The sequence below is a fragment of the Lepidothrix coronata genome, unplaced genomic scaffold (assembly GCF_001604755.1).
Source record: "Lepidothrix coronata isolate B3197 unplaced genomic scaffold, Lepidothrix_coronata-1.0 Scaffold74, whole genome shotgun sequence".
In the NCBI taxonomy this organism is placed as follows: domain Eukaryota; kingdom Metazoa; phylum Chordata; class Aves; order Passeriformes; family Pipridae; genus Lepidothrix; species Lepidothrix coronata.
In genome coordinates, this window is record NW_016690254.1 from 861,663 (window position 1) to 972,217 (window position 110,555).

The window sequence follows — 110,555 nt, forward strand, 5'->3', positions numbered from 1 at the left end:
GAGCCTCCTGTGCTGCATTTCCCGGGAGCTGCCTTTGCTTCGGAGATAACCCTGGTCGGAATCTGAGCAGGATTTCCCTCCCTATCATGGCTTTTTTTTGCCTCCCATGGGCTGCAGCAGCCGGTACCGGAGGAGTGAGGTGTCAGACGTATCCGCAGCGAGGGGAACGGGCCGAGGAAGGAGGCGGTGACAGCACAGAGCCGGGTGTGTGATGCTCACTGAGCACCGTGGGTACCGCACCTGCAGCGAGGGCTGGCGGGGAAATTCAGAGCTGGGTGTGATGGAGGCGGGTGGGGAGACCCCGGAGACACAGATGGGAGAGGAGAGAGGGTGATGGGAGGTGAGGAGGGACGAGCAAAGAGTCAAGGTGTGGGGATGGGGAGGGCTAGTGGGGCAGGGAGAGGCAGCAGCATCTGCAGAGCACCATGCGAGGAGTGCGGCAGCGTCGGGAGGGAGAGGTCAGCGGTGGTCACTGCCCTGCGATTCGACAGTCGCTCACAGAGGAATTCCTGACAGTCCTAGGATTAAATAACCTGATTTTCATTGCAGATCTGACGTTGTAAAAATTTAACGTGGAGAAACATTTCAATTCGTGCTGCAAGAAAATGCTTTTACTGGACTTGACGGCATGTTTTTAAAGCCATGTTTTCTCAGGAAGTTTTACAACATTTTGCAGTTTATTTTTTACTTAGAACAAACACAAATGTCAAAATTGTAGGATTTCCCAAGAAACACAAATCCTGTTTCCTTTAAGGATCTGGTCTCAGAGATCCCTGCATATCAGATGGTACAATTTAAATTCATATCCCAGTAATGCCCTGCTGATAAGGAAGCAGTTTGGGGAATTAAATATATTTCCATGGTTTACCATGCTGTTTTCTCAGTGGCGTTTTCAACAGCAGAATCCACATCTCCCTAGACTGAAGGATCATTTTGGGAAAAAAGAGCTTATCTTTCAAACAGGTTTGTAGTTTTCTTAGCTGGGTTTATATATGGCCCTTATATTGACAGTACTTTTTGATTAATATTGTGTACAACATTCCTTAATGCATCAGTTGAATTAATTATGCTGAAACATTTGTCCACCTGGATGAGCTATTGATGAAATGACATTTTATTGACAAAATGACAATTTAATACTGAGCTCTCCTAAAGCTCTCAGCTGAGTAGGTTGGTTCAGCAAGTAGAAGAGGGGTTGTGGACAACTCGGGAAATCCTTTTGTTTTCCCCCAAATTTCTCAGCTGGCTATGAGCACGACAGGTTTGGAAGTTATTACTGGGCTACTTTGTGTCCTCAAGTGCAGGTTGGATGAGGCCCTGGGCAGCTTGATCAGTGTGTAGAATCCCTGCCCATGGCAGAGGGGCTGGAACCAGATGATCTTTAAGGTCCCTTCCAACCCAAATAATTCTATGGTTCTGTGATTTCATGATTCTGCCAATGGACGAAGCACAAAGGAGTGGTTTCATCCACAGCTTCTGCTGGCTGAGCTCAGTGAAGTTTGCTGAAATGTGTCTCTGGGTAATGGCCCCGACATCTCCTTTTGGCAGGAGCCCTGCTCTGGCTTTGTACAGTTCCAATTATTTTGGTAAATGAGTGGAACTGTGGCTGGTGATATACATGGCTGTGAAGGGGAAAAAGGAGCTGCCTTCACCAGTTGCAAAGAGCCGGGATTTGCTGTGCTACCCACAGATGGAGAGGAGTGCTCAAAACTTTCTCTTCTCACCCCAGTGTGGACAGTATGATCTCGCTGTGTGGTCTCAAATAAGCTTTTGTTTAGCTTTTGCTGCATCTTTGAACTGCAGACTTTAAAAATCAAGTAGACTTCAAAATGATGGATTTGGGGTGGGATTTTCAAAAGCTTGCAAATGACTTTGGAACAGGCGTCCTATGAAATTGCTGGGGTCTTCCATCATTTGGGCACTTTTGGAAAAAAAAATAGATCCTTTATCAGGACCTTAGTTTCACTTTCTTAAAAAATTGGACTGTAGAGGTGGTCCTGATGATGGAGAATAATATTGACCTTCTGTAGCTAATAGCAGAGATGTGAGTGGGCTGGGAGTTTTCCAAGCAGATGTTTTTTTTTCTTGGAAAATGCTGATTTATTAGAACTGAAACTTTTCATGGGAACATATCAGTACTGATTAAATTTTGTTGAGAGAGATTGCTAGGGCTTGAGCCAGAATCTCTGACTATAACAAAAAATGAGATCCTTGAATGGAGAATGGCCAGCAGGTCAGGGCAGCCATCTGGAGCCTGTCTGGGTCAGGTGGAGGAGCGGACAGGCTGTGAGTCTCCCACATAATTGACATGGCCCTTGGGCTATTGCTTACTCCAAGGATTATCTACTGTTTTTTCATAAAGCAAACTTAAAAACCTCTCCAGCTTATTGTTATATGGAATGGGAACTGTAATTCTTGCCTAGGTTGTTGTGAGGATTAAATATTTACTTGAAAATGTCTTTGTAAATCCAATTTATAAAACTCTTGGTATTGCAGTTATTAGTGCCAATTTAGAGAGGAAGGTGCATTGCAGGTTACAATCATCAGGAACACTTTGAAGAGGATGTGTGAACATCAAGTCCAAAGACAATCCTCTGAAAGCAAATTACTGGTAACTGCATTATGGTGAGTTATTATCAGTAAATGTTATTAGCATGAGGATTTGTTCCCATGTCAAAATGATGTTAATACAATATTAGTGATGCAGGTCTTTGGTGTCAACATAAGAATATCAAATGCAAGTGGAGGAAAATTGTATTGGATTGTGGAGATGATGGCAAATCAATGACACAGAAAATCTATGGAGAGCAGTTCACAGTGACACAAGAAAGCAGTATCTGCATAAATCAGTGCAGACCAATGGACCCTGAAAGGAAATTTCCATGCAAGATTAACTGGACATTGTTATCATGTCAGGACTACATGAAATAAGTGCTACAAAATGAGGATGATACTGTGATACAAACATTAGGACCAACCAATATCTACAGAAATTGCTCTCATGGAAAGAAACCAACAGGCTCCTCCAGTACAAACTCCATCAGCAGCAGGAGCAACTGCTGAGCTCCACCAGATCTGGGAGCTCCTGTGGTGGATCAATCCCAACAGCATTTGGTCCTGAGCAAACACAGACCTACACAATGTCTCCTGGCCCAGAAATCTGCCACAGTTGGGGAAGAGCAGATGTCTGTAAAGGGACATGGCAGAGTATGAGGAGCCCAGAGGACACCTTGAGCAGCGTGGGGGCAGCAGCCTCTGCCTTGCTGAATTTTCTTTATGCAAAGGAGAGAGGTGAAGAATGAGGAGGGTGATGCTCTGGGGACTCAGGGGGTCATGGAGAAAAAGGGTAGGGTGGCTGGAGAACTGGAGTGGCAGTTGGCAAGGTGATGCTGATGGGAAGGAAAAGCTGATGGTGAAGCCACATAACATGTTTTCTAACTTGACCTGTGTTTAAGAAGATAATCAATATGTTTGAGAGGCATGAGTTGATACGTCCCATCATCTTACATCCTCGCAGTGTGAAGTTTAGGGAACATTCTTGTCTGTGCCCTGATCCACCTATCTGTCCAACACTGCAGCCCAGCTGAGGAGCTCTGTCACATGTCCATTTAGTCCAGCCTTAAGCCCAGAAGGGGATCACAGTATGTGTAACTGGATCACAGGACATACAAGTATCTATGAGGAAGCTTGAACATGGCACAGGTACTGCAGGCACCTACCCTGAGAACAGGGGAGCAATAAACCCTTTTTCAAATGCTCCTCGACATCACGCGCTCTCAGTCCAGCCCAGGCATGATCCCATGGATCTTGTACTTGAGGCATTCTCTGCTATGGGTGCAAATGGTTCTGCATTTTCTACATTTATTGCACATTTACTATACATTTATTGCACATTTATAGCACATTTGTTTAGTTAAGGCACAGTGAGCTGGGTCTCAGGGAAGGCAGTGGGAATTTTGCCACCACTTTGACAGCGAATAGGACCAGGCCCTGTGTCTGCAGAGCAGTGTAAGTGTCCTAATGTGTTTAAAGTGTTTATAAAATTACTTAAGTCAGACACATTTTTCAGTCCAGCCCATTAGCCTTTCACATGTGTTTGTGCAGAGCGCAGTGCCCAGGCAGACTGGCGGCTTGTAAATGTTAAATCAGCATAAATATCACAGCCTCCATGAAGCCTGTTCATGTGGCAACTTGCAGCACGATTAAAATATTGCAGGGAAAGAAAATATTGACATTTTATAAATCCGTATCTCCGTAATGCTGCATGAAAAGTGATATCTGTGATACTAATGGACACCTAATTAATGTTATTACAATACTTACAGCTCACTGAGAAGCCGATGAGAGAGCCTGTAAAAGAGATAAGATTAAAAGAGAGATCAGTAGTAGTAATTTCAGCCACATTTCTGGCAGCAAGTTCTAGTGCAGCACTTGCTTTAACTCCTGCTACAGTCACTGCTGGCATTTATGGCTTTGTAGCTTCAGGGGCTGCTCCTGCAAGGATGCTGGTGCTGGGGAGTAAAGAGGAGCAGAGGGTGCTGAGCAAGAAAATCACAGAATCAGAGAATATGCTGAGTTGGAAGGGACCCACAAGGAACATCAAGGCCAACTCCTGGCCCTGCACAGGACCATCCCCAAGAGTCACACCATGTGCCCAAGAGTATCATCCAAACACTTTCTGAGCTCTGTCAGCCTTGGTGCTGTGACCACTTCCCTGGGGAGCCTGTTCCAGTGCCCAGCCACCCTCTGGAGGAAGAACCTGTTCCTAATATCCAACCTAAACACCCCCTGACACAACTTCAGACCATTCCCTCAGGTCTTGTCACTGGTCACCACAGAGTGATCAGTGCCTGCTCTTCCTCTTCGCCTCCTGAGGAAGATGTAACTGCAATAAGCTCTCCTCTCACTCTCCTCCAGGCTGAACAAACCAAATGCCCTCAGCTGCTCCTCACACGGCTTCCCCTCAAGGCCCTTCACCATCTTCATTGCCTTCCTTTGGATGCTCTCTAAGAGCTTAATATCTTCCTTACAGTGCAGTGACCAAAACTGCACGCAGCATTCAAGGTGAGGCCACACCAGTGCAGAAAAGTCAGATTTGGGAATGAATCAGGGAGATTTTGTCACCTGCAACATTAGTGGCTGCTGCTTAGTTCCAGGTGCTGCTCAGAGCTGTCTTGACAAAGCAGAGGGAGATGGAGAGGAACTCAGTGACAGCGACTGCAACAGCAGTGATACTTGGAGATGCTTAAGGAAGAAAAGGCAAAACCCCTTCCCAGCATGGTCTGTGGCCAGGGTGAGGTTCGCAAGGTTTTGTGGGGTGTTTTCTAGTTAAGTTTAACAACTGGCTTCCCAGGCCTCGCTATTAACCAGCAAATTTGGTTTAATCACAGTTATGACAAACAGGTATTGGCTTAGCCTCATGCTCATCGGGCCAAGGAACCACTGAGTAACATCTGAAGAAGCATTTCTGTAACTTGGAAATGTATCACTCCCTACCATGATTGGGGGCTGAGCAGGGGCATCTTGGTGGGACAGGAGGGGCCCAGCTGTGTGAACCCAGGCTCCAGCCTCTGGGCAGCTCCCAGGCTCTGGAGCTGGGACTGGGGCACCCCATCCATAGCAGGGATGCTGTGGACCTACCAGCATCACAGGGCATTGTGATGTAGTGAATGGGAAACTCTAGAAAACTGATATTAAAAGCCATCCTTGGATCAAACCTATGGCAGTGAACAGAAAATGAAGCTTGGGGGGATGCTTTTCTCTAACAGGGCCGTGGGGTTGTAGTGGCATTGATTTGTCTCTGGGATGTATAAACTTGCCTTTTTTCCTCTGCTATTTGAAGGATGCAAACATTTCCTGGAAGCACAGCAGGTACATGGATATTGACTCTGTTTCAAAGAGGTTCCCCTTCCTCCAGCCTCTGGAGACCTGGGACAGTGGTTGAAATACTGACCTTGCTGGAAAGCTCTGTCCTCCTGCAGCAAGGCTTTTACGCTGCATGTTTTCCTGCCTGCACATACCAGCCAATGTGCCACTGTCAAGAAGGACTGTGCCAGGCTATTGCATGTGAATACAAATAACACACAGTAATGCCAGAACTGCATCAGCTCATTAAAGGCAAATCCTCAAGCAAAGTTACTTCAGGACCGATATGCCTGTGGACACTGTGATCCCTCACTGCTTGCTTGTCTCCAGCTCCAGTGGTGTTGATTTTGCTTCCACCACGTTTGAGCAATTAGTTTTAGTGGCTGGAACATCATTTGTAAGTTGAGTAACCCAAACTCTTTAATCCAAGGCTGTTTGCCCCCAGAGGGGTTTAGAATTTTCCTAAAAGATGGCAAAGAGCCACTGTGTAATCTTGAATTGCAGTCTAGTTCCAGAACAATCAACTCTAAGTTGTTTAAGAAGACTGGGTACATTAAAGTGGCTGTAAATCAGCATAATGAAAACAACAGTACATGCAGAAATTCATTACATATCTGATACACTGGGGTGTTGTTTTTTTATTTGGTGCATTTATGCTTTATGATTGTTTTGCAGCATAAAATTCAGCTGATGGATGTGAAATTACAAACTGTTGCCACCTCTCTCACAGTAAACAGAAAGCATTTCAATAAATAAATAAATAAATAGAACACGTAAATGTTTTATTATAATAAAGTTACTTGAGGCCAAGAGTTCAATAAGGAGAATTTATAAACATATCATTTCAGATCTTGGAAGGATTTCAACATAATTTGCTTGTGGTATGGTAAGTGAGGTGAAATCCATCTACAAGTCTCTCTGGAATAATAAATATATGGAAGTGTCTCTTTATATTTGCTATGAATTTACTGTAGCACAAAAATGCTCTAGACTATCCAAATTAAATATGCATGACTTCTGGGCAAGGAAGGAATTCTTGACGTACTCTATTCTTAAATGAGATCCATTTTATTTCTCAGCAAAACACAAACCTTATTCTCTCAACGCTCCTGACTCAAGTGGTGCCACTCAAAGGGTGAGGGTTTGAAGAATCAGGCCCCAGGGCCCCAGCCTTCAGCAATATTTTTAAATATGCTTTCATCTAAGTTGACAGTGTAAATAAATTATAATAATTGAGACTTCATTTTATGTCCATTTGTAAATGAACATAGATTTTTCAATTTATCTAAGTAATTAACCTTTATCAACATTGCTGGCTGTAATGCAATGACAATTTTATATACAAATAGACACAGGTGACTATCTGCAGGTATTTTGGGCTTGTTAACCAAGTCTATTCTTGAGCAAATTCTCTGTTGTGTAGGTGTATATGGCTGAAGAGTCACCTACTGCAAAATTCCCCATCACATTGTCAGCAGCTGCCTCTGTAGGACAGTGAGAGATGGGGTTGCTGAAGGGAACAACTTTGCTAGAGCAGGACAGTTTTTCACTTAGTGGCACTGCTGAGGTTTTCACCTTTGCTGCCATTCACCACTGGAATTGAATCAACCTATTTAAATAAACACAGGAGTAGAAAAAAAGCATGGCCTGTCAAAACTTCTGGTGAAGTTTTATTTAGGGGAGGTGTTAGTTAATAGATGTTATAGATCACTTGTCCCACTCCAACAGAAATAGTGCCTCCCTTCCAAAAATCTGGTTTTGGGCTCACTTCCTAGGACTTCATTGTTCTCTTGGAACAAATTTCCTCACTTGGGACTGACAGCCAATGCCTCTCCAGTTTCTTGTATGTCATCTTTTTGTATCCCACCTTTATGAAAAAAGGTCCAATAAAGGTAGGAGTTACCAAGGCCAGCCCCTTTCTTAGACCTATAGTCATAACTTTTGTAGTTGGCCCCTAGGAAGTGGATCTGCTCTCAGGCATCCACAGAACAGGAGCAAAACAAGCACCACTTTCCATCTGCAGTTTTGCTGTGACCTGGAGACTTACCCAGGAGTTCAGAAATCTTGTCTTTGAAAGGGTTATTGATTTGTTGCCTGTACAGTCGTTCAGATTCTACAAAACCACCTGTTCTGACTTAAAAAAAAAAAAAGTTTACCAAAAGATTTAAAAATATTTAAGAGTAGCTGTAGTTTTTATACCTCCAAAACCCTCCAATACCAAAACAGATCCATAGGGAAAACACAACTACATAGCATCAAATATATGTATTTTGGGGATTTTCAGTTTTATTAAAAGACACCAAAGTCTTAAGAATAAACCTTCTGCTCCAGCTAAGCAGCAAGGTTGGAACTGAAGGTGATGGACAGATTCAGGCTCTGACCATGGATGAGGTTGTATCAAGGAGGTCAGTTCTCCTGCATGAGCAGCCTGTAAAGCATGAAGGGATATATTCAGAAGGAAGGGCTTGAAGTCTGATGCAGAAAAATAATTTTTAGTAGATTAGGGTAGCAAAAGATCAGTCAGAGTTTACATAGATATTTTTGATCACACCCTGGGGCTGGATCAAGGGCTCCCCAAGGTCTTTGGCAATGCTGTTTTTTAAGATCTGACAGCAGCTCCAGGCTGAACCGCTGAAAACCAGCTACGTGATATAATTGATTTTAAAAAGTATTGTGAGTTATTCTGGCCAATGCAAGAGAGAGAAAATGTCCCTTCTGTCCTCCTGGCTTACAAATAACATGCTAGATGATAAAATACAGATCATGGCAGAACTGCTTTCCCCTCTGTTTTGGAAATGAATGACTTTAAAACATTGGCAATCTCCTCTTGCCTAGATGTTGAACTCTTAAACCCACGTTTAAGCACAGTAGGTTCTTCCCATTGTGCGAGGCAAGGTAAGCATTTAAATATTTTGGGAAAAAATTATCAAAGCCTACAACTATTAAACTCTTGAGAAAGCAAGCAACACTATCAGCAAAAAGTTGCAGTGAAAAGGAGCCTCTTTTCAAGAGGGGAAGCCGTAGCAGAAGAGAATTACTGAATTTACTCTGGGGCCACAGGGATCAAGATGATATCTCTGTGCCAAGCCCTTAAAAAAGTAGAAGCTTAAGAAAGTCTGATGTCCCACCAGATCCGGAAATGGGAAGAGAGGAAAGAAAAGAAGGAAAAGTTGGCAATGACTGAAAGTGTGCATGGAAGAAAAAACTGCAAGAGCTTTGAAATCAAATCCCCGGAAAAAGGATGGTTGCTCAACCCTATTTACCAAGTCTAAAGAATGAAGTGAAAAAGCTCAGTTTAGTGTGATTAGCAGTGGAAGTTGCTGCTGTCAATGAGGAAGAGGAACCACAGCACATATCTCTGGATCCCTGATCTCAACAACCTAAGGAAACTTTTAATTTGCTCTTCAGGGACAGAATGGTGTATTGCTTGTGCCCGTGGAGGAACTGAGTTTTCTGCCCTTGTTCCGAGTTACCACATGATGGTCAACTTTTGCCAGTGGGAAACCTCATTTTCTTTACCGAGAACAGCCCTTCTTGTGAATCATCACATTTCTCATGCTCAGAGTTTTCACCCTGCCAATCTATCATCCATGTGGCACATGTCAGAGACAGCAAATACTCCATGAAAGATAACTTTTTAATCTGTAAACATGTGCTGGAACCACTGACCCAACTATGCAGTGACAGCTCCCAGGTAATTTCTGAATGACTTGCAAAAGAACAAAACATAAGGGTTAAAGTTGTCCAGCAAGAAACTGTCTTCACATTCTTACTTTTCTCGTGCAGAAATACCCTCTGTAAGCAGGTGGATGTTACCTGTGACTGGGACTGTGACAGGACATGGCTGCTCTGTCTCACTTTCCCTACCTGCAGATCAACAGTTAACTTCATGATTTGAAGTTACTTTGATTAATGAGACTTTCTTATGTTTCAAAGGCTTTGGATGGGATCCCATGAACTTGACATGCCTGATGGTCTTAATGTTGCCTCAGGTGACACAGCAATTGCCTTAGCAGTTATTTATGAGCAGCAGTTGCCTCTGATATAAGCACCAAGTCTTCTCCATGGACCTTGTTAACCAAATCTGGCAGCTGCCAGCACTTGCTTGTGCATGAGACCTGTTCCCTTTCATTTTGTGGCAGGTGAGTCCTGAAATCATTTTTTTTGTTCCTCTTTCTGGTCAGGAACTCCAACCAAGAGCGAGGAAACATTTTCTCCCAAGCTGACGTGTTTCTGCCAAACATTTCGTTAACTGGAAAGGATTTAATTGAAAAGTTTCTGTTCAGTTCTGGTGCATCCTGACACCAAACTCTCAGCAGGCATGGGAGGATTCAGAGACTCAAACCTGAAGGTTACAAACTGGCACAGTCTTAATGAACATAATCAACACTTCCCTATGTTTCCTTTGCATATTATATCAGTTTAACTAGATATAGTAAAATCCAGGTAACTAAGTATATTTTAACTAGAATCATCAAGCAAAAGCTGCAACACAACCTGTGCAAGAGGCAGGGATTGTTCTTTTATGCTGTGCAAACTGCCTGGGGTAAAGCAGCCCCTTAGGCTTCCTGACAGTGTTAGAAATTAATATAAAGTGAAGACATATGGATTCATTCTCCTCCCAACTATTGTCAAGCAACCTGGGAGCAATTTCACTAAAATCAGTTGTTATGGTCTAAAGGTCAAAAGCTCAGGATTTTTATAAAACTTGGTCTGACAAAGAAAATATTTCTTTGTTCCTGGCTGCTTCTGATTTGCTGGGTTGTCTCTACGGTGCCTACTCCAGTATCAGCAAATGGGTTTCCCTCCAGACATTTTCTCCATAAATTTCAGAATATCCTTGCTGTTTTATGTTTTTAATGTGAGCTGAATGTTTGGTAGCTGGAAAAAAGGTCTCTGCTACAGAAGAATAGTGAACAATTGCAGTGGGAGCATAAAATGGCCACCTCGTGATTAAGGAAGGACTCATGTTCAACTCTGGGAAGTATCTGACTCTCCCTGAGTTTTAATAAAAATCAGTCAGTTAAAAATGGTGACATCTGCATGTGATCAGTGATTTCCATATTCCTGACATAGTTGAGTTCATTATCTTTTTTTAGTGAGGAAGATGGGGGTAACCACTGGACTTGGGAGTGTACTTGTGGATCCTGTAAGTTAGGAAGAGAAGACAGGAGTATTCTTAAGTGGGTGGTAGGATGGTGGGTCATTGTGGTCACTGCTGCTTCTGAAGTGAAGTTATCCAAACCCTCCAGCGTGAAGCGCTTGATTCAAAGCCCACTGAGGTAGACCAGGAATGTTTCTGTGGACTTCACTGGACTTAGCCCAGGGTTCAGAGCAGGCAGGATGTCCTTGGACTTCGTTTCTGAATTGCCCACACACGGAAACTTCATGGCACAGAACTGAAATAGGTCTTCTCAAATGTTACCTGACCCTCTGTACTCATTATGGGCATTCCTACACAGCAGCCTTCTCACCTATGTGGGCGAGCAGTAGAGGCAGAGGAGTGACCTCGATGAACTCATCCTATTGTGGGCACTGGCCTTTGCTCCCTGTTGTTTCACCTGGAGATGCATTTCCCTGCTGTTATAGCTGTCTGTGCACAGGGACATTGCCTCCATGCTGCTTCTCCTGTCCTGGTAACGTGCTCATAGGAGAAGCTGTTTGACCTTCAGTAGTCAGTTCTGAGGGGAAATGTTTGCACTGGCCAAGCCTCATTCTTGTTTTTCAAAGCTGAGCCCAGGATTCCCGGGAGGGAGTCTGCTCAGTGCCTGAGCATTGAGCTGGCCATTTGGCTAGAAAGGGTGTAAAAAATGTTGCAACCTACCTGGCCAGCATATACCCCAGCCTTGGTTCTATCTGAATTCAGTAAGGACAGTTAAAGCCCAAGCCCAGGTGAGCTGGCAGCCAGCAAGGTGGATGGAACTGCCTTTTAGTGCCCTGAGACCTGGTCTTTACTCCAGAATACAGACACAGATGTACTCCTGGGGACATTGTTCTGTGGGGTCTGGTTCAGTCCTGACATAAGGATACCAAAAACCAAAACCTTCACCCTTCCAGTGTAATTTAGAGAAGTCAGATGAACCTTGTTTCAACCTTGTTCTTGGGTTCTAAGTGGCTGTTTCATTTAGGACATTTGACTAAAAGCCCTTTTCATGGAACCAGTTCCTGCAGGAAAGATGCCAGCAATTAATGAAAGATGATAAAATAATAAAAGAAGTAATACATTAACTATATTATCCTTGCACATTTGGGCAGTCCTTTTCATTATATCCTCTTTATGGACATCCTCCAGCAAGAGTTGAAGAGCTTCTTTATTGCTGTTCTGTGACTGTTTTGGTTTCTAGACATTAACAAGATATTTAAATGCAAAAGTTCTCTTTTGCTCTTCCATATCCTACTGGTAGATTTAATTCAAATAACAAAAAAACCTGTAGCATGTTGCATTTATAAAATTTCTCTGTGTGTATGAATACTCATACCAAAAGAAATTTGGATCTTCAACTTCCTTTTTATTTTTCTTTCTCCTTTCTGCAAGTATGCACAGATGCAAGTGTTCCTGGCTGAGTAGCACAGCACTATGAAGCCACAGTAGCTACATTGTTTGGATGTACTGAGACAATATTTTCTGAGTAGAGAAACCAGAGTGAGTCCACCAGCCCGCAGCACAATGATTTCTCAGCACCTTGGAAACAATAATCTCTGTCCCACCTGGGCTAGGTGGGAATCACGCTGGCAGTTCAGGGCAGATCCCTCTCACAAAAATTTCATGGCTGTATAAATCCTTCAGTGCTACTTCCAGAACCAGCCCAAACACTGCTCTGGAGGCACCATTCAAAGCTTGACTCTGATTTTGTATAGATCAGAAACAGCTCTCCAGACTATTCTGACTGCTGGCATCAAAACAGGGCAGCAGGTGGGAAAGGCTGCTTTTGGAGCCCAGGTTTAATATGCAGGCTGGATTATTTTGAGACAAGAAGTGTAGGAATGGTCAAGCCCAATGAGAAAACTAAGGAGGAATTGCCTGTTCTGTCATTCACTCATTCATTCATCCAACTCTCCCCAGATGCCTGCTGACAACTCCTTAAGAAAGGAAACAACCAAATTAGGTCTGGGAGGAGGTGATTCCAAGACTGCCTATGAATAAGCCTGGGATGCTTGCTGCAGGGTAGGTTTATATATTACACAAAAATCAAATGCTGTGTCTGAGTTTTCAGTTTGCAATAACCCCATGGCTACAGGTGTTGATGAAAACTGCCAAGGTTCTCAACTGTACTTTTATTTTGCCTATTCTTTCCCATATGCATTTCTTCTGAAGGAGTTGTTGTTTTAGCTCCATAGATATATTTTTAAATCCTCTACCATTAAACAGTAGTTTGCCAGCCTGGAAGAAGAATGTCAATGAATTGTCAATTTTTTATGCTGAGCAATTGATTAATTGGCACATTAATCTCTAAATCAGCAGTAATAAATTCTATCATTTTTAATCTTGACCTAAAAGTACTAAACCACTTCTAATTGCCACTGTTGCTGCTGTAAAATGACTGATTAAACTGCATTCATATCATAATCTTTGTTGCTCCTGAAATGTCTAATTGAAGTCACATCAGTGACTCAGTGCCAAGAAGGGAAAGGGACCTTGCTTTTGCTTTCTCTCAGGAATTACCTGAATAGGGAAACCTGACATTTTTGCCTGTCAGTACGGGACACTGGCCTCTAATTTTAATTATTGCTGCAATGATATTTATTGTCTACATTGAGTCCCAATGTGCTGGATGTTTTACCAATCTGAGACAGAAAGTTCTAACACTGAGAGCTGAAGAAGAGAGAGAAGTAGGAAAGCACAAAATGATGATGAAGCACCACAACAGACACCAGTTCCAGATTATCAGAACTTTTGACCAGTTTTCATCAGGCATCAAAGCAAATGGGAGTTGTGAGGAGAGGGGACATTTAATTTTATTTTATAATTTGTATAATTATTTTTAGCAATTCAACATTGTAAAGACCCTGGAAGTCAGCTTTAGCCTAGCCTTTGTATGCATTCCTAGGAAAAGGGATATAGCCAAAATCCCACCATTATGGTGAACCATAAATCCTGGGGGCCACAGGCAGCTGGGATTAATGAGGAACAGCCTCATGGTCCAAGGATTAGGATGACCGTGTCCAGGTTTCCTTTGTCCTTATGTCTTCTCTAGGCTGATCACAGCTCAGCCTGACTGGCTAATCCAGCCCTCTTGTACTACCATCATATACAAACAGGATTTGTAAAGTAGTACTTTAACCTTGTGAAAAACAGAGTTTTCTGACAAAGAAGCAAGGCAGACCATCAGGATCCAGGCAGGCCTTCTTTGAAGTCGGGGGAATTGGGGATGTTTTCTGGCAGACAAAATACCTCACCCTTCCTGTGTGAGTTATCCAAACTGCAGAGAAACTTGAGTGGCAGCTTCAAGTTGTAAAAACCTAGAAAAAAAATGAAGTAAAAATAATAAAAGACCCAAATCCTGCTGGATTAAGCTGAGGCCCAACTTCTAAACTTTTGGGAACTAAGTCAGCATAAAACCTATCTAACAAAGTCACAATGCTTTCCATCCCAGATCCTTGGATTCTGTTCTGGTTTATTCATTATCAGCCCAAGTTCTGTAGATGTAGCTTTATTATCATTCTCATTCCACATATAGTTTGCAGATGAAAAAATTTTGAAACTGTACCAGATGTGATCTGAAAGAAACAGAAAAAAAGAAATCCAGACCACCAAAACACTGTAACCCTGATTTTAGACATTGTAAACCTTACTCAGCTTATTGCATTTGACAGTATTACACTGTAAGTGGCTCTATTGCCTTAAACAGAGTCTCCAAAGCTGAAAACCTGCTGTTAGCACAAACTTAAAGGAATGCAAAACAACTAGAAAACCATCAGAAGGATCAAAAACTGGCATGAGCCAGCATCATACCTTTTGCCTCCTTTTATGTTCCTATGATCTCAAGGATAACACTGGGAGCAGCTCAGTTTTGCAGGATTTTGGAGAGAGGTACTGGCAAGGCAGAAGGAAATAAGGAGTGGAAGGCCACAGCTCTGAGCACAGGTTTCTCTCAGCAAACACAGGGCAAATACCTGTGGGTGCAGATTAGCTGTACGTGTTTCTAAACACATGGGAGCGAGAATACAGGGGATGGGGACAGACACGTGCCTTGGGGGCAGAGCATTTCTCATCCTGGGGACACCTGAGGGGCTGGAAGGTCAGAACAGCTCCTCCCCATGCTGGGAAAAGCCCCACATTTTGCTGCTTCACCGTGTCCATGTGGTGTGAGTATTGTCTGGAACACAAGGGCATTGTTGCAGTGTAAATCTGCTCCTGCAGGTCAGCACCAGAGTGGCAGAGGGCTGTGGGTGAGCACCGGTACCTCCTGTCATTTTTCAATGTTTTTAAATCAGTAAAGAATACACTTAACACTTTTAGAAAGTATTTTATTATTTTATTTTTTTTAGGAAAGGGTTTTGGGGGGATTTCCCAACTATAACGTTAGCAAATGGTGGGCAGTGACCAAGTGAATGGAGCATTGAACTTAAGAGGAAATAGGGCTGTGAAGCCAGCCAATTTAATCTCCTCCATGTAAAATCTTGCAGATGAGAAGGAAACCCCAGCTGATGGCCATCTTTCATCAGACATTTCTGTCATTTGAAGTTTCCTCTACGAGGATTAGAAAGTATAAAAGTGTGGAGTATCAATCACAACTGGTTTGATTGTTAAAATGACCTCTATAATTTCTTTAGGGTTTTCTCTGCTTTCAGAACACCCAATTACTCCATCCTGTGCTTTAAAAGCAACATGAAAATTACTCTTAAGAACAGCTAGAGAACACTGAAAGAATTTGTCTTGTTTTTTAAATAAAAGGTTTCTTCATTATCGCCTTAAAATTAGCAGAGATTTCCTATCTTAGTCATTTCTGTCTTTCCAAGGTGGGCTGAGTAATTTGGAAAGTGCATGCTGTGATTTCTATGATGACAGGTGCAAGGGTGGAAGTAAAAGCTTATGCCTTATCTACCAAACGTCAGCAACTGAAATGAAACAACTGCTAAATCCAAAACCACAAGTCCTTGGAAGCCACCTGACATATCATCTCCACAGCTGCCAGCCTCTGTCTCTTGTGATGTCCTGACTCATCAGCTGCAAGGATTGCTGGTCCAGCCAGCAGCTGGATGAAGTAATCTTAAAAAAAGAAATAATAGCATACCCTAAAAAAATTTCACATGAAGCCCAGACTTCATAAATGTAACAGATTTCCTTCCCTGAATGTCATGAAAAAATTAAAAAAAAGGATATAAGCCCAGTTTAAAGAAGAAAATTTCAGGAAATCTTTGCCCTGTAAAGGGATAATTCCTGGCCCTTACTGAGACTGTTTCATTCCATTTCCTCCTTTTTTCTCTATGAGTGGGTGGTAATACCTGTTATACGTGGTAATATGTGACATGATGCTCACTCACATCCACAGAGTGATTTGTACAATAGTTAGAAATCATATATATCTAAAATAGCTTTACTGGGAGAAGCCACTATGGGACTATGTGAACTTTTGGCACCACCTCCTTGCACTGTGGAGCATTTGATCATTCATGGGAAGGTGTGGGATTGCTGGTGGATTTCCTTAGGTTTATTCACATGCTGTCAGATCCATTTCTCATGGTACTCTGGTATTAAATCTGTGGCTGAACATCTTCACCATGGCCCTGGAGCTGCTGTATGAGGTTGGTACATTGAAGCAGCAATGATGGGTTTAAATCACTGTGGGATTTCACTTCCCACTTCCCCCTCCATGGGAATGAAGGAAGAGTGACTCTGGGTCAGTCTGAAAGCTCTCTTGAAAGACCTTGCATGACTTAAAAATTATAACAAAATCCATAAATATTTGAGTGCTTCTGATTGCTGGCTTATGATCATCCTTGGTTGATTTGCATTTCAAGCTTTTTTCTAGAGCTGTGGAAGCTGTAACTTTGAAACTTGGGAATCCCACAAAGCCCCTTGCTCTGGGAGCTGGCAGGAGGGCAGGGAGGCAGAAAAAGGGCAAGTTTGGGGCTCAGACTGTGGCTACGGGACTGCAGAGAGGGGCTTCTTTGGCCAAGAAGCTCTCACCCTGTAGGAGATGAGTTTATAACTCAGTGAAATGCTGAACTGCTCAACTGGCAAAGATGAAGTTACTCCTCCGATAAAATCTGTTATCTCTGCTGTTCTCTGTGTGACTTGTCCTGGAGGAATACAGTGTATAGTTTATTCTTCACAACTATTGAATACAAAATCAATTGCATAATGCAGTATTTGCCACAAAAAACCCCTCAAACTTTATGACAAACTAATTTGGAAAGTAATTTACAGCAGATACGTTTTGGGAAGAGTGTTATATGGCAAGCTCTGGAATATAAAACTGTGGTGACTCTATAAAAGCCAACAATTACACATTAGTAAACCTTAAAATAGTCCATGTCCTAGATTTTAGAATAATCTACAAATGGGTCATTTTTCAACCTGTAGACTTCAAAAACTACTGTTAGACAGGTCCAAAAAAGAATTTTATTTGCCAATAAAATTTTCCAAAGGAACTGCTTTAAAAATTGTTAGAACATAATGTAATGGCTTTATCTAACATTTTCAACTAATGGCTTTGGTTTCCTATGACTAAGACTTTGGGACAGAGACATCTTATTATTCATATATTAGAAAACAATTTCATTCCTATTTTAAAAACAAATGTCCACGCAAACCCAAGTGGTGGGCTGCCTTTTAAGTATTTGTCATCTAATCCATGAATCCTCCAAACTTTAAGTCCATTTGTGATTAGATTAATTTGTCACATTAGACAGTGTTTCTTCTACAACAATAATCAGAGGAACATTAAGTGAGAACACCCACATGATGACCTGCAGATTGCAGAGGCGAGGCACAAAAAGATATTACTAAACCAACTTTCAGTCCTTCTCCAAATTTATATGATTTTTAAACTGCCAAAATTTAAAAATAGTATACTGCTCTTGCCATGAACATAATTAAAAAAGGAACAATAAATCCACTGCATAAGAGATGCTACATTAGCAGATTCATACAACTGGAATGTACCTTCTGTCTTTGTTTTCCTACAGTCCAGTAGCCAGATTTCACAGCAGCAAATCTCTGAAATGTATTTTTTTACCTTTAACACTGCTTTTCATGTGAAGGCATCAGTACAGGGTAAACATGACCAAAGCCTCGTACTTTTTTTATATTGTTATAGACATTTTTATAGATAGAACCATCCACTAATAAATAGAAAAACAATGAAACCCCCAAATGTCAATTTTCTTATATTATACAAGCTCTTAGATGAATGCATTTGAAAATTTTCATAAAACACACTGTAGTCAATTGCAGCTTCCTGTAGTACAAAAATATCTAAATTTGTGCTTGAAGTTCATATCCCAATGCAAACTTCAATGGAGAAGCATTTTGGTGGTTTCACATCAAATGGTGCCTCCAAAACTGTATTTGTCATCTTGTCATGGAAATTATTTGTACAAGACAAATAACATGACAAGCCTTTGAATTTGTTTACAGCTCAAGATGACTACTGACCGTAAAGGAATGACACAAAATTTGAATAGTTAAATAAGCTCATTCAGTTTTAATGCTCGAATATGGAAGATGACCATTTTAGTTCTTTTGGATGATGGAAAACTGCACCATTTGCTAACTGTGGTCTGATACTAGCAGGGGTCGATGTCCATAACTGCTAAGACTTAATTTAGTCTTAGCAGTGTCATTGCTACAGAGGTAACAGAGTATATTTTCCTGTAGGTTTTTTTGAGGTAGCTTCACGTGTGTTATACTGTGAACGAACTTTCAAATTGTGTCCATATTGTTCTGCATTTATTCATTTGTCTGACAAAGACAAGTTTTATAATTAATGGCAGTGGTAAAAGTGAACCTGCTTGGTAATTTCATTAAGTACCAAGCATGGACCAGGCTACTTCAGCATCTTTTACCCCAGTGGCTTAACCAACTTGAGTCCAAGGCATTGCCTCACTAGATTAAAAGTTTCTGTGTGTGGATTGGACTAGGACTGGAAACTACATTTCAATCGTGACATCAGCTAGCTTTGGTGTAAATACCAGCCACATATGTATATTCTTTTAATTCCAAAAGCATCTTTCACTTGGTTACCTGAACACCAATAATCAGAGCTTTTTTAAGCATCCTGGATTAACAATGAAGAGTGAAATGTTGACAAATACAGTCAATGTCGGATTCAATAACTTTGCCGTATTTGAACAGGAACAACAGGCAACCTCCCTGCAAAACTACTGTCAGCATCTATAGGTTAAACTTCCATGCTGAAGTGACCCTTTGCAGCCCAGCCTGTTTACAGGAAAGAGGACACAAGGAGATCCGCAATAAATTCTGCTGATCTCTCCTAGTGCTTTCCTACCCAATCTTAGGATCCCAGGCAGGCCCTGCATTGTCTCTTCAGGGTAATAAATACTTTCAGCCTTCCCTCACTCTCTGTTAGACCCAAACTCTCAAAAATAATGGCTGCTTTTTACTACTTTTTCAAAAACACCAACTTCAGGGAGTCTCTAGATGATCTACCATGATCAAAATAGCTTGAATTTTTTACATTTCTCCCTCTTGCCTTGTTTTCCCTTGCCTGTCACGTTGTATATTTTTGCAGCTATAGTTCTTGTTTTCATATTGCAACATTTGATCCTGCACCACACTCCATCAGCGCTGGCCATCAGCGAGCATTTCCTGATCATCTTTTGCACTTTGCTACAGTGATCTGTTCATCATATTTCATGATCAAATGCAGGGTTAAATACATTATATATGCATTGTAGGCAGGAGAATTGCAAGGTTAATGCAAATATAGCAGTAACTGCTCTTTGAATATAATTATGTTTTCTTCATAATTTTTTCCTAGATACCAAGGTTATGCTATGGAAAACATTACTTTCCATCAGGCCTCGTTGTTGCACTTGCGATTAATGTTCTTAAAATCAAAATCTAAAAAAGATGTTCTGTCTTGGAAAATTGTTACCAGAGATACTTTATGTAGCAATCAGCAGTGACATATTGCTGTAGCATATCGAGTGTACTATGAGACCACTCTGCCAAACTGTCACTCGAGCAGCAACAGTCTGAAACTAAGCAAACAGTTTTTCTTGAGTTCAAAAGTTAAACATATCTGTAAAATTTGGTTCCCTTTCCAGTTTTACATACTAGATACATAGGGGACAGTGCAGAGCCAACAAATACGTATCAAAGGCTGTATATTTTTTTGCATACCATGGCATTTTATTTGCTTGTGTGGCTTCTGAGGACAGGAGCTTTACCTAGGAATTATGTCAGTTTGGTGGAGTCAGGAACTGCTTCTAAAAATAACTTAATTACAGCTAATAACTAGCTAATATTCAAAATCTTGTTGTTCTATCTCTGTAGTCAGTTAATATCTGAAGGTTATCTGTGGTATATTACCTGGTGACTCCCAACCATGTTAAACATACCATGTCACTGTAATTTAAAAATAATTGAAGTGGAATCAGGGGATTTACTTGTCTGCCAAATAAATAACAACAAATAGCATAGTCACCTGAAAATTATTGATGACATTTGTAAGCAATAAAGAGATCAGATACATGGACTAGTCTCCTTTTGGAACAAATTCATGACCTTCTATTTACTTGAAGTTAACTTTAAAATATACTTTTTCCAGGAAGCCTTTCAAAGATAGCCTACCCTGGAAATAAATCAAATTTAAAAAATCTTCACACAAACTAACAAAAATAACAAGAGGAGTACAGTAGTTGATTGTATTTAACCTGTATATTTTTACTCTTTTTTTTTTCTTTTTTTTTTTTCTTTTCCTCTTCTTTAGCTTTTATGTTACTTTGGACGGTGAGGAAAAAAAATCAAGGTCAAGTTGTCTGGCATAATCTGTCTGCTTTACGACATTATATTTTCCTTAAAATTACTGTAAACCCCATTTACTGAAGAAAAACTTCAGTCAACCAGAAATTGTCAAAGCTGAGGGGTCACCAGGGATCTTCTCTAGTGCCTGCCCAGCCTGGGGCTTGTCTTGTACAATGTTTCTATCAATGACTGTGACACACACATGAAGAATTCAACAAAAATAAAAATTTGAGAAGCACTGTTGATAATGAAATGAATCTGAATATCCATGAGAAAGAAAGTACTGAATAACTGAAAGTGCTGGAATCCAAAACTGAGTCCAAATTTCATTGTGGGTTATTTTTCTGTTGATTTAATCAGCTAAATTGAAAGGTCAGACAAGAGCCAGAACCAGTTCCACAGGTAATATACACATGGACAAGAGAGGAGAAGAAGGAGGAGCAGGAGGAGAAGAAAAAAATTAAGAATGATGCCTTTAAATGTCAAGAGGTTGATAAGTTGACTCAGCCTGTTTCTGGCAACGTCACCTAACTCAGCAGAGCAAGGCTTGCTCAACCTAGCAAAACTCGATGGGGCAGAAAAAAGATTTTGTCTATCAACACTCAAACCAGATAAGACAGAGACCAATGCTGTTGCAAGAATAAATGGATATAAACTGGCCATGAAGTGAGCTGGGCTGCAAATTAGAAGAATGGTTTTAGGCTCCATATCAGCCAGATTCTGCAACAGCTTCTAATGGGATTAGTCAAGAAAATGGAAAAGACATAAACACTGAGGGACACCTAATAAATACTCAAGTAAAAAATTTGGAACAAAGGGTGTTACATTTTCACCCACAGAGCATTTATAGGTATGCAGCACCAGGATTCTGCTGCTGGAGGATGTTACAGAGGCCACAAGGATAAATGGACTCAAATGGGGATTGGCCAAACTCCTGAGGGGGAAACCCATCTGTTTCTACTTCAAACAGCCAAAGTGCTCCTAGGATGGAGCTCCAGAAATTTGTGCAAAGGATTATATGTATGAAGCCTGTGATAGCAGGGGACCAGAATGCAAAATGTACGATGCCTTTTCAAGTCCTAGGTCCAAAGGATCACTGTAGAGGCAAATGGACCAAATACCATGTCCTGTATTCCACAAGAGATCAAACACACATTCTTATCTGGCCAAAATATTTATTTGCTTAAGACTAGGGTACTAGATAGTGCAAAGCAAGCACAGCTTGTAGGCAAATTTCGATCTCTCAGTTAAAAGTATTTTGTTTTTATTCTCCGCCATCCATTACTGTTATTGATTCCAGTTGCTGTAGGGACTAATTGGTAAGCATAGAAAATGGAACTGATGAAAGTGAGTATATAATTAATACAAAACACAGTTTTGTATATGTTATATCCATTACTCAATTCATCTAATTTAGTTTTTGTATTATGGGTTTGTGTTCCAGAGATGCATAATACACAAAATTTAGCAAATGGTCATACCTGTGTTACAGAATTCTGTAAGAATATTCATAAATTATGAATGAGACCCCAATAATCATGATACATCTTTAAAAATATTTTTTAAAGGAATTAAGAAAATTCTGACTGCATTAAAGTCAATGACAAACCTTTTGTAAAGTCAATGATGAAATCCATATGGGATTAATTTTAATTGCCTCTTGTTTTTTATGAGCCACACTTACTTGCCATTTCCACTGTCTATAATCAGAGAATTAATTTTCCTCTTTAACTGACTGCTGGAGTCTTCCTACAGTCTAATAAGTCCAGAAGTTGAGGCAATAAGAGAAGGACAAGCTATCATAAGGTTTGTGCTGTAATTGTCTCCAGTCAACTGGAGAGCAAATAATTTTTTTAAACTCATCCTTCAGGGAAAGGGTAGTGTCTCACAGTGAGATTTTGTGAATTGGACAGGAATGCCCTGGGAATGAAGGGCAGGAGTGTGGTCCAGTCAACTTTGAGAAAGTAAAAGTACCAAGTGGGGAAGAAGACTGGGATGCAGATCTTGGCTTTGCTCCTGAGGGGAGAGATGGGTTGAAGCAATGATTTCTACTTTTGGGACCGTCTACCTCCTTCCTTGTTGTTGCCACTTTTTATGCCCTGTGTCTTCCTGTAGAGGCAGGAGCTGCTGGTCTTGTTCTCCAAGCAACAGCGGAGCTGCTGTCCTGCCCTGGGCAGCTGTTGACTTCATCTGTGCCTGGTGTCACCCCTGCTTACTGGGTTGCATGTAGGATGGAGGGAAGCAGAAGACTACCTCTGGAAAATAATTAACAGGCCACTTTTGTTCAGTTCAAGCTTGACACCTCAAACAATGGCATTGGACTTGATGTCATTTTACAGAAGATGGATTTATCTTTTGCTCAGGTTAGCTGCCTTTATCTTTTAGACTTGACTAACTGTTCATTGCTGGTTGAGCCTCCTGGGAGCTGCTTCATACAGGAACAGTGGCAGTGGAGCTGTGAAGACCTCTCTTGAGACTGGAAAAAAAGCATGGAAAATAGCTGGAAATATCTGTTCAGAAGATAAGAGCTCAGCCTAAGGAAGGAAAAAAAGAGAAATCTGCAAGAAACGGGAATGGCAGGAGCGGGGCCAAGGGGTACAGAAATGTTTTAAACTAAAAATAAACCTCAATTCTGAAACTTAAATATATAAAGCTGTCTATTAAAAAATAGTACTCGATTACATCTCTACAGTGCCAAATAATTAATAACTTTTAATAACCCTAATAAATTTGGATTTCATCAAAACCCCGTTGTGTATCATTGACTATTTCAAGCAAGGACTGTGAGTTCTTAAGGGAGACAAGCACCTGTGTTAAAATGTACACTGCTGACATCTTTCCCAGGTACATCAATTATAATTAAAGAGTAATAAGAATGCCGGGATGGACTTATCAGGCACTTTCATGCAGGAGCCCTAGCATTTAAAATTAAATCCATTAATTGTAACTACTGTACATTTGTGATCCCTCAGATAGCGTACAAACTAATTCATTGCTTTTGTGGCCACGCCAGTTTTTGTTAATTAAGGTTTGTGATTTATTTAATTTGAGCAGGGATGTATCAGAGTGCCCCAAACTGGACTGATAAAAGGTCATTAGTTCATAGTGTTCAAGACAATTAGGAATCTGATAATGAAAAATGTTTCTAGGCGCCTGACAAAAATTGATTAGCAAAATGGTCTCTAATCGTTTAAAGGAAAGCTCCATATTTTCTTCAACCCAGCCGTCTGAAAGTTCATATGTTAAGAAGCTCTTCTCACTCTGAAGTGGCTCTGAAATACATTTGAAGATAAAAGGCTGATTTAAAATTATTGTTGGCATTGCTTAGGGGAGAAGGGAGCCACGGTGCTGTCATCATCTGGAAGCCTTTATTTCTTTTTCTCTTTCCACACATAGCAGCCAACATCACAGTTTCCAAGTGAGACTCAAACATTAACAGAAGTGTTCCTCAAAAAAATATTTAGGTAGGAGTATCTCTGCTTTACAAACGTGAAAGGGAGCTAAGGAGTGTGTGACTGATATGACTAAGTCATTGTGGCTTAGAGGAGACTCCCCTTTGTCATCAGATATATCTCAGCAATTGAGCAATAACACTGACTGTGGACCTGTGCATCTCCTTGTAAAGTGAGTCACAGCAGTGATGTCAAAGGGAACTCAGGGCAACCAGGTCAGATGTAAACAACCACACCATAACTATTAGTTAGGGAAACTGAAACACAGAATCAGAGAAGAGTTGAGATTGGAAGGGACCTGTGGACTTATTTCAAACCCTCTGCACAAGGCAGGGCAACAGATTGCTCAGCACACTGTGCAGTGCAGGTTTGAATGGGTTTGAATGTCCCCCAGGATGGAGGTTCCACAAGGTGTCTATCTGCATCCCATTCCAGTGCTTGACCACTAGCAGCACAAAAAGTTTCTTCCTAATATCTAATAGAAAATAATCTAATTTCCCTTATGGCATCTTGTGTCCATTGCCTCAAGAGGAGTCTGGTTCCACCTTTTCTGTACATGTCCCTTAGATGGTTATAAACTGCACTGAGGTCTTTCCTTCAGCTTCTGGTCTCAAGGCCAAACAAAACCAATTCTTTCAGCCTTTCTTTGTATCATACAGTCCAGCCCCTCATCACCTTGTTGATCCTCTGATGGATTTGCTCCAGTATTTCAAAGTCTTTCTTGCCCTGAGGAGCCCGAAATTGTACAGAGCTCTCCAGATGCTGTCCCGTAAGTGCCAAAGGGAAGAGTCACTTCCATCGAGCTGCTGGCCACACTGTAGTAAATAAAACCTGCTACACAGTTGGTTTTCTTTGCTGCAGGGGTGCACTGGTGACTCATGTTCAGCTTCTTGCCTAGGTGGACCCCAGGTCCTTCTGTGCACAGATGTTTTCCAGCCAGCTTACTACATCACGACTACACAGAAGGTTAGTGGAAGGGTTGGGCATGTAAACTACATCTCCTGAATCCTGGCTGTGGCACCTTCACCTCTTCGTAACAGTATTTTGAAAATCCAAATTTACTGGCAGAGATCAAAAGACAAATGTCATTTCTGTGTCTTTTTTTTACAGTAGATGTTAACTGCAGTCTTTCGAATCAGTAAAATAGGAATTATTCAACAGTCTCTGGCACTTTTCTCAACATCCTTCTATGACACTAATAGCAATCTTGAATAATTTTATTGCTCATTTGTCACTTTACGTGCTAAAGTCTGTTTAGAAGTGTTTAGGCAACACTGCTGCTTCTTTAAGGAGGAAGGATAAATTTCTTCTTTATTGTGTGGCTTGTCTTGAGTCACATGGAGGGTGAACTCACCTCAGCTAACTTCAGCCTCACACATGGCAAGTGCCTACTCTCATCATGAACTTTCAGTCAATCAACACATCCAGTGACCTGAACCTGTTACAAGAGAGGAGTTCAGAGGAGGAAGGAAGTGACTCTCTGTGTTGAGAGGTCTAGATGAAGAGGTTAGACCAGATGCCTAATATTTAGACATCTAAAATCAGGTTACACTGATCTCAGTCATAAAAGAAGTATATGAGTAAGGTAGGAGTAAAATTCAGGAACTGTATTCTAAGGCAGCATAAACTGTCTTTACTCCTACTGAATTCAGTGTAACCATGTTCATTTTTATCAATGGCAAAGCTAAATGAATGGATCTGAGCCATGCAAACTCTAAGATTAGAGAGGAACCTATACAGCTCATATAGGACTAAGCTAAAACACTCGTGCAGAAAATTAATTTGAATAACTTTAAATAGAATAATAGTAAATTCTCTAATTTTAAATATCAGAATACTATTGTTTCCTCTTAGTTATCTAAATTGATTTCTGTGGTTTTTTTCTTGCTTTCTCTAATTATTTTCCACGAGATCATAAGTTGTGCCTCTTCAATACATTTTGAATGAGTCCTCACAATATGAGCTTACCAGCTGCCTTTAATTTCCATCTGTTTCCAGATGAAGGCCACCCCCATCTCGAATGAACTGGTCAGTGAAAACTTATTTTCCGAGTGGGCATGATATTGGCTTGTGTTTTCATTCATTTTTTTCACTGTTACAAGAGCCAAAACCTTTTACAACAAATAACCCGAGTGTTCATACTTAACGAACAAAGGTTGGGGTGTACTGGGATCTTCTTCAGCCATTCAAGACTGTTTGCATTTGTAATTATGAGTAGTTTGTCAGGAAGGACCTCTTTAAATTCTTTTGAGAATTCTTGCAAAAAAAACACTTCCATGTAAGTGTGCATGTGTGTATGTGTTTTTCTGGATCACAAGGAACTTCAAGTGACCTAATTCAAAGAAATAATCTGGTCTGGTTTTCCTGAAACCACATGAAAGATTTGACTTTGATAAGGTTCTTGTTTACGTGGGCACCAAGGGAGGGTGAAAATACTCCAAGCAATTTAAATAGGAAATGAAATGGAACATGTTTTAACAACAGCTGGATGTGTACTGGCCCATAGCACATACGTTTCTGTCAGGATAAAATCAACGTGTTGGAATTTGCTTGGAATAACATTTTTATAATGCTTATATATGGGGAAATCTTCCAGGTGTATTAAAGGTGAACCAAAGATAACAAGGTAAATATGAAGTTATATTTGTTCTCACTTGAGGGCAATTCTTTACAATTGGGATTTCAAAGACATCTAAGGATCCTGAATGCTCCATTCCTACTAAAATAAATAGATACTTCAGGGTTTTTTTAGGCAAACTTGAAAAGGAGCATCCTAATCTTTTCTTTGCTACTTAGCTGAACATCTTTGCAGCAGTAGTATGTTTATATTTTTAAACCCTAGAAAACAAAATAGGATTTATGGTTAACTAACACTTGTCAAATAACATAATAATGTCTTGCAATTATAGCTATAAAACTATAATAAGCCCTTAGCCCCAACACTCCTCATAAGACTGGGTACTAAAAATAAATATCTTGCTCGATCAGAAGATGTGAATGAAATATAGGCATCTCAGGGGGGAAATTGTGCTGTGTAGATACTACAGAGAAGCTGACACCATAGGGCTGTAACGTTCTCATCTTAGAAACTATGCATACAAGGTTCCTCAGTCTCCTCAGCTCAACATTCCTTTAGAGGAATGTGGTGTCCATATCAAGAAAGGTACCACTTGCTTGACTGTTTTACAGCCTTAAGAATGTGGATGGCACGCAACCAGTAGATATTTGAAGATTTCTAATGGAACCCCCCAAAATCTCATTGAACCAAGCAAACAAAACATGGAATGATTGCCCCAGACTGGAATCCAAATGTATTACTGTAGCTTGCTGATGTGATTGGCTCTGTAGTACAGGATGGAGCCTGTCCATTTTTCAAAACTGGGCTAAAGCCTTGAACAGTTGTTTTGGTAATGTAGATGAGGCTTTAGGTCCTAATAGTTCCTACAATTACTGCTGAATCTGGCCTTGGCTCAGGAATAAACTCCTTGTATTGAAAAGATTTACTATCCTAACTATATCTGTATCTCAATTTAATGAAAATGTTAAGGATAATTTGATGGTCTCTTGCCAGTGTAATTTTAAATAAAATGTCTTCATTCCTTGGCAGTGTCTGTTGGCACTCAGATTTAACTAAAGGAAGTGCTTAAGTGAAGTGCTTTTTAGATTAAAGTCTTGCCAGCATCTTTTCTGATAGAATAGATTTAATTTTCAGTGTTTTACCCAGAGTAAATAAATTAAAAAAAAAAAATTACCTCCCACTGTCAGTCCATATGATAGCAAACCTTAGTAAAAGCATTACTAGAAATCAGATATTGGCCTATCACAGGATTTGGACTAATCTCAAGCCTCATCTCCTGTAAATTAAAGTATTTCTAACTTATTTACTGTTCATTTATTATGCACTCCTGTAAAAAATCTTTCTGTATCTTGGGAAATAATGTAGCACATAATGAAGTGCTGTCAGTGCATCTTAGATTTTCATCTGAGTTCAGCAAGTCAGCAAAAAAGTTTAGGACACTTTATTATAATTGCATAGGGAATGGAAAGTAATGGTAAGATGGTGACAATTTGGCCATCATACCCTACAGAACTGAGCAATTGCCAAATACAGTCTTGATTGCTTACCCTGTCTAAATCAGGACTGTGTGTACAGAATGAGGCCAGAAGGACAATGCATCAGAAGTTAAATTGTTTGGGGATTAGTCTGAGAATAAAAAAAGATTGTCGATATAAACTAGTGCTCATTCAAAGGGGATGTGTAATAATCTGAGTAATATTTATTTTCCTTTTAAATAGTCTTTTCTTTTTAAAATTTAAGTGTGATTGATTTGTTTTAATATGTAGAATGTATATTCACAAAACCGATAAAATCTCCCTGACAGTGTGCTCCTACTTACATTACGGTACCAGAAGCTCCATAATTTTAAAACTTCATAAGTCATCTCAGTTATGTTATCCTTAGCACCCAGCACAACTCAAGACCTTCGTCAGTGTTGAGAAGGAATTATTTTTTCTTGTTATTATTGCTACCCACCAAATCTTCATTCCTTTTTCTTCTGCTTTACAAGAGACATTTAGAAGTGTCAACAAGAGACTTTTAGAAGATGGCTTTGCTCTGAGTCACTCAAAGTGAAAAAGGAAGAAGATCTTACAACAGCCACATAGGCAGCACAAATTTTTCCTGTCTTTTGGTACCTAGAGGCAGGTCCTGGTGAGACTCTACAGAAGTTTCTCTCTAATGTGGATTGAATGACACTCTACACATATTTTTGACAACTGTGACTATCTTTGTGTTGCTGTTTTAATTTCTGTGGTGTGCATTTACAAGGAAAAGATGGTATTTGCACACACTTGAAAAACTTAATTTCAGGGAGTGAAGAAAACATTGAGTAACAACATCTTTTTAAGAGATTGCATCTGATAAACAATGGGACTACTGCAGACCATCTGTACCTGGGAGCAATGGGTACATCAGCCTGTAGAGGCAAAAAAAGGTACAATTACAGGACAGAGAACCATGATTAGGACAACACAAAAAAATCTGGTGGAATGTGCAATAAGGAGATGAGAAAGATGGGAAACTGCACATGGAGCTAACTTCATTGCAGCAGGTGAGGCAAGTGGATGTTAACACGGCATTCATACAAGAGCGGCATTCATACAAGAGCAGCATTCCTAGATCCTTGATTCCTATGTCTGTCCAGGGCCCTGGATGCACCAACAGGATTTAATTGCCCTGAACAACTTCAGCTGGGACCCCCACTCACTCAGCCCACTGCTCATGGGTCCATCTAAGCTCAGGTGTACCTGTCTCCAGCCCTGCCTCCTGGATGGACTGTACACCTACATTGTAGCACTGTCTGGCCTCTCTGGACTCATCCCCTCGCCCTGCCTGGGGCTGTCAGTGGACCCTGTGTAACCCTTGCCGGGCTCTGCCCTCTGTCTCTGGATCCGGTGGAATTATATTCTGACCTGGGAGGGCATGGCCTGTGCTGGGGTCATACTTGGCATCCACTCAACTTCCTTCATGGAGCAACCCTGTTCTTGCTGTTCCCTGAGGATATCAAAGCATTCTCTGCTCTGACTTTTTGACTAAGTGACATTGAGTTTTCTGACTTTTGTCCTAAAAATATGTATATGTAAAATAAAACACATTTACAATTTCTTTTATGTTTCCACAAATTCACTGTATTCAAGATACAAACACTCAGTTTATTCTGTTATATAAGTGTTTATTTAATAAAACTACACCTTGAGTGGCCTCCAGGGGCACATGCAAATCATAGAATCATAGAATGGCTTGGATTGAAAGGCACCTTAAAGATCTAGTTCCAACTCCCTGCCATAGGCAGGGATACCTTCCACTAGATCAGGTTGCTCAGAGTTGCATCCAACCTGGCCTAGAACATTCCCAGGGATGGGGCATCCACAACTTCTCTGGGCAACCTGTGCCAGTGCCTCACCACAGTCACCATAAAGAATTTCTTTCTAATATCTTAACTAAACCCACCCTCTTTTATTTTGAAGCCATCCCCCTTTGTCCTGTCACTACATGCCCTTGCAAAAAGTTTGTTTCCATCTTTCGTGTAGGCTGTCTTCAGGTACTGGAAGGTCACAATTAGGTCACTCCAAAGCCTTGTCTTCTCCAGGCTGAACAATCCCAATTTTCTCAGCCTTTCCTCGTAGGAAAAGTGTTCCATCCCTCTGATCATCTTGGTGGCCTCCTCTCGACTCGCTCCAACAGGCCAATGTCCTTCCTGTGCTAGGGACTCCAGAAATCACCAAGACTTGTCAGATGTTTATTAGCTGGGTAAGAGCCAGGGTCAGCAGAGGGTCTTGTGTCCTGCTGAAATTAGAGCTGAAACATGTCAAATGTGTATTAGTCAAAACCCATCTAATAGAAACCCCACTTTCTGCAGTTTCATGTTTCTTTGGCTTCTTACCTGAGGAGGGACTGCATCCCTAAGCTGGCTTTGCTACTGACAAAAATTGGCAAACTCATGACCTAACAGGTTGCTTCTGTGCTAATGAAAACGACCGAATTAACTGCTAGGGACACCTCGACTAGTCCTTTTCTGTATGAGACTTACAAAGTTTATCAAGGCTTAAGTCCAACTGAAAAGAATTCTGTCACGTTTGGAATAAAGCCTGCTATCGCTGCCACATAGAGCGGTGGGATATTTCATCAGCAATGCAGTGTGTTGAAACTACGAACAAACATTTGATGTTGTATTTCACAATACCCTATACTCCATCTGCATTCGTAAACAGTATTTAAGGAGGCCTGGCTTGCTTATACTGAGACTATGTTATCTGGGAAAATGCTGGGCTAATGTTTACTCTTGCTAAGCACTTGTTCCCTTATGAAAAGTCTGAAATTTTAAAATTTAAACTCTTCTGAATCATCCAAATCCAAAGATATCTCAAGAAATATTTTATTTGTCAGTCATCTTGGCACTGGTTAAACTCCATTGTGCTCTCAGTATGAACAGCTGCAAAGCACATACATCCTCTCCTGACATGGATCCTTGCCATTTGTTTGTTGTGATACGCCAATGTGAGAATTCACAAGTTAGGTCTCTGTCGAATTTCCACTGAGGGAAATGAAAGCTGGATTTGGCAGACTGAGTAACTACTTTTTGTTATTGCTGTTGTCTGTATCACCTCTGGATTTGGAAGGATGTAGTCACTGCACTGAAAAATGGAGAACATGCCAAGAAATGTAAAGAAGCCTCAGGTGTGGTTTCACTATTCAGATCTTCTACTTTTACTTTATAGCCTTTTTCTCTTTCTACTGTTCATCAGGTGTTGAGGTCCCAATCCTGTGCAGAGCCCACTTGCACTTTCTTGAGTGTATTTTTTCTGTCTGTGTAAGCACAAAAGCCTGTACTGGTGTGTTTAAGAGTTCAGTCTGCACACTGGTCATGAAGTCTTTGCAATGAGGAAGGTCCATCATATGTCCCTCTCTTCCTGGAGAAGGGAAGGCTCAGGGGTGACCTTGTCACTCTCCACAACTACCTGGAAGGAGGTTGTAGCCAGGTGGGGGTCGGTCTCTTCTCTCAGGCAACCAGTGACAGGTTGGGAGGACTTAGTCTCAAGCTGTGCCAGGGGATGTTCAGGTTGGAAGTCAGGAGGAATTTCTGCGTGGAAGGGGTGATTAGACATTGGAATGGGCTGCCCAGGGAGGTGGTGGAGTCACTGTCCCTGGAAGTATTAAAGGAAAGACTGGATGTTGTACTCAGTGCCATGGTCCAGTTGATGCGGTGGTGTTCAGTCATAGGTTGGACTCGATGGTCTCAGAGGTCTTTTCCAAGCTAATTCTGTGATTCTGTGATATGCTTACCCTACAAAAAGTAAATTATATATCTATATCTATATACATATATATGGGGGGGGGTAATAAGTGCGTTATCACAGCCCACTGACGCTGAGGAAGGCAGTCCTGGCCAAAGCCGGGCTGGACTCTCAGCTCAGTCCTCGCCCTCAGCACGGCCCATCCAGGCAAGATGCGGCACAGCAGCCCAGCCCGGCTCCAACAGCCCCTGCACACCCGCACAAAGCTCCTCTGGAAAGCAGGAACGTGGAAGTTTCGGTGGAACACCCGCAGCCGGGACACCCCGGACCCCGCCGAGGGCCGAGCGGGCCGGGGGCGGGGCGGCGGGCGCGGCCGTGTGTCGGGAGCGCGCCCGGCGGGCGGCGGGCGGCCGCCATCTTCTCTGCACGGCCGGCGGGAGCGCTCCCAGTGCCCCCTCCTCCGCTCCCTCCTCCTCCCGCTCCCTCCTCCCACTACGCTCAGCCGCCGCCGCCGGTCAGGAAGGGGGCGACCGGGATAACGAAGGCCGCGGGGAAGGGGGGAAGGCGGGGGACGGGGGAGCAGCCCCGTGGGGGCGGGCGGGCGGGCGGGCCGCGGGGCGCCAGCCCGGGGGGTTCGTGCGGCCCCTCCGCTCGGCCCTGCCGGCCGGCCGGGCCCCGCTCCCCATGGGATAAGCTGTAAACATGTTCAGCTTTGAAGGGGATTTCAAAACAAGGCCCAAGGTGTCCCTCGGAGGAGCGAGTAGGAAGGTAAGGAGAGGCGCCCGCCCGTCTCTGTGTCTGTGTCGGTTCCCTCGCCCCCCGCCCTGTGTTATCGGTGTTTTTACCGTCGGGCCTTCAGGAACGGGAGCGGCGATGACTAAGGTTTAATAGAGGGGGGAAAAAAAACCCTTCCCTCCTGATGATATGTTTATCTCCGATCTCCCCGGCTCTGTGTTACTATTTTTTTTTTTTTTTTGGTATAATCAGGCCACACGCACACACCATCGCAGGCTTATAGTGTGGTGAGAATTGTGGGAAGCGAGGAAATGTCTCCTTGGCTCGTCCCCCCAGCAGGGCGATCGATGTGGGGTGTCGTGGCCGGTGGCACCTCCCGAGCAGCCGGTCTCCAGGTCTTCCGGGGGCAAGGACTCCTGTCATTTCCCTCCAGAGGGAATGTCTGGCGCTCACCCGCCTGGCTGGAGCGATGTGGGACAGACACACACACACACACACAGCCTCACACAACCCCAGAGTCACTGGAATTGCTGGGGGAGGTTCATCCACGTGAGCCAGGGCTGCCGGGTTGGTCTCCGTCAAGTTTACGTTCAGTCAGTTTGTCGTGTGCAGGGTGAGTAGCAGTTAATTGTCAGCTGTACCAGACTATTGGATCTCCTGGTATTTATTGATGGAAAAGGAGCGGGATGGTTTATTTAGGTCTTGCTGATTGGACAGGGTAGTCAGATGTTTAGTCAAGCACTGAAGGGCACAGGACCGAGGAACGGGAGAAAGGACCCAGTGTTTTTAGAAGTGTCCTGATCTCTAGGGGTCACTTTAATTCAGTGTGAAAATAAAGATCCCCATGTTGTCATTGGAGATGACTGCGTGGAAAGGTAAATGAGTGTTTTCGTTAGTATTTTTGAATTTTAATGGAGTAAAAATAAATCTTAAATTTTCGTTATTGTGCACTATAAGTGAGTTTGGTTCTTGGAAACTTTTGGCAGTACAGTTAGGAAGCGGGCTAAAATACTACATTGTGTGATATTAAAATCACAGTGAAGTTTGCATTTTGGTATATTGTCTTAACACAAAAAGAATGTGTAACAAAATTGTATTTAAATTGTGCAGCTTTTCCTCTGATTCATCTTCTCTTTATCTCATGACATTTCTGTTCATTAGGCTACATACAGTGGCACTACATGAGTCAAAATGCCATAAATATTCCCCAGCTGAAGTAGGAATTGGCAGAACACACCCTGGTCCTCAGCTGTACACTTTAGGTACTTTACAACTTTTGACTTGCTCATAGTGTTTCTTCCTGAAGTAAACAGCTGTCATAACATCATCTTTTACACTTTTTAACTATGAAAATTCATCAGAATTAAGCCTATTTTAATTGTATGGGACAAATTGATTAATGTTATAGAGGTATAAATTTCCAAGGGCAAATATTAAAAGGTAAAGGATTGGAAACTGAAATTGATGCATAACCTTTATCTGCAATACAGAGATTGTATTCCATGATCAGATTGATACTGACTGGTCCACAGACTTCATGATTTTACATTGCTTCACTGAAGTGCTTGTGCTGCATCAATGCAAATCAGTCACACACAGCTTTGGGCATCATGGCTGTAAGGACATTGTGCCCTTGAAATAGCCGGTTATTTTCAGAAACTGTGTACAGTAGTAGTGAAATAATGTATCTAAACAGTACTAAAAATTATTTCTAAAATGCAGTTTACCTGCAATTTTATTAAAACATCCTGCAACAGAGATTGGTGTGGGAAGTGTTTATGTGGGTTCCATGAGTTTCTCGTTATTTCACATCATAGGCTCCCTGTGATCATGTTTCTCATAACTATAGGCTTCATTTTTACAGAAGGCCAAATTGTAAAATGTTTCCCTTCAGCTTTTTGTGCACATGCTAAAAAACCCCAGATCTTTGACAAGTGCACTTGCCCCCTCCCAAATGGGGTATAATTTTAGAAAGATACAGTGAATAGTTCCAGCGCTGCACCTCTGCCGTGCTTTTGACGGTCGACTGGATACTTAGTGCTGCCTACTGTGGTTCCTTTGGTAGAATAAAGCACAACTTGGAAATAGTGGTGCCATCTGTACGCAGGCTGCTTAATGCTGAGAAAAACCCTCTGCCCAGTTTGGGGAAGTTTCCCAAATTGTTGTTGCACCGGTACAGCTACATCAGCAAACCCGTCCCAGCACGAAGCAGCGACGCCCCTTTGAGGAGCCAGTGGAGTGTGATGTGAATATGACACCAAACCAATGATCAGAAAAACTGACCCATTAAAAGTGTGGCTTTGCTGGTGTAACTGCAGCTGCAAAAAGTAACTGTGTTGGTCACGGCTCACACGTGTTGACACCTGGCTGACACCGCAAGTGTGTCTGTAGCATTTCCTTAGGCCTCAGAAGGGGCTGATGTCAGTGAGTTCTGTCAGTATTATCATGGCTGGGCTTCGCGAACGAAGATTTGGGAAGGCTCTGTCCACATTTGCTACAGGCACGCTGGTGGCTTATGAGGCCAATACGTGACAGACAAATCCGATTGCAAAAGGTACAGCAGAAAGACTCCTTAGATGGTATATTCTGCAATACACGGTTCTTTCTGTGCTGCCTTTTTTCTTTGAGAGTGACCCTGCGTGTGTTCTCGAAGGAGACAGCTGCATTATAGATGGTGTGTCTCCAGGTCTCCCGATTTGAGGCCAGAGTAGACCAGTTGTGGTGATCAATATGGCCAAAGCTGAGATGTTGTTTCAGGGAGTCCTTGTATCTTCTCTTCGGGGCTCCTCTCATGCGGCAGCCAGAGGCAAGTTCACTATAGAGCAGGATCTTAGGGAGGCGGTGGTCCTTCATCCTGGAGACGTGCCCTGCCCATCGCAGCTGCGTTCTCAGTAACATGGCCTCCCCAAATCCCACTAATCCGCCGTATTGCATTGTACATAAATGTAAAAATATAGGTGTTATTGCCAGCGTTTGGACATTTCCCTCCATACCTATTTTCAAGAATCTGCTGATTCATTTGGACTGTTTGAACTGTTGTATGTATATTTGAGGGTGTAGATACAGTGTTTTATTTACGATGTGATAAGTTAATGTTAGTGGTTCTTTTATTATTTATTAACTTTCATTTTTGGGGTGGCTTATTGTCACCTTCAAAACACAGTTCTCTGCTTTATGAGGCTTTTCAAAAGATAATTTCAGACTTAGGTCCATTGTAACTGGCAAAACATATGGTTTTACTTCTGAAGTCAAGTAGTTCCCAAGAGTGAATACTATTATTGGAGTTCAATATGGGAATGTCTTGAGTTACTCATGGACCTTTTGTACAGGACAGTAGTTGTTGCCTGAGAGGCTGTGGCTGCTGAGTGTCTGTGGTGTGTTAGGCAGGAAATAGGGAGCTGTGCCTGAAGAGTTGGCTTGGGGTGCAGTTCACATTGCACAAACACAACCCAACTGTGCAGGGGACTGGAACAGATGGTGCTTCACCTGGGTGGTTCCCGGCCCATCCTTTGTGTCCGGTGTAGAGAACATGTTTCTGCAAGGGGGGGTGTCACTGTGCCTTCTGGTGGCAGCTGGCAGGTTTCACTGGTTTTAGCATGAACTTGGACTTTTGTTGTCATAGTGCAAAATTGGTTTAACCAATTGATTTGGTACAGTCAGGCCTAGTGTTCCTTTATTAATTTTTTTGGCATTAAGGTAGCAATCCTTTAGTGGATCCATGCAGGGGAACCCCCAAGGGATGTTCAAGAGGCTCCGTAATTCCACATCATTCGGTTACGTTGTGAAATGTATTTAATGACATCTTGTAAGTCTTTAACAGAAAAAATGGTTTAAAGAATATTAATAAGAAAAATTTATGGTATCACTTGAGATATCCAAACCATGCTTTTATAAATTCCAAGACTGTTTAAAATAGAGGATTTTTAAATTATAGTATATTATGAGGTGATTTTAAAAAAAACCTTCCTTTTTCAGAATTTGTAATACAGATGAGTTAGCACTGTCTTGAAAGTGAAAGTGAAACCAACTTCATAGAGTTTGGGGTTTTTTATATTTTGGGGGTTTTCTTGTGAAACACATGGAAGCTTAGTAATGAGCAAATAGTGATGACTCCATCTGTATTTTAAAATATGAACAGTTTTAATAATAAGACATCTTCAATTTACAAAGATTGTTTATATTTTATTCTAGTAGCTACTGATGCGCTTTCTTAAACTAGTAGCATAACACTAAGCATTAGATTACTGTGTATTTTTCCCCCTGTTCTTAGCTGAAGTGCAGAGGTAGAACTCCAGAAGTACCTTGTTTGCTCTTTGTTGTCTGTATTCTACACATGAAGTAGCTTCTTGTGGAATAAAAATGTTTTAAAAGCAGTAGGCTGTAAGATTGCCAGGGCAGGGAGAGATCTGCCAAGGTTGGGATTGCTTATCATGGTAGATGTCTGTAGGATATAAACAATGATGGGGCAGAGTTAAAAACCAGTTTTGTTTCTCTCTTACTGACTGAGGAAAATTGTTAATAATTTCAGGAAGGAAGAATTAGTGTTTTGTAATAAGTTTTTTGAACCTACACCATGTCACAATGGAACTAAAATGATGCCAGTGATTTATAGTGCAGGAATTCTAGACTACAATTATAAATTCACTGATTATTTTTGAATGGTGGGAAAGAATTTGCACTGCTTTGCTCCCTAAAACCTTTGCCCCTTAAAGCACATGGTGTAGATCCTACAGGTACATACCTTATGCTGAGTCAGAACTGTGTTTTGCCCAGAACATTGAAATGTGAAAGCCTAAGTCTTGAAATACCTTTTGAATTTCAGATCTGTGGTGTGGAAGTATGAGGAGACTATCATGTTGTAAAATGACTGTCAGTAGGAGACTGTATAGTTAATGGATATTAGGTTCTTGGGGATTTTTTTCCTCTCTGTAACATTTAAAATTCTCCTCATTTGCAAAGAAGCTACAAAAGATGCAGTTGTAGTTAGCTGACAGCAGTGATTGTGCTGCTGTTTTCAGTTATGAGTTATTTTTTCATATCCAAACCCAAAGTTGCTATTTTTATAAATACATTTTTTTTCCCTGCTTGTTGCTGAGAAAGTGAAAAGTCATAGGATGGTTTGGGCTGGGAGGAACCGTAAAGATCACTGAGTTCCAACCCCTTTGTCATGGACAGGGACACTTCCCACTAGAAGTCACTCAGGTATAACTACATGTTCAATATACACCTTAAAAACCATAAGAGAGACAGACTGAGTGTAAATGTAAAAACAACTTGTTTGCATTTCAGTTGGCCTCTGGAGCTTCCTGTTTCCAGTCAAGTCCTGGTTCCACTGTGTGTGGTTTTTATAGGTACCATGATAGAAGTGGTTCCAGATCCTCCCAACATCCTACAGTAAAATTTTGGCCAAAATGCTGAGTTGTTTTCTAGCAAGCGCTGTGACGTTTATTCCAGTGAGGTCGGGCTTTCCCTGGCCAAATGCCTTCTGCTGGGTGTAGTTCAAAATATCTTCTTCTGGAAGATGGTCTTCTCTATGTATAAATGTATATCTGGTCATTTACATCATGATTTAGGAGAGTCACAAACTGTTTCAAAGCAGAATGTTTCAAGCAGCGGAGCATGTTTTAGTCAGGCGTGTTCAATGGAGTTTAAATTGAGGTCGAGTTGAAGACACTGTAAGTCTTTTAAAGTGCAAATTTTTTTTACTATTCAGAAAAAAACCAATTGGAGTTCATCTTGTCTAAAATAATTTTGGGAAATAGAAACGTGGTTGAGAAGGTGGGGAACATCTTCCGGTGTCCTCATCGGTTCTCTACAAATTTGTTGGACTTATTAAAGACTTGTGCTGAAAGGAATTTTATTCCATAAATTGCTTAAGTCACTTCATTTACTTTGGGAGTTGTTACTTTTTGTTATGTCGTTCAGACTAAATTCATGTTCCTCATTTTGTAGATGAAAACCATACAAATTTTTATAATTGTTCCCAAAAATTAAAAGCTCAAGTGCTTATTTGTTTTTCCAAGTAAATTTCATAAAAAGTCACGCCTTGTACTTTACATGATCTGTTGTAATGTTGAATAGAAAGCATTCTCAACTAACTAACTAAAATAAATCCTGGTTGTTTAAAAATAAATATCAACCATTAATAATATTTATTTTTTGCTTCAGTGTGTTATTGTTAATTTTTTTTAAATATACTCAGTGGGTAGCCAGTGCCTGAAAATAATTATTCAGTTTTGTCTGTATTTGGCATATTTAGGTTTTAAATTTATTTGCTTGGAGCTGTTTATTTGCTCGATTAACACGGCTGTCCAGAAGTGTTCAATTTGAGATTTTAAAAAAAGTCAACAAATGCTAGAATTGTTTGAAAAGATTTAATTATGTATACATTTTGTTTTTCTGAACCTTTATTTTAAACCAAGAGGGCTGAAAGTTTATCACTCTCAAGGCAAAGTGCTAACATGCAGGACGAAAAGAGTAATTTGTATATTTGTGTACCTTATTCAGTCTTTGTCTGGGATATGTAAAAGCTAGGGGTTCTGTAGGCATGTTTTTGCAAACAAAGAGTATATTTCAGCAAAATGAGGACAAGAAAACAGTTCAATTTTTTTTCATTGTGGATTTAATTGGTGGTTTTGTAGCACTGACATTAACATTGTTATGTTGTGTGTGACTGTTCTCATCAGCTGCTCTGTTACAGCAATGGTGCCACTCGGGACTTTGCTGTGCTGAATAGTTGGGTACATACGTACATGTCCTGATGTGCAGAGCAACATTTCAAATGTTACTTAACATTTCTTTGGTGACAGTCTTAAGTTTTCCTGTCTGTATACTGTCCTCCATCTGCTTCCTTCTTTTCACCTCTTTCCCCCTTCTGTCTTAACCTTTCAAGTCATCATCTGCAATGCCACATTGGGTTTTGCTGTCCCATGCTGTTTCTCTGCTTTCTTGTCTCTTTGTGTGATGCCTCGCACATTTGTGTAGAAAACTTCTCAGACTGGGCTTTTCATGGTCCCGCACCTTGCGTGGGAGTGCCTGAGGTTGGTTGTCTTTACCAGTATCTTCTGTTGGAGAAAGCAGCAGGTGGGAAAGAGACTGCTAGAAAGGCACTAAAGGTTGCATGAAAGTCACCAGCAGTGTATTCCCTGCTCTGCACTGGGGAGGACAAGCTCCTGAAGGAAGAAGACATCATAAAAAGTGTCAGGACTGTGATTTAGTAAGTGGCTTTTCACTCCTTTTGAATTAAGGTTGAAGGAGTCAAGACAAGCTCATGCTTCGTTCACCCTAAATTGTCTGTCTGCCTACCTTGATAGGTAGATACCTGATGTTAGACTCCATACCTGATGTTAGACTCCATACCTGATGTTAGACTCCATACCTGATGTTAGACTCCATACCTCATGTTAGACTCCATACCTCATGTTAGACTCTATACCAGTCATCTGCCTGTCTGGCAGGTGAAAAAAAGAAGATGGCATGACCACCACAGGAGTGAGGCAGGGCAGGTGGGGAGTAGGAGTGAGCTGGGCGTGATCTTTGGGCCTTATGTCAGACCATCTTCTTCCATGAGTAGCTCTGGCTGTTGACAGGCAGGAAGAGGTGCTGGAGCAGCGGCTGTAGCCAGGAGCAGTCAGCGACTGGATGGGTGGGAGTTGTCAAACCTTAATGCTGTTGTCATTCACGAACACCAGGGAGCAACAGCTGCCGAGTTGGACTCTTTTCCACGGTGCTGGTTGTTAAGGAGGAATTGAGGGAGGATTTCAGAGAAGACTGTGCATCCAGCTGTCAAAAGAAATAATTTTGTTAGAATGGCCCTTGTAGGTGAAGAAGATTGTTTCATAGTTCTTCTGATATCTTTCCCACAGTAGGTTTTTTTCTATTGCACATGTACTCTTTAATTTCTGAAGAGACTGTATTCCAGTTTGGTTTAATAACTCTGAAGGAGATATATTTCTCTTGGATTTAATTTAAATATAATCTTTAGCTATAGTTATGATGTGTGTGTGTCTTGTGAACAAGAACAACAGTATTATTTGACCCATAATAGTTCTTTAAAGGTGGGATTTACTTACCTGAATATTTTGTTGTCTTGGGACAGTTCGTCTGTTGTATTTAATTTATACTTTAGAAGTTGGTGTTTTTCTTTACAAGTACTCAAAGCAAGTATGTGACTGACTGAAAACTTAAATTTTGTTAGTTTTTTAAGAATGGTTTGGTTTAAAGAGTGCTTTCTTCAAAAAGACCCAATTCCTGATCAATGCAAAGCTGGTGATGCACTAAGTGAGGATATCCTGCCCTGTTGTATCTCCCTTGTTCTTCAAGTGGTTTAAAATTACTTGTTTCTAATAAGCCCTTTGACCACTTATTTTCCTTTATCTAACAATCACTTGCATTTACTGGGTTTATTTGAGGTCTTTTGTATCACTCTCTTTTCCACTTACCTGCAGAAATTTGCTTTCTTTTTCTGTGTGGTGTTCTGCCTTTTCTCTCCATTCTCTGTTTACATGGTGCTGCTGCAGAACGATCGCTTCTAAATAGGGGCACTTTACTAACAACTTTATTGCCTTGGGTATCAGCTGTTGAAAAAGTCCTGAAGCTGTTTCTTAGTTTAGTACGTTATTTTGTCTTTTTTTGTGTGTGTGAGGTCAGACCCTCTTGCCTCATGTTACCAAGTAGACCTGGTGCCTTTCCTGCTGCTTCTGTGGAGAAACATCATCTCATGTATGGATTTCGTTATGATTTGTTTATACTGGGTTTAACACGTGGAAACCCCCCTATCTTTAGAGGGCAGTAGCTGCAGTTAGTGGTGTCTTTGGCCAGAAATACCATCTTTAGAGGAAAATATGGTTAACCTTCTTGTGGGATTTTTTCCTTAGGCTTGCTCCAGTAAATGATCTGAGATACAAAACCAACTTCAAATTCCTTGTTTTACATGTGTTTTTCACTCTCTCAGTGGTCTGTGTTACGAGTATTTTCTATCCTGAAGAAACTAAGAGAATCATGACTTTGCTTCCTTTGTATCAGCTAAAAAGAAATGCAGAAGAGTTTTGCCCTCAGTTTTTGTAACTGTTGGTAGACATTGAACCTATTCCAGCGCAGTTGTTTCGTATGTGGTTCAGTATTTTATAAACATTTGTTTGGCAACTTCAAATTGATTTTTATGTACTCAAATATAACACATTTTCAGCTTGAATGTGTTTTATTTCTCAACTTCTCTAGGCTGACAAGGACATAGGGAGAAAAAGGAAGTCATTATATGTGTAACAGTGGCAAAAAAATGAAAATAGTTTCCTTAAATCTATTGTGTATTTTAGTCTGGATTTGGGAAGGTGCCATAGTACTTTCAGCTCTTGTCTGCAGTGGGAGCTGAATGCTCTTCATCAAAATTGAATTATTTTTTATATTTTCTTGGAAATTACACAGAACCATCCAGTAAGAGATTCTTGCAGATAAAGCTTTGTTGATATGTTGTAATCCATGTGTGATTTATGATTGTGGTTTAAAAGCTAATGCACAGGTTTTTCTATTGTAATGGTATTGTTCTTTGAGGCCTCATGAATAGTTAAGTATTCTTTTCTTTTTCACTGTTGGAGAGATGCTGCCCTGAAAGTTTCAGTTTCTCTCCTTAATTTAGGTGAAGAGTTCACAATTTTAAAAAAAAAAAAATCCTGCCACTTATGCTATGTGTCTCTCTTGACACCTTTCCTGGACAAGTTTCTCGAGGAAAAGGATAAGTAAATATAAGAGCTTCGTGCTTTTGTGCAAGTTAGACAAAAGCATGGGGCCTTGGGACAGGATGTGATTGCTTTGAACATGCTACAACTTGCTGTAGGCACCTGGGTGTGCTCCAGGCAAGGAAAACACTCAGACATTTGGTACTGTCTGGTGGGATTGGGACCTTACTTTGTCATCTCTAAATAGGTGGTGTTTGCTGAGGTTCTTGGGATGCTGAGAACACAAACCTGGACAGAGATCAGTGCAGTTTGCTGCTGTTTGCCTGTCCTTTTTCATAAGGGCAGAACTTCCCTCCATCACTGTTCTTTTGAGAGGGCTGCATTTTATGTTTGTAAGCAAGAAAAATTATTAACACCTGCTTTTCTCCATTGTTTTATGTACTATAAATAATCCCTGAAGTGAAGTCTACATTAAATGTCACAAAGGCAGCTGAATCGTGTTTGAATGAAAATGGGAAAGTGTCTTTGTTTGTGTCTTACAGGAAGAAAAGGCTTCTCTCCTGCATCGGACTCAGGAAGAAAGGAGAAAACGAGAGGTAAAGTAGCCTGTAAGCGTTTGCATGCCCACTGGATTTTAATTTGATATAACATTTGCAGTGCAAATTACTTCTGCTGCAGTTCATACTTAGGTCAGGAATGTTTTGTTTCAGTTTGCAAATTCTGTGTGATCTTCCAGTGTGCTCCAATTGGCAAAACCCTTAAAGGTGTGTTTGACCCTCGCTAGATTAAGCACAAGTTAAGCAATGGCTCCTCAGTTTTCAAGCACAAATTAACAGCTTTTTTTTTCTTCCCAACATGGGTGTACAATTATGGACCAAGTTTAAGTATGAAACTACTAGGATTTCACCAGCTAGTTCAGAATTCTGTGTTGTGCATCAAATTTATGATCAGTGAGTCCTTACCAACGTATGTAAAAAGTCTTTGTGGTTCACAGACTTTTTTCCATACATCGAAGTAACCCGTTCCATTGCTTAATTCTGTGTTCTGCAAAGCCAATGCAGAGGCAGTTTACTGACATCTGTATTTGTACACATGTGCACACAACGGTTTTCTGTGGCACATTCTCACAAAATGAATGACTCCTCTGAGAATAAAATCAGTTATGGATTTTTGAAAACTGCCTGTAGCAGAATCTTAGCAGCGACCTCAGATTTAAAACCTTTGCAATTACGGGTCGCTAATTGACAATTACGTATTCTGAGATAAAACACATACCTAGAGAAAAGGAGAACATATCTATGTTTTAGTTGAACCTTACATTATGGTTATGAAGAGATACTGCCTTACTGTAATTGAAACTCTCTCCTGATTGCACTTTTACTGTAGATACTTAGGAGAGAAAAATAGCCTTTGGCCTATCAAAATTTTGATTTTAGTCAATGCTTTAGATTTAATTACAGTCTCTGAGTATATGCTTATGCAGAGAAGTTGCTTTAGGAACCAGAGTTTTCAAGAAAAATGAAACAGACCTTGAATAGCAATTTTGTCTGGTGTTTCTCGGTCACTCCAGGTTATGTTCTTAAGTTGGATGTATCTTCATGGGACAATAAATTAGAAATCAAGGTTTTGTGAGTTGAAGGTTTGTGTGAACTTTCGTAAGTGTATTTTAATGAAATTTAGGAAAGTATTTCTGTGTTTTGTTTTGCTTGGTGGCCCTCAGAATTAAAGGCTTGTTGTAGTTCAAGGATTGATTAGGTTAAAATTTCTCATTTTAAAGCAGGCTTCTCAGTCCTTGTACTTTTCCTTCCTCAACCACTGCTTTGTAGCTTTGGATTCATGAGCAACTATTTACTTCCCTCTTTTATCCCCTAAGAATCTATATGGGCATTGTTAGAAACATAATTACAGAAGCCACTTCCTGCAGATATTTACTGTGATGGGATGTGCTGAGGGTGCTGTCAGGGAACCCTCCAAGTGCTCTTCCCATAGCACCTCAAGCAAGCCGGCTTTCAGTTCCTCACAGAGTGAGACATTGTAAGGGAATGATTTTACCTCCCCTTTCCAGCTGATGAGGAAGACACATCATAAAAAGTACTCACTTGATATGTCTGGTTTGAAGAAGAGAGTAACAATTTTCATTAATTTCCATATTGTGCTCCTTAGCTTAAAGCTTTAAGCCTCGTTTTCCTTTTGACAGAGGTATTGTCTCCAAGGAACTGATTTTTTTTGTTTGTTTTCCCCATACCTTAAGTGTGACAGCATCATAATAATTTTATATTATTGGAATGAAAACAAATAAATGGGTCTTCACTGTTAGCTGATCTATGCAGAAAGAGGAAAGCTGTCATAGAATTTGATGAATTCTTCAACATAGTATTAAAACTTTGTCTTATAAAATATGTTAATAATAAAGTGATACAAAATAATACGATGTTTATTTTGATTTTTGTAGTATTACATACTGAGTATTAAAAATTCTTTTGCAATATCTCAGTGGTAAATTTGCCCTTAAAAACTTAAAAAGCATTCCCACTGATCTATGTGTATTGGATACAAACATGAAAATGCTTTATTTAACTAATGATTGCTGCTTAATTTTCATTTTAAAAAAATACTTTTGAATACAAATATATTTGGTAAAATGAGAAATTAGAGTCAGTCCCACAATGTTGATTTCAGTTTTCTTGCTTTGTTTTACAGGAAGAAAGGCGGAGGCTGAAAAATGCAATAATAATCCAGTCATTTGTGAGAGGGTACAGAGACAGAAAACATCAAGTCAGTACTTATTTATTTATTTAGAAAGATGTTAAACAGTTTTGCTGAAAATGAGACTTTCTAGTAATACTTTGAATGAAAAATCTTTTTGAATGTAAATAATTTAATTGAAAAATCTTTTTGAGTATATATTTCACAAAGTGGAAATTCTTTATTCCCCTCTTGACATTTTCATTTGAAACTCAATATTTTAGTAGATGGATGTATATTCTGCAAAGCATGGACGTGGCTGGACCTCAGTGGGATCATGCAGTGTTTTTTTAGCTGATTAAAACAGATGAAAGCCATTAGATATTAAGAGCTTTCACACACCAGTGGAGCTTTTAATTTTTTTTCCCAGTATAGCTAGGGTGGTAGTTTGAGTCAAAAAGTTGTTCTTTCTAAGGTGCCATTGGGTAGATTCTTCCAAGAGAGAGTTTTATCTGTTTAAATTCTCTAATTTAAGTAAATTAGATTAAAATGTTTGGTGTGATGCTCTTGATAAGGAACAAATTTGTTGCCTGTGTACCTTCTGAGTTACAGAATGGAACTGTGATACCGTCTGTATGTTTTGATCTCATAATAAATATATGTTGTCTCTGTTTTATTACTTTGCAACCTCTTTGGACGGGAAGCTGAAACGAAGGTTTTAAAATTTGGCATCTCTCTTTTAAATCACAGCCGTTATTGATATATTGATGCATGTTTTATTTTTAAGTACTCCATCCAAAGAAGTGAATTTGATCGCTGTGCTAATTTGGCCCAATCTGGAGGAACCTTTTCCACTGCTAATGGAGCAAATTTGACTCTTCTAGTCCGTCAGTTACTCTTTTTCTATAGACAGAATGAGGATTCGAAGCGTTTGGTGAGTACTGTTACCTACCCTGATCCATAGTACTTGTGTTTCATGCACTGTTAAAGGAGTCTTTTACTTAAAAGATTTTGAAGGGATGCAAAAAAGCCTTTGTCCACTTAAATTAATTTCAGAGTTCTTTTTTTAAGAGTTCAGGCTTTTGCTGGTCTGCACTCTGCTGTTTTTCATTTAGGCACAAGAACTTAAAATCAGATTTTATAAGTGCGTGCACATACACGTGCACAAAATATGTGAAGTGAAGCCTGAAAAATCCTGGGCATATTATTCACATTAGTTTTTAAAAAATAATATATTAAAATTTTAATCTTTAAACCATATTTTCCACTTAGCCCCCTAGTCATTCCTAAGGTGTTTGGGTGATTTTTTTTTCTCACTGTTGAATAATGCTGGCATATCAATTGCAAGGTCACTGCCAACTTCCCAAGTGTATGAGTTAATATGATTCATAGTGGCTATTGATAATGGACATTAAAGAATTATGACTATTTATAAAAAAAATACTAACAGATAACTTCATTCTAAGAGTAAAGTTGTAAGTGCAATTCAGTCTTAACTTTGAAAGTTTAGTATTAGCAGTCATATAGATTATGTTGTGTAACAGTGGGGTTTTTTTCTCCTCTGAACATGATTCAGTCTGAGTTTGTGTTTTGTAAGTCCTCCAAAGGTATCTACAACAGCACTGAAATATTACTCTCTGAGTTGCAGTAGGCAAAACAGTAAACTTGTGCATATCTTGTTGCAGGTATGGATGTGTCAGAATTTAATTAAACAGAGTTCTCAGTTTGTTAAGCAGTTGGATGGTCCAGACAGACTTACTTGCTTATTCCAAATAAAAAGACTGTTGGGGCTGTGTTGCAGGTAAATTCTTTTTTTTTTCTATGTTCTGCTACGTAAAAAGTGTTCAGAAATTATGCTGGGCACTTCTTTGTTTCTTTTTGCAGCAGGTGAAGTATTAAATGTAACTTCATTTTATGGAGAGGACTGTTAAATATGTGTGTGGGCCGTGGCATTGGATACTTGTCCCTATGTCGAACAGTGGAATGTTCTTAAACTCCGTTGGCTTTCAAGTTCAACACGTGCTTAAGGGATGCTCTCCTAGCATAGGCTTAAGGATGCTCTTAACTGTTTTCCTTAGCAATATTTGTGGAAACCAGGTTTTCTTGGGAACTGATAGCGTTTCAAAGTTATTTTCTGAGGTACACTTGTGTTTCGAGGATATGCTTTGGATACACGTTGTTCCAATACTAATATTATTTAAGATGCCTTTCCTCACGCTGTTTTGGGAATTTAGGGCATATTAGGAAGTTACAAAGGCATATTAATCAGTTACATTACTGGCTTCAGCTTTGCATTTATTATTTGCAGTGGGAGGATCACAGGAAGGTAAATCTATTAAGGTGACTTGAATATCTGGCACCTAAACCCTAGGTTTAGAAAACAATATATTTATTCTTATCAATAATAGGAACTAGTTACATTATCCAGAGCCTTAAAATAATTTTTTTTTTAGAAAATTGTTTCATTTAAGTCACTGAACCTTGTGTTCTTATAAGTGTGTATACTGTATGATAAACAGTGACACCAGAGACTAAAGAAGACTTGAGTGGTGGGCTTCAAAGTCCGTTTGCAGTGGGACACAGCTGTGGTGTCACTGCATTGAATTGTACATTTTCACTACAGTTGAAATTGTGTTTTTGTAAATGCAGCTATTAATGTGGATGGGGAGGAAAACACATTGTTAGGACGACTCTACCTATACACATCTCACACTAAATATCCTTTGAATTCTAAACAGGCTCTTAATCTTCATCATTTCTGTGGTCACTGATAGTTGTTATGTAAGCAGCAGTTGTTAAAAGGATGGGATTTTTAGTATTTCAGTCTGTAATCAAGGCTATCATATTGTGTTAGTTATGCATATGATGTTCCCTAGCATTTGTTCCCAGCCTGTATTGCTCTGGGGCTTTTATGTCTTCATGGAAAAACATGAGTTATCCTTTGCTTCTCTTCTAGTTCATGCAGTAGACCTCCAAACTTGCAAATCATTGAGAGAATTTAGTAGGATTTAATAGGATTTACAGGTAGAGTGTCATATTCATAGAAACTCTAAAATCAGTTACTATTATAAAGATGCCAACAAAAAGATGTAGCTAAACTACTGAGAACAGTTGGAAACCACGTAGAAATAAGTTAATTAAAGGTGAATGGGAAAGGGGTTTTGTAATTTTAGTTTTAAATCATTGTACATATACTTGTGGTGAAATAAGAGAAATATCTTGTTGAATAATTTTAATTTAATTTCATTTATAGGCTATTGCAGAATTGCAATGATGACAGTCTGAATGTTGCACTTCCTATGAGAATGCTTGAGGTATTTTCATCTGAGAATACGTATTTGCCAGTTTTACAAGATGTCAGCTATGTGACATCATTAATTGAACAAATTTTGCACTACATGGTTCAAAAAGGTGAGTAGATAGGAACTAGAAGTTCTGGGAAATACTCAGAAATTAAACAGAATGTGTAACACCTGAAGACCACGTTGTTTAATCCCATTTTTGCTTTAACCACGGACACGATGAATGAAGTGCTGCGTACATTAACCTATACACTAGATGGACACTGTGCTTGTAGTGAGATCACTGCTTGAGAAATTAATGCTTGATTTCTTTAGAAATTCTGTTTAAAAATTGAATATTCTATCAAGTTATTTATACAGACATTTACAACAGATTTTGAGAGTAGGTGGATATTGCCTAACAAAAGTTTTAATCCAGTAACTGTTTACACACACACACACACACACACACACACACACACACACACACACACACACACAGAGTTTCCCATGGACACATGCACACACTGTGGCAGATCTAAGCCTTAGTTTTGTAAAAGTTAGTCATTGTGTTGCAGTACTGTTCTCTACAAATATTACTATTCATTATTATTTTAAATTGGCATTACCTCTTCATCCTGCCGACACCACGGACACCTTAGCAAAGAGATAGTGACCTGGCTCTGATTTATATTGTTTGCTAAACTGCAATGAGTTACACCTGTGCAAACATACTGAAAGTTAATGAATTGTGTAGTTAGCACTGAAATTATGTTTTGTCTCAAAGAAACTTTTTTATTCTGGGAGTGTCCAAAAAAAATAATTTGCCTTTCTGATACAGTAGAGTTTGCAAAACTTGTGGATGGGGAGAAAAGACAAAAAAGTTTTGAAATAAATATCTCAGATCCAACCTCATTGGTGTAAAATGCAGAAAGAGCACCTTCCAGTCTGTTAGTTGTTGGAATAATTCTATATAAGTTTTACAGTACATTCTGTAGACTAGACTATCTTATCCTGTTACTAAGGATTTGGTTTTCAAGTCACCATGAGAAAAATAATTACTCTTATTGTAGCACATTTATTTTACTCACCCTGGCATAGCAAAAACTATAGAAGTATTTATGTTTGTCTCACTAACTTGTTATATAATAAATATATCTTACAAAATGCATATATTTGTTCTTTTAGTATATGAATTCTCACAACTGGTACATGAAAGTTATTAAGATCACAGAATCATTAATTTTTTACTAAAATGTAGCTTTCTGATGACTTCAAATGAAAACAAAAAGAAGCATTTTTTTGCAGCTACAAATGTTCTGCCTCCAAATCATTTATTATGCTTAATTTGTAAAGAATCTGTTATCAGCTTTTATTAGTATATGTTTTTGCATATAATTTATCTTCCACACATCTCTTGTCAGCATTGCTGAGTTATTCCTTTATGAGGCCTTCCTGCCTTTTGCATTTTATGCCGAGTTAGGTGGTCCCCAACAAAGGGTCTTAGACTGGACTCTCGATGATGTGACACTTATTTGTTGCATTTACAGGTGGTTCCTGTAGTTGTGAGACCTGGGTCTTAGTTTAGGAGTTCATTGAGCAAGGGGAAGTTGCTTTAAGAAGAATGAAATCGTGTGATTCCATTTGTACTTCAGTGAGACAAATACAAATTACCCTCTACACATGTCTTTATGGCATGGATGGTGTAATGCATTTTATTACTGTCTGAGAGCCCTGTTTTGGAAACAGTGATTGTATTCTTCAGTCTGCTAAGGCAAGGTGGCCATAGAATTGAGACATTCTGCCAGCAGGACTCTTGCTTGTATGATGCGGTCATGCTTTGGAGTAGAGGGGAAAATCTGTCATTTCTGGAAGAGTGGAAGGATAGAATGTGACTACGGTCACTTAAAGGAGAAAAGAACATCTTTTTCATAGGTCATTATTTAAAAAAAATCAAATTATTCATTTCATCAGCAAGAGTTCATTGGTCTTTGAAAATCGAAGTGACTCTGAATGTTGATCTCTATGAATGATTTTATAATGGGATATTTCCAAAGAGGTTGCTGATATAGCCTGTTAATTATGTGGATATGACTTAGACTATTGTAAAATGTCTTCCTAAGTCAAGCTTCATACAATGAATTGTAAAGTGTTTTTCAAGTTAATGTTAAGTTGTTTTATATGGAAAAGTAGAAAACTAATACTGTATTTTAAAAGTGATTTTTCTTATTTGCAGGCTACTACAAGTCGCTTTATTTGTTAATTAACAATAAGCTTCCCTCGAGTATTGAGTATTCTGATGTTTCTCGTGTCCCTATTGCAAAAATACTTCTGGAGAATGTTCTGAAGCCATTGCACTTTACATATAGCTCCTGTCCGGAAGGTGCAAGGTAAATAAAGATCATATTAGATATTTCTGTACTTATTTGCTATAGTCAGAGGTGCCTGGTTTGTTGTTGTTGAGTGTCTAGCCATTCTTTCAGTGCAGTTTGTTGATTTATTTGCAGTAGTGATGATTTTTTGGTGATGCTGTACATCAGTGAAACAATGTAGTTTCAGGTGTGTTTAAGACAGGCAAAATGAGAGGGGGGGAAGAGAAGAAATTAAGAAAAAGGCAGTAAAATGCTGAATGCTACAATAAACAGCACAGAGAATAGCAGGTATCTTGATACATTAGGAACACAGGTGTGGAAAAGCTTAGATGAGAGCAGAGATGCAGCTAAGGGCAGGTGAAAAGAATTTTAGAGTTAAAAGGAACTTTGTGACAGTTGAGCTGAGGTTTATGGAGAGAAATAACTAAGTCAGGTTACAAGCAGAAAGAGTCAGGTATGTAGACAGAGGGAACAGAAATCAAACTCAGGTTGTATCACGTACAATAGTGTTTTGTGTTAAAGTAGAAATTTGTGTAAAGATTAATTGCACTTTTTAGATTTTTTTTGATATTATAAACAATGTGTATAATGTCAAAACAGTTTTTTGTGCGTTCATTTAGGTGGTAAAATTACATGTAAGATCATCAGGAAAAGGATTTAGTGTAAGGAGCTAATTTTTGAGAAATCTGAGAAATTTGGTGTACTAGGTCAGGATTAACAGAGCACACCTTTGCAGCCTTCTTGGTGGATGTGTGCAAACTTGCAAATTGATCTATTATTCCCTGTGTATCATTGTGGGAAATTTTGTCTATATTTTCCATAACAACAGTTTTTCTTCTTTTCAGGCAGCAGATTTTTGCAGCCTTCACAGAGGAGTTTCTGGCAGCACCTTTTACAGATCAGATATTCCATTTCATCATTCCAGCGCTTGCTGACGTGCAGACCATTTTCCCTTATGAACTCTTTCTGAATGCACTATTATTAACAGAAAGTGGATGTTCAAGACGAAGTGATCAAGCCCCATGGCTTTTCTACTTTGTGTTAACAGTTGGAGAAACATATTTGGGTGAGCAGACTGAGTGGCCAGTTGATTGTTTCATATTGGAGTTAATACGTTATGCATTTCTATGACATGGTTCATTGCCAAGTAAAAAGGACAGCTCGTGGAGAAAAGTGTTGGAGAGATCTGCTTTATTCCTATTCTTACCTTTTTTGGTAAAAAATGCACTGATTTGATAAGATTTGGCATAACTTGTTTTGGTGAGGTATTTCTGGTAAAACATGTTTTATAGTTTGGTGCGATCTGGCTGATGATCTTTTCTTTCGATGTACATGCTGTAGGATCCCTTTCAGAGGAAGGACTTCTTGTGTATTTGAGGGTACTCCAAACTTTTCTCTCTCAGCTGCCTGTGTCTGCTGCTGGTACAAACTGTCAGGATGCAAACAGTGATTCTGAGGATGAGGATGAAGAGATCAGTAAAATGACAACCACGCCGGTAAGCAGTACAAAATTTCTTTGAAAGAATTTGTGTTATGGCAGTAGCACAGATAGGCAAAAACATGAACACTCTCAAGTCCTGTATTTTTCTAGCTATGTGTAGAAGGGAGCATGTTTTCTCCTTAAAAATAGATGACTGTACACTGTAAGCAAATGAAACTTGTTGCTTACATTAAAAACAAACCCTTTACTATAATAAGAGGCCTTAAACTACAGATAGTGTGTCTGCTGAAGGACAGAATTTTATTTAAAAAATAAGGGTTTAAACTTACCTTCTTTAAATTTGTACTTTACAGAGAATTTTTACTCTGCCTATTCTTTAATTCCATGATGATGCTAAGATATCAGGAAGCACACAAACCTGATATTCCAATTTGGGATTTTCTTCCTTTTTTTTTTTCTTTTGGAAATACAAGTTCAACTATAGGCTTTTTACCCTGTGGAATTAACTCTGTGTATATCCACTAACTCAAAAGCCCTCAAAGGGGAAACACCTGCTTTGTGTAATAATGTATAGAGACTGTGCTATAAATAGAACTTTTTCACTGTAGTTTAAACTTCCTGCAGTAGAATAAATCTGTTCTAACTTTAACCTCCTGATAATTGTGTCAGGGCTTTGAACAACCAAAGTTAGATATGGATTCAACAATCTTTCAGAAGATGCTGCCATTCAAAGGACTTGGGCAATGTGCAGGCTTTCCTTGTAGAATATGTAAAATTTCATCATATTTAGGGTTCATTAAAAAAAAAAACAATTCAAATTATTTTGCTTCCCTACAATAAGCTGGGAATTCTGGATTTTTGTCTCAGGCATTCTAAGGCTTCTTGGTTATGTGTTGAAAGCAAAAGCATACCAGCTCTTCTAAGAGATACTGTTCCTATAATGCCCACTTACATTTCATGGAAGGTGATGTACATTTTTGAAAGATGAAGCATTTTTAAGACATTGATTTTGAGAGTAACCTCCAAGGAAGAGCTGTGCTGCTGGGGAACACTTGCAGCCTGTTAGCTGTGAGTTTTTAGATGCCATGTGTTATTGATACCCCAAAATCTTTACCATGAGAGAGTGAATAAAATACTTAATTTGCCAGATACACACACACTGTATGCAATGTAAATATTGGCAGATTCTACTCGTGGCTTAGAGATTTGTAATGTTTAAGAGCTGAGTAGGTAAAAACAAAGCATAAATTTCCCTTTGCAGATAACTTACACTAATTTGTAAATTAGAAAAACGTCTGCTCTAAGGAGTACTTTGGATAAATAATACTATTTATTGCAATATGGTTTTGCATGCTTCTCCTGTGAATTTTTTATGTATTCTGTATTTTCATGCATGCTTGTCTTAGGAAAAAAAAGATGAGTGGGTGGGGAACCCCTCTTTCTTAAAAATTTATAATTGGTTAACTTGCGTCTTTCAAGAAGCCAGACTGCTTGACTCAGTTGGGGGCAAGATAAAGATAGGAAATAAGGAAAAGAAAATATTGAGCTTGACTCAACTCTATGCCAACAGAAAACATTCCTTTTGGCACACTTCTGGCACTACCCAGACATGTGTTGACCATGCTGAAGTTTGTTGCTGTTTGTTAACCCATGGATTATGAAAGTGAAATACTGTTTGTAAAGGAACTTACAGTCAACATCCATTTCTGGATTTCATGTCCAATGCTAACTGATATCAGTGGGAAGAGATGATTATTGACATATTTTATGCCAGTAAATGATTTTTCCTTATTGTACCCAAGTGTTACAGAACATACTTACATTAAAGGCAGTATTTCCAGTGGCTTAAGTGAAAGATGGATACCACAACCTATCAGTTGCCTGCCTGGGGGTTTAACATGGCTCTTGGGTCTGATACTTTTAAGAATGGGATATACATGTGTGATTCCAAGAAAACTTCCTGTTCTAGTAAAATTTAGAAGTATTATTTTTTTATCAAAAAGAGGATACTTGATCACTTAAAAAAAATTAAAAGCAAACCTTTGATGTGTTTGTAGGGTGATGGGAGAATATCAGTTCAGTACATAACTGAGGAGTGTCTAAAGAAGTTGGATACGAAGCAGCAGACAAACACTCTGCTGAATATGGTTTGGAGAGACTCGGCGAGTGAGGAGGTCTTTACCCTGATGGCATCAATCTGCCACACACTAATGGTACAACACCGAATGATGGTGCCAAAAGTCAGGCAAGTGTAAATAATAGTGATCTTGAACTGTAATACATCTGAAATTGGTTTTATTAGATAGACTTGTTTTAAATACCTTGTGGGGCTTTTTCTGTGTTTTCTTTTATGGCCAGCTGAAATAAATTAAGATTTTTGCAATTTAAATCTTAATTCTCCACAAACCAAAGAGTGGATTCTTTGTTTCTTATTTTTCTCGTTGTTCATTGTGCCCTCTCAAGATTCTTGGAAGGATGTTATCTGTTCCCTTGTCAGAGGCAGTGTTGAGTGTAATTCTAGTAGAAATTGGTGTAGCTTGTTTTTAAAACATTCAATGCTGTGAATTCCACAGTCTCTATCTCGCTGAGCACTGAAACCAACTTGTTCTCTTAGCTCTTTATAGCCAAAATATCTTGCTACAAATTAAAACAGTTCCTAGCTATTGAAAATCATTGTAGTTTGGAAAGGGCTTTGGCACCTGAGATGGAGATAAAGGACATGTTCACTTGTATTCTTTTACAAAGATTGCAAACCACAAATGTCAGAACAATGGGAGATTTTTCACCTTTTTATTATCAGCCTGAGCCACATGAGTATTAACACTGTTCTGGTGCAAGTAGTTTTGAGTAAGTATGTAGTTGCTGGTAGTAAAGTAAGTATTTAGGGAATGTTGTAAACATAATTCAAACTGCATTGTAAACAGTGATACAGAAAACTAATTAGGTGCTATCTTAGCCCAGTGGTGTTTATAGCTGTTAGAGGAAGTAAGATGTCAGTGAAACTGTGATTGCTCGATTAGGGTAATTAGTTCTTTGTAGACTAATTGCATTAGAGCAGGATGTGAGACCTGGAGATCATAGCACTACTTGAATTAGTGTGCCTGCTTTATTGTTGCACGTAGTACATTGCCTTGGATAGTAATTACTGAGCTTAAATGCATCACTGCTTTGACTTGAGGTTTGCTGGTGGACTGTGTGGAAAGGGGTGTTTAATGAATAAAGAAGTCACAGAACTTTAATTGTATGAGTATGGCATCTATTTCCTGAGAAGCCATATTGGGTATTTGCAATTATTTGTGATAAAAAGCTATTTAAAACATTGGATACTTTCAGGAGTTATGAAAGCTCTTCTCAACATCTTCTATTGGAAAGTAATTTCAAAATTTTAACTTTTGACTAGCTCCCAAATAGGTGAATTTTAGAAATAAGTGGTAGAGATACTAAGATTTGTGTCAGTGATACCAGTGGAATTACCTCCATGGACAAAATGAAGTTAAATTCACACAGATATTTGATAAGTTGAAGCAGATATTTAGTTACTAGTTCTGAGTTCCAAGTCAGCCATAAGTGTTGGGTTTTCCAGGGATTGTCATTTCAGGAGGTGTCAATCTTTTGTCCTATTCTCAGTGCATATTAGACCTAGTCTAGGTTACTAAGCAGCTATTCTAGACATTTGATGCTTGTTTTAAAGATAGTAAATATTGTGGTGTTTCAAAAGACAATTAAAAGACTTTTTGCCATTAATTTCCACTTTTTTAATTGCCTAATGATTTTTTTAATTGTCCAATAATTTTATCAAATTTAATGATAGACTTTTAAAAGATGCTGCACTTGTTTTGAAACTAACTTTTAAATTACTTAATATTCAGAGTAATACGTAGCTGTTTAATTAAACCACGTAGAAATAGTTAAGTAGAAATAATTTATTTCAAATTACTTTTAATATCATCTAAGAGCTCCATAATGCTTTTTTACTTTCTATTTGAAAACAGACTGGGTCAAATGGTTTAAAAGATAGAGTTGTTACAAAGGCTGTTTATTTAACAGCATTTACAACTGTGATAGAAAACTGATAATTAAAAACATAAAGGCTGCAAATCTGCAAAATGACATGCTAAATAAAGAGAGTAATAATAATGGAAAATCATTTTTCAATAACTGTAAAGAAGATTAGGCTAAGATTAACACAGGCTTTGGAAGGAAGAAAACAACAAATATCTCTGCATTCTTTTAATAGGTCTGAGGTTTTTTCCCTTCTTGAACAAAAGAAACTCATAATATAGACTTCTGTCACTCTGTTAAAGCTGAATGCTTTTTTTTCTTGTGGCTTCTCAGTACATCTGTGATTTGGGTGATTGATGATATTGTACAGTATAGTCTTAGTAGCACTGGTGTTGAATTAACTCAGTATTTCCTTGAGTTTGCAACAGAGACCAAGAGAGAACAGGCCAAGGTACCCAAAAGTACAGTGTAGTTTTGAAAGGAGCAACCCTGCAAAGTGCTTTTGTGACTCTCTACAGGGGGCAGTGGGATCCAGAGATGGATAACTGTAAAAACACATTTCTTTTGGTTAGTTGTCAGAAATTCTGAATAGGTTCTGGAAATACAGAGTCAAGCCCAGTTAAAGAAAAAGGTCACATTATAGAAATAACCAAACTATAGCTTGTGTTCAGTGACACAGATGAGAGGTGTAGAATAAGATCCTGATTGTAGAGAGGTCATTAGGAATTGTCCTTGTTTTCAGAGGGACAGAGCTTTTGTCTTTTCACTGTAAAGTTGATAGATATTATTGAGTACAGTTATTAAAAAGAAAAAACTTGAGCGTAGTTATACATTATAGAGAGATCTGCAAGACATTTTTCATCAAAATATACTTTAAATAAATAGTAAATTCTATTTCTGCAAGAGATTTAGGGGTGTAATGTAATACTTTAGACTTCAAGTCATCACAGCTGAATATTAAATAGTGATGGAAACTGTGCTTGTACTGGGACATGAGTGGCTGTCAGTCTGATCAGTGCCCCTGAGTGATCGCTAATCTGGGTTCAGCAGTTTCATACTGACTGTGTGTCACTACTGTTTAATTAATATAACATTGCTAATCTCAAACCTGCAGTTCCAAATTGTTTGGAAAATGACATTCTGGTGTAATCTGAGCAGCCTGTCTTCATATGTGTGCTGAGATTTAGGCTTTACATGAAGCTATTGGAGTAATTCTTTAGGGAATGTTCTGACACTGTGTTGTGTTTTCCTTAAAACCAGAATCATTGTATATGAAGTTTTAACTTATTTTTTTAAGCGTTGCTCTACGTCCTTGGTCCAGTACAAAGAGAGGCTGAAGCATAAAGCAGCCTGAAGAGCAGGGTGGTTTGTTTAAGGATGGCTTTGCTGCTGCCTCCTCCTCGCAGTTCTGGAGTGACAAAATCCACTGCCGTGGCAGCAGTGACCTGTCACAGGCTGTGTGAGCTCCTCTCATTCTGGTGTATTCTCTTCATTAACTTAAATGGTCTCAGTGGGAAACTGGGCCCAATTTATGACCCAGACTGAAAATTTTGCCTTTAACTAATTAACTTGTAGTGGTGCCTCAGCTAAATTAAGCTTAATGGGTCATTTAATCTGTCCCATTGCACAGGAGGAATTTGACACTTTTTTTAAACCAGAGGTGCCCAAAATACTGTTCTTGCAAGTACACATAAATCATGTGGCCTTTGTGGACAATTAGATACCTAGAGAGAGAAACAAGGTTCTAAATAAATGATCATTATGTACTTACTTTTGGGAGCAGATAATTTGATTTGGTATGATTAAAATTGATACTTAACAGAAATCTCTGGATTGAATTTAACTCTGTCATAGCCTGTGGCTGAGGCAGTGTGCATTTTTTCACTTGAAAGGAGTTTATCCTTTCTGGTAGCAGAAAAATGGTTCTTCTCCCAAATGACAGTGCTAAATCTTAGTATTGGACTTTACAGAAAATCTATTAATGAGTCCGTTACATAAAACATGTTTAATGATGTCATAATAAAGAAGTTGGTGACATTCAGTGAGATTTTCAAGAAAATACAAAACCCCCAAATGGGAGGGATTTAAACTTTAGCCACTTGGTTTATTTTTAGAATAGTACAAATATTGAAAATTAACCCCCTGAGTTAGATTATAAAAATGTGCATAAAAAGAAATATTGTCTGATCTTTCTTATTTTTATTTTTTTTGTGGGAGTGATTTTTTTCTTCAAAAGAAAAGGTGATCAAGACTCTATGGACATTCAAGTTTTATGTTAACTGATCTCTAAACTTTGTGGATTGATAGGGCTTTGTCTTCAGGATATATGAGCCATCCCTGTAATGTTCTGCAGTTTATCAGGAATTGTTGCACTGTGTTATGTTAACGTAGTTCTACCTGGAAAGGCTGTTTTTAAGCAGATGCTCGTTTTTCTCTGCCAAGGGAAAAGACCAAGTAAGGTGGATTTTGACCTGTTTTAATTCTCAAATGTTTATTTTTACTTTTTAATTAATGTTTTGGGGTTTTATTCAGGTTTGGTTGGTTTGTTTGTTTGTCGCCCCCCCCCCCCAGTGTGAAGCCAAAAATTTTGAAACTTTGGTACAGCCAATTTCTTCAAATTTTTCAGAGATATGGCTTTTCAAAGTCATCCTTGCATTTTGTGGTGGGTTTCTTTTTTTGTTTGGTTTTTCGATTTGCTTTTTTTTGTTGTTGTTGTTACAATTGTTACCTTCAGCTTTGAAAGCCAATTTCTGTACTTGGAGTGGGAAGGTAGCAGGTTTTTTCTGCCATCTTTACTTTTGCAATGGATTATATTTCAGGTGAATCTAGTGATGCAAAACTTTTGTAACACAAGGCCCAATTCACCAGTTCTGTGTTTAATTTGCAGTTTCATGTTTATTTTCTGGTCACAGTACAGAAAATTCAGAATTGAAACTTTAGAACCGATGAATTCATCTGCTTCATCTTAGCAAAATAGGCTGTATGATACCATCTTCTACCAAATTTGCATTTTTGTATTTAACCAGATTTTCAGGAAAGGGAAATGTGAAAGTTAAATACAGTCAGCATTTCTGGAATCAGGCCATGAAATAGAGCAGTTGCTACAATTGGCTGCCTGCAGATATGGAATAAAAATGGCTAAAACTTAGGCAAAGGTTATTATTATAAGGTGTTAAGGTTTGTCCTATTTTCCCCTTCATTATTGCTGAATATTGCTGGAATGAAAAAATGAATTACATTATGATAGGTTCAGTGTCCATAATGTTTGTTCATTTCTGCTAAAGCTATTCATAATTTCCAGGGATGATTGTCAAATTAACAAGTTTCCACTTGGAAACCGTATGAGAGCTGATGGCACTGTGCCAAATCACTTTTCATTTCAAATATGAGGCTGAAAACTAAAGGTCAGTGAGGAAATTTCTCATTTTGGAAACCAAGACATCTGAGCTATCATTCAGATATTTAAACGTTAAAATACAAATCCTTATTTTAAATTAGCTAGGTGTAATAAGCCCTTCCTTACATGAAAATGCATAATTTTCCCCCAAATGTCAAAATAATTTGACTTTAGAAGGAAGTAAAATTCCCATGTATCAAATTCAGGTTGATTTTTTTCACCAATTCCACATAATAAATATAGAACTTCATTTTACAATAAAACTTACCTTAAACTGGCATTAGCTGCAGTTGCTTCACATTTGACTCAAACTTTGTAGTGCTCACCAACGTGCAGCTTTTCTGCCATTATATGAAGCTCCAGCTCTTTTTGAAGGTCCTGATCAGTGCATTTAAAATTCAGAGGGACGCCCTGCAAAGCAGAGGCTGCTGGTGTTTCATTTTCCCTTCTTCTGCACGTCCCCATTCTGTTTCCAGAACTCCCTGTACCTGTGAAATAATCCTTTCAGTTCAGTGAGGAGTTCTGCCCTTCCTCGTGTTCCCTGATCCAGCACAGTTCCTTTCTGTGGGGCTGGATTGGGAGCACCATGATGGGACCAGCTGGGGGGATGCAGGAGAGAGGCTGTGCTTGTGTAAAGGCACTGAGTGAGGACCCAGGGGCATGTGGCACTGGGCAGTTTGTGAGTGGGATGGAGGTTTTCTTTTGTGTTTGTTTTTTTTGGTTTTTTTGTTTAATGTCTTTGGTTTAAGTGGCAATTCATTCGTTCTCGAATGTTTTTAAGTCTTTATTGATATTTTGCTTGTTTCCTTAATGAAATGTGTGCTTCCTTTCCTTTTGCCATCTGGAAAATTTTGATTTATCCACCTGGTCCATAATAAATATTGTGTTTTCAGGCAGGTGGTCTCCCCTCTCCACTCCCATTTTCCAGCCTCCTACTTCTTCTGTGTTTGGTCACAGAGAATTTTGATGTTAAAAAGCTACTGACCACTGAGAGGAGACATGGATCTCAGTATCTGTTTTCCTTTATTTATTCTAATAATAATTAGGAGACCTAGGAAAGTAGAATTTAGAATAACTAACTGAATGTTGTTCTTCAATACCCAAAAAATGCCTGTTTAGTCAGTGAAATCCTGTTTGGTTTCCTAGAAGGCATTGTTTCAAATGATTTTGTCTCATATGTTGCTTCCTACAAGGGGAAAAAAATCAGCTGGGGGAGAGTTTTTCACTCCAGGAAACTTTTTCTTTCTCATTTTTTAAAAAAAAGTTTATCATGCTGTAATCATGTCTGACATGATATGGTTAAAGTCAGTCCTGTGTATAACTTACTGGTGAACTTACACATTTATTTTTACAGGTGTATAAACCATTTTCTGTCTACAGATGGATTAGTGTAGGTGTAGCTGTCCTGGCAGACATTGTTCCATTATGTTGTTCTATTTCTATCTGCCAAGCAGAGTATATCAGTAAAATTGCTACATAATTTTAAATCAATAGTTCTGACATAAATGAAGGTATTTTAATCTACCTTTTGCAAAAGTTGCTGTTTGTTAATGTCAGAAGAAGCACAGAAGTGATCAGCTAACTAGTTTGGTGTGATTTTCTGTATTAGAATTAAAAAAGTCCCAGATAAATAGCTCAAGAGTATATATTACTTTTATTAATGTGTATTGAATTCTGCAGGAGACTGCATACTTGGGTTCATATTGCATAGTTTGTTGCTGAATTAACGAAAGCTGTGTATTTTAAGTGTAAGGATTTATATGCTTGGTTTTCAGCTTTTGGGGCTTTCACCAGATTTGATCAGAATAAGAACTTCCATCTTGAAAAAATAAATTTAAATTGTTAATTTTTTGAAAAATGCTTGACAGAAAAGTTCTTACAGAAGCATTGTGTTGTGTGAATACGGTGTTTTGGAAGACACAATTTATTTGAACTTCCTCTTGCAGGCTTCTTTATAGTTTAGCCTTTAATGCCAGATTCCTGAGGCATCTTTGGTATTTGATATCTTCAATGACTACACGAATGATTACAGGGTATGTATTGTGCCATTTCTGAAACTGAGTCTTTGTTAAAATAGAGCATATCTAGTGAAAAGGGAATGGGACAGTTAGAGGTATGATTACTTACCTCCTATGATTTCATAAAACAGAGCAAAATCTTGGAAATTGGACAGTTATAAATAAAGAAAATACTTATTTAAAATAAGCTGAGTATTTTGTAGTTTTTGAAGTGCTTACTAGCATCGGTGTAACAAACACCAAGGCCCCAAGTCCTTCATCCCAAGCGTGCGAGTTTTATTTTGCGTACTTTGACTTGTCCAGAAATTGGTGGTGGCAGAAACGTGTTCCCAGGAGCTGAGGCATTGGACCTGCAGATGTGTTCAGTGCTCACATGCAGACCAGTTACTCTCCTTGCTTTGTGTCTCGAAAGTGTCTGCAGTCTGTGGCAGATAATACCAGAGTTTATCCATCATGGAGACACTGAGATTTCAGTGACAAGAACTTGCAAAGAGTAACCTCATTTTGCAAGAATTGGAAGTAGGTATTTATTGGGAAGCACTGTTGTTATTTTGCTGTAGGAGCCACTACCATGTTGTTTTACTAGAATGCTGAAGGTAATATTTTTTAGCATATTTAATTGACCAGCTCTTTTATATTGCATTTTATATTTTAAGGTCTATGGTGCCACTCCTCCAAGTGATTTCAAGAGGCTCTCCAATGTCTTTAGAAGACTCCAGCCGAATTATCCCTCTCTTCTACCTGTTCAGTTCTTTGTTTAGTCATTCACTCATTTCTATTCATGATAATGAATTCTTTGGTGATCCAATAGAAGGTGAGTTTCAAGCCTACTAAATAGCACTGCTTTGCAAAATGTTTTAATGTAAGGCTGGAGTTCCCTGGGCAGTGATTTGCTGACGTCCTGAGGAAGGCTCTCCTGGGCTGACTTGCTGATGGTCCCCTGAGCACTCAGCTGTCAGCTGGCTTTCATGGTGATTGCATTTAGAAAAAACAGAAAAAAATTGATGGTCTGCACATTGGGAACTGTAGCTTTGCAGGGTCTGATATGGAAGTTATTAATCATGATGATTTTTAATGAGTTAGTGAAGAGAGTGAACTTCTTCTGGACTGAACCTGTAATCTAATGTGTAAATTTAACATAGCAGGAATCACAAAAGAGACCAAGAGGATATTGTAATTAAAATAATTGTGACTGCAAACAGTTCCAAGACTTGATCTTCTTTATAAATGTTTACTGATTCTGTTTTTGGGTGATGTTTCTTTTCTCTGCCTTTAGGTTGTGTGTGTGTGTATTAAAGTTACAATGAAATAAGTGTTGTTTTAAAATAATGCAATAATTAAGAGAAAGTCAGTTAAGGAAACTTAAACTTGTGTTTTATGTAGCTGTAGGTCAAAGACAATCATCAATGATGCCTTTTACACTAGAAGAGCTTGTAATATTATCACGCTGCCTTCGAGATGCATGTCTAGGAATCATAAAGTTGGCTTACCCAGAAACAAAGCCAGAGGTCCGTGAGGAATATATTGCAGCATTTAGAAGTGTTGGAGTAACAAAAAATACAGAAATGCAGCAATGTATCCAGACGGAGCAGAAAAGATGGATTCAGTTATTCAAGGTAAATTGTGTCAATTTTCAGAACGTACTTAGATACAGTTTTCAGGCTTCTGCCAAAGGTAGGAGATTACTTGTTTTTTTCTCTCTAATTTTAATGCTGTTGTAACAAGGAATATGGATTTGGGAAGGTTGCTGTTTGGCATATATGCTAAACTTTGAGTAACTTAATTGTGATAACTAACACATTTTTTTTTCTTCTGGCAACTCTTAATTTTCTTGCTGATCTTGTTTATAAAAAAGTTACCATATAAAATATGGGGCTTAACTTGGGCTCCCATTCAGCAAGGTACTTAAGCATGTCATAATTTTGTGTAGGTGTGAAATTCTAAGAGAATCTTATGATTACTGAGGAACTTCTGTATTAGAGACTTCACTAATTTGCTACCATGCGGTATTGGTTTGGTTGGTGTTCCACTAAAATCTGTTGATAACTCCTTTTGAATTTGCTGGAATATTAACGGGAAGGTGAATCTGGCTTAGAAAATGTGAACTTAATGTATGTTTTTTCTGGATACCTACCAATATATTTCTGCTGGTTTTATCCATGGCATCCTACCTAATACATGAGTTAAGAGAAGCTGAAAACGTTGGCAGAAAAAACCCCCTAATATAACTGTTGTTGAAAAAAAAAAGGAGTGCTTGACTCGTCATGAAAATTCTGCAGCAAACACATCCAGTCAGCTAAAATTGCTCATTAAAGAAGTGGGAGCAGAAGAAATGCATTTTCCAAATTGAATGCTAGATTTACAGTCTGTTTAATACTCGTGACCTCTCGCACACTAATGTTCAGTTCGAGTCATCAGCTGTCCCTTCAGGTCTTTTATCACTGCTTTTGTCAAGCTATCTATTTAATTGAAAGAAGTTAATTGAATGAAAATGATCAACTAAGCTTGTATTAATATTGCTAATGGAACTTTCTTCTTGGCCATGTTTGGAGAAAGATGTCATGCTAGACTTTAGGAAAGGCCCATTAAGGCTTGCACTTAACCTGATGGGCTAATTAAGGAATGCTTATTCATTCTACAAGTCTAAGATAGCCTCTATCCAGCCTATTCTGCCTGATTTTACAACACATTTCACTTATGAGCATAAGCATTAATAGCAGTGAGAGTAACTGATAATGTTTTGATTGCATGGAATACAGTCCTAATGCACCACTGAATTTGTAATTTGCACAGATTGATCTAATATATGTTTGCACAATTTAATTTAATTACTTGTCTTTAAATTGCAAATAAACTTTCGATTTAAAGGTCACAAGTGAAAACCTCAGTGTGTCTACTTTTCTAAGAAAGATGGCATGCCAGGGGTATTTTCATGTATGCAGTTCATATCATGCCATCTTCTATTTGTTTGCTTTAATTTGTTAATCAATCTTTGTGTAGGCTGCATAGATTTCAGGTGAATTGGATCATATTTTGCTGTGATTCAGGAAGATGTAAAATCCTGAGTTATTCTGTCCCACTTTGGCAGTCAGGAGTTAAACTTGTAGTGGAGCTGTCTAAACCTGGTGTACTTTTACTGTTTTCAGGAGCCAGGGTTGCCTTCCATTAGCTGAATTAGAAATGTAAATCTTGAAGATATGTCTTTTCTACCCACAAAAGAAGCTAATAGCAGAGCTTCCCTTGTTTACTTCTTCAGAAACATTACAGATAAAAATTGAGCACGGCTAAAGTTAATCTCATGTGCTACTGGACATAGCATGGACTCGTTCCTGAGGGCAGCCTCAAAACAGCTTCTTGCCATAAGCAGGCAGAAATGCCTTCTTCCAAATCATTAAAACAAAGCTAAAGTATTTCATTATAAATTTAACTAGAAAATACTTTTTCTTTCTTTTGCATTATGTCAAATATGTATATATATAAAATATATTAAATTTATCTTTGCTAAAGCTTTTGCAAGCTGCCTGCAGACAAAAAGGCACATCCCTTCTTTATCTGTGCTTTTAATTTCTTTTTTTCCTTTTTTCTTTTAATTCCCCACACTTGTTTTGTGTATTTTCCATGCCTCTGGTGTCTCATGAAATACATACGTGTACATAAGAAATGAATGAAATATATATATTCATATATATTTATATATGTTCACACGTGTACACACAAATATAGGCTTTACTTCTGCAAGGTAAATGTAAATCTGATAACAGGGAGGCTGCTGACAATAATGTGCATATTTGCTAACAAATTGGAGGTCTTTGGTAAGATTTACATGGCCAAATGTCTTCATTCAGAAGAATCCCGTATTTTTGGCTTTATGTAATAATGAGTGGTGTAGTCAATTGTTATAGATTCCATAGAGAAGCCTAAGTTATAAGAGTACATGAAAATGAATTTTGTCAAATAAAATAATTATTTCACTATCTTGAGTTAATCCTATGAAATCAAGTTGCTAATTTTGCTGAATTTTCGTTTAAATGTTACTTGCACTTGGCACTATTAGAAAGAAATCCCCATTTTAATATTATTTATTGCATTGCATCTTCCCTTTCAATAGAATACATACTTCAGAAGTTTCTTACAAAGGAGTCCTGAGTTGAGGTAACAAGTGTTCTCAGTTCCCATGCATTCTGCAGGAGTAGCTCCAATCTCACCTAATTTGATTCAGCTTCCTTTAGGGTTTCTTTAGCTGCTTGTAAAATATTTTATTCATGTAGTCTTCACATGGATAGTCTTTTCTGATTTTATTTTCCTTTTTAGAAATGTTTATTGTACTTAAAGTGGTAATGAGACCACAGAGTTTCAGTGACTCATCTGACCCGCACTGAATTTTATAAGGGCAAGGTGATGAAAATTCCTGTGTAATCAGACAATTCCCTTAATAGCATTCTTTGTTCTGTCCTCATTCAAGGTGTTACTCTAAAAACTGAATGTTAAAAGGTCTATTGTGTAGCATCTAGACACAGAATCCTTTAGAAGGCCCATTAAACTCTATTACTCTTGACACCTGCCCACTAAGACTATCTTTTAGCAAGATCGTTTCAGAAAAGCTTTGTGTACACTTTTTTCTATTAATTTTTCAAGTGCTGTACTTACAAGTTGCAAAACAGAAGGATGTTTATTGTGGCAGTGATAATGTCTTTTTAGGCTAGTAATTTAATATTCTATTGATTCCACTTAATTTTGGTTTATGTAGTGTTGGCCTGCTGTGGTTCAGCTTTGGACAGCAGGTATGCCACCCCATACATGTACAACCAAGTATGGCAGTTGTGCTTGAGGTGGAGTACTTGTTAGCTTGGTATCTGTACTTATTTTTATTTTTGGTCCTGGATTGGAGGAAACTGCCAAGAAAAATACTACAATAGCAAAGACACCCTAGTGACCATGATAACTATTTTTCTCAGCCACCCAGTTTTGTTAGAAAGATATGAATAAACCAATTATCTGCTCAGTTTTCTCATTTCCTGACTATGGTTATAATAGTAACAGAATTGCCTTTTATAATTTGAATTTCTTATGAATAAAAATGAATTAAACATAGTGGTTTCAGCTAATGTGCTTGTGGTTGGGAGAAGTGCAGGTGTGTGTGCATCATCACCTCCTGTGGTTCAGCTGATAACCAAAATTTGTTAAACTGCTGTCACTAGGTGGTTTTCAGGTAAATGCTTGTAACCTTCTTTTGGGAAAGGCCTTACTAATTTACTAACACACTAAGGGGCTACTACCTAACACATTTTTGTTTGAAAATAACATTACAATAATACACTATACATGTGCATATTAAATTAAAATTACAACAAGCCACCTCACACATATTTTTATGACTTCTTATGGTAATCACCAGAAGACCATTTGGTAACCATCCTTTTTTGTGGAAATGGTCATCTTGCAGTCTGCTTTCAGGCATATTTGGGCTGGGCCCTTCTCAGAAGTGACTTTACTTTCAGAATCTGGTATGTTGAACCCTTTAGCAATCTTGTGGTAGGATTTACTGTGCAGTGTAAACAACTGAGCTAGTCACACTGGGATCTGTTTCAATAGAGACAAGAACTTGGAGGGTACAGTTCATTTGATAAATTGTTAGTTGCTTCTGGGTGAGATGATATTTCTCTTAGCCAGCTTTGAAAATGCTAAAAAGCTATTCATTGACAAGAAGAGAACCTGCAGTGTATTTTCATATGTAGAGCTTTACCCTTAAGAATATCAGCACTTGTTTTTTCACACAGCTGATCACCTCGGTTTGTGGTGAGGTGACGTCATCAGCAAATTCCTTGGACTACTCCAAGACACCTTTAGCTGGAAATGCTTTATTTTGTTAATGCAGCAACCAGTAGTAGTTCATTTTTCATCTACTTTAGAGATGTAACTTTTGCTGTTAATGTTTTATTGGCAGTTGAATGTTTCTGCCTTCTCTCCTTTCTGAAGTTGATGTTTGCTTTTGTACAGTTTGGCCATTGAGAAGAGCATCACATCATTCTGCTGGTTAGTTAGTCAGATTTATTGACTCACTGTTTATTAGTTGATCCCTCAGATTTGTCTAATGTGGAAGGATCGATGTGACCTTTGTCTTGAGACAGAAGCAGAAGTTCCTTTCTTCTGTGGACCATTTTCCCTAAAAAAAAAATCAAGAATCTCTCTCCATGTGGACAAAGAAAACCTAAAAAATCAGCCAAATAGTTCAGAATCTCTTGTTTTGGAGTGAGTGGTAGGAAAGAATAGCTGTATAGTTCTCTCTTCCAAAACATGTATCTATTCACACATTTAATTACTGAAAACATATATCAGCAAAAATAAAAAAGGGAACATGGTCTAAGTTACCTGGTTAGGTGTTATTGTTTTTAAATAAGTAATTTAATGTTAGTAATGATTTGTTTAGGCTTCCCTGAACTGGTATGCAACATTTAGGTGTGCAGTCTTACTAAGTCCTATGCAGTCCTGGTTATTAGTTTTTTGAATGAGACTTTAATAAGCCATTTTCTTTTTGATGACTTACAAGTGAACCATGATTACTTACTTGCATTCTAAGGTGTTAAGTCTAAGAGCAAGTTTTTATAAGTTAAAAATAAGTAACATTTTCATATGTTACTGTGCTTGTGGACTATATAATTTCATTCACATTGCTAAATGTAGTGGATGTGTTTCTGACTCCTAGGTCATCACAAACTTAGTGAAAATGTTGAAATCTAGAGATACGAGGAGAAATTTCTGCCCACCAAATCACTGGCTGTCAGAACAAGAAAACATTAAAGCAGATAAGGTAAGAGCCATGTCCTTTTCCACAAAGCCTTACAGGTGCCAAAGTTTCAGTGGTAGAGGGTTTGATTCCTGACAGTATCACTGATGTTGATGTTGAACAGATTGTGTGGTTTAAAACCTGGAATAATGTTGCTTTTCTCTAATATAAAAGTCTTGGATCTGTTAAGAAACTTTTACGTTAAATCACATTTCCAATCCATAAAGAAAAACTTGCTCTACAATGCAATGGTGTAAGCAATTTGCATTTGTAACAGAGAATTGAAAATCTGGTGGCATTTTATTGCATTTTCTCATAGTAAGAATGTTAAATAAAAGGATTGCTCTGTAGTGGGGAAAACACCCTCCAAATTCTCTTCCAAAATAAAAGAAAATTCATTAGCATTTTCTGTACCTAGAAATGACTTTTTTTCTAAGAGCTTTTTAAAAAAATGACATTAGGCTTAAAAAGTGTGTATGTGAGTGCAAAAGAAAAAGCTGATACGAAAGTGCAAGTGCATCCTTTGAATCATTGAAAACCTGGAGTTTAGGAGTCAAGTTACACCTCAGATTGCCTTGCACATTAGATGGCTTAACAGTTGGAAGCTTTGCATGGAATAGTTAAAAAGTGAACTTTTCTGTTTATTTTTTATGGTTGCACAATTGCTTGCCTTGTGTTTAAGATCCCCATTTCTCTGTGTTCTTTATAATTTGTAGGAAATAGTGCTTACACACCTTAGGGAAAGTAGTAGTACTCTTGAACTCTGGTGTGTGATTCTCAGTACTGATTCTCAGTACTGATTCTCAGTACAAAGTAAACAGAAATTTTTTGACATCTCGAAATTCAAACTCAGCTTCTCTAGTATCTTAAATACCAAAACTTAATGTTTTTTAAAAAAATAGGTGGACTTTATATTATACTGTTGTTAATTTTGCAACTCAACTTTAAGAAACAAGTATAAGGAGGAATAATTAGAAATGAAGATATTTAGACATTCAGACATGCTTTTGGATGTCACAGCTATATATATTTACTATGTAATAGTAGTTTATAATGTGTAATTACATAATGTTTAACTGTTAAATACTGCTAATTTATTAGGTTACACAGCTGTATGTACCATCAGCCAGACATGTCTGGAGAGTCAGAAGAATGGGAAGAATAGGACCACTGCAATCTACTTTGGATGGTAAGATACTGTCTATGCAATTTTTGCTTTGCTAAGTCAAAATAAGTTTGCCTTTTGCAAAGAAAATCTACCTCTTCTAGAGCTCTGTTGAGTATTTTGTATTAAAGTCTTGGTAGCCAAAAGCAAGGCAGTCTTTCATAATTTTGTTTCACATATTTTAAAAAATAGTGTATTTGTATACACGTGGGTATGCCTTTAGAATAATTAATGTTATTTAATAACAGCTTTACCTAAGCTTCTGCTGGCCTGGATGAGGGGAAATGATGAGGTGGACAAACAATATGTTTTAAAAATATATGTATTAGTATGTATAAAATGAAATTGCATAAGATAGAAAATTAATGCTGTTGCTGAAGATGTAAAGAATTGAGGTTTTGCTTTTACTGTTTACTATAAAGAAGCATCTTCATTATATGTTAAACTGTAACAAGCTTAACATGGTAAATGTTAATTACTATTTATAAATATTGTCTCTAATTAGATAAGAAACCTAACCCCCTGAATTATTCAAAATATCTGGGGTTTGTGGAATACTTCTAGAGAAAGATGAGAGAATTGGACAAACTTAGCAATCAGGATAAATTTACACTAACTTAGTTGTGCCAATATGCTTTCTCATGTTGACAGTCTGTTTCTTTGAGCTTTTTAGGTACACTATACTAGAATTTTACCTTGCTGTGCTCAGGTAAAAGAATCATTAAATCACTAATGCTTGTGCAGGTTTAATAATGAATTAAAAATGGGGCCTTTAAGCAGCAAAATGATCTATCTGCAAGAGCCCATACTCTCTTTCAAGATGATGTAATCTGCTCCAGTTAGCTTAGCCATATACAGTAGATCATGTAGAGAAGACTGCAACCTTTGAATGCTGCTATAGAGTTGTACAGAATGAAAAGCTTTGTCCAAGGTTGAAACCTAAGGGCTTCTTATAATGATACTTTCTATTTGAGTAGCTATGATGGTAAAAGTTTCCTTTGATTACCTTATTAGTGTAGTTGCCAGATAACAACTGGTTAGTCCGGTGTAATTATTCCTCAGAATTTTGAATAGTAAATTTTTTCAATTTGGTGTCTTTCTTTGGAAATCACCTATTTTAATTGATTGATAATATGAAGACTTAAAAGCAGGTGGTTTTAGCAAAAATAGCCAGGCTTCAGCAGGCCTGTGTTCTGTGTACTTTACAGACTCCACATCAGCAATCCGTGTTTCTTCCACTGACCTGTGTGACTCTTGACAGCTGCATATACTGTCTTGATGTTCTCCACTGTCAGACCTGTTCCACACTTAATACTTCCACATTCTCCTGCTACTAGACTCCTTCCCCTCATATATACAGTATCTTTAGCTCTCTCGCTTGTCTTCCTTCCCAAAATAGCATCAGTTCCCTCCATTTTGTTAGCTGCCTTGGTCTGGGCAGTTGGTGGATAAGGCATACACATGCTGTGGTTGGAGTGGAGCAGCTGCACGGCCTCGTTTCCTGGCTGGCTGTCAGACAAGCTGACACACTGAATAGAGCTCTCCTTGCTGTTTCTGCATTCAGGTCACTAAAGGAATTTCTCTTCTCTGTCCAGTTGAAAATGTTCACAATGCTTGGTGTTTTTGAATATCCCATTCTCTGTCAAAGTTAAAGTTCAGCTGATTAGCTCAAAAGATGTGCTGGAGGCAAGATGGTGAGGAAAGATGACAGACACAGTGTGTTCATGTAAACCTCATTTTCATATGAAATCAGGCTAAAAAAAAAAGTGCAATCAACATGAATGTGTGAAAACAAGCAGGTAACAATGTGCACGACTTGTTTAATTCCTCTTGACTCCATATGGGTTAAAGCCAATTAGCATGAAAGTACTGCTGAATCACATATGGTCATGTTTATTTGTACTTTTTCATTTACTTAAATGGCAGACTCGTGAGCTCTAAATGCCCTCTGTATTGATGACTCCATCCCATATTTCTCTTTAAAGAAAGAAGCTGTGATGGAGAAATGCAGATAAAATTGACTAATTGACTGAAATAATTGAACTGTTGAAGTCATGTAGTAGTTTACCTTTGCTGTACATGCACTTTTTATTTAAAGTGCTTTTAACTGTTAGCTTAATAGGCTGCATACATTGACTTTAATTAAAAATGTTTACTAAGTAAACTAAGGGTAATCACAGATAAGCATTTTATCAGAAATTCCAACGGGTTGCAATGTTGAAATCTGACCCAAATGAATATACATCAAGTATAGTGATATTTTGAGTCATGTCCTATTAAATTGGTGCTTAAAATATCACTACTTAAAGTGCTTTGAGGAGTTAAAAAAACAAAAAGCCAAAAGAACATTAAGATGGTGTCCACTTACAGAAAGGCAGCAAGATGCTTGTCACCACTGGTAGGAGCCAAAGGAAAAAAACTTGCAACTGTCATCATGAACTTGCAGACTGGGTAGTGACACACAGAACATTTACTTATTTTGTAATATGGTCTATGAATAGTCTAGACTCTGGAGTCTTTTTTCAGAAAGGTGGTTATTAAGGGGGAAAATGAAACAACATTGGGTGTTGTTTCCTCTGTAGACTGAAGCCTAGGTGGACCTTTAACCACAGTGTCTAGTCAGAGAGCAATACTGATTGCAGTTAATTAATTCATGGCCAGATATGTACTCAGCAGCTGAGTTTCCTCCCATGAAGTTAAAACAGGATTATAATTTCTACACTGCATCACCCACAGTTGAGTTGTTTCCTAAAAACATCCTCTGTGGGTATGAGAAGGTTCAGAGGAGGTGCACAGTAGCCTGGGAACTACTTGTGAGTGAGTCTCTCTGCTGTGGCTTCTTGAATTCTTCTCTAATATTTTTTTCTTAAGTACATCATGCAGTTTCTTGATGATGTTTTCTCTGTTTCTGCTGTGACTAGGATTTAATGTGATCACTGTGACCTTGGGAGAGAAAACTCATTGCAATAAATGCTTTCTGTTCGTTTCATGAGATTTGGTTTATTTCTCAGTTTTTTTGCCTAAAATGACTTGATTGAATCTAGATGATGTAGTTGAAAGCACAATAACTTTAAACTGTATTGATCATCAGGATGGGAATATTGTGTATTCCTGCAATGAGAATTCTAAATCATTACAGCTTCCTAATTGTCTTCTATCATGTATTTTTTTCTTAATTCAAAATCTAAAATGTCAGGAATAAGAAGATTGATTTTTTTTTTTTAAGAATAAACTAAAGAGATACAGAAGTACTTATTTTTATATGCATTTTGTGTGTTTTCACTACTTATATTTCAGTTTGCCTGTAGCAACTAATGTTTAAAGAAAGGTAAGGCTTTGTATGACTAAGTAGTAAATAAACTATTTTAATGTATATATTTTTATACAAAGTAGATTGAGTCACTTGATACAAAATAAACTGTTTAAAAAATGTTCTTTCCAAAATTTTTAAAATTATTATTTCTGTTTTAAGTGGGTTTGGAACCAGCACCTCTTTCTGTATCTGAAGAACGACAACTTGCAATTCTGACAGAGCTACCTTTTGTAGTTCCTTTTGAAGAAAGAGTAAAGGTACCTAATTTCTAATTTAATATGCAATTTGTTTTTTAGCTTTTTGTTTTGAGTAAGTGTAAAAAGAGCACTTAGTGAAGTAGGAATTGGATCAATCCCCTGCAGAGGATTATGGCAGTCTGTACTGTTTTTCTTCAGTGCTCACAGCAACTGAACATTTAATAACTTTCCTCTTATTTTACTAGTTACATTGCCCTTTATAATAATCACATTAGAATTAGAAACATGTATTTGAGATATGCAGCAGCAGTTTGCTTGCTCAATTCAATGACTGACCTACGTGATTGCACCCTCTTGTGGTTGCAGAGCACTGACCAGTTGTGTGTCCGTAAGGAACAGATGGCAAGGTCACAACTGGAGGCTTTTGAGCGATGGGTGGGTTTGCTCAGAATGAGATAATGGATGTTCATTCAGGAAAAATAATGCCTAGAAATTAAGTTGCTGCATTCATAGCTGAGTAGCTGAACTTCAACAGACTATGTAGCTTAAAACTTGCAAGATTCTTGTACTTGGTTGATTGGATTTGCTTTTGGATGTTTTTTAGATTTTTATACATTTCCTCATTAGTTCTACTATGTATTTCTTTTTACCTCATAAGTATTTCTAAAGCTTTTACTCTGTTATGCTCATCTTAAGTGGTTTTGTTGTCAACAGTATCAATTGTTTAAAAATTGCTCCCTGAATTGTCTTGGAAACATTAAGTTTCAAGACACCATCAAGGGAATGAAGAATAATTCCATAGGGAAAGCCAGTTGGTATTTTTCAAAAAAGACAGTGACAACTTTGGTAGAAAATGAGCGATTTTTCCAGGCTTCTACAAAACAGTTTATCCAACAAACATCTTAATACTATCTGGTAGTATTGCACTAGGATTACAGGGAAACAATTGGAAGTGACCTCAGGCAGGAATCTCTATCCCATGACTTAGTCATTGCCTGCAGCCTCTGGATGTCTCAAAGCTGTGTTGAGATGCACATATATTGTTTCTGGAATGCATAAAACTTTCTCTGATGCAATAGAACCTTGTGTGGTTTTATCACAAAAACTGAAATAACCATTGCATCAGAGCTTGGAGAGAGGGATAAAGGTATAGACTGAACTTTTATACTGCATTGTGGACCGAGTATGGATGGTCCTTTTTGTGTCATAGGAGGAGTCAGCATTCCTTTGGAGTCTCCCACTGCCTCTACAAAGCAGCTTCCAGTAAGGCAAGAAAACACCACATCAAGACCATAATAAGTTTTATTTTTTCTTTTAATCAGTTGCCATTTATTACTCTGTAATTTAATGTGGTAATACAGCTCAATGCTGTTTTTGTGTGGGGAGTGTTCCATATGTCCTTTCATTTTCTGACTTCTTCATGAGATTTTTACCTTGAATTACCAGATAACACATACTCCTACAAGCAATGACAGAGTCCAGTTTCATGGTGGGCTCTTCAGCCTTCTGACCCCAGGGAATATTATCCTCTTTAGCCTTAAGGCACATTGAGATTGTGCCTTTCAGTGTGATATTTGCCTGTGGGAGGTAATGAATCCAATTTGTATCAAGTGCATTGGTTCTCATCTACTTAAGCCATACTTTGGTCAGCTTGCCTATGGTGATGTTAATTCCTGTGTTGTGTGCTTCAGGCAGCATTGCTTACTTTTCATTGTAAATGAAAAATCATTGTAAATGCTTCAGTTATACATTAAGGTTCTTGTTTTCAGAACTAACATCTGCATGAACTCTGGGTTGTGTAGCAGTCAGACTCGGTACCAAGAAGAGTTTTGCTATGAGATAAACCTCCAAGGGATTCTTTTCATCTAGAGTTGGGTAACAATAAACTGTATCTAGTCATGCTTCAGGAAGGAGAGTGGTGGTGAGCATATTCTCATGTCCTGCACATAGAAAGAAGGTGCCTGTGGCTACGTGTGTTCACGTTGTAAAATGAGACAACTTTTGGTCAGCAGGAACCTCTGGAGGTGCTCTAGCCCACATCCTTCCTCATAGAGGAATAACTTCAGAGTTGGATCAGGGTGTGCAAGGACTTGTCCAGATGAGTTTTGACTCTTTCCAAAGATGGAGATTTCACAAACTCTCATGTAACCTCTTCCAATACTTAATCACTCTTACTATGAACTTTTTTCTTTACATCCATTCATTGTTTCTCTTTCTGCAGCTTAGGACTGTTTTCTCTTGTCTTCCTTCTGTGTACCTTAGGGAGGAATCTGGCTTTGTCTATATTATAATCTTCCTAGTTGGAGAGCATCTTCTCTACCAACAGCAGTTGCCCATAGAAACAGTAGATTTGGAACCTTACAGCAGTTTTGCCTGCTGTGGTCAGGTTGGTTTGAAACATCCCTGCAGACTCTCACCTTATCTTCTTAGTTAAAAAACTGTCTGAGATGTCATTGGGAGATTACATCCCTTGGTAAATGTACTAGACTATTTATTGAGTAATTTTTTTTGGTTGGTCTGATGCTCTGGTTCTTTTTTTAATGTGACAGTGCTATCTGTGATTTTTGCTTTGAATTATTTGTTCACTGCCTATGAGAGGGGAACTGATACCTAATTTCTTATTACTGGGAATGTTCCTAAGCATTGCAAACGGCAACAAAAAATTATCTACTAGTATTGAGGATAAGCAAAATACTCATGTGACTTTTTCCCTTTATTTTTGAACACTGTGCATTTCAGAACTCTGAAAGTTAGGGAGAGAAAACTGGAATCACTGGCACAATGTCTGTAGATGTGCCTCTCTATGTAAAAAGAACAGAGGATGATATCTTAGCACAAAGAAATTTTTTGCATATCTGTCCCCTCTTCTTCCCTCCCCTCGGTCATTGCTCTGTATTAAGTTTCTGCAGCTCAGTGAGAGAGAAGACAAATCACTTGAAAGTGATTTCCAGAGGCAGCTCAAAGGACAGTAACAGTAGTGAATAACCATCTCTCATTGAATATTTAGATCTGCACAATGACATGATTGCTCTTTTCACCCATTTCAACAGATTTTTCAAAGACTAATCTATGCTGATAAACAAGAAGTTCAAGGAGATGGGCCATTTTTGGATGGAATTAATGTCACTATCAGAAGAAATTATATTTATGAAGATGCTTATGATAAACTTTCTCCTGAGAATGGTAGGTTTACAATTAAGTTATCGGCTTGTTTATAACACATGACTGTTCTTATCTTGTAGTTACATATTTGCTTACTTGACTAGTATGTTATGGGTATATCTGCTCTGAGGTGTGAAAGTTCGGAAACAGCTACATTTCCTCATTTTTACATAAGTAGTTTCTGATTATTGCAGTCTCATTATTTTTCCAACCTACTCTTATGGGGCTTTTCTTCCCATTTACTTGTCCAAATAACTGTACTTTGTATATTTATCTGTGTAGTTCATTAGATATTTTCTGCTTTGGTGATCTTTGCCAGCATATACGTATGGACTGAACAGGATTTGTGAGGTACAACAGAGCTGGTGAAGGGTCTGGAGCACAGGTCTGAGCAGGAGAGGCTGAGGGAGCTGGGATGTTTAGTCTGGAGAAGAGCAGGCTCAGGGGGCACCGTATCACTGTCTACAACTCCCTGACAGGAGGTTGTAGCCAGGTGGGGGTCTGTCTCTTCTCCTGGGGAAGAAGTGATAGGGCAAGAGGAAATGGCCTCAAGTTATGCCAGGGGATGTTTAGATTGGATATTAGGAAAAGTCACCACAGAAGGGGTTGTAAAGCATTGGAACAGGCTGACCTGGGAAGTGGTGGAGTCACCATCTCTGGAAGTGTTCAGAAAATATGTGGATATGGCACTTAGGGACATGGTTTAATGGCAGTCGTGGTGGTGATGATGGTAGGTTGATGGTTGGACTTCATGATCTTCAAGGTCTTTTCCAACCTTAATGATTCCTTGAGTCTGTATATACAGTGCTGTGCAGTGTGTACTCACACAGAGCCAGGGCTCTGTAGAGTCAATGGGAATGCAGTGCTTATTGATGGCTCTTCAGGCAGGAGGACGCTGAATCTTGCACTCACAAACAGAATTTTCAAATTATTCTTGGGCCTTTTTCAAGTATCTTGTAGGATTTTTTTTCTTCTTCTATCTAGTGTCTTTCCACTTCCTCTTTCAATGACTCTTAAAGCAAGACCCTGTCTACAAAATGAGTTTCACAAACTGGATATTCCAAAATTCAAGCCAGTAATGGACTTTTGCTACTATGTACTAGTTCAGTTTTTAATATAACGTTAGATACATTTGTATGTGTAGTTACATGTGTTTTTATCCAGACAAAATTGAAGCAGATGGTTGCATCTGAGTTTGTCTCTCTCCTTTCTCTGCAGAACCTGACCTAAAAAAGCGCATTCGTGTTCATTTACTTAATGCCCATGGTCTTGATGAAGCTGGGATTGATGGTGGTGGGATTTTCAGAGAATTTCTGAATGAACTACTCAAATCAGGATTTAACCCTAACCAGGGATTTTTTAAGACCACCAATGAGGGACTTCTTTACCCTAATCCTGCTGCACAGATGCTCGTTGGAGACTCATATGCCCGACATTACTACTTTCTTGGAAGAATGCTTGGAAAGGTAAAAACAGTGGTGTAGAATATAAAGCTATAGCAGTACTGAAATTATTCAGTAATGGTTTTTTCTATTTGGATTTGGGTAGATGGGAAAAAATAATGGTTTTCCTAGTCTTGAGGAAAAATAACTTTGAGATGTTGTGTCTGAACATTATTTCTGTTCCTTTTAATAAGTTACATACTTGAGAAGTACACAGGGTTTGCTGTATCCTGACTGCCAGTTGAGCAAAGTGTGCATATGTTTGCTTCTGTGTATATCCTGTTGATTAAAGTTAAGTTGATTGAAGGCAGCAGATCAACTCTGCTTATGGTGATTTTTAACCTAGACCTTTTTGGAATATGACTGCCATTACGTTTTCATCATTTGGAATATATGAAAGTAATATTTTAAAAAGTTTCTAATTGTATAAAGTGTAGAATTCTAGCTAGCATTTAAAATCTGCCATCAGCATTTGCCATACTTAAGAGCCACATGCAAATTAATTTTCACTTAATGTGTTTGGGGTTTGGTACATTTTGCATATTTCTTGAGTTTTAATGCTTGATATTTTGGTGATGTGAATGTTCAAAGGCTAATAGATACTTGTTGAGCTAGATGAAAAATTAAAGGGGGAAGGAAAAAAAGTGAGAAACCATTGCAGACATTAATTACATTCAAGTTTCTTTTATGGTTGGGTTTAGTACTGAGGCTATTTAATTCTAAGCCCTTGAAATAATTTTTGTAATGTGAAACAAAGTTTGGAATACAAATTCCATTTCAGAAAAAGAAGAAAACAACAGTGACTGTTACTTAGCTATCTAAAACTGAAGGTATTTTAGATGTAAAAGTCTCATTTATCTGCCTGAATTATTTTGGAGGGTAAAATCCTGCTCACTTGCAGTGAGATTTAACATGCAGTTGGATGTCTTTGTAGTGTAGCTGGAAGTGATTTAAGAGGATGTTGTTGGCAAACTTGAGTTGTTGAAACAGTGCTGTTCTTGAGAGTTGCCAGTCAACTGATTTCGATTGAACTGCCACTTTAGGCGAATTCTCTGCTCGTGCATCCCAGCTACTGCCATATCCAAACTTCCTAAAAATGGAAATTTCAAATTGGCCATTTTGATGAAATAGTCTTTGAATGATGTTCCTGCTCTTAATGGCAGATGGATTCAGTACTAATACAATAGTTTGTAATTATGACCAGTGTTACATATCCAAGTCTTTATGTTCTTTCTGAATGTGTAGATTTTTGGAGTGGGGAAGGAAATACTGTGGTATTGTAAGGAAGTTACTTCACCACAAAAATGGTTTGTGTATATCTGTGAATGGGGCAGGGATCAACTGATAGGCGAGGCTTGAAACAATATTTAAAAAAAAAGATTGTAGTTTTGTATCTTCAGTTTCCTCTGTCAAAACAACACATTGCCTTCTGTAATTGAATTCCAAATAATCCTATAGAGACAGAAGTTGCAACATGTGTTTTATCTCACAAAATGCTACAAGTATAGTTTTACTTTTGTCTTTTTAAAATCCAAGGATCTATTATTTAACATTTTGAAAGCATAAATTGTTTTTGATTTTGCAGTGTGTTTAGATAAGGTAAGAACTGACAGTGTTACTTAATAATTACTCCTATCCAGGTGCACAGACACCTTTTTAGTAGTGTATTTAGAGACTTAATGAATTAAACAGAAAGATAAGGCACGACCATACTATTCAAAACCTGCCAGTATTGTGATCTTGGTTAGGTTATTGAATACTCACTCATCCATTTTCAAAAATGTGTCCATTTAATGCTTTGCACAGAGTTATTTGAAAGCAATAGTGGATTATTAAAAGCCCCTTTGTAAACAAAATAGATATAATGCAAAGGAAGCAATCAGGCATCCACAGCAATTTCTTATTTGTGGAAACCAGTATGTAAAGAGTGCTGCCACCAGAAACTCTCACCTAAGAAGCTTCAATATTATCAGAAAACAAATACATTAAAATATAATAATTTATAGAATTTATCTGTCTCTTGGTAACCATTTCATCCTAATATCCAAATGCATTTAGCTTTCAGTACCATAGAGTTACATCCAATTCAGTTTTTCTTCTTATCAGGAAGTTTCTAACAGCTTGGCATTTTCTCTGTTAATTAGTTCAGAAGTAGAAACATATGAAAATTTAAAACTTACCTTTAAAGACAGTGTATCAAAAAAGTTAATTATTTTAACCCTAGATAAATTATTGACTATTTAGGGTGTATTTTTGTAGTTAGTGAAGAAGTTAAAATCTGTGTGTAAACTGCATGGCTTGTTCATGAAACTTTTATAGTCACTGAATGAGGTCTTGTAGAAGTAATACCATGTGATCGTGTAATTGCACATGTTGTCTGAAATCATTCTTAAAAAAAAGAAGCAGAAATGAGTTTGCTTAAACAACAGCTACTCAAACACTTCCAAAGTTTACCTTTCTCAACTTTCAGTGACTTTACTCTGAAATGTAAATATTATCTTAGCATTGGTGCCTTTTAAGCATTTTCCTTTCTCTTCCTTAAAAGTAAAAGCTCAGCTTACCGAGCACCCTCCTGGTAACAGTCTCCCACCACTGGAGGTGCTGGAAACTTGAACCTCTCACTGGTGCCCACTGGAAGCACAGCAGTGACTCCCAGAGTCCAGGCTTTGCTTGAGAGCCAAAGGTGTTTTGGGCTCTCAGGAACACTCAGGCAGAGGAGTTCTAGCCCCAAATTCTCTTTCTTGTCCTCTCTGGAAAGTACGGTCTTGTTGTCCCATGTGGTCTCCCAGAAGAATGGATGGTCTGGACATTCTAATCCTTTTCCTCTGTTACAAGGTAGTTCTGGGCTGTGGGGAGGCACCTGATGTGGTTTCACTTCCTTTCCACATGCAGTAGTTGTTCTGGCAGCACTGAAACTCTTTCCATGTGCAGACTTTCCTGCTGCAGGTTTGGCAGCGTAGTGGACTTGGCTCAGGAGAACACAAAAGTTGCTATTTTGACAGGCTGCCAAAATTTCAAGCAACGTAGCCAGAGCGAGGAAATTTGGAAGCAGCACCTGGGAATATTAAATGAGGATTTTCTCCATACTGATTCTTGAGTGGTCTGCTGCAAACATGGAAAGAGTGGTTGGTAGAACAGTGACAGAGAATTAACATCTGAACTTCACCACATTTAGACCTAAACTCAGTGTTGTATATACTGTATTATCTTTCCCCATTTTCACTTTACATTTGCATTTATTCAACGATGCTACTGTGACAGATGTTGTGGAAAAGGACATTCTTTGTGTTTGGAATTCTTTGACATCAAGCAGCTAATTCTTAAGATAATTTGCTTCAATTTCTTGAAGTATCAGCATTAGGCAGGAAATTCATAGATTAGTATGATAATTTTTATGGTTTCCTCTTCTTCCTTTTTGACATAAACCTGCTAGTTCTTGCATTTATTTTGTTTTGCAGTGACTGTCTTTGCATCTTAAACAGAGCGACTTTTTCTGACACTAGAGATTTTTGTTAATGCACTCAGCATCTTTGGTTATACTGAATTCTACCATCTCTAACTCTCTTATTCCAGCATATTGAACAGCACGTGTGAGTCACACGTTCCTGTTGCTGAAGAACATCTATTTTTTGAAATATAGTACTAAATCCTCTTCTCTAAGCAATAGAACATGCAGTCCTGAGAGTACACTAAGGTTTTCTGAAAAGATTTAAATTTGTTTTGCCAAACCCCAGCTTTTGCCTTAAACAGTTGGGAAAGCAGTATGGAGAACAAAATGTCTTTTGAGTTGTTTTGAACTGAGTTCTTCCTTTGTGGACCCAAATAAAGAATGTTCGTAGAAGAAGCACTAAGGCTGAGAAAAAGTGATGTGTTTATTTTGAATTTTAGCATTATTTTGATGATGGATAGATTAGACAGTGTAGGTTTTAGTCTTTGATCATTAATATTTAATGGTATAAAGGAGGTCAGTAATTTCCATGGCCTGGTGGATATTATATTGATGAAGGTCTAAGTTGTTTATTTTCGTATGACTTTTTTATAGGTTACTATACTGATTTAAGATACAACAGACTGTTCTGTGCACATATCTAAATGTTGTTAAACACATGTAATTGAAAAAACAAGTTATAAAATAGGTCCTTTGGTAAAATTAAACTTTAGAAGAATAATAGCATATCAAATACAGATTTTATTACCCTAGAAGTAGATGTGGGACCTAATTATTGATTAGATTATTTTTCTGTGTCTTAGAGAGCATGCCTTATGGTTCCTGTTTGTAACTTTAAATAGAGCTATGATAGCTTGTTTGTGGTGCAAGATATTATGCCTGTCTGGGAGGTACAACTGTAACACTAGCAGTGTCTATAGAATCTGTTTTCCTGAAAAACAAAAGTAGTTCTTAATCATTCTTGGGCCTTATCTAAGATGGACTGAGTCAGTGGGAGTCTTTTCACAGCAGGATCTGGATCAGATCCTAAACTCTTAAATTATCAGTAGGATGCAGTTGTGGAGTTAAAACTTTCAAGGAAATGTTTCTGACAACATATTTGAGTGCCCTTTCTGCGCCAAAAACTCACAGAGAGAAAAAGCAAGAAAACTGTACAACGAGCCCTGGGTTTTGTGTACTTGAATATTTGATAGGATGGTGCATTGAGCACTTCACTGCTACTTCTTCTCTGACTGTTGAAGGATGGGGATTTTTATCCTTATGATATTTAGTCTCTTTCCCTTTTCTTACTGTCCACTTAATTAGATCCACTTTGGCTTGGCTTAGATCAGTACACACTTAATTGATTTGTGCTGCAGCCACAATTGATACTACTAGTACCTAGAAAGGTAGGTATGAAATTGGTGATTCTGATGCAAAGAGGAGGTAATTGGTATAAACTCTTTGTTTTATTAATTTCAGTTACCCTGCACATGATTTCATAGACTCAGCATTTTGCTTAAAAGCAAGTTAGCTGATGCTCATTTGTCTCGGAAAATCCTGAATCATCTGAAATGGAATCAGAGCAGGAATTTGCCATGTGAACTGGCGTGGTCCTTTAGTTATACACTGTGTGCAGAAACACAATAGTGAGAGAGCAAAATTGATACCTGAGGGAAGTTATTTCATGATTTATGAATGCAGATGGAAACTAATCTGAATCTGTTTTCTGACACAGTTATTCAGCTTGACAATTCCTTTGTGTACTGGTGCATTTAAAATAACCAATTATCTTTTGATTACAAATAGCTATGTTAGTACTAACCTTGTAAATATATGTCTAGCGCTAAAAGACTGCTGAAATGTGGTATTTTAACTCTAAATCTTTAGGAAGGAAAAGTGTGTATTGATGGATTGTGATATTTATTGGGTCATAATGTATTTAAATTTTCTTTAATGCATATGTTAGTGATTGTTTACCGTGATAAAGTGCATAGAGGTCTCTGCAAGGAGTTCTGTATGGAAAGAATTACCTCATGTCAGTGGTCACTCCTCAATTAAAAGTTCCATTAGCAGATGATTCCTGCTTCTGGTTTGTGTACTGATTGCATTTTATTGCCTCTAAATCAGGTTCCTAGACAGGGAATAAATAAACAGTTAGAGTGTGTGGTAATGGAATCCTGATCTTTTTTCACACTTGGGAACACCTACATCCATTTCAATCAATTAAGTTTGGAATATTTACTGAAATTCCTAATTCTGTTTGAACTGTCTTTAAAAATGACTAGTTTCACTGCTTTTAAAATACAGATTTATCTTAAAAGCATATCCAGAGGTTAGTTATAGAGTAGTAAGTGTTTTAGTATTTCAGAAGATTAAACTTAAATAAGGAGGAGATGTCTTCCTTTTATCTTCAGTTCTTCCTAAATTATGTTTAAATTTGAGGCAAGGAAAATCTATTAAGCCTTTACTGGAACTTCAGTAATGAATGATAACTATCAGTTATCCAGAGCATCCCCAGGTATCTATAGTCCTTCCCTTTCCCATCTCTTAAACCCCCCCAAACGACATCAATAGCAATTTATATCATTTATATGGCATAAGTTACAGAGATAACTGTTCTTATTAAAACAGAAAGAAAGTATCAAGCTGATGAAATGGTGGTTTTCAGCAAACGCTGGCATGTCTGGAGCACTCTCTAGGTAATAAACATTATTGTGATCAAATATGTCCTAAATTCTTAGAATAAAATTACTGGCGTGACTTTCTGTTTTTAAATTAAAAATTAACTCAAGGTCATTACACTTAATATGCTCCAATGGAGCCTTTGGAAATGAATCCTTACATTTTTCTGCAGGTGTGTTTAAGAGTCATTTAGGAGTTTGCTCTGTGCTTGTCCCACGCCTGCCAGGCCTTTCAGGGATTTGCACCGACTGCAGCAGATTTGACAGCAGGTCCTTCACACCTGAGTCTGGCAACCCCCAGATCTCTGCAACTTCCATGAACTTGTACTTGCTGACCTTCAAATTCCCAGTGAGTGGGGAATCTGAAGTAAAAGCAACTTAAAAAAGGCTTTATTCTTTTCTTAAAAAATTATTTTGAAATCTGGTGATATTGGCACTGCTGCAGGGGCTATGAATAAAGCTCTCAGAAGCCAAATTACAGACATCTGGCTGCAGAGTTTTGGACTCCTACTTTTTTAAAGACAGAAAAGGCATCCAGTATTTGAACAAAAAGTGAGCTGTGAATTTTTGCAGTGATATAGGGAGGATAATGTACCAAATTTCCTATTAATATGGTGATAAAAATACATCTGACTGACTGCTACTGGAAAGCTCAGGGAGCTGAAAACAGTGACTTAAAGTTCCCAAACATTGCATTGTGACACACACCTGAGAGAATTAGTTTTATTTTACCATATTGGCATTGGCAACAATATAATTTTGGTTTTGCTCACTTTAAAACACATTATTAAGCATATTTCTAAGAAATTATTTTACCTATAAAATTCTAAATGCTGGCTTTAAAAATGCTTCAAAAATATGAGTACATGTTAATTTTAATGTAACTTAAATTTTTAGTTTTATCTTTTTCATTAGTGTTGAAAATGCTTTGCTGTCCCCAGAGGCTTTGTGAGTGTGATATTTCTAGGATATAAATAATAAGGTAGAAGGAAGTTCTAATGGTTTTGCTATTTTTCGATCATTTGTATTAACGGTTCTGTACAACTTTGAAGATCTATTGCACTCTGTAAGTGCTAAGTATTATTTAATAGTAACTGTTTAAAATTACTGAAATAGAAGAGGTTATGGTCTTGGGGGCTGATTATGGAAATAATTGAATTTAAGCTCAGTCACTTACTGCCTCAGCCCAAAAGCCGTGCATCTTTCTAGGCATATGACTTTAGCATTGTTTATGTTGTAAAATACAGTTCTGGGTTGTAAAGGATTAATGGAAAGTAGGAGTAATGACTGATTATTTTTCTTAAGAAAGATTTTAGTTGAAATAATAAATGAAGAGAATTAACTGTAGACCTGAAAGTGTAAGTAAAGTCACTAAAGCTGCCTCACAGGGAGGGAGATTTAGCTAGTTCAGCTGTCAATTTGTTTACACAATTTGAACCTTATTCAGCGTGTTGTAATGCTCATGTGGCTGAAATGACATTTTTTTGTTTTGTTGTTTCAGAATCTTTTAAGTTATTTTATTAAGTTAGTTTATTAGTTTTCTAGAGATGTCATAACTTTGTGTAAAGAGCATCCCTAACCTACATGAGTTTGAAATAGTGCTGGGGAATCCAGGTTGCCGTTTTCATCAGGCATAACCTTTTAACTCCTGGGAATGTGGCACTTCTGTCCAGCTGGAATGCTAATATCCCAGCCTTTCAGGGAGGCAGAATTCTGTATAGGCTCTGTTAAGGTGTTTGTGTTGACCCCACATCTAAACGTTAGAAACTAGAAGTCTAATGCCATATTTGACCACCAGTTGCTCCTTTCATGACTTCCTGCTTGGATTTTTTGCCTTCTGTGAGTCAGTTGCAGTTTATGGGACTTGAGGATAGAGACAATGAAGTCAAGTCAGGGGCTCATCAGAGACGAAAGTTGGGAACATGAACTCTCAGAATCCATGATAGAATGGCATCAGTCCCATCAGAGTTAAAGGAAACTGGCCAAAGGGTGAGAGTACTTGAAGTTTGAGAAGAGATTAGTTCTAAAGTATAAATTGGTTAAGTTTGCTGGCTTTGATCTCTTGGAGCAGTGTATGAACAGGAAGTTCTCATGAGGCAAACAGAAGACATCTCTCTCCATGATCTTGCTTTTCCTACCCAGTTTCAGCTGTGGCTATGAGTTGGATCTGACTTGATTGAAAGCAAGCTCTGACTGGATTTGAAAGCAAGCTCAACTTCAAATACTGTCCCATGTGTGTCCATCAACAGCCACCCCACCTTGTGAACCCCAAACCCAACAGCCCAAACAAAGCACAACACAAATAATCTGCAAATTTTGAACTAATTCAGCATGTTATAATGATCCTGTAGCCTCTACTGTACAACCTCTACTTGCAAACAAGCCCAGGTGAATCAGTAAAACCTGATTGTTTTCATTGCTCTGGCAGGAATGGGTGGAATCGCATCTTTCTGCAACAACTGTATGTGAAGTTTGATCAATTTATGCTGACTGAGAAAAAGGAAAGTTAGATGGAATCTGAAAACAAAGTTCCAGTTTATTTAGTCATGTTGTACACAGCATTTCTTAGCATCTGTACACACTGCTGGAGCTGTAATGGTGGTATTTACCTCTTTGAAGGTAAATTGGAAACCCAAAGTTCATTGTGACTTTATTTACCAGAGTTTCAGTGCATTTTTTATTAAACTTTGTTAGAACAGCTTGACTTTCAAACTAATTAAAACACTACCATTTGTCTTCTTTCCAAAAATACTTTGTTTTGAATATTGCAATCACTTAGCTAAGAGGAGGAGTAATTAAAGTTATTCTCAAACTGTACAATTTAGTTTATTTAAAAATGCTTTATATAGTTTTTAGATGAAGTTATAAATGTTCACTTTGGAACTACCTGAAGATTGATAGTGATGCATTTGAAATGCATTATTTTTTTATTGATTCTTAATGTAGTAAATTACTGAAGTTATTTGGCAGCAAACAGAAATAGCCAGTGATGTTGTTCACATTTATTTTCCTGATAGCGTCACAATTTGCATTAATTGCATTGCAGCTGCACTCACTTATATTAAAAAGCTTCTACCATAATTAATCCTTTTTATTTCAAATCATTTTGGCACAATTTCTAGCAATAAACACTCATAAAAGACAGACACTTGAAAAATAACATACAAGTTTCTTCAATATACCTATTGCTGCTTTTCCTGACAAGGAATTATTGATAGGCTTCTAGGATCAAGTGTTGCAAGTGGTGAAGACTTAAGACCAGTTTGAAAAATGCTAAGTGGATTGTTTTGCATAAAAAATAGACAGGTTTTGAATTTGTGTAATTAACCTGTGTTTAGAAAATACCTTGATTTATGTCTACATTTGTATTTCAGTTGCATACATTATGGAAATTTAATTTATAATCCATTTAGCTGATGTGATCATAGTTTTTAGTGCTATCATTTATTAGTCCTTGTATATTAAATGCTCTAAAGGCTTAAACCTGCCTTGTGTAAAAAATTACACCTCTGCATTTACATTTTATGAGTCATAGATGGAATTCCATTTTAAATTCGGGTAGCTTTGATATATTTAAGGAATTACAATAGCTTTATTGTTACTAATGCAGGAACAGCAAACACTGACCTTATACATTGCAAATTAATGATTTATCCCTCTAGTTTGCTTTTAAAGTCAACTATACAAATGAGGATTTCGACTTCTACACCTTGAATAAATCATATGGCTCTAAATATAATGCACCCTTTGGCTTTGAACTCGTTATTCTTAATTCTTTTGCAAGGTCTAACTCACCTCATAGAAATGTTCTTTCAAAAGTTTAAGGAATTGTGTATATTTTTCTTAACGTCTTTGTTGGAATATCATTGAGCGATTAGAGCTACATTTATTCTTTTTTCCTTTCCCCCCCCATTGTGCTTCATTTTCTAAGTTTGCAGCAAATTATGGAGGAATTAAGTAATGCCAAAATGCTGCTCTTGGAGAGTCAAAAGGGGAAGAACAGTGATGTTACAGTGATGTTATGGTGGGGTTGCCTTTTCTGATCAGCCTGTCAGTGATTGCAATGATCTGTAAAGATTTGGTTGTCCTTGGGAGAGATGCTGATGTGGCAAACAGACTGGACAATGGGAATGGCTGTGGACAGAGAGCATGTGCTGGGGATATTTTGGGACTTTTAAAGCAATGGTTCTTTATTCAGAATAGCTCTGAAGTTTCCATTTCTCCTTCTTTTGAGAGCTGCCATAAGAACTTTTTCCTTCCAGTCAGGAAGTTGTTACTGACTTAATGAAAAACCTGCAAAGTTGCTTTGCATGACATCAAAATGTGCTCATACAGTAGATGAACTGAGAGTGGTATTGCTGGAGTTCTGTGCATTTTTGAAAATTCTTGGGGATACATTCAGTTTACAATAAAAATACATTTTTCATGAGTACTGCATATTTGGGTCAGGTGCATTTTTAGTTCAGTAATCTTTTGACAGGTGTAGCATTGTCAGGTGTAGAAAGGGTTAGATGTATGATACAGTCATAGCTGGTAAGCTCTCGGCTTGGAAATGAGGGGTGGTTTGATTGTGCCATTAATTCACCAAAAATGTGCAGCAGTGAATCTGCGTAACAGTTTGGATTAGTTTAAAATGTACTCGGTTTGCAGAGTTATTTTTAAGGGGATGACTATCCCACATGTAGCAATTTATATGAATGGAAAAATATTGCTTGTGATGATGCTGATGGAAGTAAAGATGTTAACTTTTTTTGTGAGACATTCTTGATTCAGTTGCATTGTCCTTTAGCAAACTTTGCTTTTCTTGCCAATCTCTGTGATTTGGACAAGAAGATTAATGACAGATAAGCAGTGACCTTACATTTTAAATCACCACATAATTAATTTGTGAGATTTGGGGCCTTAGTGTTTCACAAGAATATACACATTTCAAACTTTGACTGAATATTCTTAAATTCATGCAATATCTGGGCTATTCCCATACCAGAAGAACCTACTCAGGCAGGTGGGTTCTCCACATTAAGAAGGAATTACAGAAAAGTTAAGAAATAGACAGTAGCCTTCAGAATTCCTGCATGTACAACAGTAAAATCTAATGTGCTTTTTTAATTGCTTTCTTTTTCAGGCTCTTTATGAAAATATGCTGGTGGAGCTGCCATTTGCTAGTTTTTTCCTCTCAAAATTGCTTGGGACAAGTGCTGATGTTGATATTCATCATTTAGCTTCATTAGATCCAGAAATGTACAAAAATTTGCTTTTTCTCAAGAGCTACGAGGGGGATGTGGAAGAACTTGGACTAAACTTCACTGTGGTGAATAATGACCTTGGAGAAGCACAGGTAAGAGTGGCTCTCAATTTTTTTTTCTTTTATGTATGACTGATGAATCATTACTACCCCTGCTAATTAATTTTTTAATTTAAATGTGATAAGAAACAACTCTTAAAGGTGCTGTGATTCTGACTCAAGATTTGGAGTAGACAGTAACTAATCATGTACTGAAAAAAATAACTTGATGATGACTTAAAGGTCTTGTGGTAAACTACAGTGATTATTTTATAACAGTCATACATACAAAGTTCTATTGCCTGAGATAATTTCTTGAACAAAATATTTTATGTTGGTTCTTCAATGGCACTTGAAATAATTGCAAAAGTTAGATGATATCTAAACCATAGAAGTACTGCCTGGTTTTGGAGTTGGAGTTAGCTGTCAAAATGGTTTTAAATACTAATTATAGAAATGATCCTTTATTGTGAGATAAGCATTGTCTCCTTTATCTGTAATTTTCAAGGTAGAGAGCCTGAAGTTTGACCGACCTTAATTTTTCTTTTTACACCTCTCAATTTTTTTAAAGTGTTGAGACACCTGATAAGTCAGAGGGGATAAATGGTGTTCAGTGCTTCTAAAAAGCATTTAGTTAGGTGCTTAAGTATGATTTTTTTTTAATGCAATTGTACTGAATAATTTGATTATGGCTTTTGTTTGCTCTGTTGTGTGTGCTAAAGATCACTTACACTCTTAGTAGGAAATAAATGTCACTAGAGCTTTAATAGCCTGTCTTTATGTGCTAATCCAGTTAACCTCCTTAAGTAAAGTGTTTTGTCATGCTTGCTCTTTAATTTTTGAGGATTTAAAATGGTGTACTACTTATGGTCTATTTATACTGGATTATGGTACATAATTGGCTCAAAAAAGTAAACTTGACCACACTGTGATGTGCAGCAGTGATGAACTGAGCCTCCTCTCTTGAGGAAGAAGCAGAGACTCTAGGAGTTAAGCAGTTCTCTGGGGTTTCCCTTTGGTCAGGGAAGCTGAGAACTTCCGTGATGCAGCAGCAGCACTGAGATGCAGCAACTAGTTCTGGAAGTTGTTAGATTGAATTCTCTGCTGCCAAGACTTCTTCTTGAATAGCATCAGGCTTGGACTTCATTTTACTCTTCTGTCATCCATTTTCTGTCATTTTGGAAGATCCTAATACCTGGATTGCATTAAGTTTTACAATAGTATCTCAGATTTGGGGTTCCTGCAGCATACTACAGGGGAGAGTCAACAGTTGCCTGATATAAGTAATGTTTAACATTAAACATATGCCATGTGTACTTTTCTCCCGTGGATTACACTCCCTATATGAAACCATCTGACCTGCTCTGTCTTTAGAGAAACACTCAAAAACTTGAGAGAAAGACACGTGCAACAAATGCACCAAAAAGCACATTGTTAAAGCACCTGCTCTGCTGTACCCTGTGCTTTAAGTGACTGGTACTGAGGTCTGCAGTACCCAGTTTGGGTTCTGGGTTGCAAAGCACACGAGGTGGTAGTTTCCAGTATAACCTGGGATTTTCAAGGAGGGGAAAGTCAAAATTCTAAAGCCATTTGTTTAACTGCACTTAAAATAATAGCTTTGTTGGTCACAGCTAATACCAGTCCAGTTTAGTGTCTAATAAAAAATGAAAAGTAGCAAATATTTTCTAGAGGGGTTTTGGTTTCCATACTTTATACATCTACTCAGTATGTCCTCAAAAATTAGCCACACAAGTTAGAACCTACCTCAATAAAAGGACATAGAAAAGGGAAATAGCTCAGAAATAACATAAGGGGAGATCCAAGTTAAAAGATATTGCAAGATCTACCTACTGCAACAAAAAGTTGTAAAAAGTGCATTCTTGCCAAGAAGCCCAGTTTGTTTGTTAAAATTCTCTGAGGGCTATGGCATATTATTAAGACTTTTGATTTGTAATTTTTTGGCATAATTTTAAAAGGAAGATTAAATATAATAGTAAGTTACTGAGCTACTAAATGAAATGTAAGTTAATGTAAATATTCTGGTGCTGATTTGCTGTATTTATACTTGGAGAGAGAACACTGTACCCATGAAGTATAACCGTCTTTTTATGGCACTGACTGCATGTTCGTGTAGTTCAACAGAACCTTGCTTCTTGTCACTGTCTGCTGCCTTTCAATACAAGAAGTTACTTCTTATACTTCATTTCATTACCTTAATAAACCTCATATGGGTAAATACATTTTGTCTGCTATTTGACTTGCAACCACTGCATACTAATTGATTGTGCCAAGGTAGGGCTAATTCACTTTAGGAAAAGAGCTTAATTTGCAGTCCTTATGTTGAATGTACATTATCTGTAGTTTTCAGCTAAACAACCACTTTAGCGTTTAATAAATTAGTGCCCAATAAATGCATCATAAATCTATCATTGTAAATAGCTGTCCTCGTGGCAGTGTCCATCCACCAACTGTGGCACAGAAGCATTATCTGCAATGAAAGACACATTCAAAAGGGGCTCTATTGCCTCTGTCAGTAGTAGAAGGTAGAAATTCTATTATCAGTGTATTGATTCCAATCCTGTAATGCGCTTTTAGATCCCATTAAACTATTGTCAAAGTGCATTCACCAGAAGTTGAAAAAGGTACTTAATAATTTGCACATTAGACCTGCTAATTAGGGGAGCTATGCCATCAACCTTATCTTCCAACCCCAAATAGCTTTGGCTTTTGATAAAGAACTATCTAATGCAGTGATACCAGCATACATTTCAACTGCCTGGGTCTCCTGCATAAAATGGTGGCCAGTAAAAAAGTCTCAAAAGGATGTCAGGTGCCTTCAAGTAGCAATGTATATTGATTTAATTTTTCCCTTTATCTTGTACATTAGATGGTAATAAAATGGTTATAAAAGGTCTGCAGTAAGAATAAGGTTAACAAATTCAAGAAAATACCTTCTCTTTTCAGACCTCTCACCCTCCCTTTCTCTGAGTGAGAGGAGGGTGAGTTTTGTGGCTGTCCAGGGGAAGAGGGGAGGTTGCGAGTGTGCATTCCTCTTCCCTCAGAAACGTTAGATGCTGTACTCCAGCAAGTCTTCTCCAGCATTGATTCTTGAGATTACATGGATCGGAAGCTGAGTGTGATCAGAAGACTATAAATAAAGTGGAAAAGCACAAATCCACAGGAAAGCACTATGATATCCATGGCAGCAGTTCCTATGAAATCCATATCTTATGGAAGTTGGTTTTGGGACACCTTCTTGGGCTTTTTAAACAGGCATGAATGCCATTGCTGTCACTGAAAATATGCTGACTCAGTAAAGGGGAGTTCTTTGCCTTTAAATTTCTTTGAGAGAAAATTTTAAAGTCTTAAAAATAGTTCTGAAAGTTTCTGTCTTGGCAACCTCTGTAACAGGATACAGCAGCTTAGATGAATTATTTTGGAGGTTTTTCAGAAGCAAAGCCTGATCCTTCTCAGGCAGATTCATAACACAGCAAATGCATTCTTAGGCACTGATATGCAATCTCCTACCTGGATCTCCTGCCTGAACATCTGGAAAGCAGATGACAGGGAATGAAAGAAAAGAACCACCTTTATTGGCTTATTTTCAGAATGGGGAAGAAACTTTAGAGGTGATAGGAAAAAAAGTGATCAGAGCCCAAGAAAAAAAGATACAGTATTTTCATCTGTCCGGAAAACAAGTTTGTAGGAGTTCTTGACTGTGTAAGAGAGCTTTGTAAAATTGCACTAGAGGTTCTATGATTGTGTGAAGAGATACATGTCTAGTGTCTTCATGCACAGAGAAAGAATACTTAGATGACAGGAAAAAATATTTTTTCCTGAAGTATTTCCTACTTTATCCTCTAAATATTCCCTTTTTGTCTGTTGGATTGGGAAGCAGCTACAGCTGGTAGATCTGTGTGAGCAGCCGCAAGCTTAAAGTTTGTCTGCCAACAGAGACTTGCCTTTTTCTGCCCATCATCACATTGCAATTCTACTTTTTGTGACAGATTTGTCAGAAGGCAAATCCCCTGAATTCTGCTTGACAAACATGTTATTTACTGTTTGGCTGATTTTTGGTGTGTATTTAATTCGTTATTATGATAATGTTCAAAATAGCAGATATTATATCTCAAAATGATTGTCTGAACTGTTCACTTGAACTGCAGTCCTATGTAAAAAAGAGATTTACTTTTTTTTTTTACACAAACTGTGGTAGTTTTCCTAAATAAGAATATAAATATAAGTTGATTACATTTTTAGTGTGTACCTGCAGAAACATATAATTGAATTCATAGCCAAGAAAATCCGAAGTGCAGGCAACTGTTGTTCGGAGTGTATCTCACCTTCAGTCAGAGGCCTGATCCAATACTTCTGTCCACAGTACTAAAAAATGCAGATTTTTGAAAGTACGTGACTTTTCAATTTGAAGACATACTTTGTGAGTAGGGATTCAAATTCAGTTATCTGGTATTGTCTGAATGGTCTGAATACTTGTCTAAATTATGTGTATGGTTTGATTGCCTTTAATAAGTGAGGTTTTGATAATGAACCAAGTTAAAATGCTTCTGTTTGTTTGTTTATTTGTTTAAACTCTAGATCTACCAAATAGAAACTAAAGTGATGACACAAGCCTGTAGTTTTCTAGTGTGGGCTGCCCCGTGTAACCTGTGTTATTGCCTTGCACCATCTAGTGGCGAAAATTGGATGGATAAAAGTGAAGATATAAGCTGATAAAGCTTTTAAGATGTATTAAGTTGTGCTGTGGCTTTTTGAAAAGGAACTCTTCAACAATCATTCCTGACTTTTACAATTAAGTGAGAATTGTGCAGTATTGTGCAGTAGTTCCTTTAAAACACCATGGAACATTGAATGACTGGAAGGTGAACTGCATGGACATTTACTGTAGCTTTACTCTCACCCAGTGTTACTGTTTTCTGTCTTCTGTTTTACATCCCTCTTAGCCTTTATGGCAGACTATATTTACTATTCTTGCTGCATTATCCCTTTTGTCTCAGTCTTGGATGAGACTTTGACAAAAGAGTGGTAAAATTAATCTCACGTTGACAAACTCTGAAAAGGATGGTCAGGTCACTGGAAAACCCCAGGAAATGCAGTTAACTGAGTGCTGTACTCTTCCTTGTGGCAATGCAGGGCTGTGGGAAGGAAGGGGAGTACAGAAGTGTTGGATCAGAAATCAAGGTTTGCTAATTAAAAGTATAAAAATAAAAGGAATAATAGGATTTGTTAAAAAAGAACACCCTTTGTCTTGTTTTCTAAAACTAGTGGTCAGAAAGAGTACGACACTTTTTTTCTCTTATTTCAGGAAGAGCATTATAGGGAGAGAATAGCTTTTATTACAGAATGAATACAACTTTCCTGACATCCCTAGAGCACTGTGGAGCTAATGCTGTTACAATGCAAATTTAAATTAATCTATGTCCTATTTGTGTTTGCTGACCTGCAGGGAAGGTCAGATGTTTTACTTCACTTAGTTCTGGGTTGAATCTTAAAATACAACAGTTTTCTAAATCACCCTGCCAGTAGTTCTCTTTTGCTGTTTTAGGAAAGAGGCTAGTTCAACCATATTTTTGTGTAAATACTGAGCTTACAGACATTATTATTTGCAAATGTAGTAATATTTATTAGTCAGTCTGCTGTTAATGTGCCTATTCTTAAGAGAAGCTTGATGAGTTAGGTGATACAAATGTGCTTTAATATGGCCCAATTCAGTGTGTCCATCCCTCAGAGAGAGGGATTGTATTGGGTGCAGTAGTGTCAAAAGAACAAGGAATTCTGCAGTTTGGCAAAACAAATAGAGAAGGTTTGGTTTGTAAGTGGGCAGAAAGCAAAGTATTAGTGGCGTTGAGGTCTCAACACTGATTCATTCATGTGGAACGTCATTGGTAGCTCTGATACTGTAAAGGTGAAGAGGACAAGAATTTAATAAGTAAGAGAAAGCTTTCTGATCTTGTTAGACTTTGTAAAATGGTATTTTATAGGAGGAAATCAAAGAAACCTAGCTTACTTTAGTTCAGTAAAAAAGTCTCTGGGAAGATTAATGACGTTGCTGCCCATAAGTAATACATCATGGATGTAATTGAGGAGGAAGGAAGGAGCTGGTTAAGCTATAGGACAATATTGAAATTCCAGTGATAGTAAAATTACTGCAGTGGGAGGAAACACAGTACATTTCTAGACTGCATTGTTGCCTGCAGTAGCAGAGGAGAAAGCAGGGCCCCTTCTCATCAGCTGTTTCCACTGTGGTATGGAACAAGTCCCATACTTATAATAATACTCCTTGTGGACTTCACCAGCAAAAATACCCTCACCCTCAGGCCCATCAGTGGCCCCAGACACTGGCCTGAACCCCTGGAGTGGCCGACTGGCTCACAGGGAGAGCACTCCTGCCTCCTGTGTCCCTGGTTCTTGCTGAAGGGGACTCGCTCAGAAGGGACCAAGCTGATGTGTGCAGGGTATGAAACAGTGACAGCTAAACTGACACCTTCCTTTTACTTAATTCTTTCAGGAGTAGGGTATAAGCATAGTCAGTACAACCTGCTCACAGAGATGATGGAGTATGGATGAGGTGTTTTACTGTAGGCATTAAGAAAAGCAAGAAGTTTGCAGTCCAAGGATTAAAGTGGGAAGTAAGATATATTTTTAACACCTTTTGTAATTCAGGTTGTGGTAGCTTATCAAAGAAGGTGGTAGATACTCCATCACAGGACTGCCTATATCTAAAAAATGTGCTCTAACTCATCTATGGATTTATGAAGTTAAATACAGGAATCTCTAGACAGAATCCTCTGGCCTGTGTTACCTGGGAGGTCAGAATTCACAGGTCTTAATGGTCTCTTTCTCCTTAAAGAACTATTAATCAAGTAAAAAGCTGAATGCTCAAAAGCACTATGAATTTTTAATCTTACCATTTTGCACATTTTGCTTAGCACTAGAACAGCTCACATTACTAGGTATCATGCTACCAAAGGAGCTATTCATGTGTTTGATTCCTGTGCTCTAAAGATGTCATCATTACCACAGACTGAAATGCACAGTTTTAAAAAAATTACTCCAGAATGTAGAAAAACAAATGGTTTCTGGAAGAGTTCAGAAAGTGACAGTATCTCAGCTTTTCAGGTTTTTTAATTCTCCTGTTAGTACTCTATTAATCCCTTCCAACTGGGCTGCTACTTCACCAAATTAACCTCATGCAGTAAAGACTAGAATATGCAAAGGCCTGTAGTGTTTTAATAACAACTACCCTTGATCCTTTGATCTTAATGCAATTACATTATCTTTGGTTTGGGGGCTTTTCTTTAAAGACTCTTCCATTCTGAGGTACCTCCATGTAATTGAAGGACAAAAGTTAAACTTCTCAGTAGAAAAAGAAATTTGTTTGCTTGTTTTTTACTTTTGTTGAATGTACTGAGCATGTGTAGTTCAGATTTTCAGCAGTAGCAGTTGTGAATGCTGAGCATTCTGTAAATCAGGCTTGTATCAGAATCTAAATTTTGACTCAGTGGACATTGCTTTTACCATAATGTGACCCTGCGGAATCCACCAGCATGAAACAGTTAGAGAAGAATCCAGCCAGTGCCACACAGCTGCCCTAATCCAACAGGAAGGAGAACGCTCTGTGTGAGCTCTGTGCTTATACAAGCTGCTCTTTCTTCCAGGGCACTAGGTGGCATCAGTGAAGCTGGGGTGAGATGGCCAAGGGGAATATTTTCACCTCAGTTTCTGTCTGACTTGGAGTGGTGAATTTAGTATTACACACTGTTCCTATTATAGAGCTCTGACTGTGCTAAATTTGCTTTCTGGTGATAAACCATGGGACCATGTGATCAGCTGCATTGGCAGCTGGAGGTCTAGGTCTAAAAACCAGATGCATAGAATGTGCTCTTAGGAGTAAACAGAAACAAAGCCCAACCTTCATAACTCATCATCTTTTATCCTATTTTGAGGTGAATATTCTTGAGTATATTCTAGTCGACCTCAAATATACACATGACTTACTAGAATGTTTTGCAGTTCAATTTTATGGTTCCAGCACACAGAATTAAAGCTGCTGTGTTTGTAGGTGGTGGAGCTGAAGCCAGGTGGAAAAGACATTCCCGTTACCAGCGCCAACCGCATCGCCTACATCCACCTGGTGGCAGACTACAGGTTAAACAAACAAATCCGGCAGCACTGCCTGGCTTTCCGTCAGGGACTGGCCAATGTCGTGAATCTTGAGTGGCTTCGAATGTTTGATCAGCAGGAAATACAGGTACTTCTGCTTAAAATTGCAGAAAACAGTTGCTTTAAACAGAAATAAATCCTGGTTTTTTTCGCCTGTAATGTAATGGTCTAATTTCCTTCTCTGTTAGGTTCTGACTTCTGGTGCCCAGGTTCCTATTAGTTTGGATGATCTTAAATCTTTCACAAATTATTCAGGTAAGCATGTTTTGCTTGTATAAAAACATGTATTATGACTGACTTGGGAATAAATAAACTTGCTTTTTCCCTAACTTTTAAGAAAAAGTTATAGGGTCATTCTTGTTACCTGTGGCCAAACTCTGTGGACAGGCCTGAATTTCAGAAGATTGGTTAAATTTACAATCCAGTTTTATAAATACTGGGAAATAGAGATATGTAGTTTATTTTATTCACTCAAATGCAATTTTAGAGTGGATAGAGTGTGTTCCTTTTCTAAATTAAAGGTAGTCAATGATTGTGTCTGGTTGATCTGAAAATAAGTCTGCAAATGACTTTGGGACTGTTGTTTCTATTACCACATTCAGATACTTACCATTTCTCAGACAGTCTGAAGAGAGAGCTCATATTTTTTCCTTGTGAGAAATGCAAGGTATCTTACTTCATTCTTTCCCTGCATTTATCATGAATGTAATCAAAAAGTAGCTACTAAAATCATTGATTCACATCTGGGCTTCCCTCAAGGTAAGTTGGTTCATTCAGTATCATCCTGGGTCTTGCAGATTTTGCACACTCTTGGAGTAATCTGGAGTTAGCTAAATGCTAAACTAAATGAATTCAAAATATGATTCAATGAAGAAAACTTCTGTTAAGAAGCTGAGGGATACAGTAGCCATAAATAAGCAATGAAACTGAAAATGCAGTGGTCAGAGATCTGCAGATACTGGAAATTAGCAATATCAGCCTGCTGGTTACAGTATTTTCCCCAAACTTTTCAGGATTTATGCTAGGTTTTCCTGAAGAATTTATTTGTTATATAAAACTATTCTGTCTATAAATCATTTACCTCTCCTTGTAGGTGGCTACACAGCAGACCATCCTGTAATTAAAATATTCTGGAGAGTTGTTGAAAGCTTCACTGATGAAGAGAAACGCAAACTACTCAAATTTGTAACAAGCTGCTCTCGACCCCCTCTTCTGGGATTTAAGGTACATGTCCTCTGACTGCCTGGCAAGTTTCTGTAAATGCTGCAGATGTTGATCCAAGCTTTTCTCATCTGTAGGAATCTACAATTTGAGAAGAGTATTCCTCTGTCACTACTGAAACACCTTCAGTGTTTGACTTTGCATGTGTAATAAGTATAGTTTTAAAATACTAAATGAAGTGTTAGTCTGTTTTTTTCGTTTTAACTGCAAAACGTACAAACCCATTGGTCAGAGCATTTGCTGTGTGTCATTGAAGGCCCTTGCTGCCATTTCATGTTCCTGTGCAGAAGCAGAATTGCTACCAGTTTCAAGGAACGGGTTGAGTTAAGAATAGTGTCTTTTAAGTTAGGCAAAAGAGAAATGAGGATATAAAAGCAGCTATTAAATTTGAACCACTTAAATTAACCATTTGAAGCAGGACATGCATTATGTTTCCTTCTAATTCACATTTACCTGCTTTTAGGTCACAGTTCAGTACCCTTTGTAGATAAATATTTTATTGCTATTTACAGGGAAGCTTAAGTATGAAGAAAACTTTTTGTCTACTGCTGATAAAACTAAAGAGAGGCCAAGGCAAGGTGAAGACATTTTGAAACTAAATTCTGGGGATATTCTACCCATGAGTTTCACTGCACTGCAAAATTCTGGTTAAAAACCAGTCGTGGACTTCATTTCCTCTGAAATGTGGGAGCATTCAGTGCTGTGTGGTGGTGTTACCATAGGATGGCAACATATCCTCCATCTTCAATATCCATAATCTATAGCTCAGCTACACTCCTTTTATAGACACACCTAGGAGAGGAACTGGCACTTTTAGTTGGCAGTTTGTCTGACTGCTCCATGTGTCAACTTCAGGATGAAATGAATCATCTTAGACTCCACAAAACATACTAACTAGATCCCCTATAACAGTAAAGAGCATCCATGGATTTGGATATGGAGGCAGTGGAGATGGCTGCTTAATCACGTGAATCCTATCTAGGGTATTCATTGACTGATTTACGTGACTGATTATTTAAAAGCCTGCAAGCATTTCTCCTAAACTTCCCAAGACCATGTGAATATCACTGTACAGGACTCTAGCAATGAACAGGACAGCAGGAAGGACAATTAGAAAACTGTAGGATGAGACCAAGATAGAACAGTGCACATCAGTTGTGTGAGGGAGAACTGGGAAACAGCTGTGTGGAAACCAGTTAAACAGAAGTCTCCATTTGTTGTCATCCTCTTTAATTACAAGGGGAGAGGAGGAAATGCAGATGTAGGTACCCAGCTTTGAGGTAGCCAGTGTGACATTTGAAGAGATGGAGGAAATGAATCAAAAGTCTAAAAATGTTAAGGCTGATGGTGACACAGCTGAATGTGGAAAGCTGAAGTTTGTGTGTGCACTTGGGAGATAGGCCACGAACTGACTTTTAACATATTTGGCTAGGAAAATATGGAAGAACTGACTGCAGTAGTATCTTGTTAACAGGGATTTACCACCAAACCAGGGGCTTGCAGGAAATGTTTGCCAGAAAAATGAAGTGGGTAACTGGTATTGTCATCAGCAGTAATGTCCTGTTAGCCTGTGACAGTGTGTTGTTTAATGCTTTGAAGGTGAAGAGTGTGAAGCCACAGGAGTGCTGAGTATTACTGGCCAAATTACTGAACATATGTATGTTGGTGGTAGATGATCTTCAAAATTTGTTTGCACTCTTGTAATATATTTGTCCTGTGTTTTTCTGAGGGAAACACAATTTCTGGGTTATCACTCTGAAATCTTCTGTATGCTTTATATTGTGGAACTGGCGTGTTTTCTTCAAGTTAGTGCATGTTAATTTAAGATAAGGAAATGTCTTAACATTCATAGCTTATAGATAGCACAGTCTAACTATGCATCATTTTAAAATTTTAAACTTTCACTGCCAGAGTCAGGTTCAGAATAACATTTACTAAAGCTAATCAAAGTTTAATAAGTTTAAAAAATGTCATTGTTACGGACAAAAAAAAAATCATTAAAGCGTGGTTGGAAATTGTTAAGTTCCAATCAGGTCACATAATAAATTGATGATACTTTTCACTTCCAAACTATTGCATTTTCCCGCTGTATAGTATTTAATTATGCAACAAATGGTGCCCTTGGCATGACATTTCAATTTAGAACTCCATTTTTCCATTTTTAAAGCTAAAGTAGGGGAATTCCATTAGCATTTTGAAAGGAACACTAAAAATGCAGCATTTTAGCTGTGAAATACTTTTAAGGCCTCCATTTGAACAATAATTTAGCTTAGAATCTCATTGACCTTTTGCCTTTGGAGCTGGAATTTTTCTCCAGTTTCTAAAATCAGAACTTTTTTACCTCAGGCAGGCATTTGATAAGACGAATACTGTCTTGCCAGCAAAAGCAGTGCTTTAGAGGTAAAAAAATAAATATTTTTTTTTCACTATACTCTTTCTCAGAAGAAAAAAAAGGGATATTATTAAAACAATGAAATATTACATACAAAATATTTTAAAGTGTGTTATCACATCAGAAGAATAATCAGGATTTGACAAGGTTATATCATTATGGACTCACTCTGCATATCTGTGTTATTTTTTTTGTGGCATTGTAAATGTGTATGATAGACTGTATGAACAATAACAAATCATTATATTCTCCTTAGAGCCAAATAAATTGCCTTGTGTTTTGCAAATCAGTGGATCTTGGTGGGGACAAGGTAGAGCGAGGTACTACATAATTCAAGAGTGGTTTTGGTGCTACCAGGAATGAAAGAAAATGCTATTTGAGTATGTAATTGTGACAGGTGCTAATCTAGTGATTTACTTCCTAGAAAAATGTGTGCCAGCTACTACAGAGTAGGTTTTGGCTTGTATATCTTTTTTTGATATGTTTTTTTTTGTTGTTGTTGCATTTTCCAGGAGTTATATCCTGCATTTTGCATTCACAATGGAGGATCTGATTTAGACAGGCTACCTACTGCCAGTACCTGCATGAACTTGCTGAAGCTTCCTGAGTTTTATGATGAGAATCTGATGAGAAGCAAACTTCTTTATGCCATTGAATGTGCTGCTGGATTTGAATTAAGCTGAGTCGAACTGATGCTTATTTGGATGATCTGCAGAGGAACTAACCAGTGCCTACTCTATAAGCAGCACCCATACCCAAGCAGTTTTAAGGGAATTCTATCTAGATTTCTGCAGCTCTTGTGTCTTATCAAATGCCCTCAAATAGGTTTCATTTCTAAACACGATTTCTTAGCTTTCATTACTGAATATTATGTTGACACCGCTTTATGATTCAAAACAATGAATGCCGTGTGCAGTGTGGCTGATTTCTGTGTTTATGTGAAGAAAGAGCACATTTAAAGAACAGTGACATCTCAGTGAAATTAACCAAAGATGAAGCTTTGGCTTTGTGCTGTTCAAACATAAATAATATTACAAACTGGCAATAAAGTTGCGTACCATGTAGTGCATTGGGATGAGACAGGGCTAACATCCTGCAATTAATCTTTTAGATAGAAGGGAAGCAGATGTTTGCAGATATCCCAGAACTGAGGATGAAAATGCTCATTACTGGTAACCTAACATCTTTACTTGCGTTCTGGAATCGTTTACAAGTCCTAGAGAGATGGGCAATCACCAAGTGGTTGTGTGTATAGACTGGGGAATGAGGGGCTGGAGACCAGCTGTGGAAAGGGACCCGGAGGTCCTTGTCCATGGAAAATTGGATATGAGTCAGCAGTGCCCTGGCAGCCTGGCTGCATCATTACCACTTGGACACTGTTCTGAATGGATGTGAGTATCCAGGTTTTCTCTGTCCTGTTTCTGTCTTTTGTGCCCGTACAGGTTTTTTGGTTGGTTGGTTTATTTCAAATGAATCAGACTCCTGTTGCATACACAGTACAAACAAAAATCATCACTTTGGAAAAATATACGTGTTACAATTATTAAAATTATTTGAACCAAAGTTATCAGGCTTTATCTTTTATATGTGAAGCCTGTGGTGTTCACATTCCTTTTCCCTATCATTTATTTCCATCTTAAATACCATATCTGTGCCGTAGAACTAATCAAATTAATTTTTTTTTGTGATTAAAAACCCTTTATATCCATCGCCCTGCAGTATTTCTGCTGTGAAAAGTAAGTGGGAATATGCTGCTTAATAAAATTTGATATCTGGGGGAAAAATTGCTTTCATATGGAAGGAGCTGATCCTCTAGTAGTAGGCACATCGTAGGGTTTCATATGCAAACTGCAGTCAATTTAAAAAAGAATTATAGTTCAGACTGTAAGATTCATAACTGCATCCCTCTGAACTTTAGTTTTATATTTTAAATCATCAAAAATTACAATCAAATTTGTATTCATCTCTTATGCAAAAAAATATTTTGCTGTTACTGGAAACTCCGCTGGATTTCCTATTTAATAAGCAGTAACCAGCAATATCCTTTTAAATGTGGGAAAACTGAGTGCTTTTAAGATGTTTACTAGTAACCATATAAAAATGTATAATTTCTTAATTTGGGTAATAAATGAAGTGTTAAAATACTATTTGTAGTCTTGATGTACAGAAATAAAACAATTGGTTTTCTTTTTGGTTTTGCTTTAGGCTTTTTATTTATGTTAAGTATTACATACCCAACCTATTCTTTATCCCAAATTCTTTTCTTGTATATTTTTCTACATAAATTATGGAACTTGTAAAGAAGTTGAAAAAGAGATCAGTAATAGTGGAACTGCCTCCTCCTAATTGCAAAACCTGAACACTTCTTTTAGATAGCATTATTTATTTTAGAACCTAATGCTTTAAATATTTTAAAATTATTTTTCAGTTCCATTATTTTACTACATTGGGTAGTGTTGTATCTGTATTTTGTAAAATTAAATTAAATTTTTCTATTAAATATTTGTATTTTGAAGATTGTATTGGAGTCATGCCAAGTCCTGGTAACGTTTGCTTTCTGCTTTTCAAAAGGAGACAGTGCACACTATTCCTGTCTGTGACCAGGGAAGCAGCGAGTTCCACAGGGAGTTTAGGCTGGGGGAAGTGTGAGCTGCAGAGGGGTGTAACTGCAGGAATCACAGAGCTGCAGAAAACTTCCCTAGAGAACTTGAGTTGGCTGAAAATACTCCGACATTTTATTTCTTTGGTATGTAGCACTCGGTGACCTTGTTTGTATATTCTGTACAGTAAGTGTGAAATTCTGACACTGGCAGGTCACTGAGAACAGTTGCAGCCCAGATTTCATTCTGCAGGCCTGGAAGTCTGTGCTGCAACAGCTTCACCTCCCTCAGACTGCAGTGAGAGGAGTGGGGGACTTTCCTTTGGCAACCAGTGCTTACACTTCTGCCAGCTGTTTTCAGAGAGTCAGGACGAAGCACAAGTTCCTGCTTTTCCATGATCTGTTGCTGGATATTTTAAGGAGCAAGGTATGAGAAGTAACACAGGCGTGTAGTTAGTCATGTCCTGAGGAGCTGGAGGGTTGAAATGATCTCTTACAGCACTTACACAGCGAGAATTGTTTCTATATGAAACTGGATTTTCTGTTTTTCAGAAGAAGAGCAAACTGTCTCCCAGTTGTGATGCTCCTAGAGTTTAGGTAGGCAGAGGCAGTAAACACCATGCAAGTAAGCTGAAATATTCTTGTAGATTTGACCATCAGAATTATGGCAGTAATAATTATGGGTTTGGGGTTGGTTTCTGTACAAGATAACCCTTACAGTAAATTTCTGTACTACAGTGTTTCGTCCTCCTAGTTCAGTACTTGTTTTTGGAAAAATGACAGCATTTTATGATTGGTTTTTGTTTTCAAATAAATGGGTAACCTGTTCTAAAAACATTTTTGTCAAGGTCTGTATGACGGAAGAGGTTACAAATTTTTCATCTCTACAGAATTAACAGGCATTAAAAATGGAATAAAGAAATAAAATTAGCAGTTGGTCTGTTTATCTCAATGAGAATTTTTCCAGATAGGGGTTTAGTCCTATTAGCTGGATTAAAAAAAAATAAAACACAACAAACCACAACAGAAATGATTGGCCTTGTTCCTTAATCTCAGTTGTCTTCCATCATTGTCCCGAAAGCCAAACTTGCATAAATTTCATAAAACTCTTTCATGATTTCTAGGGAGCATTTGTATATCTACAAAAGAGGAAAGATTTTCCTCCAGTTTCTCGTGTAAACACTGAGCTGACAGAAGTTTGATTTGAACAGTGAGGATATCTTCAGTTATTTTTGTGTGGGCTGCTCCATAATTTAAAAAAAAAGGAGAGCTTCCTGATGCTATTAGTAGCAATGTGGACAGTTTTTTTGGTACCACTTGAATAATACAGCACAAACATCCTAATTTGATGCTATAACGTGGTATGGAATTCAAAGAAGACACTTTGAGTGCAGTGAGGTCATAAATTTCAGTTTATACCAAAAACTGTTTGTTAAATGCCAGTGAGACAGCACATACTCTTTTCACCACTGAAAAATAGTACAGCACAGAAAATAAAAGGAAAAAACAATAGAAGAATATTTTGTTGGATCTGTGATTTTTTTGTATTTATAATTATATGCAAAAACTCTACAACATTTGCTCATATACATGACTCTGTGTTAATAATGGTTTGTGATGTAAATGCTTGTTACTTTTTTTTTCATAATGCTTTGCCTGTCAGTGAAGGAGAGAAGAAATGAACATGGTCTGTAAAACTGATCAGGATATCTATATTTTTATGGACTTATGCTTTTGTGAATAAAATAATTTGAGTTTTCTTGAAACTCTGCAGAAACACTCTTTTCTTTCATTTTTTGCAGTAAATTGGGCATTTTCTTTTTAAAGATTGATGATACTGAATAGGTTCCAAAAGAGGCTGATCATTAACTGCTCGTTGATCTGGAAGTTACTACTGTTGGAACAGGCTGCCCAGGGCAGTGGTGGAGTCACCATCCCTGGAGGGATTTAAAAGACATGTAGATGTGGCACTCAGGGACATGGTTTGGTGGTGGGCTTGGCAGTGCTGGGTTACTGGTTGGACTCGATGATCTCAGAGGTCTTTTACAACCTAAACCGTCCTATGATTCTACTGCTTCAGAATGATTTGTACCTTCAGTTTTTGAGCTGTGAAGTTCCCACTCTGTCAGCCAAGCTGCAGCTCTCAGGTTTGGCTTTGTTTCAGTGTGTCTTTCAAACAGCAGAGCTAACATCACTTGATGTGCTTTGAAGAGACTTCTTAGAACGAAACTCCATGGATAAAAAACCTGAGAAGCTATAATTCATAGTGAAGAATGCTGCTCTGTCAGTAAACATGTACAAAAACATCTCTTTCAGCTTCTTCTGGAATTTTAGCACATATGTGGGCTCCTCTGAAGGTGCAGTTTAATTTTTTTGTCTCCTTTGATAATGACAATTTTCTGCTTCCCTTTGCTTATTTATTTTCATTGCTAAATACGCTTTTAGTTCCACTGTAGTATTTATAAAGTTAATATTGTGCGTGTTTGTTTTTTAATACTTAGAAATAGCAGCATAAATACTTCAGCTTAGCTGCCACTAAAATGTGATTAACATAAAATTACAGAAAACTCATCATGTGGGGCATCTCATAACTTGTAGCATTAATAGAAAACAAATGCCCAAGTGTCTTGCCTGTCTTTCAGTATGTATCTGATAGTCTGGAAAGCTCATTAAGTTTCTCACAAGTGTAGAGAGATAACACAAGGCAAAAAGTGATTATGAAGTTATACCAGTTAAATCCATTTCAAGGAACAGAATGGTGGTTGCAGTCAGCAGGAATGTCTGGAGATCACCTCGTCCAACCCCTCTGCTCAAAGCAGGGTCACCTACAGCAGGTTGCTCAAGACCTGATCTCATCTCTCTGGTGACCACGGATGGGACCCGAGGGCATGGTCTGGAGCTGTCTCAGGGGAGGTTTAGGTTGGATATTAGGAAAAGGTTCTTCCCCCAGAGGGTGGTTGGGCACTGGAACAGGCTCCCCAGGGCAGTGGTCACAGCACCAGCCTGACAGAGCTCAGGAAGCATTTGGATGACACCCTCAGGCACATGATGTGACTCTTGGGGATGGTCCTGTGCAGGGCCAGGAGTTGCACTTGATGATCCTTGTGGACCCATTCCAACCCAGCATGTTCTGTGATTCTGTGACCTTGCCCCACGGAGTCTGGAATGTCTCTGTGGATCCACAGTTTCTCTGGGCCACCTGTTTTCAGTGTTCAATTAACTTTACAATAAAACATTTTTAAATCAAGTTTAAACACATTTCTTTTATTCCAATTTGTATCCATTGCCTCTTGTTCTGTCACTGGGTGGTAGTAAGGAATCAGAGCCTTCTCCAGGCTGAACAGCCCCAGTTCTCTCAGCCTCTCCTCATATGACACACGCTCCAAAGCCTTAATCATCTTTCTGACTTGCTTGTTAGTGAACACAAATACATTTGTTAGTTATCTAAATACCTTTTGTGGACTTTGATGTGACTGGGAAGCGAGTAGATGACACTAACTCTTCTTCCTTGTCAGATGCCTGTAGTTGTTAATCAGTGGCACTTACCCAGGTAGGGTTGAATTTAAGATTTTATGGCTTTCCTTTTTCAATTTCCAGTGCTGCTTTGACTCTTCAAGGATTTTGCAAATCTCTTACGAGTGCAAAATAGCAGACTTGGTAAAAACTGAGCTCTGAATTATTTTCACAAATTTTTACAGATACAAGGCTAAACATTGATGCAAAAAACATAGGACTGGTACTAATTCACCTAAATGTGTATCCATTTCTTCTGCCAGCAACAATATCAAACATCTAGAAGAGCAACCTCTTGGACAAACTTCTGTAAATTGGCTGTTTTCTAGAGCCTGGGTAGCCCAGAATCCAGCAAAGCACATCACACGGTCAAACAGGAGAAACATGGGAATTCTGACTGGCACCAATGGGACATAAAGGCAGGCACAGATGTCCTGCAGCTTGATTTCATGCTGTCAAGGGATGAACTTTTCCTGTATGATGGTTAAACTGTTGCTACATTTAATGCCAGAATAGTTGCTCTCCAATCCGGGGCTAAGTTCCCCTGTCCACAGCTCTGTAGAAAACACACATTCTGTTTGCAAAGTCTGTTCGTGTATTTATAGAAGCAGCGTGCTCAAATGTCCTACTATATTTAACATCAGTCTTTTCTGCATTCCCAGAGCAGCTGTTTGTTCATTCTGTGTAACATTTAACTGAAAAGTAGTTTTGCATTATTTCTATTTTATTCTTTGTTTATAGTTACACATAGTTCTTGATTGCTGAAGAAGGAAACAGGCATTCACCAGATGGTGTTATTTCAGATCATCTTGTTACTGCTGCTTGCCCAAATGTTAGACCTGGGAAAAGCATCTCTCCTCAGTTGCTATGTAGTTTTGCTGTATGTTGTCAAACAGACCTTCGGAAGGAATTGTTTCCTTCTAGACCTTGTGTCTTTAATAAAGAATAATTCTCTTTGTTACATTAAGAATAATTATTTTAATTACTCTGCTTCACTGCGTTTCTCCTCTGCACTTTCAGGCAAACAGCAGCAGAGCTCAGAGTTCTGCAGAGATATTTTAGGTCTAATTACCTAGTACATCTATCTGGTTATTGATGGAAACTTACATAGAATTAACTAATATTTGCCATTGGCATATGGATAAGAAAGCATATCCCTGATCAAGTTAATGAACATAAATGCTGATCAAGCTGTCCTTGCAAGGAATAAGCACTTGGCATAAGCTGTGAGATCCTACTGCCCACAACAGTTCCCGGGTTGTTGTCTGCAGACCCCAAATAATCAGCAGAACACATCTGATGCTTTGGGAGGAACTGGCAAAACCACCAGCTATGCTGAAATATTTTAACCACTTTCAAAAGCATCCACTTGGCTCAGGCTTTTGCTTACAAAGTGGAGTCCAGATAAACTTCCAGCCTCTAGATTACCTAAGAAGCACTGTACGGAGAAAAATTGAGGCTGTGCTCGGCAAAAAAACCACTGGAGAATGCTAATGAAAATTGGTTATTTTGTGCTTCTAACGCTTCTACTGAAAGTTTTAAACACTAGGTGTATTGCCCATATTTCAAGTCTAATTGTTTCTGATAAGCTATCAGCAAAAAGTTAATGCTTATATTTAATTGTGGCACTTTCCAGAATTACTTTGCCAGCAATACTGTAATTAAATGACGTGAGAACAGTCTTTGATACATTTGCTCATAATCTTTGTTAAAACCAAAAATAGAATCTGTAAATCTGTAAATAGAAAAACTGGATGCATTAAGCAGCAGGGCAGAGCAGCAGGCTGGGAAGGCTACAACCATTACCACCTCAAAAGGACTAATATTAATGTCTCTCTAATGCAGCATTTTTAAGCATTTCTTGTGTTCTGATGGGCTTTTCATAATTGACCTCCATAAATAATAGAAGAAGAATCTGGGAACTATGTGAATTGCTAATACCTCCTGGAATGCTGCCACATTATTTCCATCATTAGGTTATAGCTACCAGTTAGGCCTGAATTCATCACATTTAACTTCAACCATCTGTAAAGAGGCTGTCGAGGCACTTCCGATGAAGAGAAGCAGCCCAGGGACAGGGCTGGGCAGATCTTTCTTTCCTAAAACACATCTCCAAAGTGGGTGGAATGAATTGAGCCCTGGAGGTGCCCCCTCCTCCTCTCCCTCTTCGTAGTCAGTGGCTTTAAACCAGGTACTTGACTCTGAGACAGCTGAAGTTGGGAGAAGTGAACCAGACCTTTCCCTCATGTTCCCAGGTAAGAGTTGAAAGTTCTTGAACAATGAAGATCCTTCGATAACAGAGTTTATTCTGATCCATGACTCAGCACTTGGATACCAGCCCGGATCTGCCTGGATCTTTGATAGCAGCTTTGACAGACCCACTAGACCTTATCAGCTTTTGTTATTGGAATGTTGATGCTCTGCCAGCAACATCAGATTTAATGCTACTTAACTTCTGCTGCAAGCAGCTAGCCATAAAAGCATAGAACACTTTGACTTTATACTTTTGCAAATACCTTTGAAAGTTTTCTGAATCTAAAAGCTTTTCAGTTTTATTAGTTCTATAAATGGATCTAATTAAGCATGTTGATGAAGTCAGTTATGTAATCTTTTTGGATTTCAGTGAAGCTTTCGATTCTGTCTCTCACAGTATCCTTTCTGGACAAAATGCCCAGTGCACAGCTGGATAAACACATCATGTGGTGGGTGAGCAATTAACTCACAGGTCGAGCACAAAGGGTAATAATGAATGGGGTGACATCAGACCGGAGACCTGTCACTAGTGGGATTCTGCAGGGCTCCATCTGAGCCTCTGTGCTTTCAACATCATCATAAATGACTGGGATGCAGGACTGGAGAGTATACTAAGTCAGGAGGAGCTGCTGATTCCCTCAAAGGCAGGGAGGCCCTGTAGAGAGACCTGGATGAATGAGAGGGCTGGGCAATCACCAACCATATGAAGTTTAACAAGGCAAAGTGCTGGATTCTTCATCTGGAATGGGGCAACCCTGGCTGTTCGTACAGACGGGGGAATGAGATGCTGGAAAGCAGTGCTGTAAAAAGGGACCTGGGGGTCCTGGTCAGTGGCCAGTTGGGCTTGAGTCAGCAGTGCCCTGGCAGCCAGGAGGGCCAGTCGGGGGTGCCTCAGGCAAAGCATCGCCAGTCGTGCGAGGGAGGGGATTGGTCCTCTCTGCTCTGCACTGAGGAGGCATCACCTTGGATATTGTGTGCAGTTTTGGACACCACAGTATAAGGATGCTAAGCCACTGGAGAGTGTCCAAAGGAGGGCAATGAGGATGATGGAGGGCCTTGAGTGGAAGCCATATGAGGAGCAGAAGAGGGCACTTGGTCTGTTCAGCTGGAGGAGACTGAGGGGAGGCATCATTGCAGTTACAACTTCCTTGTGAGGGGAAGAGGGAGGGCAGGCACTGTGATGACCAGTGACAAAACCCAAGGGAATGGCCTGAAGTTGTGTCAGGGGAGGTTTTAGGTTGGATATTAGGAAAAGGTTTTTCCCCCAGAGAGTGGTTGGGCACTGAA

General features: G+C 38.4%; 1 protein-coding gene across 1 annotated transcript; it reads left to right on the plus strand.

Annotated features, from left to right (window-relative positions):
* The first annotated feature begins 32,648 nt into the window (after positions 1-32,648).
* On the plus strand, positions 32,649-105,279 carry UBE3C (ubiquitin protein ligase E3C). Its single transcript, XM_017819398.1, has 23 exons — positions 32,649-32,814; positions 42,998-43,051; positions 45,156-45,230; positions 45,928-46,074; positions 46,826-46,941; positions 48,394-48,551; positions 50,658-50,811; positions 51,639-51,859; positions 52,135-52,289; positions 54,292-54,479; positions 61,580-61,666; positions 62,308-62,465; positions 63,035-63,267; positions 68,355-68,459; positions 69,537-69,624; positions 73,073-73,170; positions 76,161-76,293; positions 77,491-77,738; positions 88,951-89,163; positions 97,190-97,378; positions 97,479-97,545; positions 98,384-98,514; positions 101,416-105,279. The coding sequence occupies exons 1-23, from the start codon at positions 32,749-32,751 to the stop codon at positions 101,584-101,586; spliced, it is 3,255 nt and encodes a 1,084-aa protein (XP_017674887.1). The 5' UTR covers positions 32,649-32,748; the 3' UTR covers positions 101,587-105,279.
* Positions 105,280-110,555: the final 5,276 nt, after the last annotated feature.

Excerpts from the sequence above, each read along its gene's own strand:
- UBE3C (XM_017819398.1), top strand. The coding sequence starts at position 32,749 with ATGTTCAGCTTTGAAGGGGATTTCAAAACAAGGCCCAAGGTGTCCCTC. Across the intron at positions 46,942-48,393 it reads CTGTTGGGGCTGTGTTGCAG|GCTATTGCAGAATTGCAATG; the intron begins GTAAATTCTTTT and ends TTTCATTTATAG. Across the intron at positions 61,667-62,307 it reads ACTACACGAATGATTACAGG|GTCTATGGTGCCACTCCTCC; the intron begins GTATGTATTGTG and ends TTATATTTTAAG.